The sequence below is a fragment of the Schistocerca serialis genome, chromosome 8 (genome assembly GCF_023864345.2).
Source record: "Schistocerca serialis cubense isolate TAMUIC-IGC-003099 chromosome 8, iqSchSeri2.2, whole genome shotgun sequence".
NCBI lineage: Eukaryota > Metazoa > Arthropoda > Insecta > Orthoptera > Acrididae > Schistocerca > Schistocerca serialis.
In genome coordinates, this window is record NC_064645.1 from 326,425,972 (window position 1) to 326,570,150 (window position 144,179).

Below are 144,179 nucleotides of genomic sequence, written 5' to 3' on the forward strand. Positions count from 1 at the left end.
GTTCTTCTTTGCTGAACAAACAGTGAATGGGTCAGTGTATCTGGACATGTTGGAGCAGTTTGTACCCTCAGGTACAAGACTTGCAACCCAACATAATTTTTCGACAAGATGGAGCTCCGCCGCATTGGTCAACGGCTGTTCGCTAGTTCCTGGATAGGAAATTTCCCCTGTCGTTGGATCGGACACGGAGGACCCACTGCCCGGCCACCACGTTCACCCAACATTACGCCGCTTGGTTTTTTCATGTGGTGATTCGTGAAGGACAGTGTGAATGGACCAAAGTGGACGATGTTCCTACGTTGCAATATCGTATCACTAATGCGACGCAACAATAACAGAGGCATGTTACAAAGAATTTGGCAAGAAATTGAATATAGACTCAATATTCTTCGTGCTACATATGGTTTACATGTAGACGTGTATTGATGGTAAATAAATAAATTCCTTGAGATGCTCTACAATGTGGCGCATTTTTCACTGTCGTATCTACTGTGTTTTTTTTATGGGTCCTTGAAATCAGGGAGGTTTGAGTGGGACACCCTGTATATTTGAAATCTCTATGATGTTTGGCTGTCAAGGTCACTGCTTATATATTCAAGCACCTGGTCGGATGCTGCTTGGGGTAAGTGTACGATATTCCTGTGCATTCTATCTCACAATATCTTGAAGCCAAAGTGCGCATTATTCACAGTCTATACTTATTAAAACTATAATCTAACTATATTACCTACATATATACTCATAAAAGTCATTCTATGTACAAGGGACGTTCCGAAAATAAGTTTCGTCACTGTTGTTGAAAGAGAAGGTGATACAGTAGATAAGACAAACGAACGTCATATGAATCCACACTCGTTGATCGTTCAACAACGGACGGAACGTCAGCAGAGGAGGAGTGACGGATGCGCAGAGCACTGAAGAAGAGAGAGTAGCAGCGGATCGGGGAGCCTGGGGTTATTAAAGGACACATCAGGATGGCAGACGAACGTGGACTGGCAATATAGTCGCCAATGAAAATGCGTACTCTTATCTGGCATGAATAGGCAATTGGTACTAGTGTGTGTCGTCCGTGGACGAGTACAGACCGTGTATAGTGAAGGTGTCATATGTCGCATATTCAGAGAAGGAAGGCAGATTGTTGAAAACGAAAGTCGAAGTGGGCGTCCCTCCACATCCACAAATGAAAACATTGCTAGAGTACAGAAAATAGCATTAGAGGACAGGTGCGTAGTTCTGTCAGACGTGGCATCCACTCTGCATACTGGCCATGCTGCGGCCCGCTACATTCTGCATTATGTGTAGGCTCACCAAAAGTGGATGTAAGACGGGTGCCGAGAAACCTAACACCGGATCACAACATCGCAAGAATAGGAATAAGCCTCAATCACCTGGTGTGATGCGCGTGGAAGAGAAATGAGTTCTTGTTTAGAATCATCATGTGCGATGACACATGGGTGCACCAGTTTACCCCAGAATCCAAGGCTGCCACTGTGATGCTTCCCACCCTACTAGCGAGGTAAAAATTTAAAATATCACCCTCCACAAAAAGGTCATGACCACAGTGTTCTGGGATGTGAAAGGTGTAATTCACCGTCATTTCCTCCAGCAAGGGATCGTCAAAGCGGCACGGTACTGCGGCACTCTCACCAAACTCAGGTCGGCCATTCGGTGAAAGAGACCGGAGCTCTTGAGTGATGGTGTTGTGCTCTTGGACGACAACGCTAAGTCACACACTGCAAGGCTCACACAGGATAAGATCTGCCTCTTCGGATGGGAAATGTTCGGTCACTCGTCCTACAGCCCCAATCTAACCCCATCAAACTTTCACCTATTCCCGGCATTGAAAGCCGCACTCTAGGGACGTCACCTCCATACCAATGACGAAGTGGAGCTGGCTGTGCGAATGGTTACTTCAAACTGATTTGATGTTATGACAAATGTCTCTATCTCGGTGGCGACTATGTCAAAAAGTAGTGCAAGGTGTGTAGTTCCTGGTCCCATGGTGTATTTTATTTTTGGCAACAAAGTTTCCGTGTGAAAAACAATGACGAAACTTACCTTCGGAACGTCCCTCGTACGTTCCGTAACTCCTCCTTACTTGGGACACATATTACTTAATATCTGGAAGGAAGCACTGTGACCGAGCGAGGTGGCGCAGTGGATACCACACTGGACTCGCATTCGGGAGGACGACGGTTCAATCCCGTCTCCAGCCATCCTGATTTAGGTTTTCCGTGATTTCCCTAAATCGTTTCAGGCAAATGCCGGGATGGTTCCTTTGAAAGGGCACGGCCGATTTCCTTCCCCGTCCTTCCCTAACCCGAGCTTGCGCTCCGTCTCGAATGACCTCGTTGTCGACGGGACGTTAAACAACACTAACCTAACCTAACCTAACCCGAAGCACTGCGGGGATAAGAACCACCTACCTTAAATTGTGGGTGACGTAGGGGCATGACTCAGGAACACCTGGAACAATTTCAGCTACATTTAGTATATACATGACACATTATTTACGTAAGAATGCTGTTGCGCTTATACCACTGCAGTCCCTCGCAGTGGGGGTTGAGAGGAAAGTGGTCGACATGTAAAGTGTTATAAAACGTCCTCTTGGTATTTCTTTTCTGTATTTAGCTGATCTGAAATTCTTTAAAAGTATGAACACAGTTGTAGTCTTACTTCTGTTGACCAAGCGTCAACCAGGTCGCGAGAATTAACACTGCAGCGAGCCTATAATGTTTTCAGCGTGCTTAGGAGCTAAAGATAATTGCACATGACTGAATATCGGAGGTAGACATAGCGCCCTGTATGAAGTCAGATGGTATAAAACGGCGAAAAATTAGAAATATATTCGTGAAATTTATGTGGCAAATGCGAATGCAGGCGGGGAAGCGGGTAAAAAGTCACTGCTCTTTAAAAAGGGCAAATGGGACACCGTCAATAACTTTATAGTCTCATCGGACGTCGCAGTGACATCTGCTGGAGAGATGTACGCCAGACGGCCGTGACTGGAACATGGGTGGAGTGTTTGTTGCGCTTGGTCGGTGCCTAACGTATTGGGGACTGGTCCGCGAACAGACAGGCTCCTGCGACTTTTCAGCGGTATCTGCGCGTCTGCCGAACAAAAACTGCCAATGAATAGCGTCTGCCCCCCGACGACAAAACGCCAGGGAGTGAGGGCGGGCAGCATTCACCGCTCACGGTCTACGGCTTCGTCCAGACTGACAAAAGACTCCACGCTCGTTGGCAACGTAAAAATGCGCACAGTGCGACAGAAGAATTTCTTTTCAAGTTTGTTTCGGCTAGTCAGAAGCCATAAAATGTCATCCGAATTTGCTTCCCGTTCACTTTCAGTTACTGTACCACACATTTATTTTTACAAAGCAGAGTAGGTCATGGTTTATGAATATCGAAACGTTCGTAGATACTGGGACTGGCTAAAAAGTTTATGGGAGACGCAACTGAATCGGCTGAGATCGTGTAAGGCCTCAGGCTCTGATGGAATACCAGTTCGGTTTTACAGAATGTGATTTTCGATAGCGACTGTACTTATTTCATGTACCTTGCAATGTCCATTTTGAACGTCGTACGCCGCCATACATTTCTTATAAATATACTTTACAGCAGCTTAAACGATGGTATACCAAAACATAAATACGGCAATCGTTCTATCATTTATGGTTTATAAGAAACGAATTCTCTTGGCTCTAAGAATAATTGTGTATCTGTCATCGTAGCAGGTGTCGTTTTTATTAACTTCGTTGCGTTTTCCTGTAAGCGTGATCTGAAGTTAAGAAATGCCCAACGGAAAAGCAACAGAAAGATTTGTGGGAAATACTATCACCTACATCACAAACTGATGTTTTCAGAACCGTAGATCTGTAGAGCTTTGACGAATACAAGTGTCTTGATTTGTCACATTTACCAAAGCTGGTCTAAATTCAAAGGAATTCCTAAGGTCTGCCAATAATTATTGGGAATTTTAATAGTTGCTGAATAGTTTCCACGGTTCGATCATTCAATTTTCGTGAGACAAATCATTAGTAGTAATTTTTCATGTCTGGTACTATATATGATCATTTTCGAATATAGCTTTAACTTCATTTTCTTCTACCTTTTCTTAGACCAAATTATTTGGCTTAGTGCCAATTGAATTAAAGTTGAACCGAAATTATATACTCCAATTACTTGTTTTGGCAAATATACCATATGTTATCAGGAAAGTCATTTGTGTAATAATGAATGTATTTCTGACCATCACTCTGTTGATTAATTCGTAATCCTATTTCTGTATTATTGCATTTTTCAATTGGGACAGTTCAAAGTTCTTCTTTAAGGTAAGAAGAGATCATTACGCGTCTGCATTTACTCAAAATTGAGCCATCGCAGTACTCATTATAAATGTTATCTTCGGCAGTATTTACTACGAAGTGAATTTTACAAGTCCCGAATCATAAGGAAATAACTAGTAATAAAGAACCCACAAGCCAGTACAAATTAAAGCTGATTTATTGCAAGATTCTCTAACTAAATTAAGATTAGGATTTAACAATCATTATTCGTGACGCTTATTCTGAAGCTGCTGTTAATGAGAGTACTTTCCTATCCAAAATTACGAGAGCTAATGTACATATCGATGCAATTTTCATGTGTGTTCACTACGATCAGAACCACCGACTGAGACATAACAAAATACATTCTTCATTCTTTTTCCAATGAAAGATACACACATAATAGCACACATTAAAGATATAGTTTTTTTTTATTTACCCGACGCTTCCAGTCTTCTACTTTTTCTTATGCTTAATGTGATACCTGTGTCATTATGTTCTTTGGTTCAACCTCTATGTGAATAATTGCTTTTATTTTCTGTCAAGTTATCTAACAAAAATCGATTTTTGCATGTATTTTTCGAAACTTTGTTCTGTTAAGATATTTATGTGTCAGAATAGTGTAGGTTTGCACGAATGTAAATTGTGGATGGAAGAGCCTCCACTAAAAAAAAAAAAAAAAAAAAAAAAAGATACACGATAGGCGTGATTGAGAAAGGTTGATTTGGTGGTAGAACTGCAAGGACTCTTCGTGGTTTGGAAAGCCAGTGGCTAGCATTCAGACTGTTCACATCTCGTACGCTGAAGAAGGCATGGAAAGCAGCAAGAACGGGCAATAATGCCTCAGATGTGGATGTTTATTGGATAGTAATTCATGGAATTCATTGATTGGCTATGAATCATAAGAACCCGGTGGCATGAAGGTAACTTTCAAAGCACTTATACTTCAAGATCGATTATTGCGTATGCCTTTTACTTTAGCCATAGAAGATCGCGGCAGCTACCACCTTCAGCTCAAGTAAAAGTTCAGAACTACTGCATATTTATTTACATGGACCTGTAATATGATACCGATGCAAATATAGAGGATTTCGTTTTCAACTTTGTGTTGATAACATTGGTTTGCTCCTTAGTCATTTTATTTGTTCGTTAGTCATTTTACCTAGACAGGATCCTTTTCCTAGTGATGCAATATATCAGAGTGACCTACATTATTGAACTGCAGATTATTTACTGGTTTAGCAGTGCTCGTTAACTTTCGTGGAGTAGAAAATTTTTTAAACATTCGATTACTCTTGTTTCCGAAATACTCCACGTGGTCTTCTGGGGTGAGTAGTTAAAGTTTTTGAAAAGTGTGGATGCAAAGAAAAGAACTAATTACATTGGTTAAGTTTACTCTTGGCCAGAATCTTAGTTCGGTATTAAAAGTAACTGAATACAATAGTGATAATAAAAAGTGATTTCCGGCCATCATAGTTTAAGGGCCATCACGATGAATGCCTGTTTCACAGGTGCGTAAAGATTTTAAAGCTCATGTATTTGTGTTTAAAATTTTATTCGTATTGTATCATGCTAGAACATTTGAATTCCGACCCGAATCAATAGATGGAACAGTTTCTGGGTTCCCATGGTACGTGTTGAGCCAGTAATAAGACCACTATTAAATGAAAGTGTTCTTCAAATGTAATAACCATTTTAATAGCTTTGCGTTCTTGAATGATTAACTGGCTACAACTTCTTCAGACCATTATCGATTCAGGGCCCCCATGTTTCACGTATGCTCTACTTAATACAAAGAAGTATACACTCCGAACAAAAATAATTAGTAATCAGATCAGCTAATACAACAGTTTATAGATCGTTTCTATATCAGTGTTTTTCAATAGCATACTGGTACAATCTACTCATGCTCGAATTAGTTTTGCTCCTCCCTTATTAATTAATTTTGTATAGCTTTCATGTTTTAGATAGAGACAGTGTATATTAGTGAGAGACAGTTTGTTGTAGAACAATTTAAAGTACTGCTCACGTCAAACTACTTTTCGAATACTTGCTAGATTGTGCTACAGTTTCGTGTCCTATCTGCAAAACATCTTTTGGAACCAAGTCAAATCATAAACAGTACTTAATCGTCTTAATAAATATTATAATCATTTGGTACCATTTTGCCTAATTAATCTGGCATTAGTATTTTTTACTTACGTAATTATAGTTTACTTTAAAACTACCAAAACATTCATTCGATTCCCGGCATATCAGCTACTGCTCCCTATCGTTTGGGCAACGAAACTTAGTCCAGTATCCTTTACATTATTGCACGATCACAGTCAAAACTTGTATTCCTATCAGAGAAGTAATACTATCGGAAAATAACTCACTCACTAATAGCTGATGATAAATGTTCTGCATCATTTGCCCTTTTTTTAGCTTACATTTACTCTGACAAAGCGAAGAGCTCCCCTACCAGACATCCCACCTCCCCACAAAAAGGTACAGGGTCAATTATCTAAGACATACATCTCTGTGTTTTATTTCGTGAACCGTTCAAGAAATCTAAACGTGGTTTTTGATAAATGGCAGTACGAAGGCGGTAGGTAATGTTGTTGCATATTGGGGTAGATGGTATCCCATTTACCTTTGCGACACCACGTCACTTTTTGTCCAGAAGCAAAATTAAGAAAAAGTATCAAGCAAATGTTGCTTAGCTACTAGCTAAACATTAAGCAGCGTGGTTATCTTACTTGTGGATTAGTTTGTTACAAAGATACGAACGGCAGTATATCTTTCTTAGATCCCACACTCTGTTTTTATGTGGTAATTTATTTCCTCACATCAGTGCCATCAATGTAAACACAACACTTACTGCAATGACAAATAGAAATGCCAATGTTTAATACTGTTCCGTAGTACCGCATTCCATTGTGGGCACAAAAAGGGGTAGAACATTCAAAGGTGCTGAAAGCGATGACCATGGACTGGTCCAAGCACTGGATAAAAGAATTCATCCAAGCTTCTAGTGTTACATGCTGAATTGAATTACAAGCAAGCATGATATGTTCCTCCATGTTATATGGAGTTGTTGGGGTAAGTAAGTAACATACCTGAACACACATATCTACATGTTACATATTCAGAAAAATGTCTACCAAGAGAGAGATACAGAGATATATTCGTTAGCTTTTGTTATATGAAGCAACAAGATTCACCTCAGATGCAATCACATGTTTTAAAGACTTCACAGTGCAAGTAAGAACCTGTAACAATGTGTTAAGCAGACACAAAGGAACAAGAACCACTGACAACTGGTTAAGAAGTCGGCCACATTCTGTCATACTGAACAGAGCCTCATGTTATTGCCTCCCACCTGCCTCCCTAAATATCACAGTTCTCCAGCTCTAAAGTCAGTTGGTTTTAGTGTCGAAGGTGTTTGTGTGTTTGTATGGAGACAATCACTACAGTGACATCCACGTATCACATATTCCTGACCTCGTGAACACGCCGCTTGCCGTTCCCAAGATGATAGCATCCAAGTAATCACAACCTGAGACTCATGAGACTTGGCACTCACTTCTGCCTGCCAGACCGTTGATGAAGAGATTGAGGGTCTTCCAACACCAGTACGTCTCACACTGCTTGCTGCACTAGCATCGTCATCACTGCTGGGTGAGAAGGCCATAAAGTGTCTGTGCTCCTGATCACCATTGCAGGTCTTCCAGGTGCCAAGAGCCTACCTGTCCAGTGGGGTCATTAGCAGCTGACTACACAACTTTTCACAGCACAGTACATCCCGATGGGTTTTCATGGGTCATTACCATCTTCTGGAATGTCATCAAGGATGCTCTAAAACAACGTGAGCCCATATGCCAGCCGAGCTGACAACAGGAGGCTGCAGACTTCCACCAAGTCACTGGCACCATGTGTCATCCAAGCTGATCAGAAGACACAGGATTGTAATTCTGTATGAAGAAATGTTAAGTTGCTCCTCATGTTTCATTAGTACTGAAAGACGCTCTACAGGTTTCACAATACCCTCCAGACAATGTAGAAGCGTCTCCATTTGGCACCCCTGCAATACTGATACCACGTAAGCTACTTCTTAACAATACTTTATTCACAATTTGGGGATGAATCCGTGTGAGCAATTTGGCGTATGTCCTACTGCTTCGATTACAATTGATAAAACGAGGGCCAATAATTGCAGAACCAAGCATCCTACTCCAGACATTAACGATCCTTTGACACTGATGTTCCACTTATCAAAGCCATCGTGAGTTTTTGCTGGGCCAATAATTCATGATCTTTCTAACTACCTGTCCTTTGTCAGAGAAGGTACATTCATCTGTAAAAATAACATTGTAGAAGAGGTTCTGAGATTCGGGGGGGTGGGGGTGGGAGGGGAGGTGAACCATGATTTTTCTTTATTTACTAGCGATTCATCAAGAACATTAACACATTTAATCGCACTATGTGAGCGTGGAAGTAGTTGCCAGGGAGTAACTGATGAAATCAAAATGAAATTGCTTTTAACAGATGTGAATTTCATTCCTAAAAGCCCTTTTTTTTTAAGAAACAGATTTAAAATTATAAGCAGAAAGCACCCTCTAAATATCAAGTTACAATTTATTCAGAAGCAGAAAGAAACAAATTTTTGAGTGTATGAACTTCTGGGCTGAAAACCTTGCCGCTCCCCTTTGACACGGCCGTAGTCACGACCGCTCACAACAACCTCTGAAAGACTACACAGCTGCAAATCTGCAACACACCAGATTACCTTAAAGTGAAAGTTTTAACAATTCACACAAGCACACAAACTATGCACCCCATAAGAGGGATGGAAATGTTACAAAACACTAAAATTAAAAGATTAAGGTGCAACTGTATTTTAACTTCTAAGAAAAGTCTTACTGTGGAAGGGTGGCAACTTTACATACTAAAATGACCATTTAAATAAAAGCCCATGAAATGCAATCTTACATAAAATTATACAAGGTTGGCCAAACATGCTCTACAGTACACATACACCACCTCTCAAGACGGCAGGAAAGATAAAAACATATTTCAGTAATTAGGCCGTTACACTTCAAGCAATAAATTCGTTAACACACCGAATCCGACAGACATGACAGAGGCAGCTATTAACGTACGGCAGATTGATAGGGAGATTACCGAACAACCCGAACCGCAGGTTTCTGTAACCCGTCCCCACTCCACAAGGGAAAAACGGACCACCCAAGTCATAAATAACCACCTTACCGCGGGTGGGCAAACAGAGAAGAATAGTGGGACGACGCCAAAACAAAGCAGCTGGTGACCTTACCAAGAAACCAAGTAGAATTTAACAAGTAAATGAAACAACATATCACCAATCACTTAACTTCTAATAAACTGCCATTTCTGGCGAAGACCTTGCGCAGCACCCCTGAAACGCTCTCCCGAACCGTCTGCTGCCAGCCTCTTCAACGGACGCAGGAAGGCGCGCCGATCTCCCGTCTCACGGCGTCGCAGCTCGCACCGGCCAGACCGATGTCGTGGGTTGGCTCCTGTTCCTCTCGTGTCGGCCGCGAAGCCACTACCCCTCGCTACACGGCGCGGCCCATTGGACTCAACGTGGCGACCTCACATGCGCCGACGCTCAAGGCGGACAAGTCATCTCCTGTCTCAGTGCGCCACCGACCAACCGATCGATCCAATCGCCAGTGACCGTTGGCTGAGCAACTCGAGCAGACTGGCGGCCTAACGCACACACTCAGATGCAGGAACTCAGCCCCCGGCCGGGCGACCACTCGTTGAGTTCTCTCACTGCGCCACAAATTCGAACGAGAGACAGACTAGCACGCTGGGGACGAGAGACTGACCCCAGACTGACTCCAGGCTCACCCAGAGCGACCAACTGGCGAGCTCATAGCGCCTTTTAAATGGACGTGAACCGGCAACCTTTCCCCTTTCCCACCAGAGGGAGACGCCAAAGCTGCGATTGCCACAGCGGCGCCACCGCCAGAAACGGAGGGCGACTGCTTCACACAACGCGCTGCGGTGCGCTCTTCAAAACAACAATTTTTACCACGGCTCAGGGAGGATTTGCTGCTGACAGAACTGTACATAATTGTGTTTATCATTCCCACGCAGTTCTCAGTGTAAGTATGCATGATAAGGATATAACTGGTGATGTGCTAGAAAGCGAATTACACTGGCTTTAGGACTGCCAGTCTCCTGCTGTGTGCTCATGCGTGAATTCAATACAACAGAGGCGAGGAAAGTAATTTCGGCGGCCTTATCTGTGCGAGTTCTACGACAATTGTGTTGCGTTGGGTTGAAACTTCTCCCTTGCTGAAGCGTCACAACAAGGCGAAAAACATTAGCTGGGAAGGTGGATTCTTCATCAACGAATTTTTGAAAAAAAAAAAAAAAGTCTCTGAGCACTATAGGACTTAACATCTGTGGTCATCAGTCCCCTAGAACTTAGAACTACTTAAACCTAACTAACCTAAGGACATCACACACATCCATGCCCGAGCCAGGATTCGAACCTGCGACCGCAGCGGTCACGCGGTTCCAGACTGAAGCGCCTAGAACCGCACGGCACACCGGCCGGCCCCACGAATTTTTGACTCTGTAGCGGAGTGTGCGTTAAAGTGAAATTTCCTGGCAGATTAAAACTGTGTGTCGAACCGAGAGTCTAACTCGGGACCTTTGCCTCCACCGACTGAGCTACCCAAGAACGACTCACGATCTTTCCTCGTAACTATACCTCCGCCATTATCTCACCTCCTGCCTTCCAAGCTCCGAGTTCTACTTTCAGTCCTGCACATGGTTTTAATCTGTTAAGATGTTTCAGGTCCGTTCTTGTCACGAAATACCTAACTGTAGGATTCCTATGCATGAGTAGCACTACACCTGCCTTCAACAGCAATAAAAGTAGTAATAACGATGTAGTTTTTAATCAAGGACTGATTTTACTATATAAAACAAATCTTCAGGTACCTGTATTCTAAATAATAAAACTTTATCGCATTTACTGTTCTGCTGGCTTATATTCTCCATAGATGATGAGTAGCATTGCTACCTTCTATTCGTTGCTGTACATTGTGTTTACATAAACCTTAAATTGGTCAGTGTCCCTCTGATAGCTAAATAATATTGGCTTGAAACATTTTTATTGAAATAGTAAACATCTAATCAGTTGCAAATCTGCAGGTTTATTAAGACCCCTTTACCATGGATTCAACGTTTATAAAAAGGAAATATAGACAACTTAAGCAAGTAAACTGTGAAAACATGTTTTGAAAGGAGAGAGGAATGGGGATAGAGCGAGGGAAGAAAAGGGGGGATGAAGACAGATGGTGGTGGTGGGGGAGAAAATAGTTAAACGTGTATAACTCTCAAACACAACACGTTTTTTCTTCTGTAGAAGACGTTTTTATAAACGTTGAAACCATGGTAAAGGGGTTTCAATAAACCTTGCAATTTGCAACTTATTGGCTGTTTACTATTTCTACAAGGAAGTTCCACTCTACGGTTGTTACTCCAGCCATGTACAAAATTTTAATGCATTTTTATTTTGCTTCTGCAAAAGAAGTTATTTGGAGTGGTAAAGATAAATGTGACAAATCTCTTAAGAGAATAAATGCGTGAAGCAATTTAGGTACCATATTAGCTTTTGTGGTAGCATTTTCTTTTCTGGGTTCCATACAGACCCACTGGGTGTAAGTGTACATTAAACTAGACTATGTTAATTACTTTACTTGCAAATGTACAAATTATCAGATAGAGGGATTATGGACTATATGCTGCAAGCCTTGTGCCTTGTACATAATGAGCTGTTTTTGGAGTTGATGAAGACTCAAAAACTAATATTTTTACAGGAAATCTGCAACATATAACAGAGGATTTCGCAGTGACAAGAGAAGAACCCACACTTGGACCCGTTACTGATCCATCTGTCATCCATTATCCGAGTACAGTTTAGTTAAATAATGTGTTATCAATATTAATTGAACTTTCCGTTGACGATTAACAGAACATGATGATAATATTAAAAACTAAACTAGTTCCTAATGATCTGCAAAATCATATTTATTTGGTCATGAACCGGCTTTCGGCTTCTCAGGTCATCTTCAGGTGACAACTGAATGTCACAAACACATATAATCATGATGTGTGACATATACAGGTATGTTTCCCCTTTTTTAGTTTATTTAATTACTTTTATGTGGCAAAATTATGTTTTCGAATGTAAACACTCCATGTCATTTTTGTATCTTCTGTGCAAATAATCTCTGTGTAAGTCTCAAATCATATTTATCTGTGTTTGTGACATTTTGGTGACATCTGAAGAAGACGTGAGAAGCTGAAAGACGATTCCTGACCAAATAAATATAATTTTGCAGAATGTTAGTAAATGTTTACCTTTTTAATATTAAAGATTTATTGCTCAATTCCTACGATTTTCCAAATTTGTCGGTAGGTCCATGTGAAGTCATTACATTTCATCTGAATGTTTAAAACGTGTAATGAAATTAATGTCTTGTGTAATTGGGATATCTGAAAGTCAGAAAACACAATTTTTTTGAAGAGACCAAAATTTGTATGGAAGAGCGTAAAAGAACATCCCATGTTGCGATCTAATTTAGTTACTTAGTATAATGCAGGGTAATATCGGCGTGAGTTCGTTGTAATCGTAATCGACATTGCCTCAATATGTTTAATGAATTTTTCAGTGCATTGCGAAGTGTCCCCAGTTGAATAGGTGATCAGCTGAAGTCTTCATTTGAGGCTGTTGGAACGTCTGGATGGAAAACAGACAAGTATGCAGCGAGGATTTATAAACTGGAGTAGTGTTAAATTCTACCCAGAAAACATTAAGCTTATGTTTGTTCCGTTTAAGTGAGACGCTGTTATTTGATTCCATTCCGATGCAAAAATGAAACAGTCACACTTCTTGTCACTTGCAGCTTGGATCACTAATCTTCTCGCTCACAGACAATCATAAGTGGGCAAGTCACTTCAGGAAAATGTGACTGACTGAACTATCTCTGCGTTACTGTAATTATTGGCTTTTGGACGTCTGTAGAAATATCGAAAATTGGAGACAGATTTTCGTTGCCCGTGGAAATTACTTCAAAAGTTTCTACGTCTCATATTTTCGCTGTTGCCATAGCATTTGTTGGGATTCGAATTGGGAAGATCTTACAGCAGCACATTTGTTATTATCATATAAGCTCTTTCCTGGTTAGTATTTTCTCAGACTTTCCTGTTTTCATAAAATTCTGTATAGTTATAAATTTTGAAAAAGTAATTTTCCAAATTATTGAAAAATTGCATTGTCGGCTGTCGTGGTGGTCTTCGTTCTGGGGCTGTTCCAAGACATTCTTGATGGATGTGCCCTATTGTGATCTCATTTTCGCAAAAATGAGAGTGTGTTTAAATACTTTTACGTTTTTTTTTCGAATTCGTCATTCTGTCACTGCCCCTCTGCTCCTCTGTCAGTTTCATCTCAAATATCCTCAGGATATCACCTTTTGTCAGGCTCCAGGTTTGACAAACATATGCTACAGTTGGATGGGTATGTGGTTTATGGGTGCGTATTTCATTTTACTGGAAATGTTTTTCATTTTTCAGATATTTGACATTTTATACTAAGTTTAATTGTTTTGAATTACAGTTTTAACTGATTACTTACATTATATATGTTGTACTGAAATAAAGCAGGTATTTAAATATGTTTACTTGCTCAAATGTTTCTGTTTGACCTTTCAGCGTTGGGTGCATGAATGAGCACAAAACATTTCGTTTCACTGGTATTTAATTACAACGCAGTTCCCTTCAGAGATTCGATTAACTAATAAGTTAGACGCACTATTTCTCATGTATTGTCTTATTAAAAGAACTACGTAAACAAACTAAGTAAATTCTTCGTTTGTGTGGCCATATTTTCCATAGTTGCTTTACAGTTCAGAGGGAATTTTTGTTCCGTCGTTACAATAAGAAAAATGCATGTCTTTCCTCACCAGACTCGTTTTGCTGTATAGAAGTAAAGCATCATCAGTGACCTGTAGTTAAAAATATTTACAATTTGATTTGTTTTCCAGATCGAAAAACAGTTCGTTAACAGATTATTGGCTTTACATACGGTAATTTGTTCTTGGTCTTCGCCTACATCGGGCAATGCCGTCTACTAGCATGTCTTTGCTTTCTCTGTTTGCTAGGCACTGATAATCGTGGTCTACTTTTAAGCAGCTTTGTAGAACTCCTCATTCCCTCACCTAATCACCACAAAAAATTAAAACCTCTTAATATTCCTTCATTAGTTTTACACTGTATATAAATACAATAACATAACTGAATAGACTAAGAGACATATAATTACCGGTGCCTACATAGAGAGAAAAGAAAATGGTAGATCGAAGAAAAACTAATGGCAACGTTGCCGACACTAAAAAAAACAATACACAGATGTATACAAATAACAGTGAACAGTGGTGTGCGGAATTGTGCTGTGTTAAATGTAAAAAAAAAATAAGATGTTTTGCAAAGCATCTGTTTTAAAGGCAACCAGGGGTGACTGTACTTCATTATCGTATTTATATTTCTTTCCCAGCAGAATTCACAAAGTAAATGTATAATTCACAGTCGATTTGCATCTCTTAGAGCTTGTTCTTTCGATATAGACTGTCGGTGTTGATGCTAAACACTCAATGGTATCGTGGACTGCTGTGCACAGCAATTCTTAATAGAATATTCCCACTACACAAGAGCTACGTCAACTCTTGATGTAGTTTACGGATCTCGATGGTCAATTTGACCCTTATTTTGAATGCATACCTCTATTTCACGCGTCTGATAAACTGGGAATAGTTAATTAAGGGAGGTAGACTTCTCCTGATACACTGCCGGCATGGTACGCTCTAGTTCAGTACCAGATGCTGCGGCAACAGGCTAGCAGAATGCCGGAACGTGAAGTCATTAACTGCCTCGCTGACCTGAGTCAATTCGGCGCGAGAGGAATAAAACGAATCCCAATTTAAAACCGCTAAGCGCGTCCGCCTCAGTGAATATCTGCCGTGAAAACGCGCCTGTTTGTATGCACGCCTCAAGAGGCTTGTGGGTCAACTTCTAGCGTTGTCGATGTTGAGGCTGATTACATATTTATCCATTCTGGAGCAAATAATGTATTCGAAAGTTCGTCTAATACGGGTTCCGCCGTACTCAATATTTAGCAAGTTTATTTCCTTTATCTTTGCTGTAAGGTGCCTTTCCTCTCAACATAGCCGCCAGTGACCTAAGGGAAGGAAATCGATTGTGTTCATGTCTGTGAATTGTATAAATTTTGTTCTGTGCTTGATGGTGTTTTAACTGTTTCAGTTTCGTATTTTCTGGGGTGGAAATTGTGGACAACGTGGCGCCTCTTTATGAACCACTTAGCATCCTAAGAAAGAGTTCCCTTTTTTTTAAAGCAATTCCTGGTGTATATCACGAAAATTAATGTAGCTTACAGTGAAATGATCTATGTACATTTCAATGTTCATCTAAGAGTAACTATACAGTGAGGAACCAGAGCTCCTGGTTTGTTTCATTTTTCATGTTATATATAACTTGTTACGACAATGAATCGTTAGTTCATTGGCACTTTTTTCTAATCGAGATTACGCATAAACCACTTCATTACTAATGAATGTAAGTTTCTTGTTCTAATTGTGGTAACAGTAGTAATCAAAAGAGAGTTATTTAAACTTTCTTACGTAATTTTCCACACTTTCATTATCCTAAAGAAATAAAGCTAAATATGGCCACTGTAATTGTACTAGTGTAAGCTAGTGTGGATTCGCGTGTTACAGTTAAATTGTTTTCATCTTTAATAGCAGTGTACGGAAGAAGCTTCGACCTTAGTTCATGGACGCTGTTTCACGTCCTCTGTGTAATCAGAATTGCCCTTATCCAATTCTCTGAAGTAGACTGTATGATTTATACAACCCCATCAGGATGGGGTCACAAATTGTTCTGTATGTTTCTACCAAACAAAGTATGAGCTGAAGTCATTTGGTTGACAACTTCATGATATATAAAGTCGGAGATATTCCATTTGTAATGGGATCAGTGATTCTCCATTAGGAGAGTTCACCTAACGAGGAGAGGTTTGCTCTAAACTTGGCTCTTCGCGGCCTGGGGAACAATCTGATAGGTGTCAGTAGGACACACTTTGCTGGGCAGCGTTTTGAGACGTTGCTGGGAAGGCGTCAGTGAACTGTCTCACTATCAAATTCGAAAGTTCTGATTTCGTCACTAGGAATGAGATCTCTTTGTGAGCAGAGATACGAACCTGTGCTTCTCTGTTGACAACTGAACACTTGAGTCAAGAGTCTCACTCTGACTTATGAGCTATCAAACCTGTTAATTCGTGTCCGGCAGTGTACGGAAGAAGCTTCGATCTTAGTTCATGGACGCTGTTTCACGTCCTCTGTGTAATCAGAATTGCCAACTACGCAACGTACTTCGTCTGAAATACCGCCGGCAGCAGTGAGCAAATCACCGCTGCAGAGTTGCTCTTCACAACACTGAATTCACTAATATGATCTCCATGGCTCGGCAAATAGGGAATCGTCAACAGTGAGTGTGTTAAGTTCCATCTGTTCGGTCGCAAAGGTCTTTACTGTCAGTGTCAGTCAGGATGGAGGCTTTCCTAACGTCGATGCTAATCAGTATCAACCACTCAGTGTTTCTGTCGTATAAGCGAGAGCGCGATTTCGAGTCACGTCATAGACGTTTAGCCAAACTCAAATTTAAATTAATGAGTAGGAGTTAAACTTTGTATGTCTGTACTTATTCCTTTCGCGCTAACAGTGCTGCCAACGATAATTTTCGAGTTCCGTTAACTTTGCTGGAAGCTTCTGTCTCGAATCCGCAGGATCACTAAACTGCAGTGGAAATGACGCTGAGAAGTAGCAAGGCTTCATGAACAATGACGATCATGTTCACATGTGCTACCCACGTGGAACAGAGAACATGAAATGAAATTCCTTTAGTCACGGACAGCTCGAGGTCAAACAACAAGCAGCTATCATAGATAATTTCCTCTCCCAGTTCCTGTTTTCAATAATATTTTATTGACAACAGAAAGGTATGCATTTTCAATAAAATATTATTAAAAAGTGACTGGTAGCGGATGTTATTTATAATTTTTTGATATGCTGTCGCGGTACCTAAACAGGACATAATGGCCAGTAATAGTAATATGCAGTTCATTTTCTACGTGCTGTTGCAGAACCACTCGGAGTCAGGTGCAATAGGTTCGCAATCATTGGGAAAGACACGAAACCAAGTTGTGATCACATACATAGCGCACAAGGCTCAATTTCAACATGGCTGCCATTATAACGTCCATAGGCAAATCAACTGCGAATGAATAGCAGGACACGATCAGATACCCGCGCGGAGTGGCCGCGCGGTCTAGGGCGCCTTGTCACGGATTGCGTGGCCCTTCGGCCGGAGGTTCGAGTCCTCCCTCGGGCATGGGTGTGTGTGTTGTTCTTAGCATAAGTTAGCTTAAGTTAGTTTAAGTAATGTGTAAATCTAGGAAACTATGACGTCAGCTGTTTGATTCCTTAGGAATTCACACACATTTGAACATTTTGATCAGTGTGTGATCAGCCACTGCCACACGGACATGCCCCCAAACAGTGGACCACTGCGAAAATAAGTAGCTCGATGAAAAGCAGTTAAAAATAACAGACAGGTGGTATGTGGAAACCGTCCGGAACGCCAAAACTCGATTAGAGATAGTGATCCTCGGAGAATCACTCCACCTCACACCTGTTAATGACAGTATACTGTAATGGGATGGCCTGTAACACCGTTAGAGCAGACATCTCAGGAATGTGCAAGAGCAGAAATTTTTTTAAAATTTTTCCATCTAGCAGTATGTCGAGTGAGGGGCCACTGTGACAACAGAATAGCAGTTCAGTGAGTGGCGGATAAAAGCAACTAATAGATGGCATATAGGAGCGGAACACTTTTGGAGAGGGACTGAATTCTCCGTCTACCACCCTATATGAAATCTCTTAAGTTTTTGCTTCTTGGAGTTGGTAGTAGCGGCCCGTTTGCATGGTATTTCCTGTAATGGATTACTGCAGATAATTACAACAGTAGATGGGGTAGCGATCATTTTGGCGTGGGGAGCCGAGCGGCTCCGGAGCAAAACATTGCCAGCTGCAAACTGACTCGTTGGAGCAAGCCTCCAAACGGGCAGCGACCAGCGGCATGTTAGGAGCTGTAATGCCGCTGACTCGCGACTGCGTAGTAACACAGTGATCGGTCTCTGAAGTTCCAACCCCCAAATAAATACGTTCCTCTCAAAGTGTGTGTGTCGGGTTAACATAACAAGGTGAACAGGAGTGTGTTCTGTGTTGTTATTTATGTGAAATATGAGACGGTTTTAACCTCTCTAATACATTCTGTGATTTTGGTTGTCCTACGTACCTACCATTCTCTACCGTATATCAGAGTGTGTTAGACGTGTTTTACTACAAAATTTTAGTAACAGACTGTTATTATGACGCTTGTTTCCAGCAGTGTGTGTGTCTCTTGCGAGTTTTACTCACAACGTAGCGAACAGAGTGTTTTCTGTGTTATTGATGATAATGTTGAGGTCCCATACTCCGAGGAGTGTAAGGGGACGATGCGGGAGATCCTCATCGCCTACTAGGCAAGGTCTTAGCGGAGGTGGTTTGCCATTGCCTTCCTCCGACCGTAATGGGGATGAATGACTGTTGTCACCCATGCAAAATATTGTACAGTTTTTGGGGAAACATTTTTCTATCCTGTCAGTGAGTTTGTCAGTTACTATGATGTGAAATATGACGCATTTTGATTTCAAATTACTAATCATTTTGGAGTAGTTAAACCATGTCTGTTGTATTTACTCAGGCTGCACATTACAGATGGCCAATTTTCGAGGACATTTATTTAAATAGGAAGCAACTGGTGGCTGCGATGTTTCATGTACATTTAACCATTGTAGAAGAGCATTTTAGAATTATCATACCACAGTCAACATTATAGAATGGTACTGACATAGAATAATTCGTAATTATTACCTGTAATTGAGAATTAATACTAATAATTAGTCATTGGTAATTATTAGCCTGTAATTAAGTAATGATGAGTATGATATTGCTCCTGACCTCACACAGAGTATTATAAGGCTCAGCTCTGTGGTGGGGAAAGATGGGCAGTGGTGCAGGTGACGATGGGGAGGGGAAGGGAAGCGGTACATCATTTGCACATAATAATAATCTAATAATAAATACATAAATATAAATACATCGGCTACACCATTGCAATTTCATAACCACTTCTACAACTCTTTAGATTACGTAACATCAACAGATACGAACAAAGTAAATTGGGAAAAGAAAACACTACATGGCAAGCACCCGTATCATCTAACACAGCCACACATGGATTAAGACGCATCCAACACATGGCTAAGAAAGGGCAATATATACAGTGAGACGGAAGGATTCATAATTGCAATACAGGATCAAACAATAAACACCAAATATTACAGCAAGCATATTATTAAAGATCCCAATACCACAACAGATAAATGCAGACTTTGTAAACAACAAATAGAAACAGTAGATCACATCACAAGAGGATGTACAATACTAGCAAATACAGAATACCCCAGAAGACATGACAATGTAACAAAAATAATACATCAACAACTTGCCATACAACATAAACTAATAAAACAACACGTTCCCACATACAAGTATGCACCACAAAATGTACTGGAGAACGATGAATACAAATTATACTTGAACAGAGCCATTATAACAGATAAAACAACACCACATAACAAACCTGACATCATACTCACCAATAAAAAGAAGACATTGACACAACTAATCGAAATATCCATACCCAACACAACAAATATACAGAAGAAAACAGGAGAAAAAATTGAAAAATACATCCAACTGGCTGAGGAAGTCAAGGACATGTGGCATCAGGATAAAGTTGACATTATACCAATTATACTATCAACTACAGGAGTCATACCACACAATATCTACCAGTACATCAACGGAATACAGCTACATCCAAACATATATATACAACTACAGAAATCTGTAATTATTGACACATGTTCAATTACCCGAAAGTTCCTAAATGCAATGTAACATACACCGTACAGTTAAAAGGAAGTCACGCTTGATCAAGGTCCGCGTCACTTTCCATTTTAACCAGACATAACGTCTGAGAAAGGAAAGAAATAATAATAATAATAATAAAAGTAGTTCAGGACATACACTGCCCCCCTATTGATAAATTGTTGAAAACAATATAGACCATAAAATATATAGGAGTGGAGAGCGACCTTAAATGGAATGATCACATAAAGCAAATAGTAGGAAAAGCGGAAGACAGACAGAGATCCATCGGAAGGATTTTAAGGAAATGTAACTCGTCCATGAAAGAAATGGCTACCAAGGCGCTTATTCGACGAACGCTTGACTAATGTTAAGCTTTCTGTGACTCTTGCCAGGCAGGACTGAAGAGACAGAGAAGATCTAACGGAGATAGGTGGGTTTCGTCCCGGGATCGTTTATTCGGCGCGAGAGTGTTAGAGACATTCTCAACAAAATCCAGTGCTAAACTCTACAAGAGAGGCATTGGGCCTCACAGACACATTTACTACCGAAATTCCGAGACTTTCTGGGAAGAGTCAGACAATATATTACTTCCTCCTACATACATCTCCTGAAATGACCATTATGAAAAAATTCGAAATTATAGCTAACACGGTTACCTACAATCTTTCTTAACATCTGCCACTCGCTAGTTGAGCAGTGGAGGGGGGATCAATTAGTGGTAGCAGAAGTGTCCCCCGCCACACACCATCAGGTGGTTTGTAGAGCATTGATGTAAACGTAGAAAACGGCATGAACCCATAAAACAAATAGTAGGGAAAGTAGATGCCAGGCTGAAATTTATTGGGAATATCTCGAGACAATATAATTCATCTACGAAGCAAGTGGCTTACAATACCCTCGTTGGACCGATTCTGAACAATTGTTCATCAGTTTGAGAGCCTCATCATGTAGGATTAATAGAAGAGGTAGAGAAGATTCAACGAAAATCGGCGCGTTTCGTCGCAGGACCATTTACTAGGCGCGGGAGCGTTACGGAGATGATCATTGGTGACAGATGCTACAACAGAGGCGTCGTGCATCATGAACAGGTTTACTGTCGAAATTCCTGTAGAGCACATTGCGAGAAGTGTCGGACAACAAGTTACTTACTGCCATATTTGTCTCGCGAAATGACCACAACGGGAAAATCGGAAAAAAAATAGGTGTCACTCGGAGCACTGCCGACAATCATTCTTCCAACTTGCCATTCGAGAGTGAAACAGGAAACTGGAAAAGATAATGGTGCTATAAATACCCTCCTCCACACACTGTGAGGGGCTTGCGCCTTTCTTCCACTGGTACTCGTGTTCATAACTAAGAGATGTATTCTTAGAGCCCTCTCGATATTAAAAAAAAAAAACACTTTTAACTTCTTATAGGTCCTTGTTTGGATGGATTTAAAACAGGCAAAATTCCTTTAACCGCTTTTTTACTGTTAAAGATTTGGCCAATTGACGTGACAAGCGCTTATGCAGCTGACAAGGGGAACCTGAAGCGAGGAAGCGCAGGTTCGAGAGGTAAATGCTGACTTATTGACGTCAGCGGTTGTGAAAAAAACGGTTCTTGGAGATTTAATATGATCGTGAATTTGCAATCAGACAATGTTTAAAGAAAAACTGCATGGAGTAAATTAATATTTCATAAACTCCTTGAAAAGGAAGCCTATGTATGAGAAGTTTCCCAATCCTGTTAAAATTCTGATAATAAAATCCTTTGATAGTGGAAACCAGTAAAACAATCTGAAGCTAATTTCATAAATAATGACACAGTATACTGTAATTTTGCTTAACAGTAACAGTTAAACCCAGATAAATTTGCATCTAAACATGAATTAAGGGAAATATGACGTTAAGTGACATGTAAACAAACATCGAGTACTTTGACAGCTGTCGGATTCAAAGCTCCTTCAAATACGTAACTTAAACCAATGGCGAGTAAGCTATTTCTTTGTAATTGGTTGGTGTAAATAACTTCAATGGTGGATGCCTCACCTTACACGTCTGGCCACATTTCACAGTACAACACATAAATTCTCCTGTCTAAAATACTGCGTATACACATTGAAGCACACCCTTCCAAAAGACACATACAACGCATGCAACGGCTAGTACAAATACACTGAAAAGGAAAAACAAATAAATGATGGTAATAACTACTTTTAGTGGTGGGGTCAACAACCACTGAAGGTGAACAGTCTTTGCAATACACTAGTTCTATTTTCGGAAAGAAACATTAAGAAATAGTCTATTACAAAGCACAAATAAATTAAATTGCTTACAATTGTGAGTTTCTCTCTGGGTCGGCGTGATGTGGCGACGGCGGTAGAAGCAGTTTGAAGTTGCTGATATGAATCCTGTAAATTCATCCAGTCGCGTCTTTGGCATTAATATACCCTCTTTTCCTTACGTCCTGTTTCGGTTGGCAGTGGTATTAAGTTGCGTAGCATCCACTGTTTATGCAGCACCTGAGGTCGTATTAGTTCAGCTGCACCTTTCACACACGACAGTTTGACATTCCATTTGCTATACTTTGTCAACTGCGAATTTAGACAGTCCATCTGCTGTTAATATTCATGCTTCACAATAACTTTGTTCCCGCGAAAAAGGTCACTTACGTAGCAACACAGTTCACAGTTTCCACATTGGCTGTTAGTGTTTTATCATACGTCACATATCGTAGTCAAGGAAATGAGCAATATTAAATTCACAGTTTATGCAATGCAATTCAGTTCTAATCCGATGACAATACTGTCTGTTCACGAGTGCAAAAACCAACACCGCTCGCATAATACAACGTCCGTTTAGAATATCCATCATAAAGTCAAATTTCAAACCATGTGTAACACACGAAAGTCCGGTATTAATATCGCGTTAAACGCACACCATTCCTAAACACACTGCCTGCTTTCGTACCGCCACTCTCACGCGCCATCCGTGACTGACTGCCACACTGTTCGACCCGACAACTATCGATACCCCTCTCGTTCCACAGTTCTTACAACACTTCTGCCTTTTGCATTCCATTTCACAGAATAATTCAATAAAGCTATCTGAAAGATTATCAGAAAAAAATCTAAGTCCTTACATAAGGAACTCCTATAAAAAACAGCAAAGTAAACTTGGTCACACTTCATGTTCTACAGTATATAACCAAATGAAGAATATTATACATCAGAAATATATCTATGAAGTCCAAGGTAGTAACAGAAAGTAAAAAAAAGTAGTATCTCGTTATTAGTCATGGCATGAAACTGTCCACTGAAAAGCTCAGCCCCAGTAAGCCAATCCAATCGGGTAGAGCCTTTGAACTAAACAACATTTTCTGAAAGCCTATCATTTTCCCCATTACGACGCAGAAGCGTGAAAGTTGGCTGAAAGGAGCCTACAACCTTCTTCTGTAATGTGCGACCCTTCAAACACATGGGTGTCGAGAAATGAGAAAAAAAATTTCCGAGCTCTGAAGTTCATGTCAAATGTAAGATGGGTTAATGGTCATGTTGGCACCAAATTTCACCACAATTCTTCCCAACACTAGTGTGGATGTGTCACACAAAGTACTCCCGCTCGGGGTCGACACGAAAAGGCCGCAGGAAGTAGTATAAAGGGCGCCAATGAAACCATCTGTTGCCTTGGTGCGTTTATTTACATACATTTCATGGTCTAAAACGACAGTCGCAGCGCGACTGGAAACAGAATGACCTTCCTGACAACATTCAACACTGCCGAAGTCCCCTAGATGATTCACCCCTTTCTCTAAGGACACTGTGGAGCTGCAATCCCATTGAACATTGTAACCTGGTTTTACAGGATAGAGCGGATCAGGTTATGGTTGTGGAAAGGGGCCATAATGAGTTACTGTTAGTTACAAAAACACACAAACTTTTGCTTTCCTTAAAACGACTTAATTACACGTTCCTTAAAAGGATCAAATTGAAACAATACGGCTGAAGGATGGGTTAAGAAAACTTGCGATACCTCCTGGGCTGAAGGCCCAAAACCACACCAAAAACAAGAACGGCTGAAGGCCTGAACAGTAGTTATTAGAAATTGCTTTAAAGAGTACACATGGCTGAAGGCCTTTAAAAGAGAAAATAAGTACTCGGCTGAAGGCCATACACAAGACATTGAACAATTCAGAACTTAGGGCCTGGACAACAACAATTTCAGATAAAAATTTTTAAAAAAATTAGTTTTATACAAACCAATTTTCAAATTTTAATTTAAGATGGCTGAAGACCTTATCTTAAAAGCATCTCACATAAAGGCAAGGCTGAAGGCCACACACTGGACATTGAACAACTCAGGATTAGGGCCTGGATAACAAGAATTTCAGATATATATATATTTTAAAATTAGTTTTAAACAAATTAATTTTCAAATTTTAATTTAAGACAGCTGAAGGCCTTATTTTAAAATTAAAACAAAGTAAATTAGAAGGCCTTATTTCAAAATTAAAACAAAGTAAATTAATAAACGGCTGAAGGTCTCACACAGTACTTCAAACTAAAATGAAAATCACAATCTAAAACTAACAGAACAGTGGTCCTCAGAAGTGTTCCAAGGGTCAGCCTGAGGAGGTAGCTCTAACGTAAGGTGAGGTGAGACAGGCAGCTAAAGGTAAGGTTAAACAAGTGGATAGCAACCCTACCCAGGGACGGCTGAAGGACCGACCAACAACCTAATCAATTCCCTTCTCTGCCGGCCGAAGTGGCCGTGCGGTTAAAGGCGCTGCAGTCTGGAACCGCAAGACCGCTACGGTCGCAGGTTCGAATCCTGCCTCGGGCATGGATGTTTGTGATGTCCTTAGGTTAGTTAGGTTTAACTAGTTCTAAGTTATAGGGGACTAATGACCTCAGCAGTTGAGTCCCATAGTGCTCAGAGCCATTTGAACCATTTTTTGAATTCCCTTCTGACCGACCAATGGCGCGGCAATGGAAAGTATCAGCCGAGGACGAAGATACCTGCAGCACTACATCTTCAAAATTGGCGTCTAAAAACATCCAAGGCACGATAACCACTCTAAGAAAAAAATATGAACAAACAAACTGTGAGGACGGGGCGTGAGTCATGCTTCAGTTGCTCAGTTAGTAGAGCACTTGATCGCGAAATGCAAATGTCCCGAGTTCGAGTCTCAATCCCGCACACAGTTTTAATCTGCCAGGAAGTTTCATATCAGCACACACTCCGCTGCAGAGTGAAAATCTCATTCTGGAGACAACTAAAAGGCTGTCGAACTACATGCCGTGCCGGACAGCGTCAACATGCTGAGGAACACCACACTGCCAGAAAACTACGCTAACAACCAGGTCAGTAACTGGGCCGTTAATGACCACAAGGGAGAAAATACTGCTGGCGCACTATACTGATAAGTAACAATTAATTTAATAGTTATAGACCATACAGGAAGACCGCTGCAAAATTTCACCAGTTCCACCATATGTTGCTGCTAGTCGGAACAGCCCAGGAAGCAGCAACCGGCAATGAATGAAGAGATCTCACAGCAGTTGAGGTTTCACAACAGGTTAACTGATCACTCAACTTCAGTGTCCAGGTTCAGTGAGCAACGAACTTTGTAGCTCTCGCGGCTAGCGCCTCACACTCTGATCGCGCGGGCACGCCACCAGCGGTCCCGGCCAGACTGCACGCCACGGAGTCTTCCTTACTGCTCTGTTCCAACCGAACGACTGCCACACACAGCACCACACGGAAATATACGGTCATGCCAAAGATGGTACAGCAGTACTAGTATCGATTAGCGCTGCTGCTGCCACTGACGGAGACAAGTCTGCAACTCGTTGTGGTAGTAACTCAGGGAGAAAGAAGACGCCACTCGATTGTGACAAAATGCCAAAGAACAAAAGGCATCAATGAGAGCCGGCCATGGCTCAAACATGATATAACCACTTCTGAGTGTAGCACTACTGCAAGTCTTACTCTGGAATAAAGGCTTGAATCATTAATGACAGTTCAAAATCATTCGATGAAATTTGAACGTGATACGAAGCAGCAAAAGATTTTATGCTTTTTGAAATCTCCTTTTTCACGCCCTCCCATGGTGTAATCATGAAGGGGGGGGGGGGGGAGGGGGTGCGACATGTTGGCACATGCGTGAACAACTGGAAAAGGTCCCTCTAACAACCTTCAGCTCGGAAACCTCCTCGGTGCCACCCGTGCACTTTTGTGAAGCTTTACAGACAAGCCCTGTGTGATAACTTGGCGCCTGCGTCAGGCAACCCGTTCGACACCCTACAGCTGAGTGCCTGCTTGCAGGTATCTGGAATCTGAACGGTATCGACGGTGTTGCTTGGAATCGGTGAGGAATAGCCTAGGAAGCGGTCGAGTGTTGTCTCTGTAGAAGCATACTTTTAAAGTGCTCAACAAAGGTGAATGGGTGACACCGAAAGTGTCGCCGAAATTGGGGCATTTGGAAGGACCCTTTGCAGTTTTATTTACTGGGTGATCAAAAAGTCAGTATAAATTTGAAAACTGAATAAATCACGGAATAACGTAGATGGAGAGGTACAAATTGACACACATGTTTGGAATGACATGGGGTTTTATTAGAACCAAAAAAATACAAAAGTTAAAAAAATGTCAGACAGATGGCGCTTCATCTGATCATAATAGCAATAATTAGCATAACAAAGTAAGACAAAGCAAAGATGATGTTCTTTACAGGAAATGCTCAATATGTCCGCCATCATTCCTCAACAATAGCTGTAGTCGAGGAATAATGTTGTGAACAGCATTGTAATGCATGTCCAGAGTTATGGTGAGGCATTGGTGTCGGATGTTGTCTTTCGGCAACCCTAGAGATGTCAGTTGATCACGATACACTTGCGACTTCAGGTAACCCCAAAGCCAATAATCGCACAGACTGAGGTCTGGGGACCTGGGAGGCCAAGCATGACGAAAGTGGCGGCTGAGCACACGATCATCACCAAACGACGCGCGCAAGAGACCTTTCACGCATCTAGCAATATGGAGTGGAGCGCCATCCTGCATTTTAGTTCTAATAAATCCCCATGTCATTCCAAGCATGTGTGTCAATTTTTACCTATCTACATTATCCCATGGTTTATTAAGTTTTCAAATTTATACTGACTTTTTGATCACCCGGTATGTACATGTTAATGTCGACACTTCCCCTCTCACCTCCCCCTCCCCTCCCCCCCCCCCCCCCCCCTACCTGCGATTACGCTGCAGATGGGCGCGAAGTAAGAGGGTCGGGAAAGCATTAACACCCTTTGATACTTCGAATCACATTCAAAATTCGTCGAATGATCCTGAATGGTCCCTGGTGGTCCCTCCCGGGATACCACACGAAAAACTGAGCTCGTGCTGCCCTCCAAAGGGTTAGATCATGTTCAGTGGGGTTGCAGTGACATATGCCGATAGCGTCAAAGACCGTCAAGAACTTCGTTCTGTTGCACATCCCACTGCAACTGTCATTTTCGACTGCGAATTATGTACGAGCCTTTTTTCGCATGTGTCGACGCCTTACTGTCTGAAACGTCGCCGAGCTCGAAAGTGATGTCGCAGAGTCCCTTGCTTTTGTACCACATGGGGGAAAGTTGAAGACATCTTTGAGCCAAGTTTCAAACCTCTGCGTCACCGTCGGGAAGAATGATGGGGTTGCAACGAAGTGACTCTTTAATTCTTTTGCGCAGTCAGTCCTTGCAGACAAATCTTGTATAAGTTTCTGTTAGGCTAACGTAACTTTCCAACAAGATGCTGTTGTGGTAATCGATTTTCGGGTACTTCTAGCAAAAATGCAAGATGGTCTGTACCTCCGTATTGAAACAGAAGAGTAGAGAAATTATAAGTTCACATTTTTCGTATCACTGTTGTAAGGTGTCAGGCAAATCCAACACCTTCCATGAAAACCATGACATGATAACAAATCCGGCAGTATGCCACATAGCTCCGAATAAATCCTGACATTAAATTAACCAAAGTAATACGATCAACGAGTGAGCAAATGGAATACCACAGACTAACACAAGAACGCCTAAATGCATGTCATACCTTCCCACCGTGAAAGAGACGCAGTTCCGAGGGAAGAAACGAAAAGCCGAGAGCAGAGTCGTGTAGGCTAGGAGGCTCTACGATAAGGGACAGACACTCACGTCGCCAGCCGACCGCCAGGACCACCCCCCAGCCCATGTTAAAAGATAGAGCCCTCCAGAAGAAGAGTATAAATCTTCCGGTAACACTAAAAGAACCACACCAGCTGAAAGTTTTAGCGTGAGACTATACGCGTCTCTGTTACGTTGCAAACGTTAAAAACATTGCCCTACCACGAAAAGTATAACGTTTCTCATTGGATAGACAGAATTTTTGTAGGCAGAGCTTAAGGTTAACATTGAGACCCTGATTGGTCAGTTGAAAACACAGTTAGATACCTTTTTTTAAACCAATTTCGCTAAATTGTAGTAAGGAGAAGTTAGGAGAGAGTTGCATCCGAGACGGCGAGGTGCGTGGTATTCACATTTGCTACTAGAAGTTAAAATCTGAAACGCGATGATTTTTCTGTTATATAATTATTGAGAAGCCGCATCAGCCACTGTAATTTACGACAAGTAAAATAAGTAATTAAAGATAACTGAGGGTCACTGTAGACCATTTTTGATAGTTTTCTCTTTTATGAAACTTAATTTAAACCTAGATTATAGATGTGATATGGCATAGGTCATCCTTCTATCCATTGTAGAACTTGGAAATCCATTCAGGGAATATTCGTTCACATTTTTGTTGAACGCAGTTGGTTTTTATCATCCTGTATTAAAATATTTCCATTTATCAATAGTGCAATTTAAAAACTATGTTTTGTGAGTAGAATAAAATTTCCAATGGTAAACTTAACTGCTGTTTCGACGTTATTTTACCAACTAACTAAAAATAGGAAAGCCTTGAACCCCTTCCACTAAATTTAGTTAGTATTAAGATTCTTTTACAGGGAGTGCAGTGGAGCTGACGCTGAAATCATTAAGTATTTGATTATATCATCGCTAGTCTCACTGAACTCTCCTGAACTCTACATGTCATGTGTGGTCTGGCGTCTCCTTACCAGCAACAGGTCCCAGGTTCAAACTAGTCAATTCCCTAAAAAACACGCACAGAGCGTTGTTGCGCGAAAGTGGTAGGGAGACACGACTTAGAACAAACAGACACCACGCAGAATGTTAGACTGTGTGCCGCGTCACTTGACGATTGCCGTGCTTTACTTGAAGTGCCGAGTATTATCCGATATATGCCACACTCGAATACCCTGACATTAAATGAAGCTCTGAAGGAGATAAGCAGAGGGAGCATTGACGTCAATGGAAAACTGCAGTCTCATGCTTATCCTAAGCAGGTTAAGAGTAAACGATGGATGCTTTTCACGGTCAACGGAATGCTGAAACAGCCTTCGTATAAACATGGCCGTGTAGCTCTTGATGCGAGAAGCTGTAACATGCCCTATATTTACCTTGTTAAATATTTAAAAAGAGACAAGGGAACGATATTTCACCAAGCAACACATCCTTTTAATGAATATTCCTCATAGCACTTTATGTCTGAAAGCAGTGCCCAGCGAACTGCATCCACCCGGGAAAACACATTTCTGAATAAAATATGGGCGGTGAGGTATTGCACCGAGTAGATACCACGCACGCGGTATTTCCGGTCAAAGGAAGAGTTTTATCTGCATGAAATATACAGGGGATAATACTCTCGAGTTATTCGTGTGATGGAGTATTCAGTGCGGATTATTTGCATGTCGCTTAGCGCTGATGTGTTCAGTGTGGGAATAAAAGCCGAGATCCTGTCGCGAATCTGAGTGACCTAGATACTAACTGCACTACATTTTTCTAAACGCAAAACTACATTCAGTTTTAGTACGAGTAGTTCCTTAATAGAGGAATCATTCGTTCAGTAACGTGGAAGAAGATTGTGTTACTTACAGTAACGGTCGGTCTTCCTCAGGCTGTGCTTAGTTATTGTAATTATAGTTAAATGAAGACCAGATGGATATACCTGACCTTGTAATTCTCTATCGTATATCTCATTAAGAAATGATGAGCTTCTAGTGCATACTAAATTTCACTGAGTAGTCAGATTTCTCTCTGGAAGTGAATTGCAGTAATGTTAGGTATTGGATATAAACTGCCACAACCGCCCAGGTAGCTGCTCGTGTTAAAGCGCCATTCCCGGGACTGGGAGGTAAGCCGGTCCCCGCCCAGCGGACTGACCAACCTGGATGTGGTTTTTAGGCGGTTTCCCACATCCCAGTAAGTGAATGCCGGGCTGGTGCCCAAATCTCGCCTCAGTAACACGCTTCGCAAACATTTAGAAAAATTTCGCTCAATTTCACATGAATAAGGCTACATGTACACAGCTCGGGTACACACAAACCGCCAAGGAGGATGTGGGTGGGTGGTGGGGGGAGAACTGGGCGTCGGCAGGAGGACATCCAGCCATCCCTTCAATTAACAAAATCCCTTCATAACCATGTCGTCCCTGCGCCGATGCGAGACAAAATGCGAAAGGAAAAGAAGACTGGGAATAATCTGCCCTCAGTTGCTTCTTTGCTCATAGACTGCATATCCTAAGGGCACATTTACAGAACTGATTCATAAATTCTTTTATCCACGAGGTTTTTTGTAATAATCCCTTTTCAAATGAGTAATTATACTCTTTCCTGATATGTAGATGATATACATCTCCACAATAAAGTACCCTGTAACCTGTTTCTTATTCGAAACCACGCTGCATTCAAGAGGAGATTGAGACCGCTATCACTGACGTTCCTTTCCTCTGGGCATACCCTATATCTCATCTGCTTTCCTTCTGTCCAAGAGTGAAGCAGTACCCCTGTACATTATTATTTCTCGGTCCTCTTCTGACCAGTCAAAACTACTTCTTCCAAATATTTCTGTCTGTCGTTATTACCGGCTTTTCTGAAATACTGTACACTAGTTACTTGATTTTTTATTTTTATTTCTATTTTTATTATTTGCTGCCTATGTGTTATGGATATTATAACGTTAACGTCTAAGAATGTCAGGTTAAATCTAAAAGAGGATCAAGTATCTAATCTTGCCAGGTGAAATAAATGCATAAATAAAGATATTTCCCTACTTAGCAAGCACTCTCATCGACTTACATAAATGCTTTGCTCAAAATAGAAGTCTGTGGTAATCAGCAAAATACAGCAGTTTAGAGCATTATTTCATTAATGTGCCTATGTCTTCGCCTTCTTTAACGTTTATTGAGCACTACAGGAAAGATAATTATGGCAATAAAACTGTCGTAATGATGACGAGCTGCGCGTATACGTTAACAGCAGAATTATACCACTTTCCAAACTATTTTATATTCCGGGCAGCCGCAGCTTTTGAAAGGCATGACTTAGGAAGAGCTCCGCTGACAGCTGGTAGAAGTGTTGTTTATTAAAACACAACCGGTTTCGCTGCCTAAAGTCGCATCTTCAGGTGCAACAGCGTTAAAAGATCATGGAAATTCCCATCTATCCTAGCGAAAATTTACTATTCAGTTAGTATCGCCAATACTATGGTGAGCGAAAGGTAACGAAGACATACTTCATTCTTTAAAAGTTGCCTGCATCGCTGTGACGGCAGAGCAGCTCGGTGCTGTGCGACGTAAAAGCGACCCGCACGAACGACAAAGAAAGACTAGCTAGCTGGCGAAACGGGAGCTATCCATGTAGGCAGTGTGCCGTCATATACTCATGACTAGGAGCGATGGGTCGCTACTTTTAGAACCGAGAATAATACAGACTTTTACTACGTACTAGCAGCTTTTTCCTTGTGCCTGAGTTTTCTGCCTGGATCTGAAAATGTGAAGTACGATAGAATAATGTTTTTGGTCTGTCAGTTTTTTTTAGAATACTGCACCCAGTATACAAAATATATATCGTTCCTTTATCTGCTCGGCTGGTCTAAGCATTATAAAATTTTTCCCTGATATAATGAAGCGGGTGTATACTGCATTACGTGTAGTGATTGCCCTAAGAAATATATAGTGCAAACCGGTGGGTCCTGGGGCCATCCTCAGTCCATACAGCTGGCTGGCGGAAATGGTGAAGGCTCGCAATTTTCAGCTTTGTGCCCAGACTTGATAGGGGTCCTTTGGTTTGGAGCCGTGTGGAGTGTCTCAGCCAAAGGCTTCGACGACTCTGCGGTGTTCTCGGTTGCAGATTTCTTGATCTGCGTTATCAAGTGAGGAATTGTAGGACTTCCCTTGCCAAGTTATGAGTGAACTACACAATGGAAGCAGCTACTAGCATAGCACAGTACTTGTGTGTGTGTTTTTTTCTTTTTTTTTTTTTGGAGGGGAGGGGGTAGTATGAACACTTGCCAGACGATACGCAAATCAGACCGTGCTCAGAGTGAAGATTCCTTCATTCTCAAAATGTTGTCAGTAAACTGTCGAAGTATTTGTAACAAAGTTCCAGAATTTACTGTCCTCAAGGAAAGTTCTCGCATTCAAATTGTTCTTGGGATCGAGAGCTGGCTAAAACCCGAAGCAGAAAGCTCTGAGATATGTAGCGAGTCGTGGAATGTATTGTTGTATCTGGTATTATGCACATATGAGAACTCAGTTGGTTGACGGGATCGTGGAACACAATGTACTGTAATATAAACACAGATAATTATCTTTTAACACAACGAAAAACCAGTCCAAAGTTGCAAACTTTACTTTTTTTATTCACTCGGTGACTAGTTTCGGGCCGAGACCCACTTTCAAAACATCGTAATTTAGTCAGAAATGGTATTTCCGAAGATGTGCAAACCATGTCAAAAATCTGCAACGAACAGTTACAGCGCATACAGATGAGCTGTGGCTGTTCGTTGCACATTTAAGACAGAGTTTCCACATCTTCGGAAATACCATTTCCGACTGTGTTACGATGATTTGAAAATTGGTCTCGGCTCATCGAGTGAATAAAAAAAGTAAAACTTGTAACTTTGGACTGGTATTTCGTTGTACTGATTAACAGAAGCTGCTGACCCACGGCTGTTCCAGCATTCTGGAAGTTCGTAATTATCTTTTATTCTAAGAAGTAATAACATTAAGAAAGGAATGAATACATATATCTTTCCGGTAGCATTTCAGTCTACAAGTTCCTTGTTAAGACAAATACGCAAGTACTGAATTTACCAGTCCAGCTTGACGTTGTGAATGGTAATTACAAAGTCAATAAGCCCTGGCTAACAAGTACACGAGAACACTGAATAGTAAGCACAAAACAAGTCGACAGTGAGCATGAGAGAAGGCGTTTTCGTAACTGAAATACATTCTACGCTGGACCTCGCTGTCTTGGTTCCTCACAGATTGTTGACGGCGGCGTAACTGCGTCGAAGCAGCGCGCGTTTTCAATGTGCAGTCGACCGACTGTGGTCGATACCGAACATACAGAGGGGTCCAAAAAAATATATCCGCTGTTTAAAAGTCCATAACTTGCAAACTAATTGACGGAGTTGTCTCATTTTTAGTGAAAGTGAAGCTTGAAGTCCAACTTAAAGGTATCACTGTAGGTGTTCGAAATGGTCACCATTAACATCCACACACAAACGATGCCGCCGAACTGCAGCACGAACTACAGACTGCAACGTGTTCAGTTGGATATTTGCACATGAATGTACGATGGATTCTCGAAGTTCATCCAATGTGCATGGCTTTTGTCGATAAACGATATCCTATAGTGTCCCCCAAGTCCAGAGTAGTTAGCTCTGGGGAACGTGGTGGATACTCCACAGCACCTTGCTGGTAGATTTTCGTTGAGATACGCCCTAACACGATTTTGGCAGTGGGCTGGGGAACCATCTTGTTGAAAGTAAACTCTTCCGTCTCCATACAAGTCTCGGATGGCAGGTAAAGAATGGCCCAATCAAGCCCCAGTAAGACAACCCACACCAGACATTTAACCTTGGCATATTCACGGCTTTGTCTACATCGACGTTCGGATTTTCTGGCCCAGTAGACGCAATTGTGGCGATTTACTGTACCATTGAGCTTGAACTCTGCCTCATCAGACCACACAATCATCCCTGTAAACTCTTCATTGTTTGTGTACATCTTTAACACAACCTTCGGCTTCAAATTTGTCTCGAATGCGACGAATCGTTAAACGTGTCGGTGGCCCTGTTTGATAATCATTTCGCCACTGCCGTTGAGCCTCATTAATGTTTTCGTACTTAAAATACCACTTCAAAACTGACTTCGTTTCATCGAATGTAAGCCTTGCGCCAGCCATGTTTACTCGAGTAACTAGGTGCGCCTAAGAACAAAACACTGACTATCTGGTGACTGTCATCTGACAAAACAAAACAACGCAATACAACGCTTGTGTGGCGATTGCCGGAACTACAAACTATTACACTACCAAAGATGAGACAATTCCGTCAATTAGTTTGCCAGTTATGGACTTTTAAACAGTGGATACATTTTTTTGGACCCCCTCTGTATATCGTACACACAGATTAGACGCCATTGGAGGGGGAGGGTTCGTTGCAATTGATAAAAATATTGTCTCTCCCAGAGGTACTGAGGTCGAGATTGACTGTGACAGTGAAGTTATCGGGTCTCGCATGACAGGTCTAGGTTAAAGCAAATTAACTGTTGAATGTTTTCCTGATCACCCAATCGCGCTATGACACTTTTAGAGTCATTCAAAGAAAGTCTCCCATCTGCAGTGCGTTAAGTACCCAGATTATGCAATACTAGTTGAAGGCGACTTTAAACTACCGGTATATGCTGGGAAGTCTATGGATTCATTGCAGGCGGCACAGACAGCCTTACGAAGTGTTTTCAAACGTTTACCGAAAACTGTCTTGAGCAGCTAGTTCCGCAGCCCACACGCAGTGGAAATAGTTTAGAACTTGTAGCTACAGAGGGTCCGGACCTTACCGGTGGCTTCACTATAGAGACAGGAATTGGTGATCACGATGTCATCATGGCGACTATCATCAGTTATGGATGCTAAAAGAGTTTTTTGGTAGAAAGAGTAGATAAGCATCAGACTTAAGACAACGAATGGAGATCATTTAGTTTCAGTACGATGGAAGCAGACAAAATATGGGCAGAGTTCAAACAGTCTGTAAATCATGCTCTGGAGAAGTATGTGCCTCGTAATTGGATTAAGGAAGGAAAAGACACACGTTGTTTAACAACAACATTTGAAAAATACTGAAGAAGCAAAGCACTCTTGGCTCAAAAGAGAATGTGCAAACGACGACAGGTAAAGGTTAGGAGAAATTCGTGCGTCTGTGAAAAACTCCTATGCGCGAGCATACCATAACTACCATCGACATAGCTTTGTAAAAGAACTCGTCGAGCACCCTATAAAATTCTGGTCCTATGTAAAATTGCTAAGTGGGTTAAGGCTTCCCATCCAGTCGATCGCTGACCCGTTTGGTGTGGCAGTAGAAGACAGCGAAATTTCACGTTTAAGAAATAGTTCACACAGGATTGCACTAGCAAAAACATATCGTTGTCTCACCATCACACAGATTGACCATGGGCGACATTATAATAGACATCCCTTTGGTAGAGAAACCACTTGAAGAGTTGAAAACAACTAAGTCACCAAGCCCGGATGGAAATTCAATTCGGTTTTACCAAGAGTGCTCTTTGGAACTAGCCCCCTTCTTAGCTTGCATTTACTGCGAATATCTCTTCAAATTCTGAAGGTGGCAGGGGTAAAATAAAGAGAGCGAAAGGCTATTTACAATTTGTACAGAAACCAGATGGCAGTTATAAGGGTCGAGGGACAGGAAAGGGAAGCAGTGGTTCGGAAGGGAGTGAGACAGGGTTGTAGCCTCTCCTCATTGTTATTCAATCTGTATATTGAGCAAGCAGTGAAGGAAACAAAAGAAAAATTCGGAGTAGGTATTAAAATCCATGGAGAAGAAATAAAAACTTTGAGGTTCGCCGATGACATTGTAATTCTGTCAGAGACAGCAAAGGACTTGGAAGAGCGGTTAAACGGAATGGATAGTGTCTTGAAAGGAGGATATAAGATGAACATCAACAAAAGGAAAACGAGGATAATGGAATGTAGTCGAATTAAGTCGGGTGATGCTGAGGGAATTGGATTAGAAAATGAGACACTTAAAGTAGTAAAGGAGTTTTGCTATTTAGGGAGCAAAATAATTGACGATGGTCGAAGTAGAGAGGATATAAAATGTAGACTGGCAATGGCAAGGAAAGCGTTTCTGAAGAAGAGAAATTTGTTAACATCGAGTATATGTTTAGGTGTCAGGAAGTCGTTTCTGAAAGTATTTGTATGGAGTGTAGCCACGTATGGTAGTGAAACATGGACGATAAATAGTTCGGACAAGAAGAGAATAGAAGCTTTCGAAATGTGGTGCTACAGAAGAATGCTCAAGATTGGATGGGCAGATCACATAACTAATGAGGTTATTGCATAGGATTGGGGAGGAGAGGAGTTTGTGGCACAACTTGACTAGAAGAAGGGGTCGGTTGGTAGGACATGTTCTGAGGCATCAAGGGATCACCAATTTAGTATTGGAGGGCAGCGTGGAGGGTAAAAATCGTAGAGGGAGACCAAGAGATGAATACACTAAGCAGATTCAGAAGGATGTGGGTTGCAGTAGGTACTGGGAGATGAAGAAGCTTGCACAGGATAGAGTAGCATGGAGAGCTGCATCAAACCAGTCTCAGGACTGAAGACCACAACAACAACAACATCTCGCCCAGCACGAAGTCCCAAGGGACTGGAAAAACAAAACACAGCTGACTCCTAGACATAAGAATTGTCAAAGAACGGACGCGCAACATTACTGACCAATATCTATCACATCGGTTCCTTGCAGAATTCTTGAACATATTCTCGGTGCCAGTAAGATAAAGTACCTTGAGAAAGAGGATGCTTTTGTCCACGGATCACCACGCATTTAGAAAGCATGGCTCGTGCGAATGTTAGCTTGCCCTTTTCTCACATGATATACTGCCAACTGTGGGGTAGATTCCATAGATTTCCGGAAAGCATTTGACATGGTACCCCACTGCATAGTGCATGTGGCGTAGGTACCCAGGTACGTGAGTGGCTCGAAGACTTCTTAAGAAACAGAACCTAGCAAGTTGTCCTCGACAGCGTGTGTTCATCAGAGACAACGGTGTCGTCGGGAGTGCTCCAGGAACTACTGTTATTTTCTACGTGCTTAAATGATCTGGCGGACAGCGTGACAGCGGTATGCAGTTGTCTGCTGCTGTTTACGGAAAGGTGCCGTCGTTGAGTGAGTGTAGGAGGATACCAGATGACTTACACAAAATTTATAGTTGGTGTGAAGAATGGCAGCTAGCTGTAAATATAGAAAAATCTAAGCTAATGCAGGTAATGCACATAAGTAGGGAAAACAATACAGCATTAGCAATGTATTGCTTGACGCAGTCATGTGGATTAGATATCTAGGAGTACCGCTGAAAAGCGATACGAAATGGAATGAGCATGGAAGGGTTGTAGTAGGAAAGGTGAATGGTTGGCTTCGGTTTATTGGGAGAGCTTTAGGAAGGTGAGGTTAAGCGTAAAGGAGACCGCATAAACGACATTAGCGCAACCCATTCTTCAATGTTTGGGATCCGCAGCACATCGGATTGAAGGAAGTCATCCAAGCAATTCAGAGGCGTGCTGCCAGATTTGTTACCAGTAGATTCGAGCAACACGCAACTATTACGAAGATGCTTCAGGAACTCAAATGCAAATCAATGGAGGGTAGGGACGTTCTCTTTGAGGAACAATTCTGAGAAGATTTAGTCAACTGGCATTTGAAGCTGACTGCAGAAGATTCTACTGCCGCCAACACAAATTTCGCGTAGGCTCCACTAAGATAGGGGAAATTAGGGTTCATACGGAGGCATATAAACAGTCGTTTCTCTCTCGCTCTAATTAAAAGCACTTCCGGCTGGTATAACTCTGCCGGTAATGACATGTCTAGCTGCGGTAACGTCAGGATCCTTGGATTCTAGAACACGTGTTTTTTTTATTATTTTATTTTACGATGGCCTCCCTTTGGGTAGACCGAGACCGTTCGCCTGGTGCAAGTCTTTCGATTTGACGCCACTTCGGCGACTTGCGCGTCGATGGGAATGAAATGATGATGATTAGGACAACACAACACCCAGTCCCTGAGCGGAGAAAATCTCCGATCCAGCCGGAAATCGAACCCGGGCCCTCATGATTGACAGTCTGTCACGCTGACCACTCAGCTAACTGGGGCGGACAAAACGTGGATGAAATGATGATGATTAGGACAACACAACACCCGGTCCCTGTGCGGAGAAAATCTCCGACCCAGTCGGGAATCGAACCCGGGCCCTCAGGATTGACAGTCTGTCACGCTGACCACTCAGCTAACTGGGGCGGACAACACGTGGTTAAAAAGCAGCCAACATCGATTTCGAACGCTTATGTTTAAAATAAAACCTATTCAGGATTCACACAAATTCACTGCCAGCTAATTTCAAGAATTTCTTTCTTCGCTCATCGCCTCTGAGTTAAATGCAATCATTGAATGAGTTTCTACTAAAGCCCCTGTAACACCGGAGCAAATGAAAGCGATCACAGGAGATCCATATTCTAGAAAATTCGCCAGACTTCTCTTGTACCTGCGAATTGACATTTACACTGAAGAGAACAGCGTGACAATCCTACGAATGTTGTGTTGTTGTTTTCTTTTTTTTTCGCTTGTAGTCATCACACAATTTCCACTCAAGAACAACAACACTTACATTCACCATGCAAAACGTTAACATTCACAAAGCATTATTTTGCATGGCGACCAAAACGGTGGGCGACAGACACCGCTGTACTGCTGTCCGGTGCATTCCATATACGTCTTCGACCTTGAATCTCATTGACTGGAGTAGAACTGTCTTCACTGATGAGTCCCCCTTCGAACAGAGCGCTGATGATCAGTGAAGCTGCGTCTGGAGGCGCTGTGAACAGGCGTAGGGTACGAACTTGACTGTCGCCCGCCATGCGTTCTGACAGCCCAGAGTCATGGTCTGGAATGCCAATTTCTTTTCATAGGAGGACCCCTTTGGTTGTCATCCGCGGCATCCTTAGAGCACAGCGGTACAAGGACGATATTCTACACCCCGTTTTGTTGCCATTCATGGCAATCCATCCCAGGCCTACATTTCAGCAAGATAACGCCTGGCCGCACACAGCGAGAGTTTCTTCTGTTTGCATAGCACCTTGGCCAGGGTATGCCCTGCAAAAATATAAAAAGCTCTTTCTTCTTCTCCTGGAAAAGAAACTTGTACAAATGCTAATACTCCCAACTATCGATTACAGCGATGTTAAGCTGCAAGGCCTTTCTCAAGAGAGCTCACGGTCCCTGGAATTGGTTATGAATCGCTGTATGCATTTTATCTGTGATGTTCGACTCTTTAATCACATTTCACCATTATATGCACAGCTGTTCTCGCTGTATGAAGATAAGTGCAGAAATTTCTTTTCGCTCTGTCTCCTCTACTGCCTTATCAACGTACACTGTCCCTCATATCTCTCCTCGACTTTAATGCTCTTGTCTTGAACAACATTGCAGAAACACCTGTTCCCATCAGAGAAAAATCGTTTCTGTCCCACTCCACTTTTCAGCCACTTTCTGGAAGTCCTTCTCACTAGCAGGAGCCTGAATCTGTAGTCTCAGAAGGCAGTTAATGACATAGCTACTGAAGCAACAATAATGATTACCATCGTCCCTGCACACCCTCGTTGCCCTTATACACCCTTTATTCCATCCAGCTCTTCCTCATTTCTTACTATTTATAGCTGATGCGGTCTTCCTAAATTTCATTTCCCCAGAATTTGCTATATCAGGAAGCATTTATTTTGCACACCTATAAATTATTTTTATATTTGCCACCATCATCGTTACTGCCCTTATTATTTTTATTAGTATTACTGTTGTGATTACTAGTGGCAGCAGCAGCAGTAGCAGTAGCAGTACTGCCAGTGTGAACTTTATTAGTTCATAGTATTATTTACCCGCATTGTCACTATCTGTCTCATCAATTTAATATTATTTGCCATATTAAAATTGTTATTTCCTAGGTAACTATGATGTAAAACAAGTAGTGTATGTGTGAAACCCTGATCTCATGTAACAGAGGGCCTTACATCCCCAATCAGATCAGGTTAAATAAACAAATAAAAATATCTGCATCTACATACATACTCCGCAATCCACCATACGGTGCGTGGCGGAGGGTACCTCATACCACAACTAGCATCTTCTCTCCCTGTTCCACTCCCAAACAGAACGAGGGAAAAATGACTGACTATATGCCTCTATACGAGCCCTAATCTCTCTTATCTTATCTTTGTGGTCTTTCCGCGAAATATAAGTTGGCGGCAGTAAAATTGTACTGCAGTCAGCCTCAAATGCTGGTTCTGTAAATTTCCTCTGTAGCGATTCACGAAAAGAACGCCTCCTTTCCTCCAGCGACTCCCACTCGAGTTCCTGAAGCATTTCCGTAACACTCGCTAGCTGATCAAACCTACGAGTAACAAATCTAGCAGCCCGCCTCTGAATTGCTTCTATGCCCTCCCTCAATCCGACCTGATAGGGATCCCAAACGCTCGAGCGGTACTCAAGAATAGATCGTATTAGTGTTTTATTACAGATGAACCACATCTTCCCAAAGTGAAAGGTTAGCATTTACACTGTAACTGTCAGCAACTGGAGACATTTATGTCAATAATTTTTTCACATTTCAGTAGCTGCCGTATCTCAAGATGGTTCCTAGTGTCTGCAGTTACATATCTGACGCAGTTTAAGGATTTAATTAAAGTACTTACAAGGAATGTATTGGTAAGAAAGTATGATTAAAAAATGCAAATGTGCAGACAGACTGTCACATAGGTTGCTTGATGAAATTTGTTGTATCTAATGTTAGAAGCAAGATACTGTGAGAGATTACAAGGCACTCTCACTTTTGATATGGTGTCATGCTGCTTAATGTACATAGCGAAGGTGATCTTTATTACTTGGATGCTATATGTGATACGATCTGACTTCATTCACATGACGAAATGGTTGGCAATAGTTAACACTCTTGCTTGTGTGCTCTAGTGAAGACATAGCAGTAGGCTTTACCTGCATTTGAAGGAAGAGGGAATTAAATGACTGCAGTACGGCAGATGAGACCACAGGGGAGCTTTTTTCGCGGAACCTGGTGAAAACGTTTCCCGACAGCCAAGTCCATCGGTATCACTGTGCAGACGCACTGGGTAGCGCCGGTCGGTCGGCGGCCGCGTCCAGGTAGGCTGACTAGAGCCAACGATTCGCTGCAGCTATGAGCAGTGCATTGTAAGATCTGATGGCCGGCAATAAAGCAGAGTACAGGCCCTTGTTAGGTAGAAAGCGGATGAGATGGCTGAGAGTTTCTGCGAATTCTGTGGGACAGGGCAGTGTCGCCCAGGCATCCAGACTCTGCTGCAAAACATATTTGTGAAGGCACGAGGCTTTTAGCGAGCTTATGGCCGTTCTTTGGAAAGTTTGAAGTAGACGCAACAGGTGAGATAACGATCTTTTTATGGAGGGCTGTAGTTCCATCCAATTCATGCTTTTAGCAAAGACACTGTAACCTCCCCCTCACTTATCGACCTTAATGACACTGAAAATTAAACCGCGTGTACCTAATTGAAATTTAGGAAAAGCAATCGTCACCGAAGTTAATCCGTCCGTAAAGAGGGAGGAAGGGTTACATCTAAATGAAAGGAAAAATGCAAATGAAATTGGTGGAATTTAATTTTGTAAAAGGCTAAAGTTAATAAAGAAAGTAAATGTGCGGTCGTTATGTTAACAATTAATTGGCGTTAAATAGATATTTGAGATCTGGAGAAAATTACGGTCTCCAGTTGTGTGAAAACTGAATGTTTGTGAGAAGTAATAAATTTCGTCAGACTCTGGCTTAATTTAGCAAAAGAATTAATAAAACCGGAAAATTGAAAGTTAATTTAGTGACTGAAATTAATAGTGAACTTTGTTTCTGAAGCACTACGAAATTCAATAAAATAAGGTTAGTCTTGGGCTACCTCAACAATCATTTCAAAAGCTACGTGAATCTACGCAATTTAGAAATAAGAGATTTAACTTTGAATTAGAATTAAATGTTTCTGAACAATTAACAATAGTAAAATTTAGTACGTGACAAGCTGAGCTGCAGTCACAGGTAAGCTAAAATATGGTAACAAAACTCGCACTCTTAATTTCTGCTTGTGTAATCTAAATATTGTAGCCAGCTATGAATACTTTAACTGAACTTTGAAATTAAAGCAGTGAAATGGAATGATAGTACTTTAATGCTGGCGTATGAATTTCAATGACACTCGGGTTCATTCCAGGAAAGGAAGGCACGCTGCTTGGTAATGCAATTGGGACAATGACCAACAAAGGTTCATGCTAAGTTGTTGTATTTTTGTGATGCAACAGTTTGATAAGCTGAGGTCTCCATACAGTTCTAAAACTTTACGTGCTTTTAGTCTTCCTTGTTGGTTGATTGAAGTTTTACAGTCGTCGATCGGGGAGGTGACGACAGTCACTCATTGTCGGCCGTCGCTGTTGCAGAAGCTGGATGTTGGCGCGCCTTCTTCTCGACACGGTCACCAGGCGAAACGGACTCTTGATGTGTGCCAACTAATGTTTCCCGTCCGCGACACCGTGCCAGAAACTATCATAGCTAGTAGAGCGCAATTACAAGCTGTCAAACCCCGAAAGCGCGGCAACTCGCGGGAGCGTCACACAACACACCTGCTCCACTCCCCTACCTCAGCCAATCTCCCCCTGCCCGCGCTCCACGCGGCAGAGCTAACACTACCAAAGATCCTAAACACGTTGGTTCTCCACACGACCTATCGATGTAGTCGTTCGATAGCATAGTTTTCCCTAGGCAAGACCCAGCGTAAAAATACAAAGAATATTTACAAAACAAACCAATTATACATAGACATAAATACACAAATTGTAAAACAATTACGGAATATAAAGACACAGAAATGTCATATCCTCAGGTAACAAAATAAGGAAAAAAATTACAGTACAATAGATGGAAATAGGAGGATATGCATTTCCGGCGTTACAACACGGCGTGAACATGTGGGAAAGAGGACTCAGAGCCAAATCTTTTTTCCTTTTCTCCCAAGGTTCGCAGGAGAGCTTCTGTAAAGTTTGGAAGGTAGAAGACGAGGTACTGGCAGAGATACAGCTGTGAGGACGGGGCGTGAGTCGTGCTTGGGTAGCTCAGTTGGTAGAGCACTTGCCCGCGAAAGTCAAAAGTCCCGAGTTCGAATCTCGGTCCGGCACACAGTTTTAATCTGCCAGGAAGCTTCAATTTTTAAAGTCGCTGGTTGGTCAAGTCTGTGTATGCAGAGCAGGGGGGCTGTCTCCCAGCTTTGAATGCCGAGCATCCACTGGTGATTGGCTTGTGCTAAAGTGGATGTAGTCTACGCATGCAAATGTGCTATGCTACCGAGCTGCGGAGGAAAGCTGTAGAGAAAGAGAAGATCACTCGTGTGCTGGCGCTTCGCTAGTAAAGAATGGCAGGTCTTTACCTAGACAGTGAGACTTGTGTCCTTTGCTAGTGTGCCACTTAGAGCCTGTGCCAGTCACCATCTGAACCGTCAGAGGTACTGCTTCTTGCATGACTCACACAACGAGTTATGCGTGGGTGTACTTACTTATTTTGAGTCGGCCGTCTAAACATTCGACATATTCCATCACGCATAGTCGTGTCACGGAGTCAAATTGGTTTTGCAGACCAGCAAACGGGTCTACCTGCACACTGGAATCCACCTGGGTTTCAGAGGCTCATAGGGACGTATCTGCGATTCATCCGACCGCTTACTTGCATATTTCCGGCGCGCGCTGTTAATAACAGATTGTCGCTGTCCGTGGTAAAGTAAGGGTAAAGTATTCGCTGCTACGGCGTAGGGCTCCAATACATGCTTCTCAGCACCCTGTTCTTTAGAACCATATTTTTCTTTATGGAATAGTAGAGTATAGGTGCTTTGTAGTAGTGTAGTTTTTGGGCCATACCACAGATTCAAATTTATGAAGTCACGTAAAAGTTCTGGTTAGGGTGGTGCGTTGATTCCCAGCTGATCACTTTGTTAACTATAGACCGCATATTATTGAAAGCGTTTGTCTGATCAAAATGTTTGTGTGGTGTTTCCTTAGCCATCTCTTGTCATGTGAAGTTAAGAATAAATAAATCAATTGTTATTTAGGCCACAACTCCTCCCGGTGTTCTGATTCACATTACCTTTGCCGTTTTATTAAAGTCTTGGTTTTAATAAGCATGGAAGCTTGCAACTATGATCACAGAAAAAAAAAACCTTTTATTCATTTGGGTGTCACATCGGAAACATCTATAACAGGGATGTCCAAGCCGCTGCCCGCAGGCCGCACGCAGCCCAAATCAGGTGTCAATGAGGCACAAAATGTCGGCATCTCTTACAAGATATCGATAAAAAATTGTGTAAAATCTCATTTGTGTAAAGCTATGTTAAGTCGAACATTTTCAATTTGAAACTTCCGCCTCATGATGCTGTTCTCTCAGTGTTTTTTTTTCTTTTTTTTTCTTTTCTTGCTCAGCACTTAGTGTTAAGCTCATTATGTGCAGCCCAAAAATACTCGTCCTCTTCCGCTGTGGCCCAGCTAAGCTAAAAGATTGGTCATCCTTGCTCTATAATAAAGAGTGTCACATCAGCCATGTAGTTACAGACAACACCAACGTAAGAAACGGGAATGATCGGGTCTTTCGTATCCTTTTTATTTTAATTAGAATAATAGATACCTATGCGTAATAGTTTACTTTTAAGAAAATCTATCGTACTGTTCCTTTTCAGTAAAAATAAATACAAAGATTGTGCTTGTTCACTCTTTTCCCACCTAATAAAAGGATCATGACTATATCGTGTTTCTAACTTCCCCATTTGGTACTTTGAGTTTAAGACACTTTTCTAAGAATCATATTTCTTTTTCTATGGAATTTTTCAATGGATTCCACAAGCACATGTGATATCTATGTTCTTCTGTCACCAGTACTGCATTCTATTCAGACCACCTACGTCAACAACAACAACAAAAGCAGTTTTCCCACGCTACACAGCAAACGAACGCGAATTGCGTTGTTCGCGTCCCAGAGCAGAGGTTGCGAACTTCCTTTACTGGTTCGCCAAAAACTCGACAACCAGCGCGAAACGAGCGAACACTAGCCAATGCCAACCGAACACGAGTGAATATTGCTCGCCTGCGCTCACCTACCGATTACACCAGAGATAAACCTCGTTCCCTCATGCTCGTGTGCTTGTGTTCGATTGCGTAAATCAGGATTAAGAGGCAATTATAACTGCCATTACGCAGTACACCCTCCCATTTCCTGATGTATCCAGTCGAATATCTCCATTAACCCTGGAAAAGCCCTGGCAATAAACATAAGCAGGTTAATCATGAGAAGAACATCATCTTGCTCACGTCTAATTTTTTTTTTTTTTTTTTTTTTTTTATAGAGGCAGCCGGTTTCGGGATACTACACAGGTCATCTTCAGATACAAAATCTAGTGCTAGGAAGCACTGTTTTTCAATATGGTTCAAATGGCTCTGAGCACTATGGGACTTAACATCTGAGGTCATCACTCCTAGAACTTAGAACTGCTTAAACCTAACTAACCTAAGGACATCACACACATCCATGCCCGAGGCAGGAATCGAACCTGCGACCGTAGCGGTCATGCGGTTCCAAACTGAAGGGCCTAGAACCGCTGGGCCACACCGGCTGGCGCTGTTTTTCAATAAGGCAATAACTGCAAAGTTTACTGTAGGATTCTCGTCTTTTTTATATATGGAGATGACTTATGCACCATCTCGAAACAGTATAAAAATTGTGGCAGGTGACCCAGATTGGGTTCTTTTCACTATACTAATAGCGATTACAGTTTCCGATAAACGTCATGGGCGAAAGTTAGGAATACAGGATATATTATTGAAACATTTCGTACCCGAGACATCTAATAGTCTGCAACTGACATGTCCATGAAACTAAAGAACTTACAAGTAACACTAGATGAAAAACTAATTTGGAATTCCCGCAAAAGGCCTGAACTACTAAAGCTACTAATGGATCAGTAATAGAGACTAAATTCCACAACCATTACCTAATCTTACGAGATCCAAACTCATTTATGCAAATAGAGACTGGGACTCTGTTCTTCAGAGGTTCTGCTCCTTCCAGTTTTTTAAGCAATGTACACAATCTTGCTTACAGCACCATCCCCTCTACCTATCTCTTGAAGTGTGTGTGTCAAATATACTAACAGGGAAACATCGCAACACCAAGAAGGATTTGTGCGATGTAAACGAAAGTTGGTGGGCGTGTTTCTACACTACTGGCCATTAAAATTGCTACACCACGAAGACGACGTGGTACAGACGCCAAATTTAACCGACAGGAAGAATATGCTGTGATATACAGATGATTAGCTTTTCAGAGCATTCACATAAGGTTGGCGCCGGTGGCGACACCTACAACGTGCTGACATGAGGAAAGTTTCCAACCGATTTCTCATACACAAACAGCAGTTGACCGGCGTTGGCTGGTGAAACGTTGTTGTGATGCCTCGTGTAAGGAGGAGAAATGCGTACCATCACATTTCCGACTTTGATAAAGGTCGGATTGTAGCCTATCGCGATTGCGGTTTTTCGTATCGCGACATTGCTGCTCGCGTTGGTCGAGATCCAATGACTGTTAGCAGAATATGGAATCGGTGGGTTCAGGAGGGTAATACGGAACGCCGTGCTGGATCCCAACGGCCTCGTATCACTAGCAGTCGAGATGACAGGCATGTTATCCGCATGGCTGAAACGGATCGTGCAGCCACGTCTCCATCCCTGAGTCAACAGATGGGGACGTTTGCAAGACAGCAACCATCCGCACGAACAGTTCGACGACGTTTGCAGCAGTATGGACTATCAGCTCGGAGACCATGGCTGCGGTCACCCTTGACGCTGCATCACAGACAGGAGCGCCTGCGATGGTGTACTCAACGACGAACCTGGGTGCACGAATGGCAGAAAGTCATTTCTTCGGATGAATCCAGGTTCTGTTTACAGCATCATGATGGTCGCATCCGTGTTTGGCGACATCGCGGTGAACGCACATTGGAAGTGTGCATCCGTCATCGCCATAGTGGCGTATCACCCGGCGTGATGGTTTGGGGTGCCATTGGTTACACGTCTCGGTCACCTCTTGTTCGCATTGACGGCACTCTGAACAGTGGACGTTACATTTCAGATGCGTTACGACCCGCGGATCTACCCTTCATTCGATCCCTGCGAATCCCTACATTTCAGCAGGATAATGCACGAGCGCGTGATGCAGGTCCCGTACGGGTGGGTTCACCAGAAAATGTTCGACTGCTGCCCTGGCCAGCACATTCTCCAGATCTCTCACCAATCGAAAACGTCTGCTCAATGGTGGCCGAGCAACTGGCCCGTCACAATACGCCAGTTACTACTCTTGATGAACTGTGGTATCGTGTTGAAGCTGTATGGACAGCTGTACCTGTACACGCCATTCAAGCTCTGTTTGACTCAATGCCCAGGCGTATCAAGGCCGTTATTACGGCCAGAGGTGGTTGTTCTGGGTACTGATTTGTCAGGATCTAAGCACCCAAACTACGTGAAAATGTAATCACATGTTAGTTCTAGTATAATATATTTGACCAATGAATACCCGTTTATGATCTGCATTTTTTCTTGGTGTAGCAATTTTAATGGCCAGTAGTGTACATCAGAGAGACGATGTCCATTCAAATTTCGCGCCAGTCACCTAAAAGTGGCCCTAGAGGCGTCACTATGAGGATGCTTTAAATACATGTGCACGCATGACGGCCGTGACCGTTAATTACTTTTGAGGTTGAACGAGGTGAGTTGATGTTAGTGAACGAGATCGTGTAATAGCGCTACGAAAAACTGGATGCAGAAATGTTTGGCGGTGGTCTCGAGAATGTACGGTATCAAGAAGACCGGTCTCCGGGCAGCCTCGTGGCACTACCGAGAGGGAAGACCATCGTGCTCGGCCTACGGTTCTGGCGCATTGCTCTGCATCTGCAGCAGCAATTTGAACAGCAGTTGGCACCGCAGTGACGCAACGAGCTGTTACAAATCGCTTACGTTAAGCACAGCTACGAAATAGGAGCCCTTTAGCGTGCATTTCATTGACACCAAACCACCGCCGTTTGCGGCTTCATTGGTGTCAAGCGAGAGCGCATTGAAGGGCAGGATGGAGGTTTGTTGTGTTTTCTGCTGAAAGCTGATTCTGTCTTGAATCTATATCTACAACTACATCTACATCCATACTCTGCAAGCCACCTGACGGTGTGTAGCGGAGGGTACCTTGAGTACCTCTATCTATTCTACTCTCGTATTGTTCGTGGAAAGAAAGATTGTCGGTATGCCTCTGTGTGGTCTCTAATCTCTCTGATTTTATCCTCATGGTCTCTACGCAAGATATACGTAGGAGGGGACAGTATACTGCTTGACTCCTCACTGAAGGTATGTTCTTGAAACTTCAACAAAAGCCCGTACCGAGCTACTAAGCGTCTCTCTTGCAGAGTCTTCCACTGCAGTTAATCTATTATCTCCGCAACGCTTTCGCGATTACTGAATGATCCTGAAATGAAGCGCGCTGCTCTCCGCTGGATCTTCTCAGTCTCTTCTACCAACCCCATCTAGTAGGGATCCAACACTGGTTCAAATGGCTCTGAGCACTATGGGACTTAACATCTAAGGTCATCAGTCCCCTAGAACTTAGAACTACTTAAACCTAACTAACCTAAGGACTTGACACACATCCATGCCCGGGGCAGGATTCGAACCAGCGATCGCAGCAGTCACTCGGTTTCGGACGGAAGCGCCTAGAACCGCCTAGCCACCGCGGCCGGCTCCAACACTGGTGAGCAGTATTCAACCAGTGGTCGAGCAAGTGTACTGTAAGCTACTTCCTTTGTTTTCGGACTGCATTTCCTTAGGATTCTTCCAATGAATCTTAGTCTGGCATCCGCTCCACCGACGACTAATTTTATATGGTCATTCCATCTTAAATCACTCCTAATGCTTACTCCCAGATAATTTATGGAATTAACTGCTTCCAGTTGCTGACGTGCTATATTGTAGCTAAATGATAAAGGATCTTTCTTTTTGTGTATTGGCAGCTCATTACACTTCGCTACATTGAGATTCAATTGCCATTCCCTGCACCATGCGTCAATTCGTTGGAGATCCTCCTGCATTTCAGTACAATTTTCCATTGTTACAACCTCTCGATATACTACAGCATCATCCTCAAAAAGCCTCAGTGAGCTTCAGATGTTATTCACAAGGTCATTTATATAAATAGCAACGGTCCTAAGACACTCCCCTGCGGCACACCTGAAATCTCTCTTACTTCGGAAAACTTCTCACCATTGAGAATGATATGCTGCATTCTATTATCTAGGAACTCTTCAATCCTATCACACAATTGGTCTGATAGTCCATATGCTCTTACTCTGTTCTTTAAACGACTGTTGGGAACTGTATCAGACGCCTTGAGGAAGTCAAGAAACACAGCATCTACCTGGGAACCCGTGTATAAGGCCCTCTGAGTCTCGTGGACGGATGACCGTCTATTGGTTAGCAGGAGGACATTTGAGGCCCTGCAACCAACCTGTCTGCATGACAGACACACTGGACCTACACCTGAACTAATCATCTGGGGTGCTATATGGTACGATAGCACGAGCGCTTCCGCGCCTGTCCCATGTACCCTGACTGCAAATTTTTACATCAATCTGGTGATTTCACCTGCTGAGCTCCCATTCACGAACATCATTCCAGGTGGTGTTCTCCAACAGGATAACTTTCGCCCACCTGCCGCTGTCTCCAATCGAGCAGATTTGGGAAATCATCGGACGGCAACTCAAGCGTTATCCAGAAACAGCATCTGTACTGACCAACCAAGAGCAAGAGGCATGGAACCCCATCTCACAAACTGACATTCTGCACCTACAGAACACAATATGTGCATGTTTACGTGCTTGCGTTCAACATTCTGTCGGTTACACCGGTTATTAATGTGCCAGCATTTTACATTTGCAATGGCTTACCTCGCACTTGATTTTGAAATGTTAATCACTTAAATACGTTACTAGACAAATGTATTCCCGAAATTTTATTACTCTACTTATTTTTGGTATTATGATTTTTTTCCAGATCTACTTCAGCAGACTTCGCGTCGCCCGTTTGACTCTAACTTCTTTGTCCTCATTATTGTCATTGCTGCTTTTGTTAGACAGCACCCCAGATTTCAGCAGTGTATCCAAACAGTTCGTCTCGATAGTGTCGAGCTGCGCGGAGTGGCCGCGAGGTTTGAGGCGCCATGTCACGGATGGCCTCGGGCATGAGTGTATGTGTTGTTCTTAGCATTAGTTAGTTTCAGATCGTTGAAGTGGTGTGTAAGTTTAGGGACCGATGACCTCAGCAGTTTGGTTCCTCAGGAATTCACACACAACTGAACATTTGCTAGTGTCGAGTTTTTCGGTTTTGTGCGTCATGAAATGAGTTCCAAAAGTATCATCTTTCTTCTTTACAAAAATAGATGACAACATTGTATGTTTACAATTACATGAGACTATGGCTCCCTTTGTGTTACATGAACCAGTGGCTTTTTGATCGCGTATTGCTTACTTCGGGAACTGAGGTTATTAAAGTAAAATTATTTGATATTATTCAAACTTTTACGCCCTCTCACCCATAGTAGGCTATTCTTGACGCTGCGGCTGTAAAGTTAAATTTGAAAGTAGGAGATATTTCTGCGTGAGTCACTTTACTTGTTAGGTAGAAAGTGTTTTGATGGTCACCCACCATCTTCACGTAGTAAATGGACCAATCTTTGATCAAGATAAATTATTTCTATTTGTTTAGCTAATGAAAAGTGAGCTTTCATGGGCGAACGTTCCTGTTAATGCAATTAGTCTTCTTGAGCTAATTGTAGCATATCCATCCTTGCGTTTTTGTGAATGTCTACATGACAGTGTATCGTCTACTGTGACACGTGTATCTGATTTAGTTTGCATTACTGTCATAAATACAGCTGCACATATATGTAAAACAGAAGTATCTTTCAGGGACGTTTCCCTTTTTTTTGATAATTTCCTTTTATTCGATTTGTATGTGAAAATTTTCTGACACACCTGTGTCTTCTTGTTCGTGTTTATGTTCGTACATCTATGTACGTTATGCACATGTCACTGTATAATAGAGCTAGTCTCCTTTTACATTCACATTAATATTTTATCACTTCGATTTTTTCTGTTGTCGTTTCATTCTACATTCCTGGAAATGGAAAAAAGAACACATTGACACCGGAGTGTCAGACCCACCATACTTGCTCCGGACACTGCGAGAGGGCTGTACAAGCAATGATCACACGCACGGCACAGCGGACACACCAGGAACCGCGGTGTTGGCCGTCGAATGGCGCTAGCTGCGCAGCATTTGTGCACCGCCGCCGTCAGTGTCAGCCAGTTTGCCGTGGCATACGGAGCTCCATCGCAGTCTTTAACACTGGTAGCATGCCGCGACAGCGTGGACGTGAACCGTATGTGCAGTTGACGGACTTTGAGCGAGGGCGTATAGTGGGCATGCGGGAGGCCGGGTGGACGTACCGCCGAATTGCTCAACACGTGGGGCGTGAGGTCTCCACAGTACATCGATGTTGTCGCCAGTGGTCGGCGGAAGGTGCACGTGCCCGTCGACCTGGGACCGGACCGCAGCGACGCACGGATGCACGCCAAGACCGTAGGATCCTACGCAGTGCCGTAGGGGACCGCACCGCCACTTCCCAGCAAATTAGGGACACTGTTGCTCCTGGGATATCGGCGAGGACCATTCGCAACCGTCTCCATGAAGCTGGGCTACGGTCCCGCACACCGTTAGGCCGTCTTCCACTCACGCCCCAACATCGTGCAGCCCGCCTCCAGTGGTATCGCGACAGGCGTGAATGGAGGGACGAATGGAGACGTGTCGTCTTCAGCGATGAGAGTCGCTTCTGCCTTGGTGCCAATGATGGTCGTATGCGTGTTTGGCGCCGTGCAGGTGAGCGCCACAATCAGGACTGCATACGACCGAGGCACACAGGGCCAACACCCGGCATCATGGTGTGGGGAGCGATCTCCTACACTGGCCGTACACCACTGGTGATCGTCGAGGGGACACTGAATAGTGCACGGTACATCCAAACCGTCATCGAACCCATCGTTCTACCATTCCTAGACCGGCAAGGGAACTTGCTGTTCCAACAGGACAATGCACGTCCGCATGTATCCCGTGCCACCCAACGTGCTCTAGAAGGTGTAAGTCAACTACCCTGGCCAGCAAGATCTCCGGATCTGTCCCCCATTGCGCATGTTTGGGACTGGATGAAGCGTCGTCTCACGCGGTCTGCACGTCCAGCACGAACGCTGGTCCAACTGAGGCGCCAGGTGGAAATGGCATGGCAAGCCGTTCCACAGGACTACATCCAGCATCTCTACGATCGTCTCCATGGGAGAATAGCAGCCTGCATTGCTGCGAAAGGTGGATATACACTGTACTAGTGCCGACATTGTGCATGCTCTGTTGCCTGTGTCTATGTGCCTGTGGTTCTGTCAGTGTGATCATGTGATGTATCTGACCCCAGGAATGTGTCAATAAAGTTTCCCCTTCCTGGGACAATGAATTCACGGTGTTCTTATTTCAATTTCCAGGAGTGTATATACGTGTGGGAATGTTGAGAAACCGCACATGACCATTTTATGATAAAACTGAGTTACCTATGATTTTGTACTTTAAACATTTAGGCCTATAATGTGGCATAGGGAAGATTTCAATCCAACACCCACCACTTTCCAATAAGAGGACACTCATAGAGAGTTATCAGCATGTTAAAAGGAAATTTAGAAAAGAATGTATGTAATTAATAACAGAATCCAGCACAGAAATGAATTTTGATGTGAAAATACTAGAAACATAAGAAATGCTAAATTTTAAGGAATGGTGTCAAAGTTCTACCGAAAGAATGCTACTTCTGTTGAAACTCAAGGAAGGACTACACAGAGAAATAACAGACAGCATTTTCATATAATGCCATTCGTGGTGTTCTGCTGTTTACATGAAATTCATGGCGTTGCCTAAGTTAGGCCATTCAAATAACAGACAGCATTTACATATAATGCCATTCATGGTGCTCTGCTGTTTACATGAAATTCATGGCGTTGCCTAAGTTAGGCCATTCATAAATGGAGCAGAACAACTCATATTCCAGCTGGTTGACCCATCTGTAATTCCACCAAACCCTGTAAGCCAGGCTCATCAAGATCACGTGTCTATAAATGATAAGAGAATGCGTGATCTAATGTGATTTCTACCATTCCTAGCGAAAGAAGAAATCATCCAGAACTTCTAGTCTGACTACGAATGTAGTGTGTGGACATTAAGTTGGGATGTGGGTCTTACGGGGAGAATGCAAGGGACAAATCCCTGCAGTCGCACTATCCTCTGTGCTATCAGTGGTTCAGATGAATAGAGCGTCTGCAACGTAAGCATCAAATAATGAACCGTGTATGGAGTATCTCCTGAAAAGTTTAGTTCCTTGGACAAGTGAAGTTTTTCAATATTGTAAGTGTGTGGGTGTTATATTGGCGAGTTGCGGAGCGGATTGATCTGACAAGTACCCTCTGGCTCCTGCAAGAAGCAATTTCCACCCCACACTACTACAGAAGTCAGACAGATGCTCCTAACATACCAAAAATTCCTGAAAAATTTTCAGCAATAAATATCTTCTGGAGTCGTCCGCTGTAAGGAAAAGACACAAAAATATTCTATTTTCATACGTAACTAGTTTGATACTTGGGTACTGGAGTATTGATAGTTAATGTGAGAAAAACATTAAACAAACGGAAAATATTATTTATAGCAAAATCTGAGAAAATCAAGTGAAACTTTCCTCTTACGGATAGGAATCCTGTTAATGAAATTTATATACAAAGTGTGGGAAAGCTCTTTGATCCCTTTTCTTTAAGAATGTTATTTACTCAGCAGAATGGCAGAGAGCCGTGCCTACTCAACTTGAATAATTATCCGATTGAATTTTTCTAAGTATGGTCGAGGCTGTCATGTGAGAAATGTAGTGGAGTGAAGTGTTATTTCTAATGGAGGAGAGATGGGGATAGCCTACACTGTAGTGCACAATACCGTGAGCTGCGACGACTACTGCCTGCGTCGTTTGCTGCTGAAAAATAACAAAAATACCTCTTTCTATCTGGATTGACCTTCGCCACTCGAACTCTCACTACGCCTTGATGAAGTCAATGACTCCTATCTGCCCCTAGTCTATTGGTGTGGTACACCGATCAGATAACCAGTCCACCGCGATGCCACTCAATGCTTGCTCACAGGCGCTAACTAATACCCTGTCTGTGTTCACACCACACATTAAGTGTCATGGCCAACACAGTGAACAATGCTTAATCGTGAGTAATTCAATATAGAGTATCACTCCGATTCGCTAGCGACAGAGGTGCTCTCTCAGTGCAGTACTGAGTAGAGAGATTGTTCCTCGTTTTCTGCGTACATGCACGAGTGCACTCACTCCCGCTACATGTTCCCGCTTCAACAGCGTCACCAGAACGACCCCTCTCCACGCAAAAAGCGAAAGGGTATATCATCTGACGTCTTTGCCTCACTCCTCTGGTTCATTGCATCAGAAATAGTCCACCAATGGCGCTCCGTTTAAGCCAACCAATCCAGAAATATACAGCATCTGCGTTAGGCGTTTACTGTCCACCTATGAGAACTCTGAAACTACGCACTAGGTCCATCAAAAATGTGTATGCTGGGGCTCTCCCAAACAATACAGTGGGTTTTGCTTTTATGGTGAACATTCAGGCCATTATCCCTTTTCGGTCGCAAAAAACTGTTTTGCTCCCTGGGCGGTCAGCTGGCGCAGCTGCATGTCAACTCACCCTCCTACGGACTTTCCAGCAGGCTGGTTGCCTCCGCTGAACAAAACCTCTTGTGGCCATCGTGTCCTGAATGTTTGTGTATGCCAGCCTCGACTTTTTAATCTCAGTGTACACTTGCTATTTATTTATTAGATATGCATATCGATTAAATGGAAATATGTAGAATTGGCTGTACCCTATCGAGTTTGGGCTCGAATGAAATGTCTTGATATGCAGAATACGATAGTGAGGTCGGAACATGTAAGAAATGAAGGTCAGGAGACCACGCCATCTTACAATATTCCCATTTATTTACATAATTGCCAAAGTTTTAAACATGGCTGCTGGCTTCAGTGACTGTTTATAAATTAAAATTGAAACAAATGAGCCCTCAGTCACAATTTTTAGTCTTATTAACCAGGTTCCAACACTTCTAAGAGTGCCTTCATCAGAATTTAAACGTTTAAAGTGGCCTATAACATACTTACAAATTTATGGAAAAATAAAATTTTTATATAAAAGTGTGACTACTGACTAACAATACAAGACAGAGACTGTACTTACATGTCACATATAAAATAAATAACAGGCCAGAAGGGCTTTAGTCACAATTTTTTTTCAACCTGGGGCTGTACACGTATGAGCAGCCCATAGTGTCCCACCTTCATGCATACTTTTTTAAAAAAACTTTATGACTAAAGCCCTTCTGGCCTGTTGTTTATTTTATAAGTGACATGTAAGTACTGTCTCTGTCTTGTATTGTTAGTCAGTTCTTACAATTTTATATAGAAAATTTCTCTCCTCATAAATTTGTAATTATGTTATAGGCCACTTTAAACGTTTAAATTCTGATGAAGGCACTCTTAGAAGTGTTGAAACCTGGTTACTAAGACTACAAATTGTGACCAAGGGCTCCTTTGTTTCAATTTTACATAATTACCAGTTTTGGAGTTAGCATTGAGTAACAAAATTAGGTGCAAGTAAATCCCTGGTGTACTATTTATCTTAAATACGAAATTTAAGTAGGCTTTTTTTGCAGAAAGCATAACATTCCCAAAATGTGCTAGGGTTAGAGTAGTTTTTTAATCTCCTCTGAATAAAAAATTTGGTATGCGTCGTTGCTCATTGGCAGTAAAGTCAGGGCATTCGTGTGCTGTTATGGTAGTCACTGAAGACTTCACACGTTGCTCTCTTGACAACTAAGCGCGTTTCTTTCACCACCTTTCCTCTATAGTCCTATGCTTCTTTTTACACCCGTTACACTCGTGCATAAAGACCTCTAATTTAATAAAATCATATGTTGATTGCTGATCAACACTGTTCCCACTTATTTCATACAGAAAAGCAATGTGATTCAAGTTTCAAATAGTTCTTTCTCACATGGAATGCGCACATTAACCTATTTTATGCCCGCTGTGTGATGGTCAGTCCTACGTATTCACAGGAGTGAAGAAACGCATCAACAGTAACCAAATGGGATACGTGTTCGTTACTCTATGCAGCTACCGAAACCTACCGACTTGGCCCGAGTCTGCACGAACAGCATGTGCTGCATCCTTACTCGTTATACACTTGGCCCTCCAAGACGGACTGGTGTGCTAGCCTGGCACGAACTGTGTAGGGTGACATGCAAGTTCAAATTGGTTAAAATGGCTCTGAGCACCATGGGACTTAACATCTGAGGTCATCAGTCCCCTAGAGCTTAGAACTACTTAAACGTAACTAACCTAAGGACATCACACACATCCATGCCCGAGGCAGGATTCGAACCTGCTACCGTAGCGGTCGCGCGGTTCCAGACTGAAGCGCCTAGAACAGCTCGGCCACACCGGCGGGCGACATTCAAGTGACCAATGTTTTAGACAATACGGAATCGGTACTTCGAGTCTCGTGGAAAATTCGTTACTCGGTAACGAATACGTGCTGTTATGTTCTAGAGGCCAGGTGGTAAGTCATAGCATGTCGTCAGCGTACAAAACAGAACGCACGAGAATCTTGAGTTCGCATTATACGTGCTGTCTCGCGCCACGTGTCGCTGAATACCTGCAGATTGTCCGCCACCGGGTCGCACGTGTACGACCGCGCAATGCCGCTCTCAGGAACTCATATGCTGCTCCACGCCTTTGTGCGACATCAATTCGGGCGTCTTATTGTTTCAATGCGCGGAGACTGGAAGCAATATTTCCTGTCGCTGCTCTGCAAGTGCTCTAGTGCTAGCTCAAGATTACTAATGCTGAACGAGTCCTGAAGTCAGACGTAACCGTACACAACAAAAACGACAAGACGGCGAGTACAACATAGATGTACCGCGAAGTCAGAATGGGGAAGGAAGCTGAGCCGTGAGTATTGAATGTTCGATGAGTCGCATCCGTCAGAGCCCGCTATCAACGGTCTGTCTCTGGACCCATGGCTTCCACGGTCGAGGAAGGGGCACAGTCGTCCCGTCCAAAGCAGGGAGTTACATACATACTTCTAGTCAGATGTGTAAAATATTTGTTGCGTTAAAATATTTGTTGTGTCTAGCGTAAGTAACAAGCAAATTATTCTTCTGGCTCCATAAACGTTCCTAAAGATTCAGATAAGTCAGAAAAATCTGTGCTTGTGAATTTTTGATAGTTATGAAATCAATTGTAGAATTTAAAACGAAACATGAAGGCGCATGCAATAGGTAGTTCTAAGAAGCTGAACTGTTCATGCATCAGTTACGCATCACATGCACCCCACTTTTTTCGATTTAAATTCTACAAGTATTTTCATAGCTATTAAAAATTTACAAGTCCAAATTATCAGGCTATATGTAGGGTTGGGATTCTACACTGACAAGCCAAAACATTATGACCACTGCCCACATCAAAGTTGGATGCAGCCTGGTGGCGTTGTGGGCATTTGACGCGGTAACGAATGTATGTAAGCGAAGCAGACACAGACCGGTGATCACACTAGAGAAGATATAGGCTGCAAACAAGGAAGTCCACTGACATAAGCGACTCTGACAAAGGACAGATTATTATTACGTACAGCCTGTGAACGAGTATCTCGAAGAGCTGGACGAATGTCCACTGTGCTACTGTCGTGAGCGTCTACGGAAAGAAGTAGAAGAACAGTAAAAGTACCGCTAGGAGCTAAATGGTTGGGCGTCCACGACTCTTCACAGAGAGTGCGGTTCGTAGGCTTCTCTGCTCTGTAAAGTACATCTACATTTACAGCTACATCCATACTCCGCAAGCCACCTGACGGTGTGTGGCGGAGGGTACCTTGAGTACCTCTATCGGTTCTCCCTTCTATTCCAGTCTCGTATTGTTCGTGGAAAGAAGGATTGTCGGTATGCCTCTGTGTGGGCTCTAATCTCTCTGATTTTATCCTCATGGTCTCTTCGCGAGATACACGTAGGAGGGAGCAATATACTGCTTGACTCTTCGGTGAAGGTATGTTCTCGAAACTTTGACAAAGGCCCGTACCGAGCTACTGAGCGTCTCTCCTGCAGAGTCTTCCACTGGAGTTTATCTATCATCTCCGTAACGCTTTCGCGATTACTAAATGATCCTGTAACGAAGCGCGCTGCTCTCCGTTGGATCTTCTCTATATCTTCTGTCAACCCTATCTGGTACGGATCCCACACTGCTGAGCAGTATTCAAGCAGTGGGCGAACAAGCGTACTGTAACCTACTCCCTTTGTTTTCGGATTGCATTTCCTTAGGATTCTTCCAATGAATCTCAGTCTGGCATCTGCTTTACCGACGATCAACATTATATGATTATTCCATTTTAAATCACTCCTAATGCGTACTCCCAGATAATTTATGGTATTAACTGCTTCCAGTTGCTGACCTGCTATTTTGTAGCTAAATGATAAAGGATCTATCTTTCTGTGTATTCGCAGCACATTACACTTGTCTACATTGAGATTCAATTGCCATTCCCTGCACCATGCGTCAATTTGCTGCAGATCCTCCTGCATTTCAGTACAATTTTCCATTGTTACAACCTCTCGATACACCACAGCATCATCTGCAAAAAGCCTCAGTGAACTTCCGATGTCATCCACAAGGTCATTTATGTATATTGTGAATAGCAACGGTCCTATGACACTCCCCTGCGGCACACCTGAAATCACTCTTACTTCGGAAGACTTCTCTCCATTGAGAACGACATGCTGCGTCCTGTTATCTAGGAACTCGTCAATCCAATCACACAATTGGTCTGATAGTCCATATGCTCTTACTTCGTTCATTAAACGACTGTGGGGAACTGTATCGAACGCCTTGCGGAAGTCAAGAAACACGGCATCTACCTGTGAACCCGTGTCTATGGCCCTCTGAGTCTCGTGGACGAATAGCGCGAGCTGGGTTTCACATGACCGTCTTTTTCGAAACCCATGCTGATTCCTACAGAGTAGATTTCTAGTCTCCAGAAAAGTCATTATACTCGACACAATACGTGTTCCAAAATTCTACAACTGATCGACGTTAGAGATATAGGTCTATAGTTCTGCACATCTGCTCGACGTCCCTTCTTGAAAACGGGGATGACCTGTGCCCTTTTCCAATTCTTTGGAACGCTACGCTCTTCTAGAGACCTACGGTATACCGCTGCAAGAAGGGGGGCAAGTTCCTTCGCGTACTCTGTGTAAAATTGAACTGGTATCCCATGAGGTCCAGAGGCCTTTCCTCTTTTGAGCGATTTTAATTGTTTCTCTATCCCTCTGTCGTCTATTTCGATATCTACCATTTTGTCATCTGTGCGACAATCTAGAGAAGGAACTACAGTGCAATCTTCCTTTGTGAAACAACTTTGGAAAAAGACATTTAGTATTTCGGCCTTTAGTCTGTCATCCTCTGTTTCAGTACCATTTTGGTCACAGAGTGTCTGGACATTTTGTTTTGATCCATCTACCGCTTTGACATAAGACCAAAATTTCTTAGGATTTTCTGCCAAGTCAGTACATAGAACTTTACTTTCGAATTCATTGAACGTCTCTCGCGTAGCCCTCCTCACACTACATTTCGCTTCGCGTAATTTTTGTTTGTCTGCAAGGCTTTGGCTATGTTTATGTTTGCTGTGAAGTTCCCTTTGCTTCCGCAGCAGTTTTCTAACTCGGTTGTTGTATCACGGTGGCTCTTTTTCATCTCTTACGATCTTGCTTGGCACATACTCATCTAACGCATTATGTACGACGGTTTTGAACTTTGTCCACTGATCCTCAACACTATCTGTACTTGAGACAAAACTTTTGTGTTGAGCCAACAGGTACTCTGAAATCTGCTTTTTGTCACTTTTTCTAAACAGAAAAATCTTCCTATCCTTTTTAATATTCCTATTTACGGCTGAAATCATCGATGCCGTAACCGCTTTATGATCGCTGATTCCCTGTTCTGCGTTAACTTTTTCAAATGTTCGGGTCTGTTTGTCACCAGAAGCTCTAATATGTTATCGCCACGAGTCGATGGTGATCTGTTGCATCTCTTCCGAAAGAGCACAATGCTGGAGCACCCACAAGTGTTTCAGAGCACGCCGTTGATCGTACATTGTTGAACATGGATCTCCAGAACGGTCCACCCCTGCTTGTTCACATGCTGACCGAACGATACAATCAATTACGATTGCGGTGGCCGCAAGACCATCGGGATTCGAACGTTGATCAATGGAAACGTGCGGGCTCTTCGTGTGAATCACATTTTTGTTACATTAGGTCGTTGGTTGTCTCCACAAACGCCGTCATCGCTACACTATTGAGGGTCAGTTGCACAGTCCCCGCTTAACAGTCGCTGAAGTTATTTTCTCGGAATAGCGCGAAAGCGCTTTGTACGAACACGTAATAACGCCTAATAGGAGAATTAATGCGGGGTAATTAAACCGGTGATTTGGGCAGGGTTAGTGAAGTTAACCGGAGAATACGTTTTGACAATGGCAGGAATAATTACAGCACTAGTGATGGCAAGATCGTTTGTTAGAACGTGGAAGGAGAAAAAACGGGGACATCACAGAAACTATGTGCAAGTATATGACGAATCCAAATTTACATAAAATTTTCGTACTACAAATTTTCGATCTCAAGCTTGAGAAACTGGTGCGTATGAATGAAATGTTCAATTATTTCGTAACATACTAGTTTTTGCTTGTAGTAAACTAATAGACGTTTGATATTACTACGTCGTGAATTATATTCTGTCGTGTTATTTATGTAAATGAGCCACATACACACCGGTGCTATTTGTATTAACAGCTTTTTCAGTGAAAGTTCCTGGCAGATTAAAACTGTGTGCCGGGCCGAGACTCGAACTCGGGACATTTGTCTTTCGCGGGCAAGTGCTCTACCAACTGAGCTACCCAAGCACGACTCACGCCCCGTCCTCACAGCTTTACTTCTGGCAGTACCTCGTCTCCTACCTTCCAATTCTCATTCAGCTTTTTCAGTATTAGGCAAATAAATTTTGATTTTTATGTAGCATAATATTTGACGAACTTTGATGAGGTAATAGATTCTTTCACAAAAAGGAGAGCAAGCCCGTGTAAAGCTGTAGCAAGATTAGAGAGAAAAAATGTTGGGACCTAAGGATTGAAGAAATATGTACTGTCTCGTTTGTCTCATGTCTTTACTGGTTTCATGTTTCCAATATTTCATTCAATGTCACACAAAAGAGAACGTTATTAACTACATTGAAGAGCCAAAGAAACTGGTACACCTACCGAAAATCGTGTGAGCTCCGCGCGAGCACGCAGAAGTGCCGCAACACTACGTGGCATAAGCTCGACTAGTGTCTGAAGCAGTGCTGGAGGGAATTGACGCCATGAATCCTGTAGGGCTGTCCATAAACAGAAGAGGTGGAGATCCCTTCTGAACAGCACACTGCAAAGAATCCCAGATGTGCTCAGTAATATTCATGTCTGAGAGTTTGGTGGACAACGACAGTGTTTAAATTCAGAGGAGTGTTCCTGGAGCCACTCTGTAACAATTCTGGACGAGCAGAGTGCCGCATTGTCGTGCTGGAATTGCCCAAGTCTATCGCAATACACAATGAACATGAATGGTTCAAAATGGTTCAAATGGCTCTAAGCACTATAGGACTTAACATCTGAGGCCATCAGTCCCCTAGAACTTAGAACTACTTACACCTAACTAACCTAAGGACATCACAGACATCCATGCCCGAGGCAGGATTCGATCTGCGACCGTAGCAGTCGCGCGGTTCCGGACTGAAGCGCCTAGAACCACTCGGCCACCGCGGCCGGCAAAAGAAAACCTTTCTGAAGTACCTTTTTCTTTTCCATTCCACTCACTGTAACTGCAGCAGTGTCGGAGGACATGTTACTTATGAAACGATGTGCCGTAGATATAAGTGTGAACCCACGAATTACCATGCCGAGGAGGGTGGGCGGGCTCTGGGCTACTACTCGCTGGTAATTAGACTTGTTCCGGAGGCTTGGGTCCTGCTTCCCGATAAGCCTATATGGTTACGGCATGCGTGGGAACTGCGCCGCAGTATAAAACACATTCGTACAGGCTGAAGATTGGTGAGTCTGACAGGCAACTGAAGAGGACCTGACGGCGATGGCCGAGTGCGCAGTGAGACAGATCAGTAAACAGTAACCATGGAGACGGTGCTAGTACGAGGAAGACAGCTGTAAACTGCACTCGAGCAGTTTCTGCGAAGTCAGCATGCACACGACCGGCTAGCTACTCACAGCGTGAAACTGTGGGTTCACGGACCGTGCATTCGAACGTCAACGTTGAGCGTGCAGAATTCACCGCACCGCTGAACGCTTAGAAACGAAGCGGCTTGTGTACACGGTAAGTGTGTATCAACTTCGTATGACCGATCGCAGTTGTCGGCCGTATCTGGCTCACAAGTCACACAGTTTGTTTACGAAATGGACTGCCATAAAATTTCTACGTTAGCTTTATTAAAACGCATATTTCCCTTCCATGTCCTCACTCCAGTCATATTACTCAGCCTGTAGTATACATAAATAAAAACTACAGTACCCATGAACATTTTATAAGGCAAAAAGGAAGTTCTGTGTCCAGTCACTAAGGACATCAGCTAGTAAAAGTTCCATTAGAAACAGTGTATTACAAATTTATAATAGCCTTCCAGACCAGATAAAAACTGTCTCATCATTCTCACATTTTAGTAAAGCTTGTAGCATTATATGATTGCCCTATCATTTTAAATCATTCAGTAACCGAGCAGTCGCTCGGCAACAGCTACAGTTAACAAATAACGTTGCGAGAATGTAAAAAAAAAAAAAAAAACAACGTCCTGTGACATGACGTGTTTATTGTAGAAGCGCCGTCAGAGATGCTGTGAGCTATTGACTTTGGAAGCCGCTGCGCGAAAGGCGGAAAAAAGAACCTTTTTTATACATTTTTCTGATGTACGAGATATTCTCGATGAACAGTTACTCACTCTTCTGTCTCTTGCAATTTGTGTCGGACACGCATGTCTTACCACAGTATTAGTATTGTTTAAAAAATATTATTTTAGTGTAATGTGAAAGTGCCATACTGCATAGCAGCAGATTTATGTGAGAAGCTATATTGTGCGACGTGTATCTGGAAATGTCGAAAGATGTAAGTTCGTTATCTATTGATTGCCATAAATTCAAAGTTAAATGGAACTTATGTATGGACTAATTATTTAGTATAGAACCTTTGTCTCGCTAGTTTATGACCCTACGCATTTAATTTTCTTTTATGTTTCTGCAAAGTTTGATAGTTCACAGTCACGAATTGTTTCGTCGAAATCGGACGGAAGTTGCATACGGCGAAATATTTTCTACGCACCATATTCTAGTAGTAAATGCATAATAAACTTCGGTCCCTTAGGAAATTCATGTTGAACTATCCAGAAACAATAATGTTTTCAATAGTCATTTACCCTCCTCTGCAAAGCACCTTCCGACTGATCAGATGATTCAACAAGAAACAGCCGCACACAGTCGGCGTAAAATTTATGAGCAGTAAAGGTATTCAAAACTACTACAATAACTAATTATGTCTATTGGTCTAAAATACAGTATATATCATTATGTGCTTTTCTCTGCAAATATATTTCCACCGCCGATTATAGCTGTACGTTAATGCAGAAAAGTAAACATATTGTTATAAGCACTTAGTTCATTATTATTTGATTGCTGATTCTGTTCGGTTGCGGAATCTTTAGAACTTGTGAAACGGAAGATTAAACAAGAAAGTGCAAAATATCTTACTGTAAGTAGTGAAAGCTCTCTTGTAGATAATGCCAATCGAACACATACATTTCTGAGAGAGAGCGCTCTTATATTTAGGTAGTACCATCGAATATTATAAGAATATACTTACGTTAAATTAATAAGAATCATACTAGAAAACGCGAAGGTGAGTAAAAAAAAGAAAAAAAGGGAAAAAACCTTGAGTATTGTGAGACACAAACCTGCAACACATAACCGCCTCACTTTGCGTCTCTGTAGCTTACGCTGCACTGAACTCTTGTAATATGAGACATTTTGTGCTACGTTTTAATCGCAGATATGTTACTAACTGACGTTTAATTATGACAAATCGTGCTTGTTATGGGTCTTAAATGTGTGTTTGCCTTCAAGCGGTATGTTTTCATAATTTGAAAATTCTTAAGCCAGCAATATGAAGTTTCCCGTCATTTTGTCACACACAACAAATCGTACTAATAAACTGCGCGTTTTCGAAAGATCAATTTCCTGCTGCTTCGAAACGGCGCCAAATGTGGGTTTCAAGTGAATGCCAATATGGCGTCTCCCTAATCTGTACTGAAAAGAGATGTCGTGCATGTGGCATAGGTGGCTTCCTTCCATCTCATTGATCTGAGTTCAGACGCGTGTTCAGAATACCTGTCAGCCGGCCGCTGTGGCGGAGCGGTTCTAGGCGCTTCAGTCTGGAACCGCACGACCGCTACGGTCGCAGGTTCGAATCCTGCCCCTGGCATGGATGTGTGTGATGTACTTAGGTTAGTTAGGTTTAAGCAGTTCTAAGTTCAAGGGGACTGATGACCGCAGACGTTGAGTCCCATAGTGCTCAGAGCCATTTTTCTTGCGGTACTCCGGAAATTACCTTTACATCTCCCTATTTTCTTCCTTTAAAAGCGACGTGTTGAGTTCTATCCGCCAGGAAGTCCTAAGTTCTGTCGAAAATCTGGTCCTATACTCAATAAGCTCGTATATTTTTCACTAACCAGCAATGTGGCACTGTGTCGTATTCTTTCCTGAAGGCAAGGAACATGGCACCTACCTGAGTGCCGTTGTCTACAGCACTATTTATCACATGGGGGAACGGAGCGAGCTGAATCTCTGATGTTGTGGTAATGGGTGAAAGAAAACGACCGTATCGTAAGTCTTAATACTTACGCAAGCGACCACAGAAGTATGAGTAGTGCAAATCCATTGTCAACCAAACTTGAGGAGCAGGTATGGAAAAGAATGAAGACTAGGGCATGAGTCAAAGACATACGGCAGGTTAGAACTTTGTCGTGCTGTAGTTTGCCAGGCCCAACGCGTGCTTTTCTACACTATTTTTTTTGGATGTTGAGCCGTTTTACCGCGTCCGCCAGCATTCCGCTTTCAGCTCTTGCTTGGTAAGTTAACAGACATGCTGTGTAGGACTGCCTTGTCTAAGTTGTTACTGGTATCAGAATGTGTTTCTTCAGAACAGAGTAATGTAATTGTTTGTCTTTCAGCATCGTTTGTGTTAGACAAGCTAGTCGAGGTCTCCAACTTTTAATTATGAAATTTCGCCGCAAGTGATTATCGCCTTGTGCGAGATTGAACCATCGACATGTGCCCAGTTATCCCATGCTTTAACCATTATGAGATTATAACTTGTTGACATTTGTTCGTAGGTTGGTCACGTAGAAATTCGGATAAAATTTATCTAACTTTCACTATTGTTTCTTTGTGAGTGGTGCGCAGACTTTTGTTCACTACAGTAGCAAATGTTTATCGTTTCGTAATTAATCAGATATAGTCCCTTGCATTCTGTAGTCCACCACATTCTGAACAGAATGTTAAATTACGTCCTGCACAAATTGTTAACCGGTGACTGTTTTTTCCCTTTTTGTAAACTTCCGTTGATGTTAATCTCTTTGGTATGTTCGTCACCCAGCCCACACCATGTATATTCCTTGGGTTGGCTCAACAGGAAATAAGAAAAAGTTCATGTGAGAGGTTGGACTTTTTTAAATCATGTTTATTTGTGAATAGTGCCACGACCTTGGTTCAGCACAACCGCACATGTTCAAGGTTTCGCATGTAATGAGGTATAGTCCCTTGCATTGTCTAGAGCATTAAAATCTATTTCGAAAAACTTCCTATTTGCTCCTCGAGCTATTACCTGGAACGATTTTCTCAACAAATTTAAGCTTTGTGAATGTGCATGTGTCTTTAGTAAGATCAAAATTTTAAACATGGCTGAAGCAGCAACTGTTGAAAATCTTCACGGTAAATGATAGCAGCCAAACAATTGCAGGATAAAGATTTATTGAAATCCTTGACCACAGTTTCGGTAAATCTAAATATACCTTCATCAGAAGCAAAAATACACTAAAATCACATCCTGCAGTGGAGACGCATAAAACAATCGTGCCAAAGGCGTCGTCAGTAGTTAAAATTAAAATATCACCTCCACCTGTACAGCATAATTATGAAGAGATGGTCGATGCGAACACGGCGTATTAGCAGCACTTAGCCTGTACTCTTTAGTAAGAGCTTCTTCCATCATCCGGTGCGTTTGCCCTTCCCGCAGCTTGCTATTAGTAGCCAGTAGTTAACATAATTGTCCACTATTTATTAACTAATTGAGTGCTTGTGTGATTTGAGCATTAGTATCGTCCACTGCCGATTACTAATATTCAGCCTCTCCGCCGTGATATCTACTTAAGTAATTCCATTTCAGTCGGATATTAAGAGACCGTCGCTCTAATATGATTTCATTAGCCTACTTATGTGCCGAATGTATTAACTGTGTTTCAAATCGTTGTCGCCAACTCTTTGGCTAAGTAGATAAATAGTTGCTTTTTTTAGTGAGAAATGAACGTCGTTGGCTATGCGCAAGATTTCCCATTATACAGGCACACTGTCCGTTACATCCAGATTATTAAATAAAAATGATTTTGTCATTAATCAGAAATAAATCCCTTTGGTTATGTACATGATTTTCTGTTATCCAAGCCATTGGATACTACATTCAAGTTTCTCACACCAAGACGTCAGTACTGCTGCGATGCCGAGGCTGATAAGAAGTGGAGTGTGGAGTAATGGAAAGAAAGAGGACTGTATAATACAATAGAACCTAGAATGGCTCATGACATGTTACCTTTCCTGACTTGCTCATATCAAATCGCATTATTTGTTGTGCTTAGAACTGAGGCAATTAATTACTGGGACAGATTGAAGCCATATGAAGACGATCCGTGTAGTCAGCGAATGTCACGTGTTCGGGAACACACTTCCTCGTATACAAAAGAAATTAGAGCCCCGCGTTTAGAAACCGTGCTCAGGAACTTTTCTTTAATCTGTGCGTGAACCATGCAGTAATACAGTAATACATCCCCATTTTCAAGATGTATTCAAACTAATTGCTTGTTAGCGATAATTGAGAGCAATTTGTTTAAAAACTTGACACTTTAATGATTTTCATTGAGTTTTAAGTGTTTAGTATTTTATTGCTTTTAGTTGCTAGAACTATTCACTAATTATCATTACGAATTAGGTTTGTAACAAAATCGCTTTCTAAGAATTTTGTATTTTCTAAAGGTAATCCATTGTGAGTAACCTCACTTATAACTGTGGAAGCTATAAACAAGCATCTAAATCTTCTTGGAAAATAAAACTGTCTCCTTTAATTTACGTCTATTGTCACAAACTTTTTGTTAACAGATTACCGGTTTGGTCATTATAGACCGAAACCGGTGATCTGTTAACAAAATGTCTGTGACCATATACGTAAATTAAAGGAAACGTATTGTATATACGGGTCACTGTTTTATTCGTGACAATGTCGCAGCTTGTGAAATAAAACTGTATTTCGAGAGAAATGTTATTTTTGGTAAGAAAATCCACCAGCATGCTCCACTTCCTAAATGACCCGTTCTCTACCATCGTTCCTAAAGCGATTTGTGCAAACGGTGGGAGAGCCAAATCTGAACAGCCTATCTAATAGGGTGCAGCATTTCATCTTGCCACTGTGCCATCTCGCTTGATCGTGCACGAGAAAAAATAAACACTGCTTCTCTCAATTCAGCGTTGTCATCGACATATAGATCATATTGTAGAATCCATTTAAAGGTGTGTGGTGGAGAGTATTTCTAGACCACGAAGCCCGGTTTAGCCGTGCTCCACTCAGGAATGGAGCGTAGGATGAATGATCATCGGCAGGCCTCAGTATTAGCCCCAATTTCTCGACTTTTCACGTCGAGGTCATTTCGCGAGATGTATGGGTTTGTGGGAGGAAGCAAATGTTGGTAGACTACTGACCGAGCAATGTGGCACAGTTGTTAGTACTCTGATCTCGCATTTGGGAGGACGACTGTTCTAACTCGCGTCCCCCCATCCTGGTTTAGGTTTTCCATGAGTTCCCTAAATCACCTCAGACAAATACCGGGATGGTTCCTATGAAAGGGCACAACCGATCTCCTTCCACATCCTTCCGAACTTGTGCTCCGTCTCTAATGACCAAGATGTCGACGGTACATTAAACACTAATCTCCTCCTCCTCCGAAAAGTACTCTCTCGAATCTGCAACAGTAAATCCCTCCGTGGTGTACAAAGCCTCTCTTGTAATGTCTACCACTGGGGTTTGTCAAGCATCTCAGTAAGACTCTCGCGCCGACTAAACGAAGCTTTCTATTATTCGTACCTTGTAAGGTTCACAGCTTGATGAACAGTACTCAAGAATCAGTCGAACAAGCGGCTTGTATGCCATCTCCTTCGTGGACGAGTACCATTACCTCAAGATTCTCCCAATTCTCAGTTTGGCATCTGTTTGCTTCATATTGTCATTGCACTTAAGATCGCTCTGGAGTGTTTACTCCTAGGTATTTAACGGAGATATTGCTTCCAGCATTTTGTCATCATAGTGTAGATGTACAGTAGTGGATTTCTTTTCCTGTCTATGCGCAATACGTTACATTTATTTACGTTCAGTGTCGACTCCCTTCCGCTGTTGTTCAGTACTTCATCAGTCCACTTAGGTTTCCGTGAAAATTCTGTCTATCCCTGCCACCACATAGCCATCCAGATTTTGGTTTTCCGTGTTTTCTCTGAATCGCTTAAAGCAAACGCCACTTGGTTTCTCTGAAAAGAAGCGGCCGATTTCCTTCCCCGTTCTCCCCCACTCCGGGTTTGTGCTCTGTCTCTAATAACCGTCGTCCGCAGAACGTTAGATCCTAATCATTCTTTTTCGTTGTAAACAGATAAAAGCACCTTCGTTGAACTACTGCCGAATTGCAACTATGCCGGAAGCTTTCTCCTTTTACGATTGGTGTTGATTGGACGTCTTTCACTTTGCTTTGTTTTGTACCTCTTCCTCAATCTGCTCGTAACATTTTCTATTTCTTATGTCAATTCCAAGTATTGTTATTCCTATCCCCCGCTTCTGTGCATTCTTTCTTTCAATAACTTTACAGGAAAATTTTACGCAGGGTACGCTTATGAGCCAAAACATCATGACTACTCTCTTAACAGAGCGTTGATTCACTTTTGTACAACGACGAGTCACCATGGCATGGATTCGACAAACCCTTGGTAGGTTTTTGGATGTATGTCGCACTAGATGGCTACACAAAGGTCAGGCAATTCGAATAAATTATGAGCCAGATGTTTGTGGACGTGGTCGTATCCCAGTTGTGTTCCATTGTATTCAGATCAGGCGAATTTGGTGGTAACGACATGAACATGAGTTCACTGTTATGCTCCTTAAACCACTGTAGCAGGTTTCTGGAATTGGAAACGAACCGTAATCCTGCCATTATCTTCAGGGAAGACATCAAGCACGGAGGAATGCAGATTGTCCGCAATAAAGTTCGTGGAGTCCACAGACTGTCATGCTGCCTTCCATTGTTACTACAGGTCCAAAGAGGTCCAGTTGAATGTCTCCCATAGCATAATACTGCCCCCATTAGCCTTCGTCGGTGGCGGTGTGCACGTCTCGACCAGTCGTTCGCCAGGATGGTGGCGTATCCAGACACGTCCATTGACTTGATGTAAAAGAGAACTTATGCCTTCCGACCACGAGACACTTTTTCATTGATCCATCCCCTCTATGAGAGAGTGCTCCCTGCAGCTGCAATTTGTAATGTCGTCGGGTCAACACAGGAACACGGCGGCATGTGCTGCAGAGCTCCATGTCCAGTACTGTGCTATGAGGGGATGCTCCGAACACTTTTGTTTGCACCAGCATTGTACTCTACCGTCAGATCTGCCACAGATCGCTGGCTATACCGCTCCACAGAGCAGGCAGACCTCCGACCTTTACGTTCTGTGGCGAGATGTGGACGTCAGACAGCTCGCAAAGCCTGTGATGACATCCGAGCCACCACCCACTGCCGCCTCTATAGGAGACAGGCAGGCGGCCGATGAACTGGAGAGACGCAGAGTAAAGCACCTTTCTAAACTAGAGATAAGACTTTCGCATTGTGCCAGAGGAGGGGAACTGATGTCAAATGACACTATGCAGTTTTGGAGGGAAAAGAATGCTTGCAGCGAATACCTTTCAGCGGCTGCGTGTGGTCTCCTGCCGAGAGGATTGTGGGAAAAACGCACTGAAGTGGAAGGAGATTTTAGCAGAGACGGAGGTGGTAAAGAGACGGAACACAGTATATTCACTCCTAAGTGGTGACGTGGAACTTGCCCAGTGGAGGAACATAAGCCACAATAAGGTCTGCATGTGGTCCTCCACTCTTACCGTGATAGTTTGGAAATTGTTGCGGTAAGAAAATGTTTAAAAATGATAGAGGGATAGATATTCAGCGATCACGCACCCTGCAGACCACGCGCTGCTTCCACAAACTGCCTCCATTCCTTCCTGCTTTGTGCCCGGTTCCTCCAGGTGTCTTCAATTCCCAGGACTGCTAGGTCCTTCGCCAGGTCGCCCATCCAGCGCTACCTTGGTAGTCCAATGGGGCGTTTGGTGTTTGGTTTCCCAGCTAGTGCCATCTTCGCCTGTCCTCCATCTGGCAATCGGGTTACATGGCCCACCCATTGTATTCTTTTGCTCTTTATCTTCTGTAGGATAGTTGCTTGTTGCATCAGAAAGTAGATTTCCTCGTTTTTCCTCCTCTTCCACTCTCCGTTATCTAAAACTGGTCCCCATATCTTCCCCATTACTCATCTTTCAAATATTTATAGTTTTTCCCTTTCTCGCTTAGTTATGCTCCATGTTTCTAAACCGTACATTACTGCTGGGCATATCACTGTGTTGTAGATTTAAAAATGATGGTGAACAATAATGTGATTTTCCAGAAGACGAATATGGGGCAGCCAATCGAATGTATGGCCTTGCCCAGAGACAGATTTCTGGAGAGCACAGAGAGATCGCCATGGAGGTACGACGGTCAGCCTGCCAGTTCAGTTTGTCACATGAAACTTCCTGGCAGATTAAAACTGTGTGCCGGACTGAGACTCGAACTCGGGACCTTTGCCTTTCGCAGGCAAGTGCTCTATCAGCGAGCTACCCAAGCACGACTCACACCGCGTCCTCACAGCTGTACTTCCGCCAGTACTTCGTCTTCATATCAGCGCACACTCCGCTGCAGAGTGAAAATCTCATTCTGGAAACATCCCTTAGGCTGTGGCTAAGCCATGTCTCCGCAATATCTTTTCTTTCAAGAGTGCTAGGTCTGCAGGGTTCGCAGGAGAGCTTCTGTAAAGTTTGGAAGGTAGAAGACAAGGTACTGGCAGAAGTAAAGCTGTTAGGAGGGGGCGTGAGTCGTGCTTGGGTAGCTCGTTGGTAGAGAACTTGCCTGCGAAAGGCAAAGGTCCCGAGTTCGAGTCTCGGTCCGGCACACAGTTTTAATCTGCCAGGAAGTTTCATATCAGCGCACACTCCGCTTCAGAGTGAAAATCTCATTCCAGTTTGTCTCATACCAACCACAATTTAAATACGCTGGTAACAACCCCAAGAATTTGGTTATTGATAATCGGCAATTTATTATATCCTTTTGTTATGAATAAATATAATTTGTTAACTTATATGAATAACTGTGCTCCAAAGGCGTTATTTACTTCTAAAAACAAATACTTACGACTAATCTCCTTAAATTCTTTCTGCTGCCTCTCCTATTAATTTTCATTGAATATGCTAATGCCGCATTAAAGTGCAATTTTATATACTGTTTTATAATGGCCTTAAAATTTCGACCACTACAAGCTAATCGTTTGTTTGTGGTTTCTCCGTCCTTCAACCACTTTCTAGAGACGCTCACGACAGTAACAATCGAACATCCGATCAGTTTCACCGTTACCGAGATCCTCATTCTCAGATACACGGCCATAACAATATGTCCTTCGTCATAGTTGCTTGTATCAATGGATTTCCCCATTTGTGGCCAGTATCGTCGCTAGAATGATCCCCTATTCGTCTATGCCCCGCTTGTATACTGTCTTTGCCACGTCAAGTGCCGGCAGGTGGCATGAAGCTCGCATTGGCCAGTTACAATGTTTTGGCTCTTCATTGTAAACTAGGCGATTAGCAATGTAGGAAGGGTCAAGCGCAAGGAAGTATGTGATCATTTACATGTGAAGCGTCTTCATTTAAACATTAGTGCAGACAGGATGTTTATAACGAGTCCCAGTCGTGTTGGCTCAGACGGTTATGACTAGTCCCTGTGGGACTGACTGACAGCTCCACGGCCTCTGACCGACTTACAGTGCACTCCTTGACAACCTACAGGTACTACACAATGGTCACAACTAAAATAAAATTGCGCTCAATATTTCGAAAAATAGCCAGGTAAATGCAGGTTTTCTATGTGAATTAAGGATAGGTTATCTCAGTTAATTTCCTTCGCTTCCATTATCTTTTTATTAGCTCTGATCTCTTCCATTCACGACGTGGAATGTCGCAGTAATGATCCGCTACCTGATGCGCTGTGGTGTTCTGATCTCATTTAAATACGTTACTAAAGAGAAAGAAAATATTTAGCGTTCGATGAACATTTTGTCATCAGGGATGGTCTCTTACAGTAATCACTATTACAGTGACGACTTATACTATGCACTCAACTACAAAGTTAACAATCTAGCGCCGGCCGCGGTGGTCTCGCGGTTCTAGGCGCGCAGTCCGGAACGGCGCGACTGCTACGGTCGCATGTTCGAATCCTGCCTCGGGCGTGGATGTGTGTGATGTCCTTAGATTAGTTAGGTTTAAGTAGTTCTATGTTCTAGGGGACTGATGACCACAGCTGTTAAGTCCCATAGTGCTCAGAGCCATTTAACAATCTAGTTTCTTTCTATATTTGCTGTGTTTATTTACGCCATTATTGGCCAACTGTGGCTGAAGAGCTGTACAATGAAATGACGACACTGAAAATTTGTGCCGGGTCTGGACTCGAACCCGGATTTCCCGCTCTACACGAGCAGTCGCTTTCGCCGCTTTGGCTGTCCATGCATTCCTCACGACCAGATCCAAACTTCCGTATGTCGTCATTCATGCGCCTCAACCTGCTCTAGAACACAGTATGTGATTCCCTGTCAAGGGGAACACTATAACTGAAAGTAGCTGCCTGGTAGCGGCAGCTAAATGCGATACTGCAACGCCTGTGTCATTATGAAGTACGATGCAATTCTACTTCGGACAAGCATGCACCGATTGGGATTGCACTGTAGATCGTTTACATTTGACAGGAATCGACTGACTTACATGATTAAATATTGATTTCGCAACAACAGCCGCTTCCTTTCAGCATCGAACCGGTTAGTGGCACTGAGAGACACATATTTCTTTCCCATTTGTTAACTGTTGATTATAGTATCTACTGCAGATCGTACCACATGTCCTAAAATATTCTTAATGGTACTGTTCACTGCAGTAAAAGCACAGTTATTATGACAAGCTAAACAGCGGTTTAAAGCACACCAGTTATAAGGAAATTAAAGATAGAAACCGCAGGTCTGCTTTCTAAGCTGTGTATTTTCTTTTATTCTGTCGTTTACTCTATATGTTCATTAACTAAGGTCCTTCAGAATAATCTGCTGTAGATAATTTGATATCTCTTTCACTAATAGAGTGACTGATGAGGAAGGATGGTGTGTATAATTTATAAACATTTCTTGCAAGTAGGTTGAACTGTGATGAACTGAAATCCCCCACCGTGTTTTTCTGTGTGTATCTGGAGACTAATCTCATGAAGCAGTGCAAGGATTGTGATATGGTTTTTACTACTGGACAGACTCACTCATAAGACGGTTAGTGTACACAGTTTACGACCTCTACGCCAAGCCGGCCGGGGTGGCCGAGCGGTTCTAGGCGCTACAGTCTGGAGACGCGCGACCGCTACGGTCGCCGGTTCGAATCCTGCCTCGGGTATGGGTGTGTGTGACGTCCTTAGGTTAGTTAGGTTTAAGTAGTTCTCAGTTCTAGGGGACTGATGACCTCAGAAGTTAAGCCACATAGTGTTCAGAGCCATTTGAACCATTTGAACCTCTACGCCAAACAAGTAATCCGGCTGTAGACACATAGTGCTACCCATGAGAAGTCGATGAGGGCCGCTAGTCTCTACATATGAAAGGCAATATCCCGACTGACTAACTCGCTCACTGACTCATCATGACACAGCCCAAACCACTAAGGATAGAAACTTGAAATTTGCAAAGGGTCTTGATCTTATACTGTAGGCGTCATTTAAGAAGGAATTTTTTCGAAGTTCCACCCCTAAGAGGGCGAAAAAGGTCATGAAAAGTTTTTTCTAAAATGTGGCTATCAATGCAGTTTTGAAGCTAGAGCTTCGAAAATTATTTGGCGTCCAGATAAGAAATAAAGAAATACATGTTTCAGCATTTTTGGAAATTTAAGCACTGTGGTGAATTTTTTTGATGAAAACAAATCATTATTGTAGAACTATTAAAGCATTTTTAAAACTGCACCCATGAAAATTGGTGTTTGACTTCCGGGTTAGAAAATAAAAAATATGTCTTTCAATGTCTTTGGAAATTCAACCCTAAGGGGATGAAATAACAGATGAAACGTTTTACGAAAAACATACATCAAAAAAAGTTTTTCATCACATCCGGAACCTGTACAGAAAATTGAAATTGAGATCAACATAAACATCATTTCCGCCCTTTTTATCGCTTATGAAAACCACACACTGCATGTTGTACACCATGCAGCTAGACCTTCAGAGGTGGTGGTCCAGATTGCTGTACACACCGGTACCCCTAATACCCAGTAGGACGTCCTCCTGCACTGATGCATGCCTGCATACTATCCACAAGTTCATCAAGGCACTGTTGGTCCAGATTGACCCACTCCTCAACGACGGTTTGGCATAGATCCCTCAAAGTGGTTGGTGGGTCACGTCGTCCATAAACAGCCCTTTTCAATATATCCCAGGCATGTTCGATAGGGTTCATGTCTGGAGAACATACTGGCCACTCTAGTCGAGCGATGTCGTTATTCTGAAGGAAGTCATTCACAAGATGTGCACAATGGTGGCGCGAATTGTCGTCCAAGAAGGCGAATGCTTCGCCGATATGCTGCCGATATGGTTGCACTATCGGACGGAAGATGGCATTTACGTATCGTACAGCCGTTACGGCGCCTTCCATGACCACCAGCGGCATACGTCGGTCCCCCCATAATGCCAACCCTAAAACAGCAGGGAACCTCCATCTTGCTACACTCACTTGCGTTCAGCCTGACCGGGTTGCCTCCAAACACCGACGATTGTCTGGTTGAAGGCATATGCGACACTCATCGGTGAAGAGAACGTGATGCCAGTCCTGAGCGGTCCATTCGGCATGTTGTTGGGCCTATCTGTATCACGATGCGTGGTGTCGTGGTTGCAAAGATGGACCTCACCATGGACGTCGGAAGTGAAGTTGCGCATCATGCAGCCTATTGCGCACAGTATGAGTCGTAACACGACGTCCTGTGGCTGCACGAAAAACATTATTCAACATGGTAACGTTGTTGTCGGGGTTCCTCCGAGCCATAATCCGTAAGTAGCGGTCATCCACTGCAGTAGTAGCCCCTGGGCGGCCTGAGCGAGGCATGTCCCAGACGCCTGGACACTTCCCTTGTTCAGATCCCTTCCTGGCACAAAGTAACAATGCGGATGCGATCGAACCGCAATATTGACCGTCTAGGCATGATTGAACTATAGACAACACGAGCCGTGTAGCTCCTTCCTGGTGGAATGATTGGAAATGATCGGCTGTCGGACCCCCTCCGTTTAATAGGCGCTGCCCATGCATGCTTGTTTAGATCTTTGGGCGGGTTTCGCAACATCTCTGAACAGTCAAAGGCACTGTCTCTGTGGTACTAATCCACAGTCAATGTCGATCTTGAGGAGTTCTGGGAACTGGGGCGATGCAGAACTTTCTTTTATGTGTGTATTTCATTATGAAAGCAGCTTTAAAGCTAAGTCTCTGAAAATTTGCATTCGGTTTTTCGTTTCGAAATGAGAAAATACATGTTTCAGTGTCTTTGGAAATTCAGCCCCTGGGGGATACAAATTTTTAAGAAATTATTTCGATATTTTAAAAATTTGTTGGCGCTAAATATATGAAGATCGGTGTTTCACTTCTCGGTTAAATATATGGAAATAAGTGTGAGATGATGAAAGTTTCTTTGGAATATCACCACAAGAACGCAAAAGGCATGGTTAATAAAAATTTTGGACTCCAGCTACCACAATTGCATTTTTGTCACATTGTAAATTGTGCATTTGTACATTCGGTAACGACCATACTTCCGTGGTCTTAATTAGCATGAAAAGTTTAGAAGGTGTTGCAATTTGTGAGCAGCATAAAAATTTGATTAAAGAAAAAAAAATTATGCAGACCACGCCGTGTATGCGAGCGAAGCAGCAGGCGCTAAACTAGTTTATGTATAGAGAGAAAAACTTTAACACGATTTTCAGATGCTTATCACATGTATTGCCTTTGTGAGAGAGAGTTCTTATTCCAATGTCGAAGACATGTTCTGTATTTTCTCTCAACTACTTTGTCAAGGCCTTTTGAACTTTGTTGTCTTCTGCAGGTATCTTTCTATCCAGAGACGCTTCAACTTTGCGAACAAATGGAGGTCACTTGGTGAGATATCTGAACCTTGTGAAGGAGTCTCCAAAACTTCCATCCGAAGAGCTCCACAAGTTATTTCTCGCCACATTCAGTTTCTGGAAAGGACATGTGCGGGAAACGATTCCCTGCGACATCATTTCCTGCAGTTGGCTCTGAATAGTCCGAAGAAGTTTTTGTACCACCTTATGGCCGTGAGAATGTGTAGTAAATTTTCATTGCAAAAGTTCGACCAAAATTAGACCTATCACATAACAAAATTACTGCTTAAATTAAGGAAGCTATAATGGGCAGCCAGCTCTAAATGTGGAATAATGCAATTTAATACTGAAGAGTAGGGAAAAAAATCCTGCAATACGTATAATCTAATGTTCGTTTGTGCAAAATCATAAATGTTCGATAGTTATTCACCGGCTGCTTTGAACGTGATTGTTATTTCGTTTAACATAAGATATTGATGCACATTGACAAAAAAAAAAAAAAAAAAAAAAAAAAAAAAAAAAAAAATCACAACACAAAATAAGAAAGATTAACTTAGGGAAATCTGCCCAGGTAACATATTTAATTGATTAAAATTGCAAGATCGCAGGTTAATGTGAGCGCGAGATAAGCTATTGCAAATGTGAAGTGCTGGTAAATTAATAACCGGTGTAACTGCTACAATTTTGAAAGCAAGCATACAAACGTGGAATGGAGTTCCATGCCTACTGCTCTTGCCTGTTGGGCGGTCAACACAAGATGACGCTGCAGTTGTCATCCGATGACGTCCCATATGTGCTCCCTTGGAGAAAGATCTGGTGATCGTGAAGGCCAAGGCGACACGTCGACACTCCGTAGAGCATGTTGGGTTACAACAGCGGCATGAACGCGAGCTGTAGCCTGTTGGAAAACACCTCATGCGATGCTGTTCATGAATGGAAGCTCAGCGTGTGAAATCATCAGACTGACGTTAAAATTTGCAGTCAGGGTGCATGAAATAACCACGAGAGTGCTCTTGCTGTCATACGAAATCACAACCGAGACGATTATTCGAGATGTGATTTCAATGGGTCTAGCATGCAGGCGGGGTGGTTGCAGGACCTCAACTGGGCTGTTACTAACCAACATACGGCCGTCACTGGCACCAAGGCGGAACGATCTATCATCAGAAAACAACAGACCTCCACTCAGCCTTCCAGTGAGCTCTCGTGACACCACGGAGATCGCAAATGTCGGTGGTTTGGGGTCAGTGGAAAGAATTGTGCAGAGCGTCTGGCTCGGAACTGTCCTTGGCATAAAAGATTTGTAACAGTTCGTTGTGTCACTGTGTTGCCACCTATCGCTCAAATTGCTGCAGATGCATTACGATGCGCCAGAGCCATACGCCGAACACGATTGTCTTCCCTCTCGTTGACACCACGTAGCCATCCAGAGCCCGGTGTTCTAGCGACTGTACAGTCCCATGACTGCGGCTGCCAGCAATAATGTACAAAGGCTATCACAGAAGAAACATCCAGCTTCTCGCAGCCCTATTACACGACTTCACTGAAACTCAGTGAGGTACTGAGAATGGCGTCTTTGTCGACTGAAAGGCTTTCTTGACTAACATCGACTTACCACACCCAACCTCAAAGGTAAGTGGCGGTCACAACCGTTATAGCGTGTATTTGAAGCAAATCTGACTTGTACTCTCAAAGTGGTGCTACTAGCGCCTCTCTTATGCGACTGGCGTGAAATTTGAATAGACATCATCTTTCTGAGATGAAAACACGGCTATCAACTGTAGTTCATGCCGCACAACTCCTTCTTGATGTTGTGATTCTTTTCCGACAGTATACACATGTTCCTGTTAAATTTCGACATAACGTTGCGTTCAAAGACGTACGTGTTTTTATATACCTACTGAAATGTCGTGTGGCTAGGGCCTCCCGTCGGGTAGACCGTTCGCCCGGTGCAGGTGCCACTTCGGCGACCTGCGCGTCGATGAGGATGAAATGATGATGATTAGGACAACACAACACAACACCCAGCCCCTGAGCGGAGAAAATCTCCGACCCAGCCGGGAATTGAACCCGGGCCCTTAGGATTGACAGACTGTCACGCTGACCATTCAGCTACCGGGGGCGGGCATATATACCTACTGAAACGTCACATTATATAAGTATGTATATTACATATATAATAAATAAAATACCTACTGAAACGTCACATTATATAAGTATGTATATTACATATATAATAAATAAAATGTTATATATGCACGTATTTGAATACATGATTTTGTACAAAGGAACATTTAGATTTGAATGAATAAAAATGTAAACGTTCGTTCAAAAATTTAAATCTATGCATGTTTTTCACCGGTTGCTTTGGAATGCAACGATGCATTTGAATACATGAGTCTTTTTAAATATACGTAGTATATAAATAAACACGTAACATATAAATGGGGAACGTTATTCCCAAACATCTCTGAAAGTTCTTACCCAATTTTCCTCAAAATTACGCAATACTCTAATGAACGTTCGGACTGACATAGGATGTATATAAAACAGTGTAACATAATTGGAAAACAGAACAACTGTATTTATGACTTATCAGCTTACGATCTGAATACTACAACAGAATCTGAATTTGCAATAACGAGAAACAAGGCTCAATATCAACGAGAGGGGAAGAGGATACGGACAGAGGAGTAGGAGGGAATGGACATAGAAAGCGAAAACGAGGAGATGGACAGTGAGAGGGGACAGGAGGGGATGGAGAGACAGGTGGAGAAGAAGATGGAAATAGAAAGGTGCGAGGAGATGGTGGACAGAGGGAGGGTGAGAGAGGCAGAAGGAGATGGAGAGGGAGGAGGGAGGAGGAGATGGACAGGTAAAGCGAGAAAGAGGAGATGGACAAAGAGAGAGAGAGGCAGAAGGATGTGGACAGTGACAAGGACGTTATGACGTATATCCGATTCCGGTATATATCAGAAACCTGTCCTTCCTCTTTGCTTTCTTTTCCATTTAACAAAAAATGGTTCAAATGGCTCTGAGCACTATGGGACTTAGCGTCTGAGGTCATCAGTCCCCTAGAACTTAGAACTACTTAAACCTAACTAACCTAAGGACATCACGCACATCAATGCCCGAGGCAGGATTCGAACCTGCGACCGTAGCGGTCGCGCGGTTCCAGACTGTAGCGCCTAGAACCGCTCGGCCACTCCGGCCGGCTTCCATTTAACCAGACTGAGCAACAGCCTTGCGTGGCTGGGAGCAACTAGTGTTACAATCAACTATTAATGGCGTGCTACTTGACGCGGTTACATCTGTTAAGTATCTGGGTGTAACGTTGCAAAGCGACAGGAAATGGAAGGAGTACGTAAGGTCAGCTTGAGTTTGATTAGAAAAATTATAGGAAGGTGTAACTCAGGTGTGTAGGAGACCGCTTATAGAATACTTGTGCGACTCATTCTTGAGTAAGCCTACCACTCGAATGTTTGGGATCCCCACCATGTCGGATTAAGGGAAGACATCGAGAGGTGTGCTGCTACGAGGATTGGAACTTAAATAGTAGTAACTATTTATTTACAACCGATACAAAAGAGTTACATGTTTGCATCTGTTACTGCTCTTCAAAGTAGTCACCAACGTTGTGTACAACCCGTTGCCAGCGATGTGCAAGGCGTAGTATACCCTTAGCGGAGACTGTTCTGTTGATGGTGCGAATGGAGCGGTCTGCTGCCTGTCGAATATCTGGAACAGTTCTGAAGCGAATGCCATGAAGTGGCTCTTTCATCTTCGGAGTCAAATCAAAGTCACAAGGACTTAAGCCCGGGGAATAAGGTGGATGGTACAGTACTTTCCAGTCCCATCGACCGAACAGAGCAGCCACAGCTTGCGCTGCATGCGCCCGCGCATTGCCGTGCAAAATGATGGGTGGGTTGCGCAGAAAGTGTCGCCGCTACTTTCGCAAAGCTGGTTGCAGGTGATGCTCCAAAAACGAACAGTAATACTGTGCACTGACGGTCTCCGTTGTCCCTGTTTCGAAAAGATAGTGACACCGTTACGTTAGACCGCTCGCTCACAAGTGACTGTTTTTCCCTCGATTATGGGCATGCCGGTGACGTGGGACGGGCGAGTCCATTTGCTTGGAGGTAAAGTAGGTATGTCAACCAGGTGTGCTATCAGCGACAGTAGTAGATTCCATTGCATAGTCTCTCCACAGCAGTTGTGCCACAATTTAAGTTCCAAACTACGTATATTTGTTAGCGGTAAATTCGATCGACTCGCGACCATTACGGAAATGCATCGTGCCTGGAAGAAGACATTCTTTTCTCGAAACACTATTGAGAAAGTTTAGAGATGCGACATTTGGGACAGACTGCGGAACAATCCTACTGCCTCTAAAGTACGTCTTGCGTAAGGTCTGCTATGTAGCCTACTTCTATTTGAAACTTTCACAGAAATAATATTTCAAATTAAATCTGCAAATCAATATTTTTGATGACCATCAAAGTTCAGTTTCTTTCATAACTAAAATTATGGAATTTCATGTAAGGATTCTTTGAAGTATCTCACGCCAATACCCAAAAATTTTTTACAGCTAACATTTCTGCGTTGTAAGACGAAAAATATTGTGTTAATGGAATTGGTAGTGACAAAAACACGAGATGCATGATGACAGCATACAGAAAGTGTATTCGTCCAGACTGGCAGTAAGTACAGCTTCTACAGACGTGTACAAATGTGTAGCTTATAACACATTTCAGTGCTGTAAATAACGTTGCCTCAGCTTGAAACGACACATAGTCGCGTGGGATTAGCCGAGCGGTCTTGGGCGCTGCAGTTATGGACTGTGCGGCTGGTCCCGGCGGAGGTTCGAGTCCTCCCTCGGGCATGGGTGTGTGTGTTTGTCCTTAGGATAATTTAGGTTAAGTAGTGTGTAAGCTTAGGGACTGATGACCTTAGCAGTTATGTCCCATAAGATTTCACACATTTTTGAAGGACACATAACTACCTCGCCACATTGCAGTCTTCTAAGTAGACAAAATAAGCTACGCGTATCGACCATTTCGGTGTGGCAATCGAAGACAACAAAAGAAAAGCTGAACATTTGTATTTACGTTTAAAAAATCATTCACGCAGGACGATCGTACAGACATGATATTATTCGACCATCGCACCATATGGACGAAATAGAAAGAGGCATCCATGGCGTTCAGAGACAACTGAAGGAGTTAAAAACGGATAAGTCGCTAGGTACCGACAGAGTCCCGGTTCGATTGGACAGAGAGTACTCTTTGGTATTTGCCCTTTGCTTAACTTGCATTTATCGCGAATCTCTGCAGAATTATTGAGATTGTTCCAAGTTCGAACGTGATATACTTTCTTGAGACAGGAAAGCTTGTGTCCACGTATCAGCATGGAAGGAAGCACTGCTCGTGCGAAACTCATGTTGCCTTTTTGTCGCATGATATCTTGAAAACCTCGGAAGATGGGCAACAAGCCGGCCGAAGTGGCCGTGCGGTTAAAGGCGCTGCAGTCTGGAACCGCAAGACCGCTACGGTCGCAGGTTCGAATCCTGCCTCGGGCATGGATGTTTGTGATGTCCTTAGGTTAGTCAGGTTTAACTAGTTCTAAGTTCTAGGGGACTAATGACCTCAGCAGTTGAGTCCCATAGTGCTCAGAGCCATTTGAACCATTTTTTTTGATGGGCAACAGATTCCATATTCCCAGATTTCTGGAAAGGGTCTGACGCAGTGCCCCACTAAGGACTATTAACAAATGTCCGTGCATAAGTAATAGGACACAGTACGCTGTCCAGGACCGCGAATGTTTACCGTAGTCTAGTGTATCGTCAGGGTTGCCCCAGGGAAGTGTGATAGGACTGCCATTGTTCCCTATGTACACTGTGATCAAAAGTATCCGGACCCCCCCCCCCCCCCCCGACTCCCCCAAAAAACACGTTTTTCGTATTAGGTACATTGTGCTGCCACCTACTGCCAGGTACTCCATATCAGCTACCTCAGTAGTCATTAGACATCGTGAGAGAGCAGAATGGGGCGCTCCGCGGAACTCAAGGGCTTCATACGTGGTCAGATGATTGGGTATGTGACACTCGTCTGTACGCGAGATTTCCACACTCCTAAACATCCCTAGGTCCACTGTTTCCGATGTGATAGTGAAGTGGAAACGTGAAGGATCACGTACAGCACAAAAGTGTACAGGCCGACCTCGTCTGACAGAGACCGCCGACAGTTGAAGACGCTCGTAATGTATAATAGGCAGACATCTATCCAGACCATCACACAGGAATTCCAAACTGCATCAGGATCCACTGCAGGTACTATGACAGTTGGGTGGGAAGTGAGAAAACTTTGATTTCATGGTCGAGCGGCTACTCATAAGCCACACATCATACCGGTAAATGCCAAACGACGCCTCGCTTGGTGTAAGGAGCTTAAACACTGGACGATTTAACAGTGGAAAAACGTTGTGTGGAGTGACGAATCACGGTACACAATGTGGCGATCCGATGGCAGGGTATGGTATGGCGAATGCCCGGTGAACGTCATCTGTCAGTGTGTGTAGTGCCAACAGTAGAACTGGGAGGCGGTGGTGTTATGGTGTGGTCGTGGAGGGGGCTTGGAAGGGGCTTGCACCCCTTGTTGTTTTGCGTGGCAAAGACCTACATTGATGTTTTAAGCACCTTCTTGCCTCCCACTGTTGAAGAGCAATTCACGGATGGTGATTGCATCTTTCAAGATGATCGTGCACCTGTTCATAATGCATGGTCTATGGCGGAGTGGTCACACGACGACAACATTCCTGTAATAGACTGGCTTGCATAGAGTCCTGACCTGAATCCTATAGAACACCTTCTCAGTGCAGCACTCCGTGAAAAATGGGCTGCCATTCCCCAAGAAACCTTGCAGCAGCTGATTGAACCTATGCCTGCGAGAATGGAAGCTGTCGTCAAGGCTAAGGGAGGACCAACACCATATTGAATATTGAATTCCAGCATCACCGGTGGAAGGCGCCACGAACTTGTAAGTCATTTTCAGCCAGGTGTCCGGACGCTTTTGATCGCATAGTGTACATAAACGATTTGACGGATAGGGTGAGCAGCAATCTGCAGTTGTTTAGTGATGACACGGTAGTGTCCGGGAAAGCGTTGTCGTTTGAGGGTAGGGGGGGAGGGGACAGGCTGGCTTAGACAGAATTTCTATTAGTTGTTACGAATGGCAGCTGATTCTGTATGTAGAAAAATGAAAGCTGATGCAAATGAGTAGGAATGCCCGCATCTCGTGGTCGTGCGGTAGCGTTCTCGCTTCCCACGCCCGGGTTCCCGGGTTCGATTCCCGGCGGGGTCAGGGATTTTCTCTGCCTCGTGATGGCTGGGTGTTGTGTGATGTCCTTAGGTTAGTTAGGTTTAAGTAGTTCTAAGTTCTAGGGGACTGATGACCTAAGATGTTAAGTCCGATAGTGCTCAGAGCCATTTGAACCATTTTTGAGTAGGAATGAGTAATGTTGGAATTAGCAAAGTGCAATGGTTAGAAAAACATGACTTTTGGTCAGGAGAGTACTTGGTGATAAATACAAAATCAAATATGGGTAATGCAGGACAAGTCAGAAAGAACAGAAACCATATTTATAAGTATATGCGCCTTGTAGAGCGGGCGCACTCTTCGTCCGACTTGTTGCGGGAATCAGCGTGAGGCTGCGACCAGTGAGGGCAGGGGGCAGGGGACACTACGTATGTGATGTGCGATAAGCTGGCATTTTCGGCTGAACGTGAAGTGTGTTTGGATAGGCGAAGTGATTAAGGCGACAGCTGCTGTGAAGCGGGAAATCCGGGTTCGATTCGCGGCCCAGCACAAATTTTCATCAGTCGCAATTGAATTTATTTCAAAGCTTCATTGCGGCTAATTTTGGAATTTGAACTTTGTCTTTTTTATATACAGCTGTGGGATCAAAAAACAAATGTCTGTTCTTCTGGGCATGTCTGAAAGAACAGACAACACACATATAAATACTGTCATACCATTTATGCATTTAGAGAAAGTTTTAGGTAACATGGACTGAAATACACCCCTTGAAATTCAGAAAGCAGCAGCGGTGAAACACAAAGAGCGAAAAGTTATCTGTAAGTTTCACAGATACCAGACTGCAGTTCTACGAGTCGAAGGATGTGGATGGGGGAGGGGGGGGGGGGAGAGGGGAGGGGGGGGAGGGGGGGCAGTGATACAGGCAGTAGTGAGACAATGTTGTAGCCCCTATCCGGTGTTATTCACTCTGTAAATTGAGTGTGCAGTAAGGCACCTAAGGAGAAATTTGGAAAGGAAATGGAAGTTAAGAGAGCAGAAGTAAAATTTTGTGGTTTGACGTCGACATTGAAATTCTTCCTCAGAGGCCAAAGGAATTGCAAGAGCAGTTAAACGGAGTGGATAACGTCTTGAGATTATCAAATTTACATAAAAAAGTAAAACAAGCTTAATGGAATGCACTCTAATTAAATCAGGCGACGCTGAGGGAATTATACACTACTGACCATTAAAATTGCTACACCACGAAGATGACGTGCTACAGACGCGAAATTTAACCCACAGGAAGAAGATGCTGTGATATGCAAATGATTAGCTTTTCAGAGGATTCACACAAGGTTGGCTCCGTTGGCGACCTCTACAACGTGCTGACATGAAGAAAGTTTCCAACCGATTTCTCATACACAAACAGCAGCTGACCGGCGTTGCCTGGTGAAACGTTGTTGTGATGCCTCGTGTAAGGAGGAGAAATGCGTATCATCACGTTTCCGACTTTGATAAAGGTCGGTTTGTAGCCTATCGCGATTGCGGTTAATCATATCGCGACATTCCTGCTCGCGTTGGTCGAGATCCAATGACTGTTAGCAGAATATGGAAGCGGTGGGTTCAGGAGAATAATGCGGAACGCCGTGCTGGATCCCAACGGCCTCGTATCACTAGCAGTCGTGATGACAGGCATCTTATCCGCATGGCTGTAACGGATCGTGAAGCCACGTCTCGATCCCTGAGTCAACAGATGGGGACGTTTGCAAGCAACCATATGCACGAACAGTTCGACGACGTTTGCAGCAGCACGGACTATCAGCTCGGAGACCATGGCTGCGTTTACCCTTGACGCTACGTCACAGACAGGAGCGCCTGCGATGGGTTACTCAACGACGAACCTGGGTGCACGAATGGCAAAACGTCATTTTTTCGGATGAATCCAGGTTCTGTTTACAGCATCATGATGGTGGCATCCGTGTTTGGCGACATCGCGGTAAACGCACATTGGAAGCGTGTATTCGTGATCGCCATACTGGCGTATCACCCGGCGTGATGGTATGGGGTGCCATTGGTTACACGTCTCGGTCACCTCTTTTTCGCATTGACGGCACTTTGAACAGTGGACGTTACATTTCAGATGTGTTACGACCCGTGGCTGAACCCTTCATTCGATCCCTGCGAAACCCTACATTTCAGCAGGATAACGCACGACGGCATGTTGCAGGTCCTGTACGGTCCTCTCTGGATACAGAAAATGTTCGACTGCTGCCCTGGCCAGTACATTCTCCAGATCTCTCGCCAATTGAAAGCGTCCGGTAAATGGTGGCCGAGCAACTGGCTCGTCACAGTGCGCCAGTCACTACTCTTGATGAACTGCGCTATCGTGTTGAAGTTGCATGGGCAGCTGTACCTGTACACGCCATCCAAGCTTTGTTTGACTCAATGCCCAGGCGTATCAAGGCCGTTATTACGGCCAGAGGTGGTTGTTCTGGGTTCGGATTTCTCAGGATCTATGCAACCAAATTGCGTGAAAATGAAATAACATGTCAGTTCTAGTGTAATATATTTGTCCAATGAATACCCGGTTATCATCTGCATTTCTTCTTAGTGTAGCAATTTTAATGGCCAGTAGTGACACTCCAAAGGTAGCAGAGTAGCGAACAACCTGATCGTAGCGAAGTAGGAAAGATGTACAATGAAGACTGAAAGAAATGGTTCAAATGGCTCTGAGCACTATGGGACTTAACATCAGAGGTCATCAGTCCCCTAGAACTTAGAACTACTTAAACCTACCTAACCTAAGGACGTCACACACATCCATGCCCGAGACAGGATTCGAGCCTGCGCCCGTAGCGGTCGCGCAGTTCCAGACTGTAGCGCCTAGAACCGCTCGTCCACCTCGGCCGGCGAAGACTAACAATAGAAAGAAAAACATTTCTGAAAAAAGTAGGATTTTATTAAAATATAATATAAAAAACATTTTAGGAGGTCATTTCTGAAGGCACTTGTCTGGACTCCAGCTTTTTATGGAAATGAACCGTGAGTAGTAAACAGTCCAGACAAGGAGAGAATAGAAGCCTTTGAAGAGTACTGACGATGGACACATAGAATAACTAACGAGCAGATACCGAATGGAATTCGAGAAAAAAAGATATTTATGAGACATTTGCCTAAAAGAAGGGATCAGTCAATAGGATACATTCTGAGACATAAAGAATAGGTTATTTGGTAATGGAGAGAAGTGAGGGAAATAAAAATGGATGTAGGTTGCAGAGATGAAGATGCTTGTACGGGATGGACTATCATAGTGATCAGCATTAAACTAGTCTTCGGACTGAGGACCGACATGAAAAGAAACAGAGAATTTTAAATGATTTAATGTTGTATTCGATGTTATGTTACGCAGAGCTAATATGATTTAAGGGACCGAACAGGTTATAGTGAGAAACATTCGATAAAGTACTGGTCAAATGCGTGCTATCAATCTTTGAATATTTGCAGTGATGACTTCCTGGGAATTATATCGCAACGGCATGACGTGAAAGTCCAACAGGCAAATATTATTGTGCAAATAACCCTGATCAGGTGCTCTCACCACTTTGAGGGGAATAAAATATCTCTCGTATGATATGCGTGAAAAGACAGTGACATGCAGCTGCATTTGTCCCATAGACGCAAGCTATGACGTAAATTGGCGACGGGTGCAGGCGTCCGAGGTCAGTGGCATGACAAAAGCTATAATCACGTAGCCGACTCGTGACGCGGTGTCGTGATAACGAGAACAATGGCGCGCATTCACCCTCGACCGATGTCTTCCGCCTCGTTATCTGTCTGCAGCGCTCTGGGTACGTAATATCCATAAATACTGGCTAGGAGCTTCATGACAGTTTGAAAAAAGTCGCGTTTCAGAGCCATCAAGAGCTGCCCATCAGGTTTCTGCTTCAGGCTGTCTGCAACAACCTATACGGTTACATTCTGTCTCTAGCGTCAGATGAGTTAAAAGCTACTCTTAATCACTGCTGCCAATGGCAAACTGAACAATGTTGCTGCTGGTATCTTTAGTCCGAAGATTGGATTGATGCAGTTCTTCAAGCTAGTGTATCCTGTACAACTTTCTATACTTGGTAGCCCTCTTCAATTTGAATCCCACACACTTCCGTCAATTACCTAATTAATGATACCTTGACATCTTAGGATGTCTTCTAGTTAGGTTATGCCATGAATTCCTTTTTCTCCAGATCGATTTAGTACATCCTTATTGGTTATTTGGTCTACTTGTCGAAACATCAGCATTCGTCTATATCACCACATTTCAAAAGCTACTATTCTCTTGTTGCCTGATAACTTACAATTCACATTTCATTTTCGTACAACGCTATACTCCAAAAAAGACTTTTTGATATTTCAATTTGTATTGAATTTTATCCAAAATACTTTTCTTGCTATTGCGAGTGTACATTCTATATCTTCTCTGCTTCGACCATCATCAGTTATTTTGCTGCCCAAACAGTAGAACCGATACGTCTCTTTTAGTGCCTCATTTCCTAATCTAATTCCTTCAGCATCGACTGATTTAATGCAATTAAGTTCCATAATTCTTGCGGAGCTTTAGTTGATGACTCTGTTATAACGTCTTCTGCTAAACAGTTACAGCGTGGCCGCTACGGTCGCAGGTTCGAATCCTGCCTCGGGCATGGATGTGTGTGATGTCCTTAGGTTAGTTAGCTTTAAGTAGTTCTAAGTTCTAGGGGACTGATGACCTTAGAAGTTAAGTCCCATAGTGCTCAGAGCCATTTGAAACATTTTGCTAAACAGTTCTGAGTCCTTTTCTGCCTGTGACAAAATGACAATGTCGTCAGCAAACTACAATGTTTTTAAATTGTAGCAGTTCAAAAGAAAAAGCCTTTTATACCTTGCACATTAAGTATTTTTATTTAACTTGTGCACCCAGACGCGTTTCGCCCTATTTCTAAAGCATTTTCAGTTAGTACCCTGAAGTATTGAAAGATTTTTTTCGTTTGTACGTAAGGTTACTGTTTGCACACGTACGATAGGTTATAGATTTGAAACAGTTCATTTAAGTTTTTATAACAAAATTGTAACGTACTTACTAATCAGCGTCTAATTCATTGTTTGTAAGCGGAACAGCTTTCTGTCATTGGCAAACTGGTTGAAAGCTTGCTCTCTCTGTGTGTGTGTGTGTGTGTGCTTCTTTATTTTTTGTTTTATTATCTCTTTTCCCTTTTTTATTGTAATTATTTTAGGACACACACTGAAGCTGCCTTGTAAATAAGGCGGAACGCGTCTGGGTACACAACGTAAATAAAAAAGTTAATGTGCAGCATGCGAAAGGCGTTTTTCGTTCGATCTTCTGCAATTTGTATATAGCTGCTGCGGAAATGGTCATTACAAGAAACTTGTTCGAAGTTTTTAATTCTTCTCTCTGAAATTTAATTCCCTTTCCAAATCTCTCCTTCATTTCCACCATTGCTTACTTCAAGTACAGTTCGAATAGCACGATAAATAGGATAGAACCCTGTCTCACTTCCTTCTCTGACTCTTCTAATTGTAGTCTGATTTTCGTAAAAGTTGTAAATAACTTTTGGCCTAGGGTAGTTTAGGCCTGCTACCTTCAGAATTTCAAAGAGTGTATTTCATTAGTAGCAGTTCCGTTTTCTGACCTTAAACGGATCAATCAGGTCCGACCGACCGTCGTGTCATCCTCTGACAATGGCGTCATTGGTTGCGATATGGAAGGGCATGTGGTCAGCGCATTGCTCTCCCGGTCATTGTCGCGTTTCCTCACCTTGGAACCTGTATTAATCGGTCGAGTATCCCCTCATTTGCTCTCATGAGGCTGAGTGCACCCTGTTCTCCCAACACAGTGAATTCCAGGACAGTACCGGGAATCGAACCCGGGCCTCCCATTTGGTGGTCAACCGCACAACAAACTCACATACGGAGGTGGATTGTATGTTAGTTAACACTGATAAAGCTTTCTCTAAATCTACAAATGCTGTAAACGTAGGTTTGACTTCCTGCACTCTACCTTCTAAGATATATGGCAAGGTCATCATATTTCTACAATTGTTTGGGACCCAAATTGATCTTCCCTGATGTCAGCTTCCACCATTTTCCAAAACTTTCTATAAATAGTAAATATCCAAATTTTTCAAGTATAGCATTAAACTGATAGTTCGAGAATATTCATACCTGTCAGCAACGCTCTTTTTCGGAATCTGAATTTTTACATTCTTCTTGAAATCCGAGGGTTCTTCAGCTGTCTCGGGTATCTTCCACAGCAGGTGTAACAGTTTATTCATGACTGGCTCTGCCAAGGATATCAGTAACTCTGATGGAATGTCTTCTACTCCAGCGGCCATGGTCGTATTTACTTGTTAGGTCTTTCAGTGCTGTACCGAGCGAGGTGGCACAGTGGTTAGCACACTGGATTCGCATTCGGGAGGATGACGGTTGAAACCCGCATCCGGCCAGCCTGATTTAGGTTTTCCGTGATTTCCCTAAATCGCTTCAGGCAACTGCCGGGATGGTTCCTTTGAAAGAGCACGACCGATTTCCTTCCCCATCTTTCCCTAATCTGACCTTGTGCTCAGTCTTTAATGACCTCGTTGTCAATGGGACGTTAAACACTAATCTTTTCCTCCTCCTTTTTTCAGTGCTCTGTCTAATTCCTCACGCCGTATCATACCTCTCATCTCATCTTCATCTACTTAGTCTTCTCTGTCTGTCGTCTTCAAACTCATTTCATAGTCTGTACTAAAATGCCTTGAAATAGATAATTAATCCTCACACTTTGTCATAAAGAGGTTCCATTCTTCTGTGTGGGGCACAGTTTCCGTGCAGAGCACTACATCTATTTATCATAGAGTTCGAAGATTATATAAATGGTTCTTGTTGTTGACTATATACTGCATTATACTATTGACCTCAGTCGCGCAGGGCTCTTTTTATTTCATCTGACGCCACACTGGCTATTGTAAATATAAGGGACGATCAAAAACTTTCCGTTCGAAGGCCATTCAGTCCAAAATAGGTACGCCAATTTGGCAAAATCGCAGTGAGCATTGAGACAATCATTTCACCGCCGCACCAGGTTGAAGATTTCCTGTTCGTAAAACACTGTGCCCTGCTGCGTGAAGAAATCCGTAACTGCGTGCTGCACATCCTCTTCCGACAGGAATCGTCGACCCTTTAAGGTCTTTTTTAAGGGACTTCAGGGCAGGTGCTCTAATGTCTCCCATTTGAGTAGGCGTAACTTCTGCATTACGACATGGCGATGTGGCGACGTGACTTATCATGACCTCTTCTTGCAGTTGATTTTCGACATGTATGCTGCCAGACAGACATTTTCGGGTGGATATCCACCAGTGTTTGTGTTAAATCCTACTTAGTCGCCAATTGTGGGTTGTCTAGGAAGCTTGCTTTCTCGGATCGCTGGACAACATTCAGACAAATCGTATTAATCAGTTTTATCACAAAGAAGTAAATGACAGTACTTAACTTTGAATATTACACAGATGTGTCGCAACCAAAGGGCGACATGCAAAATAATCAATGTCCTTCAGTATAAACAATCGTAATACAAGCGCAGTAATACAATTGACGCTTCTATACAGGTCCCCAGTCTTGAAGCTTCTCTTCGACTGGGCCGCGACCAGTCGGGCGTGGCGCTTTGCACAGAGGCCGCTACTGTAGCGTTGTCGTCCTGGAGAGGGGTCGGTCAGAGTGCGACTGGCTGACGTCTTCTCACAGCCCTCTCTGCCCTTTCGTTCCCGACTGGTGTGCCGGCGCTTGACTGTACGTCGTAACGTTCTGCCCTTCGGGAGCAAGGAAAAGTATAACAATTCATTGGTAATAACGTCCCAACAGTTCATGTTTCCGCCTTTAGCATATGAACTTCGGAAAGAAACGAATGGCACGCTAATCCCTTGCAACTCCCTCGTCGGATCCCACTACGACGCATATGCGCTGCGCAGCGCCTTCAAAGGAAAACTTTTTGATCGCGCCTTATACTTTTATGATACCTGAAGATGATATAGTTATAGGCAGCTCCTGGTGGTTCCGAAATATGACTTTTGCCAGATACTTAAAAGTTTTGGGACACTAACTGCTCAAAATGTACAGTCAGTTCCACAAGAAAGTGTACGCCGTTTTCTGTATGAAATAAGACACTGTTATAGATATATGTTTACATGTAGATACATGTTATTAGTAATTGCACAATTACCTAACAGTTAATCCAATCGTCGCCATTATCGATTGTAGCTTGGCACGTTTGTGGTATGCTTTTCACGAGATTTTCTGCATATTATCTCGGTAAAGCTCTTCATATGGTCCTGATTTTATATGACAGCTGCTTCAAGGTATATATTGGCTTTCCTATAAGCTTCATCTCAATATATACGATCAGACATTTCCGATCGGGATTGCATTCGGAGACATTGCTGGCCAATTCATAATGAACACCTCATTATCTTGTTTCCTCATTGTACTGAGACGGCTGCGGTGTTTCAGATCATTATCCTCTTGAAGCACGCAGTTTGCCTCGTTCGAACCAAATAGCTTCTTAACGGATCTCAGAAGGCAGTTTTGATAAATATTGCACTTTTTGCACTGCCTCGTGACGCTTGCATTCATTTTAAGCTGCAATATTTGTTAATGGGTGCAATACCTTCTTAAGAAGACAGATCTAAAACTGTCGAAACAATGGTCGAGGTATAATAGCGTGTATTTTGCAATTGGTTGGCTGTTATTTTCAATCCATTGAAACTAAAACTAAATATATATATTGTAATATTTTACAATATGTAAAAAAGGAAGAATTGTACATAAACCTAGACTTTACCTAAATAGTTGTGTCAGCAGTCTTGCCCACTCAGATTAACATATCAAAGTACTGTTTAGAATCTGCGGTTAATGTTTTAAGTACGTATATTCTGGAAGTAGGGGAGAGCGGAAATGGAATGAGGGTGATTGGGGAGGAGGAAGAAAGCACAGAGAGGGTGGTGGGGATGTCATGAGTTAAAGAAGAGGGGTCTTGTTAACATTATGGAAGGTATAACTAATTAAAAATTCTCGTTAAAATACTAATAGTGAGGAACAATGGGTATGTAAAATGTCAATGGCATAACACAGTAAAATTATGAAACGGAGTGGGGCGGAGTGAAAGAGGGGGAAGAAAGCAAGGGATGGAGAAGGAGGGATAGTGACAGGTATGCTATAGGTTTAACAAGAGAAGGTCATATAACAAAAATTGCAGAAAATCAATTACGTAAAAAATCTTATGTTACAATACCAGAAAGGTAGACTAATGGGCGTGTAAAATTGTAAAAGTGGAAACAAAGTTGCGAAAACTGAATTAATATTTTAAGATATTAAGAGTGTGAATCAATGGCCGTATAAAACCATAGACTCTTACTCTGAAAGTATAAAAAATAAAATTCTACAAAAATATATCGTTAAAAAACTGAAAATATAAGCCTATAACAATGCATCTATAAATAGTGAAATACGTAAAGATCACAAAATTACTGAAGTGTAATTATGTAGAGAACCTAGAACTGCATGAAGTGTCATTAAATTCATTTTTTAAAAAACACTGAAAGTATAAAACTGTAAAAAGTACAAAACTATAGATTATGAAACCGAGGCTTTGTGCAGCAACTGAAGTTACAGCCCGAATAATTAATGAAAATTACCTTAAATTTACTTTCGATGGTAACAAATTTCTCTTTGGATGTTAAGAAATTCCTCTCATGTATGCTTTTCTTGCCATCGACAGTCTGCAGTAACAATTTATACTAGATTTTTTTAAAAAACATTTGAGATACAATTTTATTGTATTGTCAGCCTGCATTTTGTGCCCTATCCGCTACGACCTTAGTTAGTTACTTTGTTGCTCAAATAACAAACCTGACAGACTACATTTAGTGTCTGTTTTCCTAATCTGAATTTATTAACATCGCCTGATTTAATTCGACTACATTCCATTACCCTTGGCTTACTTTTGTTGATATTTGTCTTACAATCACTTTTGAAAACGCTGTGCATTCGCTTCAACTACTCTTCCAAGCCCTTTGCCGTCTCTGGCACAGTTAGAATGTCGTTGGCAAACCGCAAAGTTTTTATTTCTTCTCCTTGACCTTTTAGTCCCTTATGAAACTTCTGCTTGGTTTCCTTTACTGCTTGCTCAATGTCCGATTGAATAACATCACGGAGGAACGAAAACGCTGTCTCACTCCTTTTCCAACTACAGCTTCCGTTTCACTTCCTTCACGTCTTACAAGTCCAGTACTGTTTCTGTACAAATTGTAGATAACTTTTTACTCCTTGTATTTTACCTCCTATAAACTTCAGAATATCGAAGAGAGTATTCCAGCCAACACTATCAAAAGCTTTTTCTAAATCTACAAATGCTATAAACGTAGGTTTGCTTATCTTCAGTTTGTCTTCATATTTCTCAATTAGCTGTCCTAATTGTTACAGCAACTAAGAATAGACAAAATAATTAATTTTATGGCCTTCTTGATTGCGAAACACCAGGAAGTGAGTAATATCTCAAAATGTAGGAGAAGCATGCCCTGAAAGCATCAGGAGCTAATAAAGTTAAGTCGTACAGGATATAAACTGTCATTCGAGAATTTATCGGGTTTTCGGGTGCAGCCGTTAATCAGTGTGTCATAACGAAGTCTCACGCTGACATGGGGGAGATGGCCAACGATCTCTTCAGTGCAATGACCACTGCGTCCGGATGGCCTAGAGGTCAGAGCATTTGCCTAGTAACCAGAAGACCTAGGTTCGAATCGCGGTCCGACACAAATCTTACATTTTCTCATTGATTTCACTCAACGCCCTATTGCAGCCAGTGTCTGTAATTCATTTGTGCCTGAGGGTAAGTTTATTCAATACTTCCAGTCCAGCTAATTACACTGCCTGGCAGAAGAAGTGAAGCACACGTAAGACATGGTCTACAGCTACAGCTACATCCATCGTCTGCAAACCACCACTGGCTACAAACTCGGAGGACACGTCCCTGTGTTCCAGTTTTAGGATTTCTTCCCGTTCCATTCACATATGGGGTGTGGGAAGAATAATTGTTTTAATTCCGCTGAGCGTGTTGTAATTATTCTATTCTTGTCATCGCGATCCCTATGTGAGGGATACGTAGGAGGCTGTAGTGTATTCCTACAATCATAATTTAAGGCTGGTCCTTAAACTTTGTTAGTAGACTTTTCCCGGGGTACTCTAAGTCTGTCTTCAACAGTCTGCCAGGTAAGTTTCTTCAGCATCTTTGTGACACCCTCCCACAGTTCAAACTGAAACGCCCTGCTAAACCCGCAGGACAGGACAGGTAGTTTAAGTTGCTGAAAGAGGCCAAAATAAGCGGCTGTCAGTTAAACTCGAACATACAACATATTTGATCAAACATTACAAGAGTCAAGAATTTTTTTTTTGCAAAAAACACAGCTTTAGTTTTGGAACTTAATTTGTGGCTGAATGCGCCGTAAAATCTCATGCCTTAAGGGCAAAACAACTTTAATTTAAAAACGGCTGAAAGCCAATAACTTAAAGCTCAACCAAAATCAGGAAATTTAAAAGGCAAAGCCTTATCTTAAAACAGTTCCTTCATTAGGCTGAAGGCCCAAATAATCTGACACTCTAAGAGCAAACAACTTGAAGTCAAAATCGGCTGAAGGCCCAACACTTAAAATAACATTAATTTTAAAAATGCCAAAGGGTTTACATAAAACAGTTCTCAAATTAGGCTGAAGGCTCAAACTATCTGATGCCTTAAGGGCAAAACAACCTTAATCTAAAAATCGGCTAGAAGCCATACAAGTACAAACAACAAGAACAAACAAGAAAAGGCAGTACACTCAAGGGCGCTCAGAAGTTCTGAGGGTTGGCATGGAATTCAAACACTAACGCTCGCTTAGGTGAGACAGGCAGCCGGCCCCACCATTGTCGATCCAATGACAACCCAACCGACTGACAGTCAATGGACCCACCTACAAGATAACTTCCACTTCACCCGACCAGCACACAACAGGGAGTTCAATGGAACAACGTAGAAAATATTGGCGCCCACAACCAATTATACATTGAGCTGTCAAACTACACCGTGCTGGACAGCGACAACACGATGAGGAAAATACACTGCCTGAATTTACGTCAACAGCCAGGGCAGGTAACCGGAACGTTAACAGCCACAAGGCAGAAGATTCCTCAGGCGCACTTCACTTCAAATAACCAAGTACAGTTAAACTTCACCAAAGGGTAGCTAAAATTTGCCAACTTTAAATCACACTTTGTTGCTCGCAGGAATATCCCAACAGCCGACAACATACTCCAAATGACACAATGTGAACAGGCATGACTTGTTGGTACATTCAGTCAAAACTCAACTTTCATGTCCAGGATCAGTGAGCCACGAGCCTCGTAGCAATGGGAACAGCACCACAGACTCCGATACAACATAGCAGCCGCCAGCAGCGTCGCCCAAACTACACGCCGAGGAGATTTCCTCGCTGCTCCATGCCAACCGACTGACTGCCCAGGTCTGGAAACGGTGAAAGGACCAAATATACGGCGGCGATGTGACGACCAACCGAAAGACAAACCAACTGTTGTCCCGTTCCAATCTCCCTCCGTCGGACAGTTCATGTGTGTCGCCAGCGGTCGGCGAGCACTGGCTGTTGGCGCCTCACCGGCGCTCCGTCCCCGACTTCACTGCTGCTGCATCCCGACTGCACTGCTTGTCCGTCCCGAACTGACTGCCAGACACTCGACGACCCGGAAATACTATCGGTCGCTCCAGAGATGGTACAACAGTGCACTTATCGATACGAGCTGCTGCCGCCGCTCACGGGCAAGTAAGGTAGGAAGGTAGTGACACCAGTAAATGGAATGAGAAAACGAGGCGGCAGTACCGTATTGGAAGATGACAAACAATAAATGGGATAAACGCGAGCTGTGCACGGCTCACAAACTTGCAACCATTCATCCTGCCCTTCTTTGGATACATCCTTTTCTCCTGTTAGTCCTATCTGGTACGGGTCGCAGGAGAGTTGTAAGCAGTCTCCTTTGTAGACTGATCACACTTGCCCAGTATCCTATCAGGGACCCGGTTCGATGTCAATATAGCTTTGTATATCTTCACACCATCGGTGTGTATGTAGTATGTGGTTACAATTGCAGCTCTATGTGACAGATAGAACGGCCACCAGAGTTCATTAGACATGTTCGTGTTTAATGTTGTTACCAAGCCTGGTAGGATATAATAGCTGTAAATAGCGTAACTGGGCAGGAAACTGGACATGGAGATGTCGCAACTCGTGTGAGAAAGCGTTTTCAGCAGGTGACAGGGTTTGAAATGGACTTTATTGTGGCTGTCAATGAGTTGAGTGGACGAGTCGTGCAATGTCCATATTTTAGAGGATTCAGATGTGACAATAGCCCGATACTGGACCGGTGTGGGACCGTGAGAGCAGGGATACTCGTTGTCAAGGTTCCAGTCGATGACATCTGACCACAACAAGATAAGATCGCCTTGCTATGCACCAGGCACCTCTGCGCCTGCCATCTGAGAACAAGTAATGGACTCGCTGCAACATTATGTGTTGTCCCGCACTATTGGTCATAGACTGAGAGCAGCCGTGCTAGGGAATTATCGTCCATGCTCAAACTGTTGTTAACATCAGAGGACAAGTGGTTGCGTTTGAAGTGATGTCGTATCCGGAAAGCATGGACGACAGATGGATGGAGTCGCACTGAGTTCAGCGATGAACCGCGGTTTTTCACTACCCTGGATGACCTTCGTCAGTGAGTATGGCGGCGACCTGGGGTGAGGTCCAATGCTTTAACTGGTTTTGAGCAGCACATTGGTGTAATTCATTGTGCGGAGAGCTGTGAGGTTACGGCTCGTAGAGATTGAGGGAACTCTAATGGCACAGTGGTACACCACGGACATCCTACGTCCTAATATGTTACCTCGCGCACGACTGTATAGTGGTGCCAGTTTCGTCAGGGTAATGCTCCAGAACGTGTCTCTATGAACTGTCTGTGTGATGCTGAGGTACTCCCGTCAGATCTCCAGATCTGTCCCTGATAGAACTTGTGTGAGACGTCAACTGTGTCCACTTCCAGTATCGAGGATATCAGGGAGCAGTCACACTAGTTGTGATCCAGTTTGCCTGGCGAGAGGTTCAAAACTGGCTCTAAGCACTATGGGACTTAACATCCAAGGTCATCAGTCCCTTAGACATAGAACTACTTAAACCTAACTAACCTAAGGCCATCACTCACAACCATGCCCGAGGCGGGATTCGAACCTGCTACCGTAGCAGGCGCGCGGTTCTGGACTAAGGCGCCTAGAACCGCTGGGCCACAGCGGCCGGCCCTGACGAGAGGATGCAACGGCTTTATGACAGCCTTCCGAATCGTATTACTGCATGCATCCGAGCGAGAGAAGGTTCGACGTCATACTCATATATGGGCTGATAATGGAAAGTGACATTGTCCAGCCACATTAACGTGATCTTCTGTCAAAAGCCTGAACAGCCACCTTTTGCAGCGCGGACCGCTTCGAAACGTGCAGGAAGAGAGTCACTTAGATTCTTGAATGTACGGCTAAGCATGTGGAGCCACACCGACCCCAGTACCGTGGCTACCTGCACTAGGTTTCTCGGCTGAGGATCCATGGCGCGTACAGTCCGATCGCGGTGGTCCCAAGATTCTCTATCGGGCTTAAATCCGCGGACTTTTCTGGCCAGGGCAGTATGGGCAACTCAACAAGGTGCTCTTCGAACCACGCAGATACACTGCAAGCTAGACTGAAGCGCCAAGGAAACTGGTACAGGCATGAGTATTCAAATACAGAGATATGTAAAAAGAATACGGGGCTGCGGTCGGGACCCCTATATACTGAAAGACAATAAGCGTCTGGCGCAGTTATTAGATCGCTTACTGCTGCTACAGTGGCAGGTTATCAAGATTTAAGTGAGTTTGAACGTGGTGTTACAGTCGGCGCACGAGCGATGGGACACAGCATCATCAATGTACCGATGAAGTGGGGACTTCCCGTACGACCATTTCAAAAGCGTACCTTGAATATCAGGAATCCGGTGAAACGTCAAATCTCCCACATCGCGGCATCCGGAGAAAGATCCTGTAAAACGGGACCAACGACGACCGAGGACCATCGTTCAACGTGACAGAAGTGCAACCTTTCGGGAAGTTGCTACAGATTTCAACGCTGGGCCATCAACAAATGTCAGCGTGCGAATCAATCAACGAAACATAATCTATTTGTGCTTTCGGAGCCGAAGGCCCCCTCGTTTACTCTTGTTGGCTACACGACACAAAGCTTTACGCCTCGTCCGGGCCCGTCAACACCGACTTTGGGCTATTGATGACTGGAAACATGTTGCCCGGTCGGACGAGTCTCGTTTCAAATTGTATCGAGCGGATGGACGTGCACGGGTATGGAGACAACCTCATGAATCCATGGCCCCTGCATGTCAGCAGGAGACTTCAAACTGGTGGAGGCTCTGTAATGATGTGGGGCATGTGCCGTTGGAGTGATATGGGACTCCTGATACGTCTAGATACGACTCTGACATGTGACACGTACATAAGCATCATGTCTGATCACCTGCATCCGTTCATGTCTATTGTGCATTCCGACAATTCAAGCAGGACAATGTGACACCCCTCACGTCCAGAACTGCTACAGAGTGGCTACAGTAACACTCTTCTGAGTTCTAACACCTTTGCTGGCCACCGAACTCCCCAGACATGAACACTATTGAGAGTAACTGGGATACCTTGCAACGTGCTGTTCATAAGAGATCTCCATCCCCTCATATTCTTAAAGATTTATGGAAAGCCGTGCAGCCTTCATGGTGTCAGTTCACTCGAGCACTACTTCAGACATTAGTCGAGTCCATGCCACGTCGTGTTGCGACATTTCTGTGTGTTCGCGGGGGTCCTACACGATATTATGCCGATGTACCAGTTTCTTTAGCTTTTCAGTGTATATGACACGTCGCATTGTCTTGCTGGTAGATGCCATATTGTTGATTCAACTGCTTCCAGTTGCTGACCTGCTATTTTGTAGCTAAATGATAAGGGATCTATCTTTCTATGTATTCGCAGCACATTACACTTGTCTACATTGAGATTCAATTGTCATTCCCTGCACCATGCGTCAATTCGCTGCAGATCCTCCTGCATTTCAGTACAATTTTCCATTGTTACAACCTCTCGATACACCACAGCATCATCTGCAAGAAGCCTCAGTGAACTTCCGATGTCATCCACAAGGTCATTTACGTATATTGTGAATAGCAACGGTCCTACGACCCTCCCCTGCGGCACACCTGAAATCACTCTTACTTCGGAGGACTTCTCTCCATTGAGAATTTCACCTGCGAGACGCCAGTGGTTGAGCTCACCTACCTGGAAAGGGTTTCTTTCCTTCGCAAAGTGCAAGTGTTTTGTCATTCGTTAGCCTGTTGTAGTATTTCCGCTGCTGCCAGATACTTGGGTGCTGGTGAATGAGGGATGTAGGATAAAACCTTGAAACTGAAGCTACACGATGTATGCAATGTCTATTTGGAAAATACAGCAGAGGCTGCTTCTTGTACAAACACCACTACAATATCTTCAAATGTTCTGGTGTACTCTCGCTTCCATAATCGTCAATACCACATGCCTTCCAACTGCTTGACTTCGACTTTCCTCTCTCTCGCCACCTACCTCTAGTACTGAGCACACCATCCCATCAGTATTCACGAACTACCCATTTGCCTTGTGCAGTTTTTAATTCCTCCCAGATTACGACTGCTCCTCAGCACCAGCTAGGTTTACCGAATGTAAGCAGGAGACAGCGATTCTGCGTACCTCCAGGCTGCTCACGACGTCGGACACCTTGGCATGATATTGTCTTACCTGCCGCTCGCTGCCAAACTTATTGCTCTCCAAGTACGACGGTGGCAACTTTTTTATGAATATATGGTCAGGGCGGACATTTTAAGCTTGGTTCTTTACAACCAAATACAATATCGGGCATAAACTGCAAAGTGACTGGAAAGAAAAGGGGTACAAAGGCTAAGAAATTAGCACTTAAGGTACCGATGTCGTAATTATCTGCCATTACCTGTGGACTAGCTAACATATCTGTCGTTTTTCTAAGTTATAATTCATCTATGCAAATATATAGTTATAATTTCAAAATACTTTTAGGTATATTTGATTTTCTACTTTAAATACGCTACACATATTTTGGTTTTGCTAGGTGCTACATCTTGAATACGTAGATGAAACTTCAACTTAACAGTAATCATCAAAGAAAAAAATTGAAAAGAAATTCTTGAATTCAATACGTAAGCAAACACGTAATCTTTCCGTTTATATTTCTGTTGGAGCCTGTTTATGTCTAAAGAAACGCACAAAACAAAAATCAAAGCAAAATTTTGCATTCGTAGTGGAGTAGAGACTGATGTAAATTGAAACATGGAGATATACACAGTCCACCGTCGCATTCACTGGACTCATATGCCCGCATTCATTTCCTCATGAACCTGGAGGAGAATCCTTCACAACAACAAAATATGTGAAAATAATACAATAAATGTATGCAGCAACTCATCTTTAAAAATATCTAGAAGTATTATAATTTTCAGATGACGTGTAATCTGAAACGTCTTCAGATACTTCGTTTTCATCTTCTTTGTAAATCATTTTCTTCAGACGTTTCAAGGAGGACTCGAACGTCACTTAATGCTTACGAAGCAAGAGACAATTCAAAAATGATGAACTGTGCAAGTGATATCGCTACTGTCATGTAGGTGTCACAGCAGAAACTATGAAGCACAGGTGATAACAGGAGCAGTAAAAATGCGCTCGACACAGCGGAATATTTTGCAACTGATGTGACGTAATAGTAAATCCTGCCGCACGTTCCCATTTCCTGCAAGCGCCGTAATATTACGTCAGCCTCCGCTAAATATTGCTAGGTGGCACTAATTGATACATTAATTGTGCCTGTAAGACTCAGACTGTAGTTGAATTTCTCGCGTAGTAATTACTAGCAGAACGGGTTCGTTAGAGAAACCAGCGCGAGGTGGAGCAGGAAGGCAAACAGTCACGACCTCGAAAACTTGTTATCAATGAAATCAAGAACAGGTGCGGATACAGGGGTAGGTTCTTTGTGGGGCCAGGGCTGCTTTCTGCTGATGGATTTCTCCGAATAAGTTATATTAAGTGATATACTAAGCACTGACGTAATAAAATCAGTACTATTACATAAAAATATTTTGAGTATCACTCTCATCATCCCTCCACCAACAGACAGGTCGATTTGTAAAGAACTTTTGAAGATCATCCACAATTACGAAGAAACTTCGGTCTCTGCGGCGCTCCATATCGGACAGTAACGGGGAAAAACCCCAGTCTTATTATGCTGTCAAGCTAAGTGCCCTCTGCCATGCACTTCACAGAACATGGCGTCCAGCGAAGAAGTGCCTGATTTCGTAATTAAATATCCCGAAAACTAAGGTCGATCGATGAGTGCAACAAAACGATATGTTTATTGTGAAAGCTGTAAGAATTTTCTGTGAAGCGCCAAAGAAACTGGAATTGGCATGCGTATTCAAATACGGATATGTGTAAACAGGCAGAATACGGTGCAGCGGTTGACAACGCCTGTATAATACAAGTATCTGGCGCTGTAATTAGATAGCTTACAGCTGCTGCAATGGCAGGTTAACAAGATTTAAGTGACTTTGAACGAGGTGTTATAGTTGGCGTACGAGCGGTGAGACACGGCATCTCCGAGGTAGCGATGAAGTGGGGATTTTCCCACCCAACCATTTCACGAGTGTACCGTGAATATCAGGACTCCTATGAAACATCAAATCTCCGACAACGCTGGGGCCGGAAAAGGATTCTGCATGAACGGGACCAACGAAGACTGAAAAGAATCGTTCAACCTGACAGAAGTGCAATCTTTCCGCAAATTGCTGCAGATTTAAATGCTGGGCCATCAACATGTGTCAGCGTGCGACCCATTCAACGAAACACCATCTATATGGGCTTTCGGAGCCGAAGGCCGAGTCATCTACCCTTGATGACTGCCCGACACAAAGCTTTACGCCTCGTCTGGGCCCGTCAACACCGACTTTGGACTATTGATGACTGGAAACATGTTGCGTGGTCGGACGAGTTGTAAGTAGGCTGTTTAGGTTTTTATGTAGCGCTCTGTATGAAAATCACCGGTGTGCAGTCTGTGGCTGGTTTGCATTGTAGGAGTATTTGCTATTGTGGTTTTGGGCAGTTGGATGTGAACAGCGCGTAGCGTTGCGCGGTTGGAAGTGAGCCGCGAGCAGTGGTGGATGTGGGGATAGAGATGGCAGAGTTTTGAGAGCGGACGATCTGGACGTGTCCTCTCCAGAAAAGGGAAATTTGTAAGACTGGATGTCATGAACTGATATATATATTATGACTTTTGAACACTATTAAGGTAAATACATTGTTTGTTCTCTATCAAAATCTCTCATTTGCTAAGTATGCCTATCAGTAGTTAGTGCCTTCAGTAGTTAGAATCTTTTTTTTAGCTGGCAGTATTGGCGGTTGTTGTATTGCAGTAGTTCGAGTAACGAAGATTTTTGTGAGGTAAGTGATTCATGAAACGTATAGGTTATTTTTAGTCAGGGCTATCCTTTGATAGAGATTGCTGAAAGTCAGATTGCGTTGCGCTAAAAGAAAAAAAAATGTGTGTCGGTTTAGTGTTGATCAGAATAAGTAAAGAGAGAAATGTGTGAGTACGTTCAGTTTTGCTCAGCTGTTTGAAAATCAAATAACGTAGTGGTTTCCCAGCACTGTCATTTATAAATTTTTCCAAGGGGATGTTTCAGAGTCTCGTTTCAAAATGTAACGAGCGGATGAACGTGTACGGGTATGGAGACAACCTCATGAATCCATGGACCCCGCATGTCAGCAGGGGACTGTTCAAACTGGTGGAGGCTGTGTAATGATGTGGGACGTGTGCAGTTGGAGTGATATGGGATCCCTGACACGTCTAGATACGACTCTGACAAGTGACACGTGCGTGATCATCCTGTCTGATCACCTGCATCCATTCACATCCATTGGGCATTACGATGGACTTCGGCAATTCTGAGTTTAAACACTCTTCTGAGTTTAAACACTCTTCTGAGTTTAAATACTTCCGATGGCCATCAAGCTCCTCAGACTGAATATTACTGGGCATATCTGGGATGATTTGCAGTCCGCAGCTAGTGGTCGTGCGGTAGTGTTCTCGCTTCCCACGCCCGGGTTCCCGGGTTCGATTCCCGGCGGGGTCAGGGATTTTCTCTGCCTCGTGATGACTGGGTGTTGTGTGATGTCCTTAGGTTAGGTTTAAGTAGTTCTAAGTTCTAGGGGTCTGATGACCATAGATGCTAAGTCCCATAGTGCTCAGAGCCATTCGAACCATTTTGATGATTTGAAACGGGCTGTCCAGAAGAGATCTCCTCCCCCTCGCACTGTTACGGATTCATGAACAGCCCTGCATGAGTCATAGTGTCAGTTCCCTCCACCACTACTTCAGACATTAGTCGAGTCCATGCCACGTCGTGTTGCGGCACTTCTTCGCGCTCGCAGAGGCCCTACATGATATTGGGCAGGTGTACCAGTTTCTTTGGCTCTTCAGTGCAGTTCAAAAAGCCGCTAACAGAGAGGGCTGTAATGGCAGTAAGTAGTGCCCATAAATACCCTGTCGCAGCTCAGAGCGATCATTTCCATTGCTGAAACGTGAATGGAGGTTAGCCTACCGGAGGAAGAGGTTGAATTATGTTTTCCGTTCAACAACGTATTTTTCTTGTACCGTAACACCACAGGGTAGAACACACTCCTAAGACAACAACGTGAAGTTTTCAAACACTATTTAATGTTCAGAACTGACCCAATGCGAAAACTACTCGTAAGGTCTTCGTGAAGTCCTAAAAGACAGGTAGCGCGGCTGATGATCTAGCGGAGACTATCGATCCCAGGCAAACCTTAGTTTACTTCTATGAATGTCTCCAGGTTTTCTTGAATTATTCATCAAAAGCCAAGGAAATCTTGTCGAAAAATGGCAGCAGAAGCAGGTTAGAAGCGCTTCAGCACGCAGAAAATACTGAGACAGAGCCTACACATGTTTCCATTCAAAATCCAGAGCCGGCTGTACGAGTTATGACAGAGGGCTGACTCTGCGAATCAGATTCTCACAATGATTGATAATGAAAGAATAGGTGTTGGCTGCATCTGGTTCACAGAAAACCTCCATCTGAATAGAGTCGTGAATAAACAAAACTGGCGAGTTTGGGATTACGAAAATACTCATTACCGTGAACCGAAACGGCTGTATTCTGCCAAAGTGACAGATTGGAATCCAGTACACAGACAATTTACTGACAATTTTTACGCGATAAACGCTCACCAGTGAGCGCTACGTTACAATTTTGGAACTGTCCGACGCCACACAGCTAGCTTTGGAGGACTGACCAGGCACAGAGTCGTTCATGCAGGATGGAGTCAGACAACATTGCACCGAATACATGTTTCGGTTTCTTGATGAATACTTCGAGAATGCAGTCAGTGCGTTGGATTACTGCAGATGTATTGGCGCAGGTATGGACTGGCCTTCATATCCGCCCGCTCTGCTCTTTGTGACTACTTTTTGTCGGGACCATTGAAAGACACTATCTACTGGAACCACCCTACCACGCTGAACGAGCCTGAATCGGCGATCTGTGTGGCATCTGAATCCGTTTCCGTTGAGACACTGCAAATTTCATTGTTTGTTGGTGCTACCTCCGTACTGCGGAAGATGGTCGTTTCGAAAAGATTGTGATGTGATTGCAAAGACTGCTTGCAAAAGAACGAGTTTAATTACGCACTCTGATACTGTAGAAGGTGCACAGTGTACAGCGCCAACTGTTAGTAGGTTTTCGAACTATTTCGAAACTTCTGTATAAAATTCTTACTGCTTTCGCAAAAGAACATACCTTTTGTTGCACTCGTCTAGCGATTTTAGTTTTCGAAATATTTAATTTTGGAATCAGGGACACCTTCGCTTTACGCACTACAAGTAGATAACGATTTTCCCAGCTCTTCTCCGCTAGAACCAAATTACAGATGCGCGCCAGAGTGGGATCGCTCAGATGGTGGTTATGTTCAACCTCTATGTTCCTGCACCCTGGGAGATTCATATGAACTTGTAAGCAAGTAAAAATGAAAACAAAATAATACACAATACAGTAAACCCTGAAGAATGTGTGTGACTGTTCATCCGTACACAAATTAAACATACCTGGTCACTTATAAAAGTAATTTTAGTAATTCCAGCGTCATAAAAAAAAGCTGTGACATAAATTTGGGGCTGTTCTTTATGTTCTGCCCGGTTGTTCCTTGCGCCCGGCCTAGGAGACGACGTCAGTGGCTGCTAATGAGAAGCGGGGAAAGAACCTGATTAGTTTCATTTCCGGGCCTCCGCCTGCCGGTAATCAGTCATTTGTGTGGCCCGCCGTCGGCCTGGGAAGTCCAATTACGACCCATCAATTACTACCCCTTGTCTGGATTGCGTAGGCGTAGGGCGCTGCCGCGAACCGCGTTGCTATTTTGGTTCTTTTTGATGGGATGGTGGGGGATTGAGGGCTATGGCCGGGGTGGAGGGGGGGCGGGGGTGCTCAAATCACACAAGGCGACCTGATGCCTCATGTTCCAAGGCAAGCACTCAAGAGTTCTATGAAGTTCACTTCTACTTATGACGTGAACCGTACTTAGTTCTTAGAAGAGAGCTACTTCCAAGCCTGTTTGTGACGCGTACATTTTAGATATGGCGCTATTATTTTATTAACTTTTATTTACTCATATTAATGATGATTGAGTTTGACTACGGACTGCATTATTTGAAGAAATACAGCAACCAGCGAATTTCTATGAAGTTTTATTTGCAACAGGATGCGTTTTGGGTGATTGGCGCAATACATTTGAAGAGTAGCTTTTTAAAACACATAAGTCTACTGGTGAACAAAATTGAGTTTTATATGAAATCATGTATTTTCTGAACCGCTCTACACGCTCTTATAATCGGATCCCATCAAAAATTATTTTAGAACAATCTGTTTTCTGTAGCAAATGCAAAAAGATAGCTTTTCGTCCTCTAGAAAGAAGGAATGAATGAATCAATGAGTGAATGAATGAATGAACGAATGAATGAATGAATGGGACTGCATAGTCCATAAATTTATCTTATTTTGTTTTATTAAATGCCGCTGGGTGCAATGGAAGAGTGATGGATTGACATAGAGCCTTTTAACCGACCAATTATGATCGATTGGTATTCGTTTCCAGTATTGTAGCATTTTTGTAAATTTTTTTCTCCCCCCATTCACACTCTTACAAATATGGAAGCCAGAAGTAAAAACTGATTTCTGTTAAGATGGAGGGTGTAAGAGAGTGGATGCGTCTTTTTCATTGATTTTTGTCTGTTCTAGTTAGAAGATAATTCAAGCGCAAGTGCGTAATGTACTTCTGTCCTTTCCAGTTCGAAGATACTCCTTTTTACCTGCTGACAGAGTTTTGGACAAGTAGAAAAAATGTCATAAAATTTAAGGAATACTGAAGCCAGACACATACGAAGACGGCTTGCCCCGTCGGAGGTTCGAGTCCTCTCTCGGACATGGGTGTGCGTGTCGTCTTTAGCGTAAATTAGTTTAAGTTAGATGAAGTAGTGTGTAAGCTTAGGGATCGATGATCTGAGCAGTTTGGTCCCATAAGACCTTACCACAAATTTCCAATTTACACATACGAAGAAGTTTATGCAGAAATGGGTAACACAAGTATTTTTTTGGAAGATTGGAAAACATTTTGCTTACAAGGAAGTAAGTAAACCTGTAAAAGGAATCAGAGATCTGGAAAGGATTCATTTGAAGAAGTAGGCGACAGGAGGATAATTAACGTGAAAATCAAAACTCACCTCAGATTCTTTTTTGATGAACCTTCAAAGTGTTTTTTTGCCACCAGGCAAACGTAAGTACAGCTTTAGCAAAGTTGCAGATATATCCAAAGTGTCAACTATGAACAGGTTTAATAAATAAATAAATAAATACAATAAAAAATAAAAATAAAAAGAGTACGCTGTCGAAAAACTGCTTAACCACAAATTTTGAAGAAAGAAAGGAAAAAAAAACTGAAGAGAAAATGAAGTACTTAGGTTCTTCACCCAGACTATCAGCCTTTCATGTTACAAACTTATTGCCCAAAATACTGTTTGTGATTTTTCAGAAGAGGATTCTGTGCTAGGAAAACTAATGTGAACACTATAATTGGAAATGATGTACATTTATGCATTCGTTTCTGCTTCTGGTGTTAAAGTTTTTCATGGAATATTAAAAAGTGAATTTTCCAAAAATAAAATTTATTTACCTCTTCTATGTTACCGAAAACTAGTCAAAATGCGTTATGTCCATAACAGCTTACATCAAAAGGGAAATATTGTTCAACAGATCAAAACAAACCACATCACCCAAGTCCTCATACTTTGACGGTAAAACAAAAAATTTGCCATTTAATAAACAGCGACTCTACCTTATTATTTATGTACTATTAAAAGAAAGTATGTTTATGGTATAAATTTTCGTTTCTCTTCAAAATTTTACTTTCTGTGATATTATGTGTTTTGAAAAGGTGCTCCTCATTTATACGATCATCAGTACAACATTGTTATCGACTGTATTTTGAACGCTGCAGCGGCCTTTTCTTCCGTAATTTTTTTCCACCTTTGTATTCGTAAGTTAAATATTTTTAGGATCACTGACAAATTGATGCGAAGTAGCGTTAGCTATGTGGCCATAATATGCTGCCTGACAAACAAAAGTGAAGCATTCAGATGGTGAGGAGGAAACGAAATGAAACGTCACAGGTTGACGAGGAATGTGAAGTTATTGCAGTGACTACAAAAACGAAATCTACAAAGTACTTAGCATTACGATCTCACTTATCATCATGATTCTGCTTTACTCAACTGGTCCTTGATATCCTCGATACTTTCACGGGCACCGAGTGAGGTGGCGCGGCGGTTAGCACACTGGATTCACATTTGGGAGGACGACGGTTAAGTCCACGCCTGACCATCCTGATATAGGTTCCCCGTGATTTCCCTAAATGGCTTCACGCAAATAGCGGGATGGTACCTCTGAAAGGGCACGATCAATTTCCCTCTCCATCCTTACCTAATCCGATGGGACCGATGACCTCGCTGTTTGGTCCCCTCCCCCAAATCAACCAACCTACCAACCAACCAACCCAACCCAACCTGGCATGGGGACAGAGCTGACGTCCGAGCTGGTCCCACTCATGTTCTATCAGGAACAGAGCTGGTATCTCGCTAGCATCATGTAAAAAGTTCATAGAGACAAGTGGCATGTTTTGACGAGCATTGTCCTGTTGGAAAATTGCACCATGATACTGTCATATGAGAGGTAACACATACGGACTCAGGATGTTTCTGACGGTCCACTACGTGCTCAGAGTTCCATCAATCACTGCCAGCCATGACCTGAAGTCATAGCTGATGACTTTCTATAGCACGACGTTAGCAATAACACCGATGTGACTCTCCAGGACACTGGAAGAATGGGACAATTCCCCAGGTCGCTGCTACACTCGCCGACGATCGTCATCCGGGATGGTGAACAACCGCGGTTGAACGCTGAACACAATGCGAAGCCGTTCATCAGCTGTCCATGTTTCCTGGTCACGGCAGCACTCCAGAGGCAACCAGTTGTGTTGTGGTGTTAAACGCAACTTCCACTTGGGACGGTAATTCCCCCATCCGGCTTCTGCTAGTTTCCGACCAATGGTACGAGATGACGCAGAATGTTGACTGTAGTCCATTATTTGTTATCCGATGGCAGTGCTGATGTGAAGGTGCTATGATGTACTTCACGCTCAGTAGGGTGATCCTCTCTTGTGGTGGTCAGACGTGGTCGATCGGAAACATGAAGGCAAGTATGCTTGCCCTAATGCTCACATGCAGTTCAGCATTGGACCTCTCTCACATACACTACGTGATCACGAGTATCCGGACACACCCCAAAACACATGTTTTTCGTATTAGGTGAATCGTGCTGCCACCTACTGCCAGAAGTTCTATGACAGTTAGGCGGGATGTGAGAATGATTTCATGGTCGAGCGGCTGCTCATAAGCCACACATCATGCCGACAAATGCCAAACGACGCCTCGCTTGGTGTAAGGAGCGTAAACATTGGACGATTGAACAGTGGGAAAACGTTGTGTGGGGTGACGAATGACTATACACAATGTGGCGATCCGATGGCAGTGTGTGGGTATGGGTATGGCGAATGCTCGGTGAACGTCATCTGCCAGCGTGTGTAGTACCAACAGTAAAATTCTGAGGCAGTGGTGTTGTAGTGCGGTTGTGTTTTTCATGGAGGGCGCTTGCACCCCTTGTTGTTTTGCGTGGCACTATCACAACACAGGGCTGTTTTAAGCACCTTCTTGCTTCCCATTGTTGAAGAGCAGTTCGGGGATGACGATTGCATCTTCCAACACGATCGAGCACTTGTTCATAATGCACGGCCTGTGCCGCAATGGTTTCACGACAATAACATCCCTGTAACGGACTGGCCTGCGCAGAGTCCTGACCTGAATCCTATAGAAGACCTTTGGGATGTTCTGGAAGGCCGACTTCGTGCCAGGTCTCGCCGACCGATGTCGATACCTCTTCTCAGTACAGCATTCCGTGAAGAAAGGGGTGCCATTCCCCAAGAAGCCTTCAAGCACCTGATTGAACACATGTCTGCGAGGGTGGAAGCTGTCATCAAGGCTAACGGTGGGCCATCACATTTTGAATTCCAGCGTTACCGATGGAGGGCGCCACGAACATACATAATTTTCAGCCAGGTGTCCGGGTACTTTTGATCACGCAGTGTACGAATGAATGCCTCCCAACTCTCGATTTTGCAAAACTCTATCAGTCGACTGCTGGAGACCCACATGAGGTACCTTTCAAACTTTGTCAGGTACTGATAACTTTGTCTCCCACGAGTACGTGTCATGTCCGTGTCCTTGGAGTGATCACTCAACATCAGAAGCATTAAATGCATTCGCAACTGCGAATAGCGACAATCATCAGCTGTAAAATGGAATGCCAACAGTGAAAATGTGCCAGACCGAGACTCGAACCCGGCTTCCCCACATCACGAACAGTCGCCTTACCATCTGGCTATCCGTGCACGACGCACGATCAGATACAAACTTCCATGTGTCGTCAACCACGCGTCTACGACCTGGACTCGTACATCCATTATTTATATTCCCGTACAGGTCAGACATTGTACTTGAAAGTCGCTTGCCCGGTATCGGCAGATAAATACGATATTGCAATGCCTGTGTTATTCTGATCACGAATACGATGTATGCATGTCAATAGGAACTTCGCATCGTAATCAAAATGACACAGGTACTGCAATATCGTATCTATCTCCAAGCGACTATCGAGTACAACGTCTGAACTCTACGGCAATATACAGGGTGATTCAAAAAGAATACCACAATTTTAAAAATGTGTATTTAATGAAAGAAACATAATATAACCTTCTGTTATACATAATTACAAAGAGTATTTAAAAAGGTTTTTTTTCACTAAAAAACAAGTTCAGAGATGTTCAATATGGCCCCCTCCAGACACTCTAGCAATATCAACCCGATACTCCAACTCGTTCCACACTCTCTGTAGCATATCAGGCGTAACAGTTTGGATAGCTGCTGTTATTTCTCGTCTCAAACCATCAATGGTGGCTGGGAGAGGTGGCCGAAACACCATATCCTTAACATACCCCCATAAGAAAAAATCGCAGGGGGTAAGATCAGGGCTTCTTGGAGGCCAGTGATGAAGTGCTCTGTCACGGGCTGCCTGACGGCCGATCCATCGCCTCGGGTAGTTGACGTTCAGGTAGTTACGGACAGATAAGTGCCAATGTAATTGACTGTGGAATTCGCAGCTCTCTGCTAGCTCTGCGAGTCGATTTTCCTGGGCTGCGGGAAATGCTTGCTGGATGCGTGCTACATTTTCATCACTCGTTCTCGGCCGTCCAGAACTTTTCCCTTTGCACAGACACCCATTCTCTGTAAACTGTTTATACCAACGTTTAATACACCACCTATCAGGAGGTTTAACACCATACTTCGTTCGAAATGCACGCTGAACAACTGTCGTCGATTCACTTCTGCCGTACTCAATAACACAAAAGCTTTCTGTTGAGCGGTCTCCATCTTAGTATCAACTGACGCTGACGCCTAGTCAACAGCGCCTCAAGCGAACAAATGTACAACTAAATGAAACTTTATAGCTCCCTTAATTCACCGACAGATAGTGCTTAGCTCTGCCTTTTGTCGTTGCAGAGTTTTAAATTCCTAAAGTTGTGGTATTCTTTTTGAATCACCCTGTACATAAAGGATGTACGAGTACAGGTCGTAGACGCGTGGTTGACGACATATGGAAGTTTGTATCTGATAGTGAGTCGTTCACGGATAGCCAAATGGTAAGACGACCGCTCGCGATAAGCGGGATATCCGGGTTCGAGTCCTAGTCCGGCATATTTTCATTGTCATTCCATTCTAGAGCTGTGGTTGTCCTTATTTGCAATTGCGAATTCATTTAATGTATTTGATAACGACTGTAGTCTCAGCAGTGCCTTTTCCTTTGGACATACATGCATTTCCAAAGGAACTTAGCATCATAATCAGAATATCGCAGGCACTGCAGTATCGCAACTTCAGAAGCGGTCGGCGCCCCTTATACGGGGTTTCCCGTCAGAGCGGGCAAAAATGTAATAGGACATAGAGAACGCTTCACGTAAACTTGCCTACCGCTTTGTCTAACATTACCTTTATCCAACTTATTTACAACTAACATGCATACAAGTTTACAATACTGTGCTGTTTGTTTACCCATACATTCTTTATTTCCTGCAAGGAAACAAGGAGGACGAGCATGATTACCAGGAAGTCATGATGCAGGTTTTGTTTACTTTAGTTGTCCATGAAGTGACGCTGTTGTATCGTATTCAGTGTTTCACGACACAAGGTGCTGTGAATCCATGACAAACCCATTCATTACTCAGTGCTATTCAGAGACGTACAGTACAATAAGATAGAGCAGTAGCTGTACAATATTTCCTGGTCGCTGGTTTGGTAGGGGAGCTCCTATTCTGTAGCCTGCGAGGTCACCTGACGTGAATCCCCTCAATTATTTCCTGTGGTGATGTCTAAAGTCACTTGTTTATGAACCCCAGTGGATACTGAGATGAAATTAGTTGCCAGAATTGTAGCTGCCTGTGATGTGATTCGAAACACACCAGCGATATTTGTCAAGGTGCGTCAGACTCTTGTTCGCCGATGTCATGCTTGCATTGAGATTGATGGTCTTCAGTTTCAGCAAATTTTGTAAAATGCGGTACAAATGGTACTTTCATCGTGTCAATGATGGTATTTGCTGTTAAATAATGTAAACAAAATGTACACAGTAACGTGATTTTATTGCTATTGTTTCCTTAAGCTGGCTTCTCCGACTCCAGGTTCCGTACCTCAAATTATTCAGTGGTGCATCCTCTATGTCCCGCAAAATTTTTGCACGCTCTTACGGGAACACCCAGTGGATACTGAGATGAAATTAGTTGCCAGAATTGTATATCGTAGCAGGCCTGGTAACAATACAAAACACGAACAGCACTGATGCACTCTGGTGTCAGTTCTGTCACAAGAAAGCATTTACGTACCGATGGTTCGGCACATGTACGAAGTTACACTGACCTCTGACCATGTCATCAGGCTGCTTCACTTTTTTTTCAAGGAGCGCATTTCAACAAATGTGACATTCACTGCTGAGAAAGATTACTTTTTACAATTATCTCAAAAGTTTCTTCTTAATTTCAGTTACGATGTTTTTCTTGAAATAGGTGAAATTTTTGCCCCGCGGCAGAGGTGGTAACGAAGTGGGAACTAATAATGCTAGTGTAGCCCGCTTGCTGTCAAACGCCAACTAACTTAAACAGGACTGTTGTCTTCAAACATGTTTTCGTACTATGCAAGATCTAATACAATAGTCATCACCTAATCACACGCGGCACTTGGAGCGTCTAAATACGGGGCATATGCTCGATCGGCTTGTACTGGAGAAAGCGATTGTGCTTCGCAGTAGTTCACGTTTCGTTGTACTATGCAAATCCGAGTGGATCTGTTCTGTTGTTACACTCGTAAGTACTTCGCAATGTGAAACTTTACGTTATGATTTACGAATTTGCCTGGTTCCACGACCATGTCCCATTTGAGAACAGCTTACTAAAAGACTTAAAGAATAAGCGATTATTAATCCAGAGGTATACCTCTGAACATTCCACTATTCAGCAAAATTATATCCCTAGATCGTTTTTTTTTTTTTTTTGTTTTTTCTTTTTTTTTTTTTTTAACTCTGAAAATGTTTCACTTCGGTGATTAGTCTAAGAATAATGAAGGAGACAGTTTATTTAAAACTAGCTAAGAAACCTGTCATTTCCCGAGTATTCATTTTACCAGTTTTAAATGGGAAAAAAGAACTATATTTGTAATGTAACACGGAAAAGGTTTCTTTCCCATTTATTCGGGAAACAGTTTTTGTGCGCTGGACGCAGCTTCCTCGTCTGTCTACAACGCGATTATGTAAACGCCCCTGTGCCAACGCATCTTCATACGAGTAGCTGTATAGGCGGTTATTATTTTCGCCTACAGCCGTTTGCTCTTAGCAGTTGAAAAATGTCAAAAGCGCTTCCAGGTGTCAGGCGTTTCCTTAACTTGAGTAGCGTAGAAGTGTGTTGTAGTAAATAGTAAATGCATTATAATTTCATGCATAATGCAGTATTTTTTCACACATCAGAGTGTATACGAAGTGATATGTCGTACAATGATGTATTTGTGTTAATACATTCAGCGGCATATGTGGATACTGTCTGCGAAACATGTGACGAATAGAGTTCAGTACCAAATCAGTAATAAATTTAAACGTCATCCACAATGCAGCAGTTTTTCACGCATCTCATTGTTTATGACGTCATATCCCCTGAATGTGCCATTCGATTAAACAATTTTGTAGGTCTGTCTGGCGGCATATGTGGATACTATCTGCGAAATTTGTTGTGAATAGAGTTAGGAGCACAGCAGTAATGTCATGCATGAAGCGGCAGTTCTCATGCATCTCTACATCTACATCTACATCTACATTGATACTCCGCAAGCCACCCAACGGTGTGTGGCGGAGGGCACTTTACGTGCCACTGTCATTACCTCCCTTTCCTGTTCCAGTCGCGTATGGTTCGCGGGAAGAACGACTGTCTGAAAGCCTCCGTGCGCGCTCTAATCTCTCTAATTTTACATTCGTGATCTCCTCGGGAAGTATAAGTAGGGGGAAGCAATATATTCGATACCTCATCCAGAAACGCACCCTCTCGAAACCTGGCGAGCAAGCTACACCGCGATGCAGAGCGCCTCTCTTGCAGAGTCTGCCACTTGAGTTTGTTAAACATCTCCGTAACGCTATCACGGTTACCAAATAACCCTGTGACGAAACGCGCCGCTCTTCTTTGGATCTTCTCTATCTCCTCCGTCAACCCGACCTGGTACGGATCCCACACTGATGAGCAATACTCAAGTATAGGGCGAACGAGTGTTTTGTAAGCCACCTCCTTTGTTGATGGACTACATTTTCTAAGCACTCTCCCAATGAATCTCAACCTGGTACCCGCCTTACCAACAATTAATTTTATATGATCATTCCACTTCAAATCGTTCCGTACGCATACTCCCAGATATTTTACAGAAGTAACTGCTACCAGTGTTTGTTCCGCTATCATATAATCATACAATAAAGGATCCTTCTTTCTATGTATTCGCAATACATTACATTTGTCTATGTTAAGGGTCAGTTGCCACTCCCTGCACCAAGTGCCTATCCGCTGCAGATCTTCCTGTATTTCGCTACAATTTTCTAATGCAGCAACTTCTCTGTATACTACAGCATCATCCGCGAAAAGCCGCATGGAACTTCCGACACTATCTACTAAGTCATTTATATATATTGTGAAAAGCAATGGTCCCATAACACTCCCCTGTGGCACGCCAGAGGTTACTTTAACGTCTGTAGACGTCTCTCCATTGATAACAACATGCTGTGTTCTGTTTGCTAAAAACTCTTCAATCCAGCCACACAGCTGGTCTGATATTCCGTAGGCTCTTACTTTGTTTATCAGGCGACAGTGCGGAACTGTATCGAACGCCTTCCGGAAGTCAAGAAAAATAGCATCTACCTGGGAGCCTGTATCTAATATTTTCTGGGTCTCATGAACAAATAAGGCGAGTTGGGTCTCACACGATCGCTGTTTCCGGAATCCATGTTGATTCCTACATAGTAGATTCTGGGTTTCCAGGAATGACATGATACGCGAGCAAAAAACATGTTCTAAAATTCTACAAGAGATCGACGTAAGAGATATAGGTCTATAGTTTTGCGCATCTGCTCGACGACCCTTCTTGAAGACTGGGACTATCTGTGCTCTTTTCCAATCATTTGGAACCCTCCGTTCCTCTAGAGACTTGCGGTACACGGCTGTTAGAAGGGGGGCAAGTTCTTTCGCGTACTCTGTGTAGAATCGAATTGGTATCCCGTCAGGTCCAGTGGACTTTCCTCTATTGAGTGATTCCAGTTGCTTTTCTATTCCTTGGACACTTATTTCGATGTCAGCCATTTTTTCGTTTGTGCGAGGATTTAGAGAAGGAACTGCAGTGCGGTCTTCCTCTGTGAAACAGCTTTGGAAAAAGGTGTTTAGTATTTCAGCTTTACGCGTGTCATCCTCTGTTTCAATGCCATCATCATCCCGTAGTGTCTGGATATGCTGTTTCGAGCCACTTACTGATTTAACGTAAGACCAGAACTTCCTAGGATTTTCTGTCAAGTCGGTACATAGAATTTTACTTTCGAATTCAATGAACGCTTCACGCATAGCCCTCCTTACGCTAACTTTGACATCGTTTAGCTTCTGTTTGTCTGAGAGGTTTTGGCTGCGTTTAAACTTGGAGTGGAGCTCTCTTTGCTTTCGCAGTAGTTTCCTAACTTTGTTGTTGTACCACGGTGGGTTTTTCCCGTCCCTCACAGTTTTACTCGGCACGTACCTGTCTAAAACGCATTTTACGATTGCCTTGAACTTTTTCCATAAACACTCAACATTGTCAGTGTCGGAACAGAAATTTTCGTTTTGATCTGTTAGGTAGTCTGAAATCTGCCTTCTATTACTCTTGCTAAACAGATAAACCTTCCTCCCTTTTTTTATATTCCTATTAACTTCCATATTCAGGGATGCTGCAACGGCCTTATGATCACTGATTCCCTGTTCTGTACATACAGATTCGAAAAGTTCGGGTCTGTTTGTTATCAGTAGGTCCAATATGTTATCTCCACGAGTCGGTTCTCTGTTTAATTGCTCGAGGTAATTTTCGGATAGTGCACTCAGTATAATGTCACTCGATGCTCTGTCCCTACCACCCGTCCTAAACATCTGAGTGTCCCAGTCTATATCTGGTAAATTGAAATCTCCACCTAAGACTATAACATGCTGAGAAAATTTATGTGAAATGTATTCCAAATTTTCTCTCAGTTGTTCTGCCACTAATGCTGCTGAGTCGGGAGGTCGGTAAAAGGAGCCAATTATTAACCTAGTTCGGTTGTTTAGTGTAACCTCCACCCATAATAATTCACAGGAACTATCCACTTCTACTTCACTACAGGATAAACTACTACTAACAGCGATGAACACTCCACCACCGGTTGCATGCAATCTATCCTTTCTAAACACCGTCTGTACCTTTGTAAAAATTTCGGCAGAATTTATCTCTGGCTTAAGCCAGCTTTCTGTACCTATAACGATCATTGTTTGTGATGTCATATCTCATGAAGTATGATAGGCAGGTGGTTCTTATCCGTACATCGATTATTCCTGACGGTAAGGGACATGTGTACCAAGTTTGGTTGAACACGGTCCCCCGGTTTAAGACGAGATCTGGCCCATACGTACACACAGTACATACATTTTTGTAGTATGTATGGGTTAGCGATATTGTCGATTCCACAGCGCATATCATCCATTTTTAAAGCTCTGCATTGACTAAAGCTTACTGTTGTTCAAAGGGAGGTCATCTTTCAAATAATTCATGCCTTCCAAGTGGTGTAAGCTTGGATCAAAAACATTCAACAAAATTTAGGTTCTTCGATGTGCAGGACGCCGCCTGTTTTGAAGTATTCCGGGAGTACTTTCTTCTTGATTCATAGGATGTTAAATTTGTTTCTTCCACGTTCGATAGTGTTGCCGATTCGTGGTGCTGCTCCCACAACTTGCAGGTCATGAGTGATTTTAACTGGTTAGAGCTGCTAGCATAGCCTGCTGGTACGCGCTATCAGCCTCGGCATTCCTTACCTGAGTTTGTTAAAATATGAAGTTCAGCCGGTGGCCGCAAAGAGCTGATTACAGATTTTTTTCTCCACTCATGGTAGTGGAATGGACAGTTCCAGATCCAGCCGCCGGCCGCGGTGGTCTCGCGGTTCTAGGCGCTCAGTCCGGAACCGCGTGACTGCTATGGTCGCAGGTTCGAATCCTGCCTCGGGCATGGATGTGTGTGATGTCCTTAGGTTAGTTAGGTTTAAGTAGTTCTAAGTTCTAGGGGACTGATGACCTAAGATGTTAAGTCCCATAGTGCTCAGAGCCATTTGAACCAGATCCAGCCCATTAAAGAGTTTCGGTTCCATTCACCCAAATATCAGAAAAGCTGACGGAACGTCAGATGGGAGATCGCAACTGGGAATAAATGGATAAATGGGAGGGGCTCACCAATTCCGGCATAAGCCTTATAACTAAAGGAAACTTCGCGACAACCTTGGTCGGAACCGGGGGACTGGAACAATATTAATTTATTTCTGGGACATCGCCTTTCGTTTTCGACGTTGTCCCAACTAAAATTTAAAAGAAGTATTGAATGGCTTTCCCCGGATATACAACAAAAATGCTTCTTTTTGTAGTTCCCGCTCTACGTACATTTCCAACTGCTTTTTACGCGGTAAGTCTTGAGTCTGCACTGTATCCTATTCTCCGAGGAATTCATCCAATTTCCTGTCATACTGGAGCTGCCTAATTGATATCAATTACTTAGTTATGTAGCAATTCCGCCTTGTTTATACAACTACGTTCTGCTTCCATTCTTGACTTTATCAAAGGTGTAACTTCTGTTTATTGCGAAATACCACCAAGAAAACGGGATAGAGTACGGCTATTGGGGAATTTTCGCATAAAATCTCTGGCATATTAGTGACCTTTGAGAGAGCAGTATTGCCAAGTGACGGAGTATTTTATTATTTCCTTACTCCAGCGAGGCGATTTTCTATTAGCGTTTTTTGTTACTCCAGCAAGAATTCTATTTTGGATATCTTAATTTTTTTCTGATTCTAATAATGCCAGGTTTTTATGATATGTGTTATTATTTTCACATTGGGCAAGTCGCTCTGACAGTGCGCGAATGTTACGTTCCTTTAATTTGTTGTTTGCTCTGAGGTGACAATAGTCATAGGATATCTCTGAACGGTAATGTGTAGCAATTCGACGTGTGATGGACGCAACAAATCCCCTGCAAAGATATTGAGCAATGCTGCCTCTATAGACGTCCACAATTGCGAAGGTGTTGCGGAGCTGGATTTTGGTCACGGACTGAGCTCTCGATCATGTCCCATAAATTTTCGGTGGGATTCACGTCGGATGATCTGCGTGGCCAGATCATTCGCTCGATCTGTCCAAAATGTTCTTCAAATCAGTATCGAACAGCTGAGACCTGGTGACACGTTTGGGAACATGAAATCCGAGAATGGCTATAAATTGTCTCCAAGTAGCCGAACATAACCATTTCCAGTCAATGATCGATTCAGTTGGACCAGAGGAGCAGTCCATTCCATCTAACCTCAGGCCACAATATTATGGAGCCACCACCAACCTGCTCAGTGCCTTGTTGACAACCCGGGTCTGCGCCACACTCGAACCCTGCCATCATCTCTTACCAACTGAAATCGGGACTCCTCTGAGCAGGCCATGCTTTTGCAGTCGTCTAGGATTCATCCGATAAGGCCACGACCCCGGGAGAAGGACTGTAGGAGATGTGCTGTTAGTAAAGGCACTCGCATCGGTCGTCTGCTGCCAAAATTTCACCGCACTGCCCTAACGGTCACTTTCGTCGTACGGCCCACACCGATGTCTGAGGTCATACCGCGCAGTGTTGCTTGTCTGTTAGCACTGACAACTCCACGGAAACGACGCAGCTCCCGTACGTTGTGTGAAGGCCGTCAGCCCCTGCGTTGTCCGTGGAGAGACGTAATGCCGGAAATTTAGTATTCTCTGCACACTCTTGACACTGTGATCTCGGAACATTGAATTCTCTAGCGATTTCTGAAATGGATTGTCCCAAGCGTCTAGCTGCAACTACTATTCAGCGTTTAAAGTCTGTTAATTCCCGTCGGCTATAAGCACGTCGGAAAGCTTTTCACACGGATCGCTACCCTATACGTGCGTATGCCTGTCCCATGACTTCCGTCAGCTCAGTGTGATATCCATATTGTGTTTTTTATGTGACCTTCCAAGATGCTACTCCAGGCGGATGTAAAATGAATGTGCGCAAAGGAAAATAATAAACGCTAAATGAAGATTTGGCCCTGTCTGACTATCTCCGGAAGCAGATCTTAGGATCTCTTAATTCTATAAATTACAATCTAAACCTAAACCAATAATGAAGTAAACTAATCCTACTAAATGATAAACGTTGGTCCTGCTTACATATTTCTTTTAGATTAAAAAACCTTTAGATTACAAAGTTTACATTTCCTAAGTAACATTACTAATCAATTCTCTAACTCTGACCCTTATAATGATTGCGCGGTCTAATATCAATGACGCGAAATGACTGATATCATCTACGTACCAAACACTAGAAAACACTACTTTCAAAGATGATCTACGGTGGTGTAGAACCTCAGTGGAAATAGACTAACGTGATCACAGCTGTTTAGCTTTTATAGCCCTAATAAGCCGAAGTAATTTGCGATATCATCGTATGTACTGCGTCCAGTGCGTCGAAGTGATGATTCTCGTACTCGTCTGCGAGGATGGAAGAACTCCAGCCACAAATAAACTCTGTCAAACACTAGGACGGTCCTCTGACTAATATATTCTAATACTGTCTGTTCCTCTCTGTGTTCTGCAGACGAGAAACGTGAACTTCCAACCACAAGGACGGAGTTCAGATAACGTCTCAACGTAAGTATAGGCAGAGGAAGTGCGCTCAATTACTGAACGTTGAGTACTCAACGACGACTTCCAACCCCGACGTGAAGTCCAGAATCGATAGGCTCGCAACAGTACAGTTCCTAACTGTTCTAACTATAAACTCTACTGGGAGCAAAGACAGCAAGTCCTCTGTATCAACAGAAGCTGATATCGAACGACCGTCACACATGGGCGCTCACAATGGAAGACCACGTCTCTCCAGCACTGGCTTCCCACCAAGTCTTGGCTCTCCACCATCGTAATTCCGAAAACGAATCATATTCCAGAAAGCACGGAATATTCTCCCTCTCTACAGATTCTTCCGAACGCCGACCAACCACATTTTAGTCTTTTGTCGTCCAGCGCGGAAAGTTTGCGAGGAAAAACCTATACACGAACAATCTTATGTTTCTAAGTAAAAATCCTTGGAAATAACCCAGCCTGCGTGGTTTCCGGGGTGCTGCTTCTTTGTTCCTTTCACCTGCATCCAAGATTTTCGTAGTTTCCGAAGTAGAATCCTTCCGGTTTGGCTACAACACTGGCCGGTCGCGAGTCTATTGTGCTTCAGCGCTTAGGTGCTACGACGTCCGTCTTGCTATGTCCTATGTTTAAGCAGAACCAACACACCTGTGTGGGCCTTCCACCCAGGTCTTCAGTTCAGACAGCCGTTTCAGTTCCACTGGCGTTCTAAAATCTACTAGTATAGGCAATCATTCATTACGCCGTTTTTATAATAAAGACACTCCGTCACCTTCCATGCTATAAGCGTTAACAATTATTTACAAGACGTACGTGACAATGTCAGTTTCCTTTATATATTCATATATACGGTATACAACCTATCACATAATTCCTAATTGTGTTCGTAGTTCACGGCAAAGTATGTGGATGAGTGCTTGTAAGGTGCAAAATTATAGCAGGCTTACAACCTTAGTTCTTTTGCCAAGGCTTTTGGTTTGGAAAGAACGTCATCTTCCGGTTGAACTCCAGCTTCCGTGAATGCTTTTAATGTTACATTCATGCGGGTTACTTACGTAACGTTTGCAAATGTGTTGCGTTTTCCAGTTTGCCGCCTAGATGTAGTTTCTGCTAGAATTTTATGGAAAGGATAATCTGAAAATCTGCTAGGAATACTACCTGTTTTCATACCTTTCTTTTCGAAGCATAATTACTATGCGCCTCGGTAAAATGTTGACTTAAATCTACTGATGCATTTCACAGCGTGCTTGGCGTGAAGTTCCCACGTTTTTCTTAGGTAATTACCAAATGGAAATTCGTGGTGACGTGTGCTACTAGGTTTTCATATTTCATTCTTCCACAACGGCACACAGAAGTAAGACATGTATAAGGAATAATCAGTGAATTGCAGACTTGTATGTCCCCGAAACGTAGTATCAACGTACTTTGTAAGCGTATTATTCAACACTATCAGCAACAAGCACAACAATATTTTCAACATTATAATCTTTCTGTATTACCTACCCTAAAAGATGACGGCAGATAGACAATAATCTTCAAATAGAATGAATCCAGCAAATCAGCTACTATGTATTCACTGTTTACAGTCTACACAAGAACATATGATTTTGACACTAACAATTCCACAATCCAGGAATGCCTGGGAAGCCGTCGATGTGTTGCGCCAGGTGCGAGAAAAAATTGCAAGGTTCACCGATGTACTCAGCATCACACCATCCTTGAAAGCGCCGACGTTGTTACAGCATACTGGCAGGCTATGGTGCTGGCCAGATACGCTTTGCAGGCTGTGACTGCAGCAGTCAATGGAAAGAGTGGGAAGATGGTCACGGTGTAGAATGTGGACATAGTGTAGGTCCCGGATGGGACGCGCTAAAAGTTCTTTAATTATGTTTTGCATCTGTGTGCCTCAACTGCTGATGTTCAACACGTTCTGGTTAACGGAGTGGAAAGTGTTAAATGTAAAGCTTCATCAGTCTGTGGTAGAGCACATGTGGAAACACGCACAGATAAACGGAGTTAGGTTGACAGGAGAAGCACTTTTGCTGACAACTTACCGGAGGCATTTTGATAACCGTGAAAGCAGAAACGAGGCTCGCCGTTTTTAAGAGAGCATTTCCTCGTTGCTTGACGCCTACTCTGTGCAACGTAGAAATGACATTCCATTTTTTTACTGCTCATCTGTTCACACCGATGCTGTTGCTTGGTGGATTACGCCGATGAGCCAACACATAATGACCGCCGGCCGTGGTGGCCGAGCGGTTCTAGGCGCTACAGTCTGGAACCGCGTGACCGCTACGGTCGCAGGTTCGAATCCTGCCTCGGCCATGGATGTGTGTGATGTCCTTAGGTTAGTTAGGTTTAAGTAGTTCTAAGTTCTAGGGGTCTGATGACCTTAGAAGTTAAGTCCCATAGTGCTCAGAGCCATTTGAACCACCACATAATGACCACTGCCCACAGTGAGACTCAGTGCCATTTGGTGGTGTTTTGGGTAAACAGTGTGGTAACGGCTGCCCCTACTGATGTTGCTTCAATCCGCAATGTTATATGTGGCCTTCAAAAACTACACGCAAGATTTTCATATTGTCTCGCTCACTGCGCACAAACTACAGAAAAAAGAAACAGGCTTTTTTTATAGGAAATTTAATGTAGTTAAGTTTTGTGCTCCCTCCTACCACTGTACAAAGATTTCCGACAACACGAACTATTCCCGATGTTCGACTTTGGATGGTCTCTAATGACTGGTCTGTTACATGACTACGATAGTCAGCTATTTCGTCAACATGATTAATTTTAATGGGCCCGTTAGGGTAATGAGAGGAGAATAACTTTTATGAACGTTACTCTAAGACTAATTACGTTGAGAATTCGATGCAATCTTAACCCTTACAAGCACAGTAGTTCAAATGGTTCAAATGGCTCTGAGCACTATGGGACTTAACATCTGTGGTCATCAGTCCCCTAGAACTTAGAACTACTTAAACCTAACTAACCTAAGGACATCACACACATCCATGCCCGAGGCAGGATTCGAACCTGCGACCGTAGCAGTCGCGCGGTTCCGGACTGCGCGCCTAGAACCGCTAGACCACCGCGGCCGGCACAAGCACAGTAGTTTCTTAGTCAGAAGGCCTGGCGAACACAACGATGTAATAGTTTATTTTATGCTATCAAAATTCACAAAATTACTAGGTAAAATTTAGGCGAACCTCAATTTTACTGTTTGTAAATGCCCGACTAAGCAGGTGGCGTAATACGGCCGGTCAATGATGAGCAAACAAGGTCGAATGTGCGGAATAATTCGAGCACTCTCAAATTTTTGTACAGTTTTAGAAGACAGTGCCATGAACAATGTACTAGAAATCCTAACCGGTGGGGGCTGAGTGTGGGAGTAGAAGTACGTTTGAAGGTCACGTCTGTACGTTTTTCTTGAAAACCGTGGGCTTTGGTCGCGTCGCTAGCTGGCCACCCTGGTCACCAGATCTGTCAGTGTGCGATTATTTTGTGTGGGGACCTCTCGAGTCCAAGTTATATTGTAACAAGAACTACAGCAGAACCGTTTAGGATGCCATTGTAGCAATTCCAACAGTCCACCTTCGTTACGCGTTCAGCAGCCTGCTGACCATGGCCCAAAAGCGCCAAGATGTGAATGGTGGTCACTTTCAACATCTTTTACAAGCAGCTTAGCACTGTACTTCCTTTCCTCCGCTGTGTTTCTTTGTTACCTGGAACTCTGTTCTCTTGGTCACTTTTAGTTGCCCCACCCTGTATCAGGTAGATTGTTATGCCCCAACGACTCGGAAGAAGCATCTCGGAACCGGCGAATTTGATGGACTGTTGGCGTGCTACTGTCGTGAGCAACTATAGGAAGTGGTTGTACGACTGTGAAGCAATGGAGGCAACAAGGTAGTGGATGTCTACGCCTCAACACAGAACGTAAGAGTTGCAGACATACCCTCTTTGGAAAGCAGTTGTAAGTAGGCTGTTTATGTGTTTGTATGTTGGCAGCGCTCTGTATTAATAACTCTGACAGGGCTGTGCGCACTCTTTAAGAGACTCTGTGGCTGGTCGCACTAGCAGTTTGGAAGTTAACAGTCAGCGGTGATGGAAGTTTGAGGTGAACAGCCAGCAGTGATCAAAGCTGGAGTGAGTAGTCAGCAGCGATGGAGGTTAGAGGTTAATAATTAGCAGTGTTGGAGGTTTGCAGTATTAGCGTGAGCGGACGGCCTGAATGTATTTCCGTCATTGAGATTTATTACTGATGATTATATAATTTTTGAACTGGTTGTCTCTTGATTGAGGTAAAATTTCGCAAATACATTGTTTACTCTGCAGCAAAATCTTTCCTTTGCTAACCACATGCCTATTTGTAGTTAGAGCCTTATTTAGCTGGCTTGCTGAATTGCAGTAGTTCGTGTAATGAAGATTTTCGTGAGGTAAGTGACTTGTGAAATGTATAGGTTATTGTGAGGAATTCTTCTCTTTCAGGGCCATTCTTTTGTATTAATTATCTGAAGTCAAGTTAACAATTTTAAAGCAGTCAGATCGCGTTATCCTTGAATATTGTGAGTATTTAATGAATAGGAAAATTTGAGCTCTGTTTGCCATGGCAAATTCTGTAGGTCAGTGTTGAAATGATAAAGAATAGTAAAGAGACAGTATAGTCAAAAACATTCAGCAGTTTAAGTAAAAACTATTACGTTTCACATTATAGGTAGGTATGTGGCAGTTCTGGCAACAAAGTACAATTTTGGTTCAGGTATGAGCGTTTCGGAGCACATCGTCCATCTTCATACACATGATTACTCTGCAATTCGCTATTAAGTGCCTGGCAGGGGATCATCGAACCACCTCCCAGCTACCTCTCCACCGTTCCACTCTCGAACAGAGCGTCTGAAAAACACACATTTAAATCTTTCTGTGCGAGCTCTGATTTCTTTTATTTTCTTTACGATGATCATTCTTCCGTATGTAGGTGGGCGGCAACAGAATATTTTCGCAATCTGAGGTAAGATTTGGCGATTGGAATTTCATGAGATCCTGCTGCAACGAAAAACGCCTTTGTTTTAACGATTGTCACCCCAATTCGCATATCATATCCGTGGCACTCTTTCCACTATTGCGCTGTAACGCGAAACGAACTGCCCTTCATTGATCTTTTTCGACGTCTTTTGTCAATCCTATCTGATGAGTACCGTGCAGAAGTACTCCACAAGAGGAATGTGAAGTGTAGTGTAGGTAGTTTCTTTAGTAGACCTGTTACATTTTCTAAGTATTCTTCCAATAAATCTTAGTCTTTGATTCGCTTTCCCCACAACATTATCTATGTCATCATCCCAATTTAGAGCTGCACAGCACAGGTGAAGAATTTGACACAGCATATAGAGGACGGCTTCCAAAGGCGGCAGATAACAGGAGCGGTGTTTATAGATCTTTCAGCCGCCTACGACACTGTCAACCACAGACTCTTGTTGCTGAAGCTATACAACCTCACCAAGGACTACAAAGTAACCTGTCTAATTAGAAATCTTCTGCAGAACCGAAGATATTTTGTGGAATACCAAGGACAAAGAAGCAGATGGAGGCAGCAGAAAAATGGACTGCCACAGAGTAGTGTACTGGCACCCACCCTCTTCAATATATACACTAATGACCAGCCGTTACCAGAAGGAACACAAAGCTTCATATATGCAGATGACCGAGCAATCACAGCCCAAGATCACAGCTTTGAGAGGGTGGAGCGGAAGCTAACTGATGCTCTGAAAGAATGAACTGCCTATTACAGGGACAATCAATTGAAACCAAATCCTTCTAAGACCCAGACCTGTGCTTTCCCCTTCCGAAACAGACAGGCTAGTAGAACCTCGCAGATAGATTGGGAAGGAACCTCTTAAGAACACTGCAAGACTCCAAAATACCTCGGAGTCACTCTGGACCGTGCTCTTACATATAAGGAACACTGCTTAAAAACAAAGCAAAAAGTGGCTGCCAGGAACAATGTTGTTAGAAAGCTGACTGGAACAACATGGGGAGCACAGCCAGACACAGTGCGCACATCCGCATTAGCCCTCTGCTACTGTGCAGCTGAGTACGCTTGCCCAGTATGGTGCAGATCTACACACACAAAGAAAGTTGATGTTGCTCTGAATGAGACATGTCGTATCACTACGGGTTGTCTAAGAGCCACACCTGTGGAAAAACTGTACTGCTTATCCGGCATAGCCCTCCCGGACATCCGAAGAGATACAGCAGCACGGAGTGAAATGAAGAAGGCATTAACATCCGAAGCCCACCCACTACATGGCCACCAACAGGCACAGCAAAGACTTGTGTCTAGAAAGAGCTTCCTTCACAGTACAGAACCACTCGCTGACACTCCACATCAACACCGGGAGAAGAGATGGCAGGTCAGATGCCAGCATCTGGAGGAGTGGCTGATCCCGCAAGAAGTTCTTCCCCCAGGCCACACAGAGAAATGGTCCACATGGAAATCACTCAACCGCCTGCGTTCTTCTGTCACAAGATCCAAGAGTAATCTGGAGAGGTGGGGCTTCCAGGTGGACTCTCTCCAGTGTGACTGCGGAGCTGCCGTGCAGACATCAACACATCTACTACAATGCACATTACCTCCAACTGTGTGCACCATGGAGGACCTCGTAAACGCTACACAAAGTGCACTGGACGTTGCAAATTTTTGGGCATCCACTCTATAGATTAAAATTATCTTATGTTTGACAACGCAATCTGTGTCTAATCACTTATTTCATTCTTGACTAGTTTAATTTATAAACCATAATGTATGTATGTACGTAGTAATGTATCTAATATTGTTTTTAGTTTGCTTCTGACACGATAAATAAAATCCCAATTTAAGTTCTTCGTAATTGTAATCCCAACGTATATAGTTGAATTCACAGCCTTTAGATCTGTGACATACATCGTCTAACCAAAATTTGTCGGAAATATTCTAGTATTCATGTGGATGACTCCACATTTTTCATTAATTTGAGTGGACTGCCACTTTTCGCACTATACAGATATCTTCTATAATCATTTTGCAATTTATTGTGATCATGTGATGATTCACAAGACAGTAAGTTGTGGCATCATTTGCGAAAATTCTAAGAAGGGTGCCCAGATTCTCCCCTAAATAGTTTATCTAGATCAGGGACAGCAGAGGATCTATAGCACTTCCTTGGGGAACGCCAGATATTGCTTCTGTTTTACTCGATGACTTTCCTTCGGATAGTACGAACTGTGATCTTTCTGACAGGAAATCACGAATCCAGCCGACAACTGAGACGGTAATCCATTGGCACACAATTTAATTAGAAGTCGCCTGTGAGGAAACGTGTCAAAATGCTTCTGGAAATCTAAAAACATGGAATCAATTTGACATCCCCTGTCGATAGGACTCATTAGTTCGTGAGACTAAAGAGCTAGCTGCGTTTCAGAAGAACGATATTTTCTGAATACGTGTTGCCAGCTTCTCAATAAATCGTTTTCTTCGAGGTAATTCATAACTTTCGAACACGGTACGTGTTCCGAAATCCTACGCCGAATCGACATTAGTGATATGGTTTGTAATTCAGCGAATTACTCCTATTTTATTTCTAGCATAATTGTGTGACCCGCACAACTTTCCAGTCTATAGGTACGGATCTCTCGTCGAGTAACCGGTTGTATATGATTGCAAACTATGGAGCTATTGTACCTACATGTTCTAAAAGGAACTAACTGTAATACAATCTCAAGCGGAAGACTTGTTTTTATTTAGTGATTTAAGCTGCTTCGCTACACCGAGGACATTTGTTTCAAAGTTACTCATGTTGGTAGTTGTTCTTGTTTGTAATATTGAAATATTTGCTTTGTCTTCTTTGGTGAAGGAATTTGGGAAAACTGCTTTTAGTAACTCCGCTTTAGTGGCGTTGCCATCAGTAACATTAGCGTTGGTGTGGCGTAGTGAAAGAATTGATTGCGTCTTGCCACTGGTGCACTTTACATACAACGAGAATGCTATTGAGTTTTCTGCCAGTTTTCGAGATAGAGTTTCGTCGTGGAAACTATTAAAAGCAAATTTTGAGGGCACATTGTTTAACATGGACCTCTGCAGCTGACAACCATTACATATTCCCCAATGACATCGTCAGTCTGGATTCCAGCGGGCATGGTAGCATGTATCAACGGAGGAGTATCACCTGGTCGGATGAATCACATTTGTTGTTATACCAGATCGACGATCGTGTGTCCTTCCTCTCAGTCGTTAGGTGAAGACTGTCGGCCACTGAGCTGTCCGTCGTGAGAGGTAATGCCTGAAGTGTGGTATTCTCGGCAGAGTCTTAACATTGCAGGTCTCGAAAACTGAATTCCCTTACGATTTATGAAATGGAATGTACGATGCACCTAGCTCCAACCACAATTATGCTTTCAAATTCTGCTAATTCCCGTTGTACTGGAACCATCACTTCGGAAACCTTTTCACACAAATCACGTAAGTAGAAATGACAGCACCGCCGATGCAATGGCCTTTTATACGTCGTGCAAGCGAGACTACCGCCATCCGTATATGTGCATATTGCTATCACATGGCCTCTGTCACCTCAGTGTAATGCGGCCTAAACCTATCCGATGATGGGTACATGAAACTTTGTGGCTTTGACATTGAAAGCAATCTGAGAAGAGCAGTACAGTCTACTGGACATAAAAATAACAAAACAGGAAAGAATACGGGATTTGTTTCCGTAGCGGATACTAGTCATTCGGAACTGTGCAGGACAGATTAAATTAAACTGACAAAAATATATAATTTCCCAAAAAAACTGTGGAGTAAACAACAAAAACTGAAATATGTTTTTAACTATACCAGTGCTGGCTGAATCTCCGTATGGAAGAGACAGATGAAAAATACAGTGGGCATAATATATTTTTTACGTTTAATTTATGATTTTCAACGTTTTTTACAAGCGTATTGTTTCTCTGACAAACGCGGGAACTGGATGTTTCAGTTGCTTCAAAGTCCACTTAGAATGCTACGTTGTTAATCATACAGCAAATATAGCCTAAAAAAAGAAAAAAAAATAGTAGCCTACTTCAGCATTAAAAAAATTATAGAACTAAAAATCTAGCATTAATACGCGAATGTAAGCTCAGTAGCAGTCAGTTGTCTGCTTCCACGCACAGGAAACAATTCGAAATTAAAAATTTTACTAACATTCCTAAGTTAGGAAACGAAATTATGACAGTTGTCTTAGTAACAATGATAACACAGCGTTCATTTTACAGACGGGCAGTATATCCTCTGCCGGGTAACAAGTGCTGAAATTGCTGTAGTTAGTATAAGCCTCTAAATAAATAAATCGTTTACACAGCTACCAAGCAGATTTTACGAAACAGACCCATCTATATGGGACTTGGGCTCACTCAAGCCCAAATACCAGCGATAACATGTAGAAGAGCAACGCAGATATCAGGGTATGTCAGAGTAGGAGGTACCCCTGCTGGAGGAATGTTAGCTTAATGCTGAAATTTCTTTCAACAAATGTAGAATGTAGAGCAGAAGATGCAGTAAGCCTATTTCAACAAAATGTCAGGGGAATTAAAGGTGAAGCAGATGAGTTGCTAATAGATCTGGACGCTAACATTATGCGTATTTCAAAGAATCATTTACGTAGGCAAGGAAACCTAAGCCTTGCTTCCGAAAAGTACTTCTTACCTAGTTATCTGCAATGAGTTAGTTATCACTCGGCCCCCTAGCCACACGACATTTCATTTCATAAGCCTAATGCTTGAGTCAAAAGCTATGACTTAAAACATTGCAAAGAACAATTATTGTGCAGAAGAGTTTGAATTTTCAACAAAAAAACTTTTCATCGCAGGCCTGTTGAGATATCCAGTTCAGACTGCAGGGTTTTCCTCTCCTGATTTGACACTGTGCTAGGCTCGTTTTTTAAGGAAGATATGAAGTTGATTTTGGGTGGGGATTTCAGTATGAATTCATGACTGATTCTTCATAGAAGAGAATGGGAATGAATTTGTTTGAGTCTTATAACCTGATACAGACGGTGTAATTTCGAGCTGGGATTCAGGGAAACAGCAGCACAATCACAGGAAGTATCTACATTGGTTGTTCTCTAGTTGACGGGCACAGCCGGCCGGGGTGGCCGAGGGAATCTAGGCGCTACAGTCTGGAACCGCGCCACCGCTACGGTCGCAGGTTCGAATCCTGCCTCGGGCATGGATGTGTGTGATGTCCTTAGGTTAGTTAGGTTTAAGTAGTTCTAAGTTCAAGGGACTGATGACCTCAGAAGTTAAGTCCCATAGTGCTCAGAGCCATTTGATGGGCACAGGGTGAGAAAAACTAGTGAAGGCGTGTCAGACCATGATGTACAAGTAGTACTAATGAAAGGAATCAAAGCAGAATCATATCTCAAGATACTAAAAGAAAAAGATCTAGAGATATGAGTCCACTTGCAACGAAAGCATTGAAAGCCAATTTAGAACCGCTGAATTGGCAAGAAATTTACAATACTGACGACTTGAGCGACAAAAATAATGCATTTCTTCAAACTTTGATCACTTTTTAATAGCCCTATACGACTGACAAGTGTAGGCACAAATGCGGTAATAATAAGTAACAGAACTGGGATAACTAATGGCATTAGAATACCGTGTAGGAGGAAATGGGAGCTGTATCACATTGGGGAGGCCAGTCATAGCCAGGTAACAGAATTTTACTATAGACAGTACAGCAGAGGGCTGAAGACTGTCATCAGACAGTCTGAAACAATGTACTACACCGAGAGAATAGAAAGTTCTCAGAACAAAATTTAAACTAGGTGATCAATTATAAAAAGTGATACTCTATCTCGGATGAGAATGAAACTGTTAGTAACGCATCAGAGTTGTGAAAAATATTTAATGAACACGTCTTGCCAAAAATCTTCCAATTAAATGAAAATTTTATTGTTAGACTTCTTGAAAGCTGGATTTGTGAGACAAGTACATGTCACGTAGCTACAGGAAACAAGTAAAGATGAAAATGAATCAGTTTTTGCATTATTAAACAGTAAATAACCATATGAGTATAAATTTCAACCTAGATCATAAAGATACATTAACTCTATAGTCATTCACCTGTTCAGTATGTCTTTTCGGTTTGATCAATTTCCTGAGAGACTGAAATCCTCGTTAGTGAAACCACTGTATAAAAAGAGTGAAAGAGACAGTTTAGATAGTTACCGCTCAATTTCTTTGCTACCAGTGTGACGAAAAATTTTTGAGAAAGCAGTGTGTAGGAGAGTACTAGCACATCTCAATACACACAGTTTTTTGTCAGAATTGCAGTTTGGTTTTAGGAAAGGGTATCCAAAGAAAATGCAATTTATTCATTTTTGAGTGAGTCACTGGCAAGGCTAAGCGATAAGTTGAGGACAGTGGGTATTTCCTTTTGTTTTACAAAAGCGTTTGGTTGCGTGAACCATGCAGTAAATCTGGTTAAGTTCAAACATTATGGCATTAGGAAGAAAGTGCAAATTAGTTCATTTCATATCTGGAAAGTGAGAAACAAAAGGTTGCATTCCTGTGTCAATAAACGTCAATAAACAATGAAAAAGTCGGAACTTGAATGGCGTCATGTAAAGTGGGAAAGAGAGGGTGACACAAGGCTGTGTCGTGAGTTTGTTTCTTTTGTTTATACACAGGATGTTAGGCGTATAAGAGCAGATGTTGTGATCATTGGTACCTAAAATATGTACCCACTTCAGTGTGTTAGTTGTTTTTTCTCTGCGTCTAACTGTCTTCCCTCAAACACGTTACGCGAATGAAGTAAATACTCGTATTAATGTAACGTTATTCAATACATTGACGATGTTCACCAATAAAAATATCTCCACTTATTTCCCTAACACGCTGTATGTCAAAAGTCTCTCACTAAACATAGCCTATTAGTCAAAACTTTTTCTCTCTACAGATGACATAACTTATACTGTGAAAGACATAGACCACACTGAAAATATTGTAACTAATACGATAGTCATTAACGTCAGCATGTGGCTTTCAGGGAACAGATTACCTCTTACTGCAACAAAACGAAGTGCATACAGCTCGCAACACAGAACCCTAATAGGAATCGAGTTACATAAGAATCATCTGATAATTATGTTTCCACCTTGTTTTAATTTACTCTGTGAAAGGCGTTCAATCTGGAGCAGACATTGTAGCCTAAATTACCTTTCACAGTTAAGCCACACTGTACTAATGTTACTTTTGAATTGAAAACATTAGTCTCCGGTTAAGGCGCTCAGTCCGGAACCGCGCGACTGCTACGGTCGCAGGTTCGAATCCTGCCTCGGGCTTGGATGTGTGTGATGTCCTTAGGTTAGTTAGGTTTAAGTAGTTCTAAGTTCTAGGGGACTGATGACCACAGAAGTTAAGTCCCATAGTGCTCAGAGCCATTTGAACCATTTTTTGAACATTAGTCTCCACACAGTTTTTGCCGTGTGTCTGTGTGGGGAAATATTGTAATGTGTATAAGAAAGCAACGTATTTTCTGATTAACTATTATTTGGGGTTGAATTTCAGGAATTTTCCTTTTCGTAACAGCTCTGATATTTATGTTAAGGAATTTTTTTTGTGTAATATAAAAAATTTTAATGCATTGTGGAATAGTCATATTACCAGTACTTGAGATTGTTTCGATTTTCTGAAGTGCTAGTATGCAGGATAACTGAGTGAATAATATAGATGCTTTTAGAGTTACGGTAAATTTAATATTATATTTGTATATTTGAGTTGTATATCTTGTTTCATTTGTCAACCCTAGTTCAAATTTGCCAGTAATTTTTCTTTTCTGCTTCATCAGACTATAGGAGCAGTGCTTTCAAAGTTTAGAAGCTGTTTAGTGTGGGATTATTATGTTTAATGAGCCTGCTGATACTACACTGTCTCCGACATTATCCAGTTTTCTCTTTGTTATAAAATTTTGTGTGATTTATTCTTGAAGTATGTGAATGTCTTGAGCTACTTTTTATATTTTTTCTTTTCTCAGGTAAACTATGAGGACAGATAACTTATTTTTCTTTTGGGAATAGCTATTTGATGGTGTGAAGAAGAGCTGAAATGAACTTGTATATTTTTCTTACTTGAAGCTGCTGACTAGAATTTAGGAATAACTGCCACTTGTCTTTGTGTGTCATGGTGGTGGATGGAACTATGCCTTGTGTGAATACTTCTTGTGTAGTTTCATGTTGCTGAGCTGCTGTTTATGAATGTGGAGATATGTAGTAGGTACTTTGCGGTAGGTAAATGCGTATGAAATTAGTAGATATCATCAGGCGATTGCTGTATAAACGTATGTCCCGAGTAGAACGAAAATTAGACGAGATAGGTAAAGACGGCGAAGATTACTGCAGGAATGACCACTATGATTCTGGTTATAAGAATGATTGGGACTGCGGTTCACACTATTACGTCTCTATGTACGGTCAGAATAATGGCAGGGACATTAAGGACTCTCGCCATGGCAGGAGATGGAAGTGTTTGACTATAATTATTCTCTGTCAGTGGTGAAGTTCAAGCTGTGTCACGGATCTTCCACCGGTTTGCATCTGATGGTACGGTTGGAACAGCTTGGTTATTTGTTGCCACTAATGTGGTAAAGTGGCTATCAAATGTATTCCATATCTATGGTTACCTATGAGTGCCCACATTAAGGATGAGACCATTCCCTCACAAGTGTATGACTTACCGAGAGTAAGCGTGTTGGTCAGAGGTGGCACAATAGCCCGTGAAACATGACATTTTTATGCTACAAAATTATAATCTATCATATTTTCCAGTCCTGTCAGAGCCTTTGAGCAGACGATGCAACAGAATAATTTTCTATAGAAAATACACAGTCCATTGGAAATGATTTGCATCTGTGTGACAAAAAACCAAAGAGTCTATAACATATCCCTGAAAAGACAATGTAGAAGCGTTTAACAGCAATTTTTAGGAATTAGAGTATGATGAAGGTGAGAGCTCGTCATGTAACGAGTAGTGGGAAAACAGCCAGTATGTTCCATCACCCCACAACAAAGATTGTAGCTGTCTTGGAAATAATAGGCACAAGAGGACGTGCAGGTATGACTGGTTCGAAACCAAAACAACTGCGGAAATAATAATTATGGTCAAGACAGGAATCGAAGTAAGAGAAGATAGAGTAGATGGGTTCACAGAAATGATGGTTGGTATGGACAGGAATGAAGACATGATGATAGGGTGATGGCTCCTCCAGGTGTAAACATTCGATCAGGCAATCCATGATATAATCAACCAAATCACAGACCACCTTCACTATACCCAAAAATGACCACTGCAGGAGAAGATTTTTTTTTTAGTGACATGGAAGCAGATATGGCTTGGGGAAGGGGGGTAAATTATACCGATCTCTGGGAAGTGAGGGACACACTGTTAGAGCAAAACAATAGACCTCAAAATTCCAGCTGTGAATCATGTGGTAATGATTTCTGTTGGTTCAGTAGCTTTATAGTGAATCTTGGCCACCAGGAGTACCTCTCAAAAGCCATTGGAACCACATATCAGAAGTGTGAAGGGATGGAGGCTTGGGTGACAATGGGGACATACCACTCCCCTTTCGTGATTCTTTCGGCATCATCTTTGGGAACCACTGCCCACACTAAGCTGGAGAAGCGTTCTCCTTCTCCATCACCTAACACTGACAGGCCTTTCTCTCAGGAACCCTCTCCCTGGATATCCATAGATCAGAGACCTGACACCAGACAGTTGCTGGAGGAACCACATACTGTGGGTCACAGGACCGCCCGCTCTTCTTCCATTCCTGTGAACACAGTAGACAAGCTTTCACATCAAAAGCTGTGAAAAAGAAGAATAAGAAATGTAGGGAGACAGATACTCCAGTGACCCCAGAGGCACTAGATCCCCAACACACTGTCAGCCAAATTGGTGTTTTCTGATTTCGTGGCCCTCCCCCCTCTCCTGCCCTGGTGACAGTCAGTGATCATGATCTGCCTATCCGACCCCTTTACACCTAGCCAAGAAACCCTCAGCTTGATACTACAATGAAACTAGAGTGGATATTACTGTCATCTGCCGGATGGTTCAAATGGCTCTATGGGACTTACATCTGAGGTCATCAGTCCCCTAGAACGTAGAACTACTTAAACCTAACTAACCTAAGGACATCACACACATCCATGCCGGATGCAGGATTCGAACCTGCGACCGTAGCGGTCGCGCGTTTCCAGACTGTAGCGCCTAGAACCACTCGGTCACTCCGGCCGGCCATCTGCCAGAGCTACAACTAATTTCTTCTTGTTCTGTGATCTGTGTTGCTCTCCAAGAAGCATACTTTACTAATGAACACTTCCCAGCTCTTCAAGGCCAATTGGAATTCTGTCAGAACCATACTGGCACCGCGAGTTCATCTGAAAGGGTCGATACCTTTGTTCGCACAACCACCGTCGTCGGCAAGGAGATTCCCTGAACCAATTTGGAAGCAGTAGTAGTGCAAACGTAAACGACCCCAATGACCACCATGTCTAACTTTGATTTACCTCCAGGCAGGACACTTACTTATGTCCAGATGATCATCTTATTCGAAAACTAATATGAGAAAATACCGCTTTCGTGACCAGCTTCATTCCGATCTTGAAAATGATCTTCAAAATGATGGTACTCTTACCCACTTGAGTGATGCGCATGACACCGTTTCTTCTATCGACATTACATTCTCTTTCCCCAGTGTCGCGTCTTCGCGACAATGGTCGCCACGCAACAATCTTTGTGATAGTGGCAACTCCCTTGTAACGCCTCGAGGACCAGTTACCATGACGGCCTCTTTAAAGTACCAACTGGCAACTGCTGTCGCCATCGCTGCAGATTGTTTCAACGAGGCTGTAACAGACGTATTTGCCGCGATCGCTCCAGTCCTTGAAACTTCTGTCTTCTTTTCTACAGGCTCTTCCGCCGCCAGCGGGTGCCATAATGTACCAAAGATATTGTAACAGCAGTTCAGGATCGCTGAAGCGCTCTGCATCGTTTCAAGCGATATCCTTCACAGATCACCCTCCTGACTTTAAGTAGCTTCTTACTGAGGGTTGCTACCTAACTGAACGCAGTAAGAAGGAATGCTGGGAGCACTATATCTCCTCCTTGGGAATATATGCTTCTTTATCACACCTGTAGGTAAAGCTCTGTTGTGTTCTGTTCCGCCAAAGATGGAAAAACTGTTTCTGGCACTCTTCAGGATGGTATTTCTAACAATTCATTGGTTCTTGCTGAAAACCTCGTGACCCGCTTTGCGACAATATCAGTCTCGTCTTTGTACCTGAGTACCTCCCGCTCGTTTTCGTACCTGCCTATCTCCTGAAAAGATAAACGACAGATTGTAGACATCTCCCTATCCGTAACACCTCTGCCCCTACTCCGAATTATACAATAAACATTCACTCGTCACACGGTTCGCCCTGGACCCTGCTTCGAATCATGATCAAATTATCCAACATCTAAATATTACTCAAAGACCCCATCTACTCGACGTCTTCAAACGTATTTGTCTTCCCTTCTCAATGACGAAATAGTGTGATCGTCCCAAATCTTAAACCCGGCAAAAACCCAACGCCCACCCACAGCCACCGATCGATTAGCCTCACCAATGTGCTCTGTAAATCGCTTGAAAGGATGGTAGCCAAGCGGTCATGCTGGTTATCGAGTTATGGAGTCTTTTTGTCCCAATATCAGTGTGGGTTCTAAGAGGGATGATCCACCACTGACCATCACGTTAGGTTGGAAGTATCGACCCAACAGGATTAACACCTCATTGAAGTCTTTTTTATCTACAAGAGACATATGACACCACTTGGTGCTATCACATATTACATACCCTCCATGACGGGGGCTTACAAGGCGTCCTATCGGCTTCTATTCGTCAGTTTTTATCCCAGAGAAGAAAAGATTCGTTCAGCACAGACGAGCGTGGAGAGCTGCATCAAACCTGTCTTCGGACTGAAAACAAATACAACAAGAACCATTTTTAACCGCTATCTTCTTAGTAATGTTAATTCCTTCTGTCTACGTTTGCTCGTTGGCACTTTGACCATCCTCTCTACTAATCTCCGAAAAGTGACCTATTTATAAGCCCATGGAAGGCACGACTCATTATCAATTACAGCATCAGTCGTGGTCGGTTTCCTATAAAGGTTAAAATCGTGATTATTACCCTGCCTTTTAATATGCCTTGTTTGATCAGTCAACGACACCCTGGAAGCCGGTGGCGAGAGCTGAGAAACGGTTACCATGCACAGCACTCTATGCCCCTCGCATTTGTACTGCTAATCTTCGACCATTGGGACACACACTGTAGCAAATGGATATGTAGATGGAGGACTGTATGTTAAATAGACAGACCGACAGTTTCAAATGTTAAAACTAAACATTCATAAGGTAATCAGAGATTATTAAATTATTAACCATCAAGTACCCTCTTCTAGATTTTATATCCAAGCAGATACATTAAGGAAATCTCAAATTAAAACAATTCACAAAGATCGTGAATTTAATATTACAGCTGGTTCCTTTAAGTTTTCGAACTTCTTGAAATCCATCGATAAGGAGAATTTAAGATCAACAGTAAACATTTAAACAAACTTTGTTAGTGTAATAAACATCAAGTTCTGTAGCCAATGAGATATTAATTAAATTCAAGAATTTAATAAGAATACTTACATACAACGTGCACGAGAGAAGGCAAATATTTAAAGTTATCCTACACTCAAGTGATAATGACAATTATTAAAAGCTTTTTATTAAATTCCGAAGACGTAACAATCATTAAAGTAGTTTCTTACGACCAGAGCTCAGCCATCACAGTCGAGGTGCCCCAGTCACTACAGAGTCGGTAGTGTTACTAGCCGTCACTCATCATATGGTGGCAAATGTCATAGGATTAATTCTACAGACAACATTTATTGGACGTCCAACGCAGATCCAAGAACATCATATACCAGACATCTTTATTCATGTGATCCGAAAACAACCATAATAATAGTTCCTGTAAACCAACACCACTAAAAAATGATACCCATAGGAAATAACCAAAGTGCATCAGTATACAGAGCTTACGCCAAAATACATTGGACTGAGGACGTGATTTTAGCGTACTCAGAAACAAGTTTCTATGTGCATCTAAATTGCACGTGCAATTCAAACTTTCGGGTTTACGGTGCTTGTCACACACAAAATACTACAAGTCGTATTAGCCCATTAAGGCGTCGCCTGTGGCATTCATAACACTCAAAAAGACTATGGCTTACTACGAAACTGTCAAAGCCAGTACTCACCCAATAGTGCCTGCTACAAATGCAGTCAGTTCAGTGGCACAATGCTACCAGACATGCAGACCTTCATTGAACACAGCAGAATTATAGGGCTTAGGAACACACAAGTGGACGTTCTGTGTCAATCATTTGCTGGATGTAATTCTGTCGCCATATTGCTCCCGTAAGAAAGTCTAGTAATCTCCACCTCAGGCGAAAGTTATAAGACAACTCCTCGTACATATGACGCCGTGAAGTCGGGGTAAGCACTGACGTATCCCAAAACCAAATAAGTGATGTTGCCAGACAAGAAACTTCGAAAACACCAGCACTCCGCACACCCAGAGGACACCGTCTTGGCGCACTGAAACCCCCCCCTCCCCCCACCCCCAAACTAAGTCTCCCTCCATGCTTCTCCGATTTTGGCCAACTATGACGCCACCACCGAGTGTCAGGTGTATCACTAATCGGCATACTGCGATGGTGTCACTAGCAGGATGTGGATCAGCCGGCAGTGGCAGACATTCCAAGGTTACCATTTCCAAGGGTTGCTACCAGTGTGTTATCATAATCCGTCAACAGAATTGTATGTGAAAATTTTTCAAGCTGTTGCTCTTCTTTTGCTACATTTTACTCACACTTGTTCGTCCATTGTACATTCTACAGTGACTGTGGTATGGCGATCGGAATTACCATATTTGACTTCTACATATTACTGCCCGTGGGGCAGTTACTCTTATGGCGTTCTGGTTCACAATGACTATTTTCTAGCGGCGTTTCGCGTAGTCACAGTCTTAATACTGGGGCTGACATTTCCATGTTAAAGTCCTAGGCCCTAAAGGGGTACGCCAAGTTTTTAAAGAGCTAACGAAAAGGTGAATTGAATTATGCAAAGTGCCTACACCAATTAATGCAATAAAACCACGCGCAAATGCATCGACCATAAACTAAATCGCGTCACTCGTCCGTTTATAATGACATACTGACATTTTTGTCGATAGAGCGCAGCTTTGCTACAAGTATAACATTTGCTTTGCTAACAGTAGGACCAACGTCGGAACAGGTAGCTACACTTTCTAAAAGCAGAGAGGTTTCTATTCTTAGCATGGTCCTGTCCGTCCCTTCTGCAAGTAGTATGTATTTATGAAGGTAGAATTTTAATTGTTGCATTGTTGTGTGAGCTGACGTGTCTTATATTATAATAAAAATATATGTGGAAGAATTAGTAAAAAAACTAAGATTGTTTGAGGGCTTTTCAGTAACTGAGCATAGTGTACCAGTGACCTCTGCTGTAATGCATCTCCCTCTACGTCAGTTGTTCCCAAGCTTTCTAAGACCATTACTCCTGAATGAAATCAGATATTAGAAAGCACCGACCTCCCCAGCCCCCCCCCCCCAAAAAAAAACGCCTAACAAAACTAGGGAAGAAAAGAATTTCCTTTGTACACTTTCACTTTTAAATTGAAAGAAATATTTTGTAGATGTTTTATTGAGCCACGAACTAATGAATGAGTGACACACTTAGTATTGCTAATTTCTAATATTTTTTATAGAATGGTGAAGAAGTTCTCGGTGCATCACGAGTGCCACCTACAACTCAGAGATGACAGCTGATTATCTACAGTGGGGGCACCACTCCTCCCCTAGCGGCACTTCCTTCGCTCACTCCTGCACCCCCATTTACAAACAACTCAAAGGCCTCTGTTGGATTCCTTTCATGTTAATTTCTTAAAACTGTTGTCATTTACGGCATAAATTCCTCTTCTAAATTTACTGTGGTTTTCTGACTATCTGGGAGGAGACTGAGCAGTGAAACGTGTTACTTTTACACATCTGTCACACTACTACACTTTAAAACACAGTTTATACGTAATTCATGTCATACAGTCTCATACGGAACCACATCTGCTTTCTTTTATATACTGTATATGATAAGATACTGTCATCCCCCTTCCCTTCTGTGTGAGAGCGTGAATGAGCAAATGTATTTCTAGTTGCATGCATGATGGTAGCAGACAAGCCTGTCTGCTAGAGAACAGTAGGACCAACGTTGGAACAGGTAGCTACGCTTTCTAAAAGCAGAGAGGTTTCTATTCTTAGTATGGTCCTGTCTGTCCCTTGTCATGTTGGTACAGGAAGCGGCCTCTCTGGTCACTTCCATTTGTATCTGTTAAGCACGCTCGGTAGGAGCCCAGGTCAGTCTGTCCGCAGCGAGCGTCTTAAGTGGTAAGATCTCCGGCTAAGCACATCTCTGCAAAGTCCGTAGGACAATGGATTTCTTAAGTTGAGCCTAACTGAAAATTTAATCACCTTCTAACATTCTGCGTGGTGTCTGTTTGTTCTATATTGCGTCTCCCTACCACTTTCGCGCAACGACGCTCTGAGCATGTTTTTTAGGGAATTGACTACTTTGAAACTGGGACCTGTTGCTGGTAAGGAGACGCCAGACCGCACATGACATGCTGAGTTCAGAAGAGTTCAGTGAGACTAACGATGATATAACCAAATACTTAATGATTTCAGCGTCAGCTCTACTGCACTCCCTGTAAAAGAATCTTAATACTAACTAAATTCAGTGGAAGGGGTTCAAGGCTTTCCTATTTTTAGTTAGCTGGTAAAGTAACGTCGAGAAAGCAGTTAAGTTTACCATTGGAAATTTTATTCTACTCACAAAACATTGTTTATAAATTGCACTATTGATAAAAGGAAATGTTTTAATACAGGATGGTAAAAACCAATTGCGTTCAACAAAAATGTGAACGAATATTCCCTGAATGGGTTTCCAAGTTCTACAATGGATTGAAGGATGACCTATGCCATATCACATCTATAATCTACGAGGGCCGTTCAGAAAGTAACCTCCGGTTGATTTAAAAAAATACACCAAGTTAAATAAAAATATTTTAGTATATACATCTTACAACTACATCTTTGCACTATTTTTCTACATAGTCTCCATAGAGATTGAGGCACTTATCGTATCTCTTCACAAGCTTTGAAATTCCTTCTGCATAAAAATCACCCTCTTGTGCCTGGAGCCAGCCTGTGACCGCATCTTTGAGCTCTTCGTCGTCATCAAACCGCTGTGACCCGAGCCATTTCTTCAAATGCATGAAGAGGTGATAATCACTTGGCGCCAGGTCTGGGCTGTAAGGTGGATGGTTGATAACGTCCCACTTGAAGGACTCAAGAAGGGCCGTTGTTCTGCGAGCAGAATGAGGACGGGCGTTATCGTGCAAAAAAACGATACCGGAAGTCAGCATACCACGGCGTTTGTTCTGTATAGCCCGTCGTAACT